The sequence below is a fragment of the Xiphias gladius genome, chromosome 21, assembly GCF_016859285.1.
Source record: "Xiphias gladius isolate SHS-SW01 ecotype Sanya breed wild chromosome 21, ASM1685928v1, whole genome shotgun sequence".
Lineage (NCBI taxonomy): Eukaryota > Metazoa > Chordata > Actinopteri > Istiophoriformes > Xiphiidae > Xiphias > Xiphias gladius.
In genome coordinates this window covers 9,267,114-9,399,199 of record NC_053420.1, presented here as the reverse complement: position 1 = coordinate 9,399,199, position 132,086 = coordinate 9,267,114, and the positions used below count along the sequence as shown (strand labels likewise).

General features: G+C 40.4%; 8 protein-coding genes across 8 annotated transcripts; 5 read left to right on the top strand and 3 right to left on the bottom strand.

The window, feature by feature from the left end:
* Positions 1 to 1,563: 1,563 nt before the first annotated feature.
* Positions 1,564 to 28,765, bottom strand: ngfb (nerve growth factor b (beta polypeptide)). Its single transcript, XM_040159748.1, has 3 exons — positions 28,618 to 28,765; positions 8,669 to 8,817; positions 1,564 to 4,649 (listed from the first exon to the last, which is right to left on the bottom strand). Exon 3 carries the CDS (start codon positions 4,636 to 4,638, stop codon positions 4,033 to 4,035), a length of 606 nt encoding a protein of 201 aa, XP_040015682.1. The 5' UTR covers positions 4,639 to 4,649; positions 8,669 to 8,817; positions 28,618 to 28,765; the 3' UTR covers positions 1,564 to 4,032.
* Positions 28,766 to 57,646: 28,881 nt separating this feature from the next.
* Positions 57,647 to 59,241, top strand: LOC120807556 (potassium voltage-gated channel subfamily A member 3). The gene is given in 2 exon segments (XM_040159745.1): positions 57,647 to 57,700; positions 57,702 to 59,241. Coding segments are annotated over 2 exon segments (1,533 nt in total). The 3' UTR covers positions 59,181 to 59,241.
* A 14,164-nt stretch (positions 59,242 to 73,405) lies between these two features.
* Positions 73,406 to 75,014, top strand: LOC120807557 (potassium voltage-gated channel subfamily A member 2). The gene has a single exon (XM_040159746.1). The coding sequence runs from the start codon at positions 73,406 to 73,408 to the stop codon at positions 74,900 to 74,902; it is 1,497 nt and encodes a 498-aa protein (XP_040015680.1). The 3' UTR covers positions 74,903 to 75,014.
* Positions 75,015 to 95,233: 20,219 nt separating this feature from the next.
* On the top strand, positions 95,234 to 96,934 carry LOC120783367 (potassium voltage-gated channel subfamily A member 10). The gene has a single exon (XM_040116324.1). It carries the CDS (start codon positions 95,243 to 95,245, stop codon positions 96,932 to 96,934), a length of 1,692 nt encoding a protein of 563 aa, XP_039972258.1. The 5' UTR covers positions 95,234 to 95,242.
* Positions 96,935 to 104,571: 7,637 nt separating this feature from the next.
* On the top strand, positions 104,572 to 108,659 carry LOC120783368. The gene is made up of 6 exons (XM_040116325.1): positions 104,572 to 104,727; positions 105,685 to 106,298; positions 106,389 to 106,499; positions 106,858 to 106,919; positions 107,513 to 107,773; positions 108,028 to 108,659. The coding sequence occupies exons 2-6, from the start codon at positions 105,686 to 105,688 to the stop codon at positions 108,064 to 108,066; spliced, it is 1,086 nt and encodes a 361-aa protein (XP_039972259.1). The 5' UTR covers positions 104,572 to 104,727; position 105,685; the 3' UTR covers positions 108,067 to 108,659.
* Positions 108,660 to 110,790: 2,131 nt separating this feature from the next.
* Positions 110,791 to 113,230, bottom strand: rplp2 (ribosomal protein, large P2). Its single transcript, XM_040158642.1, has 5 exons — positions 113,117 to 113,230; positions 111,369 to 111,492; positions 111,213 to 111,261; positions 111,034 to 111,132; positions 110,791 to 110,920 (listed from the first exon to the last, which is right to left on the bottom strand). Exons 2-5 carry the CDS (start codon positions 111,489 to 111,491, stop codon positions 110,844 to 110,846), a joined length of 348 nt encoding a protein of 115 aa, XP_040014576.1. The 5' UTR covers position 111,492; positions 113,117 to 113,230; the 3' UTR covers positions 110,791 to 110,843.
* A 4,221-nt stretch (positions 113,231 to 117,451) lies between these two features.
* LOC120783127 (adenosine receptor A1) lies at positions 117,452 to 119,397 on the bottom strand. Its single transcript, XM_040115870.1, has 2 exons — positions 119,048 to 119,397; positions 117,452 to 118,088 (listed from the first exon to the last, which is right to left on the bottom strand). Exons 1-2 carry the CDS (start codon positions 119,395 to 119,397, stop codon positions 117,452 to 117,454), a joined length of 987 nt encoding a protein of 328 aa, XP_039971804.1.
* Positions 119,398 to 126,208: 6,811 nt separating this feature from the next.
* LOC120783024 (adenosine receptor A1-like) lies at positions 126,209 to 128,942 on the top strand. The gene is made up of 2 exons (XM_040115685.1): positions 126,209 to 126,619; positions 126,876 to 128,942. Exons 1-2 carry the CDS (start codon positions 126,291 to 126,293, stop codon positions 127,528 to 127,530), a joined length of 984 nt encoding a protein of 327 aa, XP_039971619.1. The 5' UTR covers positions 126,209 to 126,290; the 3' UTR covers positions 127,531 to 128,942.
* The last annotated feature ends 3,144 nt before the right edge of the window (positions 128,943 to 132,086 follow it).

Below are 132,086 nucleotides of genomic sequence, written 5' to 3'. Positions count from 1 at the left end.
GCGAGTCATCCTCGCGATGCGGGGGAGACAGCGGAGGCGAGGAGGGCCACGCGGCGGCGCCGTGGGTGCCTTGGAAACCACACCTCGGTGCCTCGACGATTGCGTTTCGTCACCTGAAAAGCTAGAATCGCGTGACCGCGTGCGTCGCCCGGGGGGGGGGGCGAGGTGCAGTGGAGACGGGACGAGGCGGACACACTCGTCCAGGGTGTCTTGCCCTGCCACTGTCTCCATCTAGTGGACAGATCGAGAAGTGCAGACGCATTTGTTTTACTTTGAATTCTCATTTATTTTTCCATCTACCAACTCTCTGATCTCACTCACAAGCTTCGTGAACTTTTGTACTATGCTTTCATTATTACTCGACAGAACAATCTTGACTCTAAGGTCCACTTGCGGGCGTTTTTCTTCATCCCAGAGTCTTTGAGAGCCGCGACCAGATCCAAGGTCAAGAATCCCGCTCATTTGATTAACTGATTTGATTCTTGTTTACTTACTAAATTCATAACTTCATTGGCCATAAAAATGAGTAATGTCACCGGTCTTTGCGCATTACAAAAATTACATTGTTATTCTCAGGAGTAGTATTTGCTTAGACATGAGTCAGGCAAAGTCATCCGCACCAAGGGCGTTGTGTTGTTTTGAGATGAACAAAATTGATGTATATTTATAAATACTTACTTGTTGCAGAACTTTTTGTTTCACATATAACAGTAACACAAACACAGATCCTCCTCAAAGTCAGATCTTGGGACTTTTCTGCAAGCAAAGCGTTAAGTACGCCATCATCTAAATCTAATCTAATGTCATATCTTCTCCATCTGGTTGATGCTCTCCTCTGGTGATAAGAACGTTATATAAATCTGAGCCGAGATAAGATAATTTAAGACCGTTTTATGGTGGTTTTATAATCAAAAGATCTTTGTCCACATGTAGTTGTCCGTGTCCCACACCCCCAGGGCTACATGTTTTGTATCATTGCTTTGTTTGGTAACAAAAAAAACAACAACAACAAAACACAAAACATAAAACTAAATCACTTAATTGAGAAAATGATCAGCAGAAGAATCCATAATGAAAATAGTCATTAGTTGCAGCCCAGTCAAAATGATCTCCACCTCAATCAGCTACAACAGTAAAATGCTGCTTTTACATCAATGCATCAGTAATAATAATGTTTAATAGTATAACACTCACAGGGGACTTTTTTCTGCATTGAGCACCTTTACTTTCGAAACTTTAAGTACATTTTCCTGATTATACTTACATACTTTTACTGCAGTAACATTTTAAATGCAGGACTTTAACTTGTAACAGAGCATTCTTACAGTGCGGTATTAAAACGTTTACTTAGTTAAAGGATCTGAATACTCCCTCCAGCACCATTAGCAGCAGGGTTGTTACTCTTCACAAGTTTTATTTGAAGAAATAGTAGACATGTGCCAGCATTTAACCTCTAGAGGGCAGTGGTGCCTTTCGTTTTGGGCAGTGCACTGATGCCTGAGTGTGAGGCTAACACAGCCAGTAGTAAACTAAACAAAGTGGCTCTGATCATTCATATTCACGGATGACAGGTAGACAGCTCTGTGGGAGTATTTCTCTTAAAACTCTAGTTTTCCAGAAAAATGCTCTCAGCAGCTGCCCTTTGTCTCGGTTTCAAGTTTACCTCCAAGCTCACAGAGCTCACATCGGAGATTTTAAATGTCAGCCGTGATGCGAAATTAGGCTCTGGGCCCAAAACGTCACAACTGGTATCGACTGTCCGCCTTGAGTAGAATGTGCCGTGCGCTCACGACACCGAAATGCCACTGCCAAATCAAAGAAAATGACAAGCCACGATGTTATCAGCCAGAGTCCGGCCGATGAATCACTGGCAATCTTATTTATCTTTATGTCTTTTTCCTCTTGTGTCATATCTACTGTAGAATGAAGAGCAGGAGGAAAGCACAAAGCAAGGCCAAAACACCAAATTACTGGCAGTAAAATGAAGCCATATGGGTTTTCTCTTCATTTTTCCATCTGGGCCAAAAAAATATGAAGCTTTTTCTCATGTCAAGACTGAAAGGGACAACAGGCTTAGTATTCAACAAACTTCATAAAACACACAGTGCATGTATGTGAGTGTTTAATAAATAACAATGTCAACAACAACATTTTAACAAAAAGTTTTGTTTACATCAGACCTGGGTCAAATTGTGTTTCCATGACTTGTGGGTTGCATTAGGCTTCTTAGAGTGAGTTGGGGTGTGCTGTAGGAAAAATGTAAGGGGTGGCAGAGAAATACTATAATTATCCTGATTGTGTTGTTGGGCTGTCGCTCTGTGACAAGCTTAGCTGTGGTTTTCTAGTGTAAGACGTGCTGTCTGGTCTGTTAAACCCCACGCTGTGGCCTCCGAGGCTGCCGTCTAAACTGCACCCGTCGCTCAGTCTGAACCCTGCGCCCCGCTGAATTCGCCTGAACGCCACCGGAGGTCGCCGAATCTGAGGCTTAAGTCAAAACCGCCGCAGGGGTCTCAAAATGCAGCCTAAGTGCAGATTTCTACAGCTCAAATCATTTTATCAGTTTCTCAGAGTTAAATTATTTTGGCTTGTATGACCTTATCACTTTATTTTTGACGGCAGGAAGAGGGTGACTGATGATGTGACAGATTGGAGCAATGTATAAACTAAATGTAGCAGCACATGTCCAGTGCCTGCAGACATGATCTCAGTTTGTCAGTAATTTAGGCAGCTGAAACATGTTAATTGTTTTAGTAGCTACGACAATATGATATACTGCGGTATTAATTCATGAAAAAATATATGCTCTGTTCATCTAAAGTGTAACTCGGCTATAAATGGTAAAACGCACACTGTACATTGGTGCGGTGGGATTTTTGAATTCTTCCCTCAGCAGTTCGTGATAATGGAAAATCTCTGGAGTTAAGAGTAGATCCTGCAGATTCTGCAGTACAGAAACAGAGGTGGGGACATACCTTCTGTAATGTGTTATGATTCTGAGGATGTTGTTGGTCATGATGAATAATTTGTTTGCTCAAGCGACGTGTATAATTTGGAATGGGGATAGTCTTATGTCATAATCTTCCCTTTGAGTGACTCTTTGCCCTGGACTCTGTGTTATTATTTCCTGTTTTAAATTTGAAATTACCTTTTTTTGTGTGTCTGCGGTTGTTGTACTTCCTGCCCTTGTGTGTTTCCTGCCTATTTGATTGCCTGCCGCGCCCTGCTGAGTGTCCCCTGTTCCCAATTACCCCTGCCTTTCTCGTGTGTTTAGTCTCTGTGCTCCCTTCACTCTCGGTCGGTTCGTCTTTTTAGTTTCCTGTGTAAGCTCCCGAGTTCCTAGTGGATCTACCTTTGCTCCTGTGGATCATCCCTCGTGGTCCCCGTGTCGTTAGTGCCTGCCGGTGTGCTTGACACCTGTCCATCCACCTGTCCAGCCTGATTTTTTGTATTAAAACACCTTCACCGCATCAGCCTGTCTTGTGTGTCTGCATTTGGGTCCTTTCTCCTGAGTTCCTGGCTTCTTTGGGAAATCGTAGCCTATTATTTGCACTTGCTTTAAACATTTGATAGGATGTTGCACCGCTTTTTTCTTTTTTTGATTTTTATTGTTCCTAGAGCAATCCTATGCGTAATTCTTAAAAGTTTGATGCTCTTTTTCACACAGCAGTCAGGTGCAATTTAGCCTGCACCTGCGTTTTAAACCTTTGTGTGCTGAGCCTGCTATAAACCAGAGCTGAAGTAGTCAGATGACACCGCAACAGTCCCTTAATACTTGGTGCTTCCAACAGGTCAAAACCTGGCTTCAAACCAACTGCGGATACGATTTGACCCAGGCCTGGTGTATATACATGCAGTCCTGATACTTTGACATATACCAATAATTTACTTTGTGCAGAGGGTGAGAAGTCTTTGGTGATAAGTTACGCAGAGAAAATTCACAACTGGCTGCAAATTAACTTGAGTATGCATGTGTATGTACCGCACTTGACTGAGTGTGTGAGCCTGCATGCGTGCGATGTGCGGGTCAAGTGTTCACTGCCGCCATGACTTGCGGCTGAGCACGCACACACAGGCCACGTTGATGCGTATGTGCCTCCACGCCACCAGGTTTTCAAACGAAGTCAGCGCTCGTACAAAAGTGTGTGAGTTGGTGCAGTAGGAGTTCCAGTTTCTCGCATCGATTCCCAAACAGCCTGTGCTGCCCGAGTGAGCGCTGTGACACGTTGTCTCGAAGAAGTACTGCTTCTTGTTGACATTGTTGATGTTCACATCCGGGAGCACCGTCACCTCGTTGCCTGAGATGTCTGTGGCCTTGGTCTTGTTGCCAACCCAGACGCTGATGCTCTCACACACCGAGTACACCCCACGGTGCTGAGGCTGCCCTGCTCGCCTGCGCGTCCTTCTGCCGGCACCCCGTGACGCTGCCGGCTCTGCATCGGGGGGCTGGGAGCTGAGGAGCACCCTGGGTGAGAGGTAGTGGCGCTTGGTGAAGAGCTTGGGGTCCACTGCGGGGATGGAGTTGCGGTTGCTGCCTGGGTCCCGCTGCTGTGCCGTCGTGGCGGCACACGATTCCCCTCCGATAGTGGCCACAGCCTGGGCACTGAAGAAGAGGAACAGGACCAGCACGGACGACCTCATGGGCACACAACCTAAGGGCGTAAACAGACACCAAAAAAACCTCTGTTCTTGTAGATATACAGTATATTCACATGGTGACAAGGCCTTGTACCGGTGTGTTGACAACTGCATTTCTCACACAGTGCTTTAAACCTGCAATGGCTGATTTTCTGGGCACTCTGGGGCAGTGGAAACAAGCTGTGAAACGAACACTGACATATTATGTGTCAGTGATTTGGCCAACTTGTTAGCAAACAGTTGCCTATTCACACATCTAGCAGATACAGTAGGTAGTAACATTAGAATTCATTTGGAGCCCAGTTTCGCATCAGTGAACGTAAGCCCAATATTTTCTCCATTTAGCTTGGTCCTCGGCCTCTACCAACTCCTGAGGGGAAATATCTGGCTGAGCCGGTGCCAAGTAAGTAGCGTAACGTTGGTATAGAGCATTTTGGCTGAAAACCGCTGCCCGCTGCAGCCAAAACAGCACATTGAGCTCTGTAGAGCTGCAGGGAACTGCAGTCAGTGATGATTCTCTGTGGGTTCATCACTTTGAGTGACCCCTTTCCCGCATACTGTAAGTAGTCATGTGATCCATCCTTAACAAAAAAAATATATTGAGTATAGCCACTTTAAAAAAAAGTATATATTCAGCTTCTTTTTTCGTGCTTCCCAAAAGTCAGACAAAATAAAGAATACAGTACTTTTTTATATATCTGGTGCAGTTTCAAGGAACAGAAACTGCACATCTAATCCTGTTATAGGCCAGATGGAGGATAACAGAGAGACAAATGGAGAGTGTCTGTACACTGGATTACAGCCCCAAATACTAGTGAAGCAAAAATAAATAAATAAATAATTGAATTACATTCCACTGAAGTTTTGGGAGCCTTAATTCAGTGTGTGGATAATACCAAATGTAGCAGCTCCTCTTTTTAAAGTAGGAAAACACACCTTCACCTAACACTGAAGGTTGATGGACTAATCTTAAGAGTTTTCTCAAGTACAGTACATTAAAAAAATAAATAAATCTGTGTGTGACATGTTTATATTTAAACGGGACTTTGACAAGACTTCTTTGGTCTTCAGCACTTCATTTGCAAACAGCAAATGGTTATTTTCAGGTTTAGGTTAGAGATGGTCAAAGGTCCGGAAATTCGGATCAAAAATTCTACGCTCAAGCATAAGAGCTAATTTAAAAATTAGTCTACAAATCCGAAAGAAGTAGGCAGGATACTGAAATGAAGCCCTGCTTGAGTGGCTCAACAGATTACAACTACTATCCCAAATTTATATTTTCTGAATGTAAACAGGAAGTGGTTGAAGGTTTCATATCCAATTTAATGGCTGATATGGATGGGAACCTTGCATTTTCATAATTTTCTTTTTTTTTTTTTTTTTTGGATAAATACACTTAACCTTTAACCTTGATTATCCTTCAAGTTTGGGAGAATTTTTCCTCTTGATTCCAAAGATATCCCTGATTTGATCTAAGCTCCGCAAAGCTCTCAGTTTAATATAATCTTCCAACTGTATTGACAGACATGAAAATGGAATCCATGAGTTTGTCTCCGGTTAAGCAGGAAAGAAATTGAACGGTTCCCTAGAAACAGAGCAGAAGTCCCTTCGTGGAATAGAAAAGAAGATCCTGTTTATAGTCATCCATGGAAATACAGTAGGTGTCACATCACCCACGGGAATATAACTGACATTGTTCTGACATCCCATCGGTTTGAAACCATTCTCTTTTCTTTACACTTTGACTCCACTCCACTCTGTCCTTACCGGTTTGCATAAATTGACAGCCTGTGCAGTGTATTAACTCAGTACAACAGGAATTGCAGGCGTGTTAACACCTGTGACAGCGATGCTAGGGGGATCTGTCAGGTAGGTTTATGATACTGTATGTTGTTTTTGCCTCGGGCGTGAGGGTGAGTGCTCCTGGATTCAAATTGTTGGCACAATAAATCAAAAGAAAAATATAGCCTGTACAGAAAGTAATTGATGTGAGCTATGATTACACCAATAAACGCTTTTGAGGTCTGTTCACACCTCACCACTGGGCTCTGTTTTCCTGTGTGTGGTGCAACATTTGGACATAAAAAAAAAAAAAAAGAACACTAGTGCATCAATTTTAGGATGATTAGTATAATTGCTGTAAACAGATCAGATCACTGCACTGGAGGCTTGCCTTTTCTTATTTTGACATTATGTGCCAATTAGTGGGATTGCTATGGGGCACACAGAAAGGTTGCTTTACAGCAGGAAGCAGGAGACATTCATCCAGTGGAAAAAAGAACTAAAACTTTTAAAGCCAAGTGTAAGAACGATTAAAAAAAAAAAGGGGGGGGGGGGATTAGAAAATGCGCAAAGTGCCTCTCCAGTGGCAACATCTCTTTTGCAAGAGGAACATTAAGAAGACATTAAGAAACACACACATGTGAGATGGATAAAAGGATAAAAATGATCTTGTCCATTGTCTCTGTTTCGTAGTTAATTCTATTTTAAAATGCTACCTGAAGCATTTTACTAATACTCTATAAGACATGCCTCATTACATATGAAAAGCTAACATGTCAACAGTCATTTTAGAAATCCACTAGAGATTTTGGTCAGCAAAAATGTCTTAGAATAGTGCCTTTTCCTGGCAGATGTTTTGTTATGTAATTTTAGAAAAACACAGTTTTAATGATGGGTGATTCTATTCAAGTGTATTAGTTCCAGGGTTTGGTAATAAACTGCTGGCTCGCTGGCATGGCCTACTGACACAGAACAATTATTAATGTTATTATTATGCCTATGAGTTTCCCGTGTTAAATCATCTGCGGTGAAAAATGTCTGTAGACAAGCGGGACAGGAAAAAGAGGAGTACTGGAGAAGTTTTGTGAGCATAGGTCACGGCCTGTTTTTAACAAGCTGCTTCAAGCGAAATTTTGGACTCGAGCGGACGACAAAAACAACAATTCTTCACTGTTACACCTGATCACGTGCTTACAAACAAAAGCTATCACCTTTCTTACAACTTTAAATTTCTTTAAAATTTAAGAGAACTCCAGAGGTCTGATCTGAGATTAGATCCCCAGACAACTGCAGTGCAGAAACAGAGGCGAGCACCTTCTGAGACACGTTTTGGAGAGATTGTGCAAAATATCGTTGGTCAAGATGAATAATACATACCTGACCAATTACAATAATACAGAATAGGGTGGTTTTAGACAAATTATTTGCGTTTAGTAGCATGTTACACCACTTTTCTCTTTTTTTTTATTGAATATGTTAGGGGAGCAAACAACATGAATAAAGCTCATTTTCCCGACATCTTCTTTTTCTGCTCCTGTCAATTTCTTCTTATTATATGATTTCTCTAATGTACCTCATCTACCAGCAGTGGAATTTCCTCCCTGCTCGAGTATGTTTTTTGTTTCAATTAGATGGTAAATCGGCAAATGGAGTCTTATCAACTACATTCTCCCATCCGCACACAAGCTCATACATCGCATTCGCACACGTGCACTCACGCATATTCAGTATTTTGCCCCAAGGACACTTCAACATGCGGCCAGGAGGAGCTGGGCATCGAACCGCTGACCTTCCTGTCAGGGGATGACCTGCTCTACCTTCTGAGCTGCCCAATCAATTTTACAACATATTCCCTATTATTTCATATCCTGTTTATCGCTCATTTTAATTGCTAGTTTTTTCAGAAAAACATGTAACTGTGTAAAATGTAAGGATTTGTTAAAGAGTAGACAATGAAGCGGATTTGAATTTCTATAGCATCAATACATAAGATTTTAGGCCTAAATATGATTTTTGTGAAATCATGTTAATATGGCATTTTGACATGTGCAAGTCTGTATTGAATAAAACTTAGTCTTATTTAGGATGTCATCACGTATTGAGCAACTTATTTGATGTTGTGTTTGTGACCCTACAGATGGTTTGACTGGTTGATCTATATGCTGCTGCACCAATGAATCAATAGTATATATACATTTTACTTTTTGTGCACTTCTTTCCTTTGGAGACTATCATCCATCCATCTTCATACCTTTTCAGTGTCTCCACGTGAACTGTAGCACCCCGGAGGCCCCTAGAGGGTGTGATTAGAGCTTGATGTGGTCTGGGCTCCTGCCATCAGGCCCGGCTGTGGCCCCCATCCAGCACACCTCTGCCCTCCTCTGTCTCCACTCTTCAGCGCTGTTGAGAGACAAGCGGAGTAAGTGTCTCAGCCGGCTCATAAAACCACTGTAAACACATTCTTTCTGAGACTGATACCGGAAGAAAAAGTTAATATGTTATTCCCGCTCACCAGATCCTCACAATAAAAAAGCAGACCTGCATAATGTATATTTCCTAATGTGGAAACATGCAGGGTGTGTATGTATGTTTAAAATGCAAAATCTGTGCATTATATGCATAAACTGTCTTTCTGTCATTTTAAATTACTTGAAAAAAATAAAATCAAAGATTTGTTAAAGCAAAAGAAACATGTAGGGTATTTTAATATTAACATTGTAAATTCTGTCAGCATTCCTCAACATATGCGTTTTGACAGGTTCTTGAGGGTTTAACAGTCCTGCGGCTTAAAAGACAGATATATATCAAGATATTTGAAGTTTAAAGATTGTTTAGGAGCCATTAAAAAACTAGATCATTTTGGAATTTGGTATTCTGTATATGAAGCCGCACAGAAACACCAGCGGAGTTAGAAAGATGTCAACACTACATAACAGTCTCTTTAATCAGGGTATTGCTGTTCATTGTCTCGCTCTGTTAAATTATTCCATCCGGTTTGATTTCCTGCATCTAAAGTATCATGATTCCTTTCTGTGCAGCGATGAAACGCAGCCCCCGTTCGGGCAAGATAATCCATCACAGTAAAGCAAAAGCCTTAATTTAGTTTTGGCATTTTGTCCTGTTCTTATGTCACTGTGCTCAAGTGTGCTTGAGTTAAGCGTTTTCATGTCGGCAGACTAGCTGTTACGTCACACCTTACTTAGTGTCAGCCACCTGAAACCCACAGAAATAAAGTCTCCAAAAGCTTGAAAAGTTCCAAAATAATCCCTGACAAAAATTTCAAATATCTTTACAAGTAGTTAATTTCAAGTATGGCAGAGGAAGTTAGAAACAGTCATCAGGACACGGCGCACTTACAGGAATGTACAGCAAAATTAAAGTGTCAGCTGTAGATAAACAGAGGTAAATGGGCTGTAAATTTAAATGACACCAGTGTACTCCTGTAAAGAATCTACACTGACACAGGAGCTGCTCTTGCTTTACAGCTGCTCAACAATGGTGGTCTCTGGCAGACAGGGGACTTAAACCTGTGACCTTTCACCTGCAGAATGGGCTGTTTGCTATATAAGCCACCCTGATTCTGTACCGTGTCTGAAAACAAGTGAAGCAACACTGACCGTTTTCCTGACACTAATACCCCCAACCACAGCATGTGTCTTTCATAAAGTCTAACTGTAACACATTCTCCTTCTTTTCTGCAGACCACTTAACAATTAACTGCTGGACCAACACAGAGGTTGAATAGTTACCTTTGCTGGTGGTATAAAATGCTTGTACTAGACAGAAAGTCTACTCAAGCTGTGCATTCCTGGCGTATTAAGTGTCTGACACTGGTGAAGTACGTTAAAGGAAGGAAAAGCGTCCATGCGTACACTACATGTACATGTATATGTAGGCAACTATTTGTATATACATACAATATATACGATTTATTTTAAGCATAAAAGTTCATTCTTGACCTTGGATCAACTGACCTATCAACAGTTTGATAACACGACAGCGACTCAAAGTTGACTCACTGGCTTTTTCTGGAGTCTTCAACCCTATCACACATTCCTTATCAGCGGACAAAGTAAGCTCATCTCAGTCATGGAGATGAACTTGTTGATATGTGACCTCAGTTAAACGTCTTCTCAGGGGGGGGAGTCCTGAAAGAGCAATGGATGGCCTCCTAAACAGCCGCTGAGCTCTCACGTCAACACGTCCATGACAACCGAGCACACTCCATGTGCCGATGAAAACCCCGTGATATGGCTGAGAGCTCTGGAAAGCAGTAGGTAACAGGCTCTACTCATTGCCTTTATAATAAGTCTTACGCGCCAGGAGCAAAAGTCCACTGTATTCACACATAGGGAAATAACTTACAAAATTTCTTGAATGAAATTCTTCGCTACAGCGTGGATGTGTTGGGCTCTAAAACACTGTGTACAGTATGTGTGTAGTGGACTGTCGCTGAGGATTTGATTAAAAAAAACGTAAGAAGAAAATTTGTGAGTGCTCACCCTACTGTATATGTGAATCGAGTGAACTTCGAGTTGGGATTGTTTTGTCAAACTATTATACGAAAGCGTAGAGTATAAGACTAGTAGAGTACAAAGGAGAAAAACATGTTGTTTAACTCAAATGATCTCGTGCATACTCTGTCAGAAAAGCAAAAAGCATCGAAAGGTTCAGTTACAGTTTGGCTAAATGTTAACGTGGACAGGAACGGACACGAAGCGTAACGCCAACATTCACGTTGGTTTCAGATTGCTCTGAGCCCACAGTATATACAGTGCCTGAGATTTTGGGTCAATCACAACCAAGAATGATGCCACGGTACATTCAAAGACGAGGTCAACTAGAGACATAAATAGTATCAGTTTGAATCTTTATGCGATCTTGATTGTGACTCTCCTCGATTAGTTTCATTAACACTGACAATCCAATAACTTTAGAACACTTGATCTACTCAAGCTAATGCCGGCAGCTGAGCCATTTTGAGATTTTTTATGCATCACCTGAGAATGTGTTGTAGATCAGCTGAATTACAGCAGCAGAAAAATACATTAGAAGCATACATGCTCATGTCATGTATATTGTCTTATTAAAGATCATTTCTGTGTGAAGAACACACTGGGAGCTTCGTGAATAATTGTGATCTCAGTTAAAAACCTAAAAATGCAAATGCCTTATTATTTTGACACTGTTCAAGAAGAACATTATCATTGAATATGCAGTATAATGAAAAACAGATCATGTCAATAGAAAACAAATGTCTCAGTTATTACAGGGATCTGATTTTGGCCCGTGACCCAAAGCTCTAACAGCTACTCAGTGGTTAAAGACATGCACTCAGCAGTCTCGTACTGTGGTGAGAGGAAAACGGCAACATTCATTCAAGCTACTAGGTGGGCTACAAATATGCACATAAGACTGCTGTACAACATTAGTGTGCACTGGGGCATCTCACATCGAGCTCTGAAGCAGATGGGCTGCAGCAGCACACGTCCACCTGATGAGTAAAGAGCGGAAATATGTTGCTTGGTCAAGATAATGGTGGCGGTGCCACTGTAAAGGAAATGGTATTTCTTGGCACACCTTGGGTCTCTCTGTGTATAATTATTAAATGCTTTCCGCTGGATAATGTGCCCTGTCATGGAACAGTCACTGTATCACATTAGATTTGATTTGACTTTCTGAAAAAGGCCTTAACACTTCCCAGAAATAACCCCAATAAAACGCAGTTGGAATGATGTTGAGCAGGATGTTTGCAGCACAATGTGCCAATGACAACACTGCAGAAAATGCTGTTGAATCAGCATGACCAAGATCCGTGTGGAGCATTTCCAAGGCTGTGTTAAACCTCTGCTTGGTAGAATTCAGGCTGTTCTGGGGTCGTGCTTTCCCCTTTTATCTGGGACAAAGTTGAGAAGTACAGTAAGAAGTGAAACATTCCATGTTGATTTCATCCCTTTATTTGAATGTAATTACATCACAACTTCCTCACTTTATTTGTGATTGCGTCTCCTTAAACCTTGGCAGTTAATATTTATGTATCGTGTGTATATTGTATCAATTATTTTAATTTTGTTTCAAGTCCTTGAAATGCTGAGAAAAAAAAAGTGGAAATTTGAACATCTTAAGTCAATGTACAAAAGTGTCTTAATGATTAAAAGAATAAAAGTGATTAATGGGAGAGGGAAGAAGAAAAAAAAAAAAAACGAAGTTCTGATACACAAAATTGTGTTCAGTTTTGGGATCTTTCTTTAATTTCTGCTGTTTTTTTGTATTAACTCTTGGATACTTTTACCTCACCGAGCCTTGAACAGTAATTTAAACCAAACCATCCAAGGAAGTTTAGAGGGCAAATGACTCTTTGGTGTAAATGATAAGAAACTCAGACATCTGAAACATGGCAAGGAGCCCCAAATGGTTTTTTGTAAGGGGTCACAAGCCAAAAAGCCTGGGAATTATTAGTTTACAACACTGCAAATTATAAGATTATCCTAAGTGTTTTAATTTAATTCTTAGAGTAACTAATGGGTTCACTAGAGCTTCTTGGTATATGTAGTAATAGAAAAAAATATTTCCCTCTGAAATGTAGTGGAGAAGAAGTACTAAGTAGCATAAAATGGCATACTAAAGTTAAATACAAGTACCTAAGTACAGTGCATGAGTAAATATACTCAGTTACTTTCCACCGTTGACAGTGTCCCTGTGTCAAAATAAAGTGAACAAACGTGAAAAGTTACAATTACAGATCAGTTTGCTTCCAGATTCCGAGTCGATGTCAGACGAGTTTAGCAACAATTGTGCGTTTTATGGCCCAGTTTTATCACAGCTGTGACTCGCACCTGGGACTAGCTTCATGTCCAGACCAACGGTCGCCGAGGCTCATGGGTATCGTAGTGTTTAGAGCCATTCGCCGTACCAAACTGACGGAAAACAGGATTTCTTCAAGACACAGTCGAAATAATTAAAAACTGATGGCACGTAACATAAACATGTCGTATTTTTTTTAGGTATCCAAAAAAACTCTGGTTTTTCTAAGTGGAGTAGCATTGAGGATATGATTCAAAGAAAACTTTGAAATCAGAGTTTACAGTGTTGCAGCGACTCCACACATTTTATATCTAACGCACCCTTTTCCAGTTGGGCGGGTAATTTAAACTCCCACCACCCTGCTCCGTGCGCACCGTTTTACTCTCAAACTAATTTACGAGAGCTTTTGCTTCAGCGGCCGTTGCTAGCGCAACCTTTCGTGAGCTAGCTAGCTAGCTAGCCAGCCCACCCGCCCAAACGCCATCATGGCGCTTTATGGAGTAATTCATCGCCGCATTTGTGGTCGGCCACACGCAGGCACTGCCGGCCTGCGAGGCAGAGTTTTGGGACCTCCTGACGCGCTAATTCCCATCGATGAGGTGCCGAGGATCACTGCTTCACTTCACCAAACTAAGTACGTGCTTATTTTTCTACTGTGCTTATCTGTGTGTGACTGTTTGTGTTGGTGTACTTGTCAGTTAGCTTGCTATAAGGCCTCCCCGGCTGTTCGGTGTTATGCTAATATGCCGCTGTCATTTACCTGTATGAGTATTAGCGTATTTATTCATTGTGTGTGTTAGTTTCTTTTTTTAGGCTGAGCTTAAATTTCTTTGGTATTTTAATGCTGTCATGCTGTTTATTTATACAGCATTGAGAGATACGAATTTGCGGCATTTCCTCTTCGGTTGTTACTTTTGTTCTGGGACATTTCCTGCTGTAAACCAGGTGTGCAGAGACGGTTGTATTGTATATTGCCTTTGGGGCTGTAAAAATAACCGCGTGTGACCCGGACAACACACAAGCATCTGATTACTTGGTAGGATAACCTTCACATTTTGTCAACACACTTTATATTCAGCTAGGCATAACTTCTCTTTATACTTCCCATCATATTTAACTTTATAACTTTATTAACTTTATTACCTTCATGCTGCTGCTGTACTCAGTTGTTGCATTTATTGTCAACCTGATGCTTAATTTATGCTGCTTATTCAACTTCAACTCTCTTGTGCCCATGGGAAACAATAAACATTTCATATTAAGAGACCGTCTGCTTCAAAACATGAGTTTTTGATGATGTTTAATATGTGTAAATTATGGTTCTGTCTCAGCCTGATGTTGCAAATTAGTTGACAGCATTTTTTTCCGCTTGTTAGTACAGGAAAAACAAAATTAATGACGGTTATGTTTCATTTAGGCGCCCCAGTAAGCCATACCATTGAGCCAGCATGCAAAATACCAGAGTCCTAGAGTTAGGGAACCTAAATGAAATGCAGAAACCATTGTTATTAGGAACATGTGCTTTCCCTGCTATGACATATCTGCCGCCTGTCTGCCTGGAAAATGGTATGTTGCTAAGCTTAGATTTTTCCATTCCTCTTTGATGAGGAATGGCCACATTTTGTAGTGGCTGCTGGCAGGCCCTCGTGCATTGTAAAAGATGCTCACTGGTTCCTCATGTCTGGGATGCCTAGCAGTGAATATGTTCTGTGGCATATTCCGTTCATATTCCATATTCCTATTTCCCCATTGTAGACTTCACATAATAGCTGCTGTCTGCTTTTGTATCTAATTAGGTTTTTGGGCTGAAGCTGACCACTGGTGCTGACCAATCAGTCTTGCCGTACCGAGCTAGAATCTAGTCACTAAGTTTCTACTCTACGCTGTCTTCACTCAGTAAAGCTGTTTTATTTGACATAGCTGACTAAGATGGGGGAAAAGCTTGTTCAGGCAGACAACTTGTGTTGCACTGGTAAGTGTACTTACTGCAACATACTGTATAGTATGTCATATGCACACTTTGCAGTAGAGCTAGATCAGTCGACTAGTCAACTGGCAGACAGTTAATCTGCCAGTTAATCAGTTAAGTCATTTTTCAAGCTAAAATATCAAACATTCTCCAGTTCAAGTATCTGAAATGTGGAGATTTTTCTTTTTTTTTTTTTTTTAATTAAAATTTTTTTTTTTTTATGCGTCCATTGTTGTGAGAACCGTGGCCAGAGGCATTATGTTTTCAGGTTGCCTGTCTGTCCGTCCCTCTCTCGTGAATGCGATATCTCAGGAACGCCTTGAGGGAATCTCTTCAAATTTGGCACAAACATTCACTCGGACTTAAGGATGAAGTGATTACATTTTGGTGGTCAAAGGTCAAGGTCACTATGAGCCCATAACGCAAGAATTCATACGCTAATTATGACAACATTTTACACAAATGTCTAATAGGATAAAATGATTATGTGAGGACATTTTATATCCAAAAAGTCAAAGGTCACCTTCACTGTGACATTGTAATGTTCTACAGTAACACTTTTCTGGCCAATATTCAACACCATAACTCAAGAACAGAAGAGGAGATTGCGTCCATATTTAACGTTTGGTCAGATACTGAATTGGTGACGGTAATCTTTGGTGCCCACCTTGAAACTCTGGTGATTATATAGATCTTCTGTGCTGCCGGGTTGAAGATGTGTGTGTAGCATCTACTTCTTAGAATTTGTAGCTTCTTTGCAGCAACATCCATTGTCTGCTGTCATGGCTACAACTTTGTGATCTATCAGAATCAGCTTTATTGGCCAAGCATGCGAACGCATACAAGGAGTTTCACTCTGTTTTTTGTTTCTCTCAATGAACTTGCACACAAATACAGTAGACGTACAGCAGAACATGAACAACAAAGCTTAACAAAGTCAAATCAATTTTATTTACGTGTATATATATCCCTATATATCAAAACAATAAATACATTTAGGACCTTTTTTCTGAAATTCCTTTAAAAATCTTCACTACATATATTATATGAGTTTGGATAGACATGGATGTAAACTGCAAATTGACTTTTTGGCGAGGGCATTGAACGGTGAGGCAGTAATTCTAGTTATGACATTAAACTGAATATTTTGGAGTTTTTGGACTGTTGATCATAAAGATTAATACATCTTGCACTCTGGGAAATTATAATAGGCATTTTCTGATATTTCAGACCAAATGATTATGATCACTTAATTAAGAAAATAACTGGAAGATTATCACTTTTTTTATTTTTAGGATGAATAATTTTAGTTACTAGTTACTTGGAGCCCTACTTTGAATCGTTATGGTGTATTTAAGTTGTCTGAGTTTCTTACTCTGCTATTGTATGCTGTATACTGTTTAGAGGTCATAACACTTTAAAACTGTTTATTTTAGTACTGGCCCCAAGAGACCGTTCAGTACTACTAACCCATATACTTGACTCGACTTGGCTGCTGCAGATACCAGCTCGTACAGACTTGTCACCCTTGACACTTCCTGTACATGCCAAACTACAGCCTGTACATCAAAGAATGCCGAAGAAGCTGTTTGGGAGCTTTGGGCCTCGCCAGAATCGTTCATGTACCAGAGTCACGGAGGACTCCATGCTTGTTAGCTGGTGGATATTACCCCTGATTCTTGCTGCCTGTGGTTTTTTGGAGAGACCTCTCCTGCAGTTTGGTTAAGTTACACAACTTTTGTTCCTGTTGGTGTTGATAATTGTTTTGTTTTTGTTTTTTTAGAGGTCAATACCTGGTTAATACCCAGGGGAAAAAAACAGTCAAACAACCCAACACTAGTTTGTTTGCAAACTGTGTTGTAACACTGCTGCTGTTGCTCAAATTCAACCTAACATCCACCCGTAGGCTCTGAGTCTAAGTTCCCCTGGGGAAAGGGAGGGTAGGTGTTGTCATTCCCCAATCTCTGTTGGACTGAGTTTGCTTTTGTAGACTTATAAAGTCGGAGCCTAGACGTCAAGCATACGGTGTATTTACAAAGTCAGTCTCTGTGATTTGACTGACTGAACTATGAATTATGTAGCATTTCTTATTTCTTATTGTTTGAACGTGCTATGGATTCAGATATACACTAAAGGCACACGAAACATTTCTTCCTTTGTTGGCATGAATAAACTAAATCAGCAAGCCAGTTAGTTATGTGGTCTGTTAGTCCTGAACGGAATGGCCACCCACAAGCACTGACCTACAACTCATTAGCTCTAATGGAGTCAGTTTAATGAATCCTGTCGGGGTTGACTGACACGCAGCCCGGTGTGGCACACAATCAGGTCTGCAGACCAGGAATAATCCACCTCCCTCTGAAGAAAAGGGCAGTGGCTTCATTCATATGGTAAAAGTCACACAGTCCCTCCAGTAACCTGATCCCCTGAGGAAGGGAGGTGCAGGTGACTTTATCTGAAAGCCTTCAGTGGGCTTTGAGTGACATACTGCTCATTACATTGCTGTGGTCATCCGTGCAAAACTGCTAACCAGGTTGAAGTGTAGCTTTGCGCTGAATTTAAGTCCTCAAACACAAAAGTAAAACCTGGGGATCTATCATATGAAGTTCATTAATATTCTATTATCTTTACCCTAATGATGATAGAAACTAGTAAGCCAATAAACTTTCTTTTCTTTCTTTTCCTTCCCCTCTTTCCTTTATCTCTGCCTTGCCATGAACAAAAATGTACTAAATTTTGCAATATGGGCCTCAATAACATACACTCAAATAATGAGACAGTTCTCCAGGTGGTGGTGCTATAGCAAATATTTAAACTTTAAAAGTTCATTGAGAATTAAACATTTCAATTCATTTTTGCTGTAGCTTCGATATAGCTTGCCAAAATTTTGCAAACGGCAATGGTCAGTAACCAAGTCCATTACTTTGATTCTATAAATTCTATAAATAATAATAAACATTTTTCAACTGCTGTTGTAATTCATACAAATTTCATGCACATCGTTATATTATTTATTTATTTTTGTCAAATTGTATCAAAATAGAAGACTGTAACTCAAAAAAAGTCTGTAAATGGTGCTACAAACATTTTTCTTCATATTTAAGGCAAAATTTATCTAATCTATGTGAAATAAATTTGACAGATGACATGTAATAGATGGCTTGTGAAAAATGCCGTCCATTTATCTTAAAAATTTGAATTTTACATCAATTTCATAAAAGAAACTATTTAGAAATAGATGTTTTTACACAGCAGTTTTAATATCAGTATTGTCAACAATACTATTACACTCTGCATTGACTAACTTATTTATTTCAATTGTTCCGCAATCCTGATGGAAACTTTACACCTTTCCAGAATGTGTTATCTGATGTTCAGACCAAGTCACTACTAGGAAACTATTTTACTGAGGGTGGGTTTATGGCAGTGATTGGAATTTTCAAATTTTATTTTGTGTTTTTGAAAAACCTTAATGTGAAGATAGTGTTTCAAATTTAATGTCCTAGCAATGGTTCTGAACAAATCCTAGAAATTCTCAATCATTTTCCTCCTGTGTGACTAAATTGCTAAACTGTCGTAATATTGCTGCTTGCCTTAATTAGACTTTAGTTACTGGCAAAGCATTTCAGCCTCTGCAGTTGTTACAGTACACATCTTAACTGATGGATGAGAATCCCCTCAATTAACCATGCTTGCAGATCTGCAGAGGTGTTTTCATAGATACACAGAGAGAAGCAGGAAGATGCAGCAAAGATAGCGCCTAAACATCTCTTAACTTGAATAGTGTTTTCTGTCAAAGGTAAATAAGGCTTAATTTTGTTGCTATGGCAATGGCAATGTACAGTATATTCCTTCCTGAGGCCTTTTAAAAAAAATTTTATGAGCCACATAAATTAGGTACACAGAAGAGGTACTGTTAAGAAGGGGGGGAAAAAAGCACTGAGAGTCATGGAAAAGAGATAGGCAGTGGCACAAGTTACAGATATCTTATGTGCAGCTTTATTCTGCTTTACTACAAAATAAAAGAAGGCTTAAAACACAACGAAGCCAGTTCCCGATTAATGAATTCACTTCTTGACTGTGGTGCAGCACAAAATGGTGAATGAGAGTTCAGCTCTTATCCTCTCATTGATACTCCCCTTGGGGAAATGATGTTCTCTCAGAATACAGATCTTGCAACTAGCCGACATCAGTGTATTCAAATAGGAGTCTGTTTGACAAAGGCCTGAACACACCCAAGCACCAACACACAGCACAGCAGCAACAGCAGCAGGTGATAGTTGGCAGTGGGCTAAAGACGGTAAGACACTATAATGAATTTGTGTGAATGATAAACTTCAGAGAGATCTGTCTGTCACTGAAATACGGATGATAGGGCTATAGTCTCTCGGTCGACTGGTTGATTGGTTGATTGATATGCGCTCATCGGACTGAATTCTCATTGGTTAGACAATCGCTGGTGTACCAAGATTTTCTTTGGTTGACTACAGCACTAATGGATCGTGGCGTTCAGTTAAATATTCAAGTGTGCTGTTTTGACCTGAAAATACTGGAAAACCTAAACTTAAGAAGAAAAAACAGCATTACCGGGTGGTGAACTCTACAACAGACTGCAGCTTTGGTTCAGGATGAGGTCAATAAATGTCAGTTAAGCTAATTTTTTGGAATTTTCCAGTAAACAAAATCTCCTTCTTCGAATTAAAATGAATTATACGCAGTTTGTGAACAATTTAAGAAATATCACATTTACACAAGAGGTTCAGACTAACTTGGAGTTTGGATTTTGCTAATGTTTATTTTCTTCACCCAAAATGTAAGAAGGACTGACTACAGAATGGAAACAGACACATTTTTAAAGGCGAGTTTTAACTATGGAGACAATCAGAAATCGCCACAATATGATGTACAGAGTAAAGAATAAAAAGAGCACAGAGTAAAAAGCATTGAACTTACTTCCCTCAAAAAGGTATTAAAAAGTTATTTTAGAAAGATCATGAATATATTTTTTTTGCTTGTCATAGACATCTATATTAGTCTTTATTTATGTGGTTGGGGGCTGTTGGGAGATGTAACACATCTGTAATCTACAAGTGAGGCTGGTGCGATGTGGATTGTGCATGCAAGAGGCGGTTAAGCCATTTCTGTGGAGCTTCAGTTGGCACCGTCAGACTTACTATGAGCACTGTTGCTGTTAATCACAGGTATTATTATGAAGGTATTATTTTTTAATTGGGTAATCCAGCCATCAATTTTTTGCCATTTATCTGGGTCCAGATCATGTTGTTATTAATTTATAATACAGAAATTATTGTTGTATACTGTAGAGCTAAGTACTGACAAAAATGTGATTATATGTGTCATGTACTTGTAAGCCCTAATTTTCCTTACTGGTTTTCCTTCATTCTTCAGTACGACAGTGAAAAATGTATTAAATTGCAATAATGTGGTATTAAAAAAGGTCTTTAAAAAGTCCTAAATTCGGTGAGCACTATAGAAACTCTACATGTAACATAATACATGTATTGGAATCAAATTACAACTTTTTAATGCAGTTATCTCACACGAGCTAACCGAGATGCTTACACGTGCTATCGGAAGGCTGGCTTCAACACAAATGTGAACACTGAACATTGCAGTGTTCAAGGACACACATACAACACATTTAAGGCTACATTTAAGGTTTGCAGCTTTGCATACCTGCCTCAGCTTGTCCACAAGTTGTAGGAAAGTAAAATGTCTTATTTTGTCTTTTGGCAACTAGTCAAAGGATATACGTTAAGGAGGATAATAGCACGCAATGGAAGCTCATAATTCCCCATTTTCTTTAACACTGCTGTCCTGTTGCATCTAGTTGAGGCAAATCTCTGTTTTATGTTATCAGACAAATATGTGGGAAACCGTTTCAAACACAATATGACCTTTAGTTAAGAAACCGGGCCTCTGCTGGCAGTCGGTTGTGATTTAAGGCAGATGTGTGAAAGTCTGCGTAGCGCTGGACCCGTAGACCACATCAGGTCCAAACGGAGACCGAACGGAGTCGAGCCAAAAAGAAGATCAGGGAGGGCCACTCAGTCAGAAAGGTTCAAAGAATGGTCTCTGACTTTTCATCCAAAACTTTTAGTGATGCAACAGATAGAAACTTCAGTGTTATCACAGAAAACAGACACTCTGATTGCAACATCTGGATGACAATAGCAGCCTATTGTTTATGTTTCCTGCGATACGGTGCACATTCTGCAGAAATGATAACGTATCTTTGTGATTTAGTATTTATAAGCTAAGCAGTTCCCACAAGAGAACTTAAAACATACTTCCTGTTGACCAATCAGATTATACAGCTGATCAAACATCTGTACTGTAGACAAATGCAGCATAAGCCGATTAACTTTATGTCAAGGATAAGTGGAAACAGATTCAGAAAGAATGTGTCATAAAGTGTGAAACATTTTTCTTTACATTGCACAAACCAAACAAAGTGAAATATAATCACTGACTAAGACAGAAACAACCACATGAGAATGGCAAATGGCAGATTTAACAAGGACAGTTTCATTACTCACTGATGGTTGTGTTTGGTCTCACTGCGCTGAGGAAACACAGCTGACCCCAGTCTCTATACACAGTGTAACTAAACACAACAGACTCAGCAGAGAAACAGGCTCTGCTCAAGTACTCCAAATTAGTTAAATAAACTCTTACAACAATGACCCAAGGGGGTCAGTGTATGTGGTGTTCTTTGTTTTCTTCACTCAACAGCACAGTGTAAGTTTAGTCTGTGCAGTTTGTTAAAACCGTGGCAGACCTCGGTTGCCTGAGATGAACTGTACAGTATATTATCATTAAGTCAAGTCTGCTTGTGAATTAACTTTGGCTGAGTTAAGAGCTGAACTTAAGAAACAGCCTCAGTGACCCATGACTGTATGACTGTAACTCCACTGATTATTTGTTTTCAGAATTAAAGCCAATTATTGGAGGACACTACAATGGCACATGCCAGATCAGATATGGCTTTCAAAGTTTGGAGAGAATAGCTGCTTTGATTTCTCCATTCACTTAGGGAAATTGTTTGGCCAGACATTGCTGGTGTTGTCTACTGTTTCGTCTTAATAATAACAATCAGGCAAATCTTTTAAAAATAGAGTGCCAGGCACATCTTTTACATTTCAGGAAAAAAAGTACAAGACACAGTCCGACAATTTTGCAATAAAATAAGAGGACTAATCTACTTTCCGTTTATTGCTGTTTTTGTCTGTCAGCAGTGTTATTAATGAGTGGCACATCAAACACTCTCAGATTGCATGTTGGCTTTAGCAGCTATGTTATTCCTAAAACATTGTCCAAAATATATTCTTTGTATTAGCCAACCATCCAGCAGTCCATGTTGTGTTTTATAAGATATTAAGTTGTGGTCAGTTTGTTTGTTTTTGACTTTTCTTCTGTATGTAACTCAAACATCTTAAATAATATTGTTTTCATTTTCACCAAATGAATACTAGGATTGGGGGGGGGGCAAAGTGGCTCATAGGGAGTATTTAGAGAGGAAAGTAAACATTTTCAGTACAAGTACCACACATTGGGTTTGGACGACAAAGTTCCGATACATTACCTAGCCAAAGCATTTGAAGTTTTTGTGCAGCAGCTCCAAATATGAGGCAGTGTGAAGGTGGTCTAGACTTTCACTAATGTTTTGCCACCTTGTGGAAAAGGGACTCCATTTCCTTTTCTGGCTTTTGTTTCTGCCTTTGCTTGACATTTTGTGGTAGGATTCTTTGAAATCTCGGTTCACTGACGCTGTGGTATACTGTATCTGCACCTCCTTTTTATGGCCAGTCAAACTGCTTCTCACATTGAATTCTGACCCCTTTGTGGCTTTGCAGCCATTGTTTTTGTCACTGCAGTTCTCTATATCCCTACATTATGATTACGCCTTCTCCAAATAAATTCACCCCTGCTTTTATAGAGGGTAAATAAAGTGACGCCAGAAGCACCAGTGTGTACGTAAAAATGCATACGTGGTGCTGTGTTTGATGTTTTCTTTTTCTGCAAATTTGACTGTTTGTATCCCGTCACTTTTCGTGGTCCTTAGGGCCTTTGCCTTATTTGTTTTTAGTGGCTCAAATCAAAAAGAAGATTCTTTTACAAAATTAGTCTATACTCTGTACATATTATGACTATGACCTATGAAATTACAAGCTTAGAAAGCAGAACTGCCAAACAGACTACAAATTTGGATATTGGACAAGCCTATTGATCTGTGTTCACAATTTGCCTTCATCACCATCTACAGATAGTGGAAAGCAAACATCATCAGTATCAAGTTTGGCTTGAAACACTTATTTAAATGCAAAAGTAACCATATACTTTAAAAGGTATATGGCATAGTATATGGCATTTTAGATTTTAAAAGCAAGTTTCCCCTCTCAACATGTTGTTAATATTATAATGACTGAGTCTGAAAGGACGGAAGTTACAGATGGATTGTCGGGTTACAGGGTTGAGTTGTGGTTGGCATGCTGGATGAGGCGAGTGAGTCACAGTTCACAGTCAGTGTGTGTGGCCTTATTGTAACTCGCACTCGCACAGATGATGAGGTACTCCTGCTTGCAGGAGCACTTCACTGGAGAGAGGCAATACAGCTCAGTCACAGGCATAGACCTATTCTATCTGTGATGCTTTTTCCCGCAGATATTCACTTTTACACTTTTTTAATTTATGCCATTTTCATGTGCTGCCTTATAGTTACACTTATAAATGTTGAGCTTGAACCAATCAACTGCATCGATGTCAAATGTGATATCAGAGAAAGGCGGTCCTCCTGTGTTACTAAGAGAGAGAACACTGTCTGCCGTCGCAAAGCAGTAGGTTTAACAGTAGCCTTTGTTTTTCTTTCCATGTTTTGTGAGTACCAGGCTCCTTGAACTGTGCCTGAGGCTGTAAGAGATGATGGGACATGTCTGCATGGAAGGATAGATGCTAATGCAATTATATAAGAAGGGTGGCTAATCAGGTTTAATGCCAGTGAGGGGAGGCATAATACAAGCTTCTGTAATTGTAGGCAATTACAGTCCTGCTTATTTTGGGGACAGAAGGAGAGGAAAATTATCAAAATATTCATCCCGTGTATAACAGCCTCTAAACATGGTAAGAGACATATAAGCAGTTTAGCAATAAGTCTAGCTAGTTTTATATTTAAGACTTTAACCTGCAGTTTTTACAATTTTTACCGTGATTGGCCAGAAGATCTTAGTGTAAAAACAGGCATTCTTCACATAACTACTTATCCTGCTGTACTCCTCATCTGCTCACTATAAATCTCTGTCAGGAAAATGTTTCAGTATTTGTTAGGTCCTGTGTAGCCCAGGGATTGCTGTCATTGGAAACTTATATAAAAAAAACTGTATGACTGTACATCCCTGAGATAGGAGCCTTGTTTTTTTCTGATTTGCTCCTTTTTTGCCTTTCTTTTATGACAATCTGAATCCCCTATTCTGTTGATTATAGTTCTGATGCACATGTTCTGTTATACACTGCCAGGAATCCAGCAAAGGAGGATTTTAACAAAATTCATGGAAACAAAAAAAGGAACCATTACAGGTCTTCAACACCAAAAGCTCAAGTATGAGATTGCACACAGCAAGGCCATTCTTTCCAGTGGAGAGAGCCATAGTGACCTGCGCTACCCTGAATTTCCACCAGGTTTAGCTGCCAAAATTTAAATTAACTGATATTTGAACTTTGAAATAAATTGATCTTTGACCCCCAAACACACTGTCTCCAACAATGTGCGCCATTGACAGGAGGAGGAAAAGTTGACTTTTGTGCATCTTTGTTTATATGTCTGTTTTTTTCTTTAGCCTTGTTTTCTAATATCTTATTTTGGACACTGAATGCCTGTTACTGTCTTGAGGGTTGGTGGACTGTGTAAGCATCAAGGACAAAGATGGAAGTAAGTCCAGGACTTTTTTTTTCTATACTATCTATCACAGAGTCTGATATGCTGTATTATTGTTGTAAATGTTGGAGTGTTGTAAATAATCCAAAACTTAAAATTATGTGTACGCACCACTAAATTTTTCATTCTAATATGTTTGGTATTAAACCGGCGTAAGAGTTAAAAAAAAAAAAAAAAAAAAAGAAAGCTAAAAACAATGTATAACAGATGTAAGATGTAGCTTTAAAAAAAAAAACACAGCGACATACTGAGAAAGAATGATAAACTGCTGTTAACTTTTAAAGACCCCTTTATTGAGGCTGGTGTTGATGACTATCTCATTAAAACAACATCAAATGTTAACTACCCCTTCATTAAAAGTTGTTCCAATTCTAGAGCTACTTTTTTTGTCAATGGTTCACTTTGAAACATTGGAAGGCAGGACTGGACGTCATTACATCTCCAACAAAGCACAGTAAAACAAAGCCTCCTCTCATCATTATTTTTAGCCAGCCTGGAAAAATGTATCAGTGAAGGTCCAATGTAGATGAATGTTTCTTTGTGTGAAGTCTGTTTTGAGGCACGCAGAAGCCTTTACACCCTGGTTCCACTCAGATGGACCATACAGCATCTGTAACCTGTCTAAAGAGTTTCAGCCTTGACTGCCAGACCATGTTCATCCACCTGTAGAACAGATTGTTCAGCGAAGAGGAATTACAGCTGGAAATGCTTCACTGATGTACATGGCTCTGCATACCAGAAGAGATGGAAAAAGATGGATAGAGAACAAGAAGAAAACTCAACTCCACATTTTTACTATCTTCTCCCGCCATACCTTTTTTTATAATGAGTCTAACACTGAATATGTCATATTTGGTTCACAAAAATGTTAAAATGTGAACAGTTCTGAAAAATATGTGGTCTTACTTTTAGTTAGTTTGCAGCCAAATAGAAAAGTCAATTTTGGGTTTGTGTAAAGTATTTCTACTGGGCACTTTTCTCTATTTAAATATTCCTCTCAAATCTAAATCTAACTTTGGCAACATGGACCAAACTATACTTGACAGTCAAAAATGTGTCAATATGTAAAATGTATACATTAATGAGAGGAAGATCTAGGAGAGCAAAGTTTGGGATAGTGCTGTAAGATTTAGTTGATTAATTAGGTGAATGATTTTTGATTGCGAAAAGACTTCAGCATCTTGTTTAGATTAATTTCTCTCAAGCCTCTGGTTTCAGTTTGTTAAATGTGGTGATGTGTTTTTATCTCTAATAAAATTGCAAATTAAATTCCTTTTGGGTTTTGAACTGCTGGTTGGACAAACAAACAGTTTGAAGACATGACCTTTGGATCTGGGAACTCGTAATGCACATTTTCACCTTTTTGACATTTTACAGACTAAACAATTGATCATTTAATTGAAAAGATAATTAAGAGATTAAGCGATAAAGAAAACAATCGTAAGTTGCAGTTCATATGACTCCACATAACTACTTGACAGAGTTTATGCCACAGCAGTCTCAAAACTCAAGATTCAGAAAGACAGGCCAGATGAGGACAAGCAGCGGGAAAACACCCTCTAAAGATCCTCCACCTTAATTAACACCTCAGTTAGGGAGGTTCAGACATACTGAATTACTCATACATATTTAAGTCATCAGTAACATATATCATATACAAGTCACACAAAAGCATACATTTATATATGCTTAGTGGCATGTAGTCAAAATAATACCTAGTATATTTTTGTTTTCGGATATCTCATTTTAGTTACAGCTATTGTGTTTCTCACCTATCATGTCTCTCACCTAGCTTCCTAAAAATTCAGTTTCATTGTATTTTATTTGAAGTTTATAGTGTCTGATCGGCATGAGCGACTTGATTTATGCTGCCCTCAAATGTGGTTGTGTTTACTATGTTCACAAGGAGAGTCCGTATGAATGACCCACTCTTGTACAATTTACGCTTTAGGTAGAAAAAATGATCAAAAACTTTAGTCTTTTACGAGTGAAGCCTATGGAGGGCAGTTAGCTTTGTCAGCATTTTTCTTCTTTTTTGGCTTAAATGCAGTTCACAAAAAGGATTGTGTCGTGTCCACTGTTTGTCATTTGCTGAGCCAGAGCGAGTTTAACCAGAGATGCCAAGCATACTGTGTGCTCAGCTTCCCACGCCAAAAAAACACAGCCGCAAGTTCCCTTGGAAGGGAGCACTGAATATAAACCGTTAGTTCAAAAGCCTCAAAAGACTATGACAAACTCCACCCTCATTGCGAAGAGTAAAACTGTCCTTTGAAATGAAGCTGTCATTGATGAAGGTGACCAAAAAACTTTGGACCAACCATAGATACCATAGAAAGACCTTGAGGAAATGTATGCCACAACCTGCTTTTGTTGTTTCCTGTCCTTTACAAATCAAAAGTACCTTAATTACCCGCTGAGACCAACATCCTAACTACAGCCCACCCCCCCCTCTGATTTCATCATTCGGACTTCACTCATCACTCTCATTCTCATCGTAAACTGACTACTGCCTCTATTGTTCTAGTGCAGAGAAGCCTCTCTATTGATAGTGCAGTTTATTTTTCATGCCATTTGATAACAACCATATGGTTGATGAATACATTAGTGGCTCTGTTCCCATATTTAAGTTTAGTATAAATGTAGACCCACTCTCTGTATGTAAACTCACTACATACTTGGAAACTAGTGAACACTGTACCCTAGCAAACATCTAGAAAAGGTTTGAGTGATTTTTCTCAATACAGAAAAGTGGTCAAACAAGAGAGTGAAAAATAAGTTGAAAATGCCATCAAATGTGTCAAAAATTAACCATAAGCATATTTAAAGGTCTATTTGAAAAAGTACCTGTTTATCAAAATAGAATACCAAGTCTTCTTTGGTATAATCACCTGCTATTATGTCAAGAATGCAATAATTTGTTTCAACTCTGGCACACATAATTTGAGAAAACTACCCTGCAGCAAGCTTCTTTTTTTCCAACCCAACATACCATACAAATACATAAACTCTACAGGAACATTCTGGGAAAAGTACATAGCCCAAAGAGATCATAGGGCTGATCGGTGCTATTGTAACCTGATGAGCCTAGGGCTAAGGTTCAGCAGTTTCTGAGGGGATGGAGGAGATGGTCAGGTCCCTGTGGGTCTGATCTTCAACCCTAAACCCTCACAAGCAGTCTAATACACAGCAATTTTATTAAAATGCTCTGTAGGCAACTATCGTAAAATAAAGAAACAGTAAATCTAAGTGCTGCATGTGAAAGTTTACCTTGTTAAACATTTTCTTCCTAAACTTGTTAAAGAGGACTTATTCTAATCATTATTCTTAAAAAAAACTACAAAAAAACTTTACTTTGTCTTTAAATTAATTTAATGTAATTCAAAATATGTTAATCTACTTTGTTGCTTTGCATTTTATACAGTAGTAAGTAAGTGTTGATCCATGCAGTGTATGTGAAGGTAAAATAGTTTTCTACCTCTGCGAAAGCTCTCTCTTCTCTCCGCTGACGTAAGACTCCTGAAGATTACTGAAATATGTTCCAGTTTGTGTCCAATTCCACAAGATGCCAGGGAGGGGAAGAACTAATTCTTTGTCAATTATCCCAAACAGTCCTTTCTGAGTCTTACACTTGTTTGAAAATTGTTCTGAAAATAAGTAAGAAAAGTCCCAGAGGCTGCAAGCTCCGTCTGACTGTGGAGTGCTACAGGTCCTAGTGCCTGCCGCTCTGCAAGCCACCAGCACGGGTTGATAATTCACTTGATTTATATGTGTAAATATGGTAGTTCACATTCAGAGAAACTTTCATGGCACAAATCAACACCACTGCTACTACTATTATTATAGTAACTATTGTAACTACTGTACTACTGTCTACTGAATAGAGTTCATTAGATTCAGTTTTGGTTTTTCTTTCTTTCTCAAACTCAAGCTCAATCCATTTCTGTTAACTCCTGTTCCTACTATATTAAGCCACAGTTGCAGTATGGCTCTACGGATTGCAGTGTCAGTTCGTTGGTCCACCACCTCGGTTCAGACTGAAATATCTCAACAACTATTTGGATGGATTACCATGACATTTGGTAGAAACATTGGTGGTCCCCAGAAGACTCTGACTTTGATGATCCCCTAATGCCACCAAGTCGACATTTTTGTTTTTAGTGAAATATTTCAAAAACTATTGGATAAATTTGCCATGAAAATTCGGATATCATTGGTGGCGAGCGTAATCTCACTTAATCAATTCTACAAGACTGACTGGCACAGAATTTGGTACGCATACATTCATTGCTCCAAGAAGATGAATCCTTCGGACTGTGGTTATCCCTCGACCTTTCCTATAGTGCAATCTTGAGATTCATATTTGTTGTTTTGAGTGAAATGTCTATTGGATTGATTGTTTTGATACAGACATTCATGTTCCCCTCAGGATGAATTGTAATCATTTTGGTTATCCCTTAATGGTTCATCTAGTGCTATCATCAGGTCATATTTTTAAATATTTATAAACCAAATATGTAAAACTAATGACATTCTCATCAGCTTCTGCAGTACACGTGTTTAGTGCTATTTAGCAAATGGTAGCATGCTGACACCCTAAACTGAGATGGTTAATGTGGTAAACATTATACCCACTAAACATCAGCATGTGAGCATTGTCATTGTGAGCATGTTAGCAAGCTGGCTTTAGCATTTAGCTCAAAGCGCCGGTGTACCTACAGTAAATAATTTACAACCACTAGCACAGCTATAGACTCTTAGTCTTGTTATCTGCTACTAGAGTGTGATGAACCCCTTAAATACAGTTTATACTTTTTTTCATTCGTACTCCATATTTCAATGCTTCACCTTTCTGTCTGTTCATAGTAATATTATGATGCATTTTTATCCAGGTATTTTCCATTGCTTATAATCTGTTACAAAGTAACTTGTACCCTTGATTTATTTAACTATGTATACTGAGCTTCTTTGGCACCAAAATGTCTTTCGGGATGAATAAAGATCTACATTTGTTAAATTAATTTAAAGTATAAATCCTTTTTTTTTCAGATTTTATTACAGCTATTGCATCCCAATGCTTTCTTAGCTAAACAGAACTTTGTTGGTGTTTACTTTATTATCCAGCTGTGGAAGCTCCATGGGTGGCCTTTATCAGGCTGTGTAGCTATACTCTGATTATGATGTAACACATTTAAAAAACAAACAAAAACAAAACAAACAAGAAAAAAAAAAACTGTCTGTTTCCTGTCTATTTATGACTTCCCCAAACTCCCAGAAGTATTGTTATCTCATAAATGTTTAGCCAGTGTTCAGTGTTTTTATTTGGGTTTCTTCTTGTCAAAAACAGGAGCAGATGTTTTTGAAATCACCTTCTATGAGCAATCAGTTTCCCAGATCATAACATTTCCTGATATTGTAGAACCCTAATGCTGGAATAAAGAGTGTGTTTTAAATATGATCCTAAAAAGAGATGCAAAACATCTTGCTAACCAGGAATTTGAGAATTCATTCATTTACATTTTTCCTCACCGTTATTGCATCCCCCAGATGTTAAATTGGAGAAATTGTTGAACTTTTTTTTAAACTGACGTGATTCTCGACACCAGCTCTTACACGGGATAAAGTTACACAGTGTATCAGTGTTTTAAGGCATTGAGAGTGTGTGAGTGGATAGTCCTAATGTTTCAAAAGGAGATTTTGAGCTTAGATGTGAGACAGCATAAACTAATCCAGCTGTGGAAAAAGTACAAATGTGGCTGTGAGGCTCTTTCTCTCTCAAATCACCCTCACAACAACTCAAGGTCACTCAGTAGTCTGTGTTTAAGATTTTTTTTTTTTTTTTTCACCCTTTCTTCATTATTTAGATAATGGTTGAGATTTTTTAAAGAAGGGCTTCAGTGTGTTCATATTTATCACTACCAGCCTCCAACATCTGGATCAAGAAGAACACATGGAAGCAAAATCTGCTTACAATATTACATGAGCATTACACCCTGGCTTTGATTATTGCTCTGAACCCTCCATGGCACGGCTGGTATTTTTAAAATTGGTCATGGCCATGTTTTGAAAAGCGGCCCTCTCAAGTTTTATGATCTTTTTTTGGTGGGAGCCTCTTCATATCTTTTCTATCCTACAGAATGGATTAAACCGAATTTGTCATCTATGAACATTAGTTACACTTGTCTTTTGGGAATCTGAATGACCAGACACCCATGAAAGACGAGTTACATCAGTGGTTTCTTCCTGCTTTGGCACTATAGGACTTTGGGGATTTGAAACTTGGCCTCCCACTGATCTCCTGTAAAACTCATTTGCAGGATTACATTTAGACACTCAGGCCAGACCATTCTCTTCTATTGTTTGGCAAAAAGAAAGTGATCTTTCCCTTATTTCAACCTCTGTTCGGATTGTAAATTGAAGTTGAGGGGAATATAACATGCGCATAGTGAAAAAACAAGGATTTAACAATTGGATCAAATTTTTAGCCTGGTCTTAAATTTGAGCATGAAAAAGTTTAAATCTAGGTTGCTGATGATCCCAAGGGGAGCAAAATAGCCCCAAAAATTGATGCAAAAACAACTGTCATGTCTGTACAATGATCTTTTGTGGTAGACAAGTTGTTGTTAAAGGAATAAAAACCAGAAATTGCAGAAATAATAGACATGTGGTATTAAACTAACACATCCCTTCCAAAAGTAAACCAGGGTGTTGCTAAATACAGAGTGAACTACCAATGACATGAATGGTATTCCATGGTGGACCACAGATGAGTTTTTTGTGTGTTCGTAAAACAACATTGTAACTTTCGCTTTCTGTGGAAAAAGAAAATGTGTGTGCTGTGGCGATCCACATCTGGCCTTCATCAGCCACATCAACTCAGACCCAGCGTTTGGAAAGACAGCTGACTTTGTGGAACCGAGCAGGAAGTAAGGGCTTAATTTTCATTCTATGAAACACTCAGATTTGATTACCCCAAAGACATAGCAGAGCAAGATGTAGCGCAGGTCATCTTTCTCAGACAGCAGTAGCTTTCCCGGTCAGTAGTGGTTGTGTTACACAATATTTAGGATGCTAACTTGGAATGAACACATATTCAATAAGCAGATTATATGGAACTTTATTATTTTGCTAATGAATCAACAGCACACTGATATAAAATGGCAAAATTACCATTTTTAAACTCTGAGCTGTGGTGACTCCAGACCATTGGAATATAAAACCCAGTATTGAATGTTACCTGCCTCACTTTTCAGGCCATCATTTTCAACTGCGGTGTCCTGGGTGTGAACATCAGTGAACATTCTAAACGATGATAATATATGGATATCACCATTTTATACAAATTCTAACAGTTTGAAAAGGGATTCAATTAAATATTCAATCTGTAATCACCTGTTGGAATTAAAAAAATAGTGTGTAAATGCAACAGGCCATGTCTTACAAGGCAGAGGATGGCGATATTGCCTTGAAACTTTATAATATTGCAGCGTAGTTCTGTGATAATGATACTTATGGCGATATGGTAAAATCCAACAGTGGATTGCTCCCTTCGGGTTGAAAGTGAGTGACCTGCTGCTTCAATTGAAGGAGTTTAAGTAAATCGGGGTCTTGTTCACAAGTGAGGGTAAAATGGAGTGTGAGATCGACAGGCTGATTGCAGTGTCAGCAGTAATGCAGGCGTTGTACTGGACTGTTGTGGTGAAGGGGGAGGTGAGCCAGAGGGCAAAGCTTTCGATTTACCAGTCGATCTACGTTCCAACCCTCACCTATGTCCCGAGCTTTGGGTAGTGACCAAAAGAATTTGTGAATATGAGCAGCCAAAATGAGTTTCCTTCATAAGATAGCTAGGTTCATGCTGGGTTAAGGAGGTCAGATATCCGTAGGGGGCAAGGAGTAGAACTGCTGCTCATTTGCTTCAAAAGGAGCCAGTTGAGGTGCTTCGGACATCTGACCAGGATGCCTCCTGGCCGCCTTCCATTTGAAGTTTTCTGTGCATCCAACTAGCAGAAGACCCGGCGGTAGACCCAGAATACACATGAGAGACTATATATCTCCTCTGGCCTGGACACGCCTTGGGGTCCCCCAGGAGGAGCTCGAAAACGTGGCTGGGGAGAGGGATGTCTGGACTACCCTCTATCACCGTGACCCAATCTCTGGATGAGCTGCAGAAAATGGATGGCTGGGTGGATGGAAAGATGGTAAAATTCTGAAAAAAACTTTAGTTTTAATTGCAGTCAGAGACAAAGACTATTTGGCTCTTTCCTCATGATTTCTTGGTCTTTTTTTACACATTGAAATGTGGTGATATAAGAGTTATGAAGAGTTAAGAAGTTTTATTATCATCTGCACAGTAAAAACACAGATGGTTAGACTGTACAATGAAATTCTTACTTTGCTTATCCACCCTGCACAAGATTTAACGTTTTTAAAAATATAATTATAAAAATAAAAATAAAAATAGAGCAGTAAAATTTCAATAATGTGTGTGTGTGTGTGTGTGTGTGTGTGTGTGTGTGTGTGTGTGTGTGTGTGTGTGTAAGCAAGAGTTCAACCGATCAGTTTGTGGTGATGGAAGGGGAAGGTGTGAGAGAGAGTCGTTCAGAGGCCTGATGGCATGTGGATAGGAACTGTTTGTCAATCTTGTTGTCCTGGACTTCACAATCCTGTAGCATCTGCATGATGGCAGCAGAGTAACGAGACTGTGTTGCGGATGTATACTGTCCCTGAAGATGTTTCTTACCCTCCTGATGACCCTGCTGTAGTAAATGTCCTGAAGAGGGGAAGGCTGCTCCTGAGATGTACTGTGCAGTTTTGATCACACGCTGGGGAGCCTTCCTGTCCTGAGCAGTGCAGTTTCCTTACAATACTGTGATGGAACTGGTAAGGACACTCAATTGTACACCTGTAGAAGTTGCTGAGAATTTTGGTTGGCATGCCAAATTTTCTCAGTCTTCTTAGAAAGTGCAGTTGCTGCTGGGACTTCTTGAGAATTTGTTGAGTGTTGTGAGACCAGGTGAGATCCTTGCTGATATGGATGCCAAGGTAATGAGAGGTTTTCACCCTCTCTTCCTCTGTCTCACCTATGTATAGTAGTTCATGTGCCAATCCCCCTTCCTCCTTGGGTCAAAAATCATTTCCTTGGTCTTTTCTGCATATAGGGGAAGATTATTGTCACACCACCAGGCCACTACATCTGCCAACTCTCTTCTGTGCCCTGTCTCGACCCCACCAGTCGTCATTCCGATGACCAACAGTCCAAGGGTGAAGAAGATTGTGTGGGATAACTGTGTTGAATGCTGAGCTGTAGTCGATAAATAAAATTCCAATATATCTGTCCGTTTGCTCTAAGTGTGTGAGGGCTGCCTTGATGGCGGTGCTGACTGTGTTGTCAGTGGACCCGTTCTGAAGATATGCAAGCTGTGGAGAGTCCAAGGTTTCTGGGATGGTTTCCTTGATGTAAGGTTGTTGTATTGCATGCTATGCTTTTATCTTCTTCTCAGAATGTTTTCATTTTATCATGGTTTGTTTTATATATAGTGTTATATTTTATATCTTAAACCCCTTCAACACCGCTGACAGCTATGCTACTTTGGCTCTCAGCAACACTTGTTGCAGTTAGGCTGGACTTCAACTGAGGAAATTTACTTGCATGCTGTAGCAAAAAGTAGGCAGGACAGGAAAAAGGCACAGGCTGGATTGTTAACAAACTGTGGGTGCTAGTGTGGCTAACAACAGCATTCCACAAGATGAAAATTATACAGCATTTTGTGAAACACTTATCATCGTCCTCTATTAAAGCAAAAGTTGGAAATCTTGGGAAATACAATTATACAGGTTCTTACTGAGAGTTAGATGAAAATGTCACAACTACTCTCACATCTATGGTGTAAATATAAGACTACAGCCAGCGGACAGTTAGCTTGGCTTAGCATGAAGACTGAAAACAGGGCTGACCAGCCTGACTTTGTTCGAAGATAACAAAATTTGCCTAGCATCGCCTCTATAGCTCACTAATTGACACATATAGCCTTTGTTTCATCCATACAAAAACGATGTATTTCTTTCAGGCAACAGGTGAAGTCTCCACTGGTTACCTGGGAACCTCACAGTGACAACAGTCTTCAGTATATAAGTTTTGTTACCTTCAGACAGAGTAAGGCTAGCCGTTTCCCCCATTTCCAGTCTTTATACTAGGCTAAGCTAACCGATTGCAGTTTTATGTTCACCTGACAGATACAAGAGTGGTATGGATCTTATCATCTATCTCTCAACAAGACAGTGAATATGAATATTTCTCAAAATGGTTAACTATTGCTTTAATGTCATTTTAACTTCCTGCAGCCAAGCAGTGTTTCATTCAGTCTTGGAATCTGTGTGAAGAGAACAGCAACGAATATATCTCACCCTGTTCCTCATCGAGATTAATGAGCAGGCAAAACTGCAGTGACTGCAGCCACAACGTATTTTAGGCTAGGCTACATGGGTGGATGTTTGTTAGTCAGAATTCATTCACGAGTGATTGTTGAAAAAAATTACAGCTCTATTACCATATCGATGTGCACCTGAGAAGACACTCTGTTTGACTCTTGGCCTCAGGTCACCTAGTCTGGTTTGAGTTCAACTATCAATTGGAAATTGACTCTCAAAGCCAGTGGTCATCTGCTTCTCCTGAAACAAAAGTACCAAAAAGAAAAGAGAGAGAGAGAACTTTTCAAAGGTATGTAAACTCTTTTGTCAGATTATCTCAAGCAAATTGAGCACCTGACCTAAGCAGTGATCTGAATTGTCTGTGCTCAGACCACCAGCCAAAACCAGGCAAAGCATGTGCCCTGTGACCTCCACTCCACCCAGCCCAGATTAGCCTGGGGCCACCAGGCAGATAGCCTTTCAGGAAAATGCTCCCAAACTCTGGAGGACAATGGCCTTGTTGTATGTGACCAAAAAGACCATTTCTGCATTGGATTAAATTTCATATAGAACAGAAGAATTCAAAAAATTTCCCAACCACTCTATGTAATTTCATGTCAGACTGTTTGAGTCTTTACTGTCTTGGCAGCTTAATGATACTCAAATCCATATCTGCACCTGATGAAGATATGATAAAGTTCTCCACTGTTCCTTTTATTATAAAAAAAATATAGCTTTATATCTTTTTAGCCTGTATGCTACAGCAGTCCTTGCATGTGTACATATGATGTATTCACAACCTACTGTACTTCCTATTCTTTCTTGTCTGTTTCTGCTACATGACATGATTCTCAGCACATCTGTATTTACAGCTGTGTGATGATGATCGAGGGATCTATTCTTTCTAGTTAGTTTTTTTTTTTTTTTTTTTTTTACAAAGAGTTCAGTGTGTGTGGTTGGTGGGAGGATGCGTCGCTCTCTGAGGACTGACTGCTGACAGATGAGCTCTCATTTACCACAGTTGTCAAAAGGATGTGCTGATGGTTCAAACAATCACACCAGGACAGTATTTCACTTCTCCCTCCTTGGTTTCCTCCCTGAAGGTGGAATGACCATCCTGTCTCACAGTGCTTAGTTGTGAAGGCTAAATGCCTAAAATTTAAATGAGTATTGAACTCCGAAACCTCTGTCAGTTACTTTTATTTTGTGCTTTCACTCTTATACAGTTATATACAAATATACAGTTTTATCTGCATATTACCTTGCATCCCACAATGTTTGCCTCAGTGATTGTTAGTGACCATTTTCTATAGAATACCATACATTTTCAAATTGATATCCTACCTACTAGTAAGCCACTGCTTCCACTGGTTGCTATGACTTGAAATAGTTAAGCCATCACAACGGACAGTTTGTCACTTTATTTTTTGTTACCATAACAATGCAGTTTTTATGCAGGGACTGTTTTTAGATACCCATACTAATACATTCAAGCACATTCTGACCTTCTGAAACTTCAGATTTGGCTGCGAACTTATCAATGCCGCAAACAACCAATTTATGTTATCCTCTTCACATGTTGATTTTCATAGCTCAATAGTGCAGTGCTTTTCAGCTTCTCATTCTCAAATCTTGGATAGAACCAAAAGGGTTTTCCCAATGGTCCATACATTACCATGCACTGATAATGGGTCTTTGTATAAATAAGTAAAGGCCAAAATTTTGGCACAATCATGTTCTTGCTATCCTATGCAAGTTTTAAGTATCGAAACAATACAATCAAATGGCTCAAATGAAAGAATAAACTTAATCTAAAAAGCTATGTTTTGGAAAATGATTAACAATTACATTAAGTATTGTGCAATTTGTAACTAAGTGGCTGAACCTCAAGATAACACAAGAATGGTCGTTTAAACTTCGGCCAGTTGTATTTTCCTTAACATACCATAAATATAGTCAGTTTGTGCATGCATCATCCATGATAATGTATTTTCAAGGTAATTATTGATTTGTGTTTGATCTCAATGCCAAAGGATACACATTAGTCAAAGTGGCATTCTGCCACAATAAGGGTGATATAGTCTGGCATTCTCTACAAGGCACTATATCTCAGGGTTGGCACACTTCCCACCACTGATGCCCTTTGGCAATTGATTCAGTGCCACTGCCCTGTAGCTTTGTGTTGAAGGGTGATGATGAGGCTGAGTCGATGGGAAAACACATTTTAACAGAGGAGTCTGCTGTCACATACACCAAGATTTTTTCATGAATATTTGTCTGCTTTCCAGTTGGAATGTTTCCCTGTATCAAATGTGCTTGTTGTAAACTGCCTGTATTGTTTAGTGCCATGTCCTCATATGGTTGCAGACATGTTTGTGCAAAGTCTCAAACGCCCGTTCTCTAGATCCACCCTGGTAGACTGTTTTTCCATTCCAGCTGAGTTGTAAAATTTCTCTTTCATAGTACCTGTAACAAAAACACAAAAAGCATTTTTAAACCAACTAATTTCTTATATCTTAATGTAGTCACACATTTTATATTAACATTTACTGACATCTCCTCATACCTGTCCAGAACTCATCGATTCAAAGATTGGCCCTTGAAATCAAATATGGCTGAGACAGGTCACTTTGTCCAAGGGTACTGGAGAGCTTTTGACCCCTGGGATGGGTTTGTACCTATTATACTATTACCCCAAGACACTGAGGACACCCACCTACCACACACAGACACGCACACACACACAGGATCAGGTGACTCTCTAACCTTTGAAACTGTGTATTTGATCAAAGCTTCCATCACACAGAGGGAAACACAGGCCTGTGTCTCTTTTGCAGTTACAGACTGTACTTGGATGGGATGAATACAGTAATGCTGTAAGTCTGGGGCCAACAAAGTGTCCTTGTTTTTTTTTTTTTCCCTTTCCTTACTGAGAACTGTCTGCCAGAGAGAGAAAAAGGAACAGCTCATCACCCAAAGCCACCACCTCATCTGTCAAATGTGGTGGATGTGTCTCATTTTATATTTCAGCTGGACAACTATCGTAAACATATGGCCAAAGCAACCAAAGAGCTTTTCAGGGTGAAAAGATGGAATATTCTCCTGATCTCAGTCCGACTGAGCAGCGTTCCCCTTGGTGAAGAAGACTAAAGGCAGAGAGACTCCACAACAAGCAAGAGCTGAAGGTGGCTGCATTGAAGTTCTTGGAAAGCATAACCAAGGAAGATATAAATTGTCTGCTGATGTCTGTGGGTCAAAGACATCAGGCTGTCATTAACTGCCAAGGATTTTCCACAAATTGTGAAATATGATGATTTTGGTTGAATTCATGTGTATCCATCCAATTACTTTTGAGCCCTTAAACTTTGGGCACTGTTTACCAGGCTATATCTCCCACACAGTTATTTCTATATTGATGTAAACCTACTTAAATCGAAGCGAAGACTTGGCACTTTAATTTGGTATCCGTTATTTTATTTCAGACTGGATGTGCTAAATCACAGAGCCTGAAAGACAAAAAAATGTGTAACCGTTATACTATTTTACAGCCTGGACTGTGTATACCAAAAGCACCACAGCAGTTTCATTTTCTCTTTAATAAATATGAACATTTATAATAGTTTCATTTTTTTCAGACTGTAGACACCGTATATTATTTTCAGGTAAGTTATCATTGGTAGTGACATTTGTTGCTCATAAATATTCACTAAGTATCACAGCTATCCAATCTACTGTCATGCTATGGTGTTAATCATTTTACTTCGGGCTCAAAATACTGCAGTAAGGTTTTAGATCAAAGAAAGTGTTGCAGCTTGACTTTCTATTATTTAGGGCAATTTTTTGGGGGGATTTTTTTTTTTTTTTTTTTTTTTGGATTTAAGAGTTTTACTAGTATGAGGGTTTCTCTGGATAGACAGGTCATTCATAGAGACAGCATGTAATAGAGTCAGACTGAGTCACGACATTTAATTTATTTGCTTTTTTTTTTATTATTTATTATAAAACGTGGACCTGATGAAGTTGAGGAATATAAGCAAGAAAAAAGACATTTGTGCTCAATTAGGTAAGCTGCCATGCTGCAAGAAACCTCAGAAGAAGAGAGAAAACAATATAGATTTAGAAGAAGCCAGAACTATCACATTATGAAAGTAACAAGTGTCGCTGCAGAGTTGGAGAAAAACAAAAATTTAAAAATGGGTCCAGTGGGGTGCTCCTGGTAGCCTGACGGTTGCATACCACATGGCTGCAACATTCAGTCTACCCTTGCTTTCGATCACACACTATACCATCAACCATAATAAACAAATAATGGCAAAAAAGAAAAAAGTGGACTGTTAACCAGGAATAAATCACAATTCCACACCTGGGACTCCCTAAAATAAGATGCCACTTAATACTGGAAAGTCACAATAATATATGTAATGTATGTATGTTAATGTATAGATGTATTATTTATTTTTATATATATATATATATATATATATATATATATATATATATATATATATATATAAAAAAAACACACACACACCATATATCCACAGCATTAAAACTGGTAGCTGGTGTATCTTATCAGTCTATAAAGCATTGAATCAGAATATCTCACGTATAATGAAATGTATTTCTTCTATAATCATCTGACCTGATTTCTCACAACTAAATTTAATTAGACATTAAAGCTAACATGCAAGATGTCTCCCAAAATATTTGGCAATCTGGACACCAGAGGTGTCCAATATATATCAACATATTTCCCAACACAGCTGCTCTCTAAGACAGCCTGAACTATATTATAATATATGGTTAATCATTTACCGTGGTACCCTTTGTGGAATTTATAGCGTCCCAGAGGTCCCTAATGTAAATGTACGAAGGTTTTTTTTTTATAGTATAATCTACTAGAACATAAATAACATTCAAACAGGTGTTACCACTCACTGTATATCGATTGAATATATTATACGACAGTATGGTCATTATCCAGTCTGTGACCTTCGGGGATGATTTAACCTAACACGCAAACACAGACTCCTGTGCACCATGCTTAACCGCACATTTGTGTCCTCGACCTCCAAGACCCAATGTTCTGAGGTTGCAGCGAGCATGTAATTTTTAGTTTAAACACTCTTAATCCACACCCAGGTTGGTGGGTCAGTCTGCCACATGAGAGGGTCGAGGAAAAAAAAGCATTACTAAGCTTTTGCTGTCATTTTCAATTACTCCATCTGGTGTCTGTTTCAGTCCAACAGTGCTGCTGCTGTATGTCCACAGAACTGAAACAAGATGGCTAAAAACACCTCACGGTCTGCCACGAGTGTGAGCAGTCTTGAATTACCAAAATCTATCTGCTGCCCTCCTGTGGATTTGCATGGAAATTGTTTGTTAGAATATCACAGTAGATTAAAAAACATAACCGAAGTAGCTGTCATGATTATAGGTTTATTGTTGCATTTACATATGTCTTAATTGGATTCTCCTAATTTCATATAGCTGATTCATGTATCAATCAGTCTTTTAATTTTGTAATACTGACCCAACATCTTTCTACATCAGTATATTTTTGTTCTGTGGATTGTACCTAAATATGTACATGCCAGTGCATGTACACATTTTTTTTCTAAAGAAGTCATTTTAAAGTAGTTTTCATAAACTGATACAAAATGTCAGTAAAATATTTTTTCATTCAGATGTTCCAAGTGATGGCAGTATTTTTTTGGTCTAATGTTTCTCTCCTCTGTACCCGGTAGGTTTACTTTTTACATTTACTGTATAACATAACACATCCTGTTTTGATGCCTATATCCTCAGAGGAGCAGCGACAGGGCAGGTACGCCTGTCCAACTGCTTATTAGAAGAAAGAGCAGAGCAAATTAATCCTCTCAGGGATCTTTTCACTACGCGAGGCCGACAACAACAGATGCACAGACTGGCAGCTTGAAAACTCCAAAGTAATGGTTAATTAAGCTTTCTTTTGTGAAGGTGGGATTGCCCGGATTGTATTGTGAGGACCCATGGAAGTAGACAAAATGGCAGCAGCAGCAGCAGCAGCCGCAAATCCCCCAAGGCATGACCGACTTCATCTTTGTGACAGTCCAAGACTTGAATGCATTATGGTCTGAGTGGATGTAGACATTGTATAGCATTGTATCAGATGATGCACAGTGACTGAGTGTACAGGAAAAGACAAAAGCTTTACAGACGACTTTAGACAGAATGCTTTATGCATGCTCATCCATAAGGTATTCCTGAATAATAATGATGACTATATATAGACAGCAAAATGCATCTCATGCTGCACAGAGCCTTAGAAGAGTGTAATGTAGTGTAGGATGTAGTATGTGGGATGCAGTGTTATGAACGTAAACACTGATGGATCACACAGTCTTCTGTCAGTTTGCTGTGTTATTGCATCTGCTATTTGAACATCGTTCTCTACTAATCAAAACATTTAATGGTGATGTACAGTACATTACAGTATGAAAGGCTTTATTTAAAAAAAAAAAAAAAAGACTAAAATTTTCTTGGCTCCAAATGATAATGGGCAACCTTAAATAAATTGAAATGATTTTGTCTCCCATTTCATGAATTGTTTGGTAACTGTTGTCACTTACTCAAGTTCTTGATATGACATCCAGAAACTCTTGATTTAATGATTGCAGTTTTGTCGGTAAAAACAAGAATTCCATTCGTTGTATCTGTTTTAAAGGTCAAAATTGGTCAATTTAAACAGTTACGTTTGAGACTGTGGTCACAACAAAAACAGCGTTAGTCATTTGTTCAAATTCCTTAACCGACTCATGAACAAACTTACCCGAAAATCATCTCTAGTGGCCCCGTGAATTAGGAATTATGACTGATTATTATGACTGTTTGTGAGGAGCAAAGGTGCAAGCGACTCTGCAAAACCTACTTAGTTGATTGCTTGTCAGATGGTCAGATAGCCTTACAAACCCCCTCCCCCCACAACTTTCTGATGCTAGATTAGGAGGGGCCTGAGTCTGACCCTTTCTGTAACTTTCCGAAACTGACAGTCCGACATTCGCACCCTCTTCGTGCTGTGATTGGCCAGTTGTGTGGAGGTGAGAAGGTAGGCTGGGTTTGAACTTCTCTCTCTAACACTCTTTTTTTTTTTCATTTGTTACACAGCTATTTGTGGCGTTTTGTGGACAACCAAGTGCAAACGTTTGTATGTCTTCCTGGGGAGAAAATGTGCATTGATAATCCCTTTTTTACATCCTCTGGCGGACTTGTTGCTGCTTCATAGAATAGTGAATAATGAAGCAGCTCTGATGGCTGCACAATTTTACAGGAATATGGCACATTTCTGTGAACCCAGAGCGTCTGTTATTTCAGAAATGAATGATCAACCAGATACTGCTTTCCATGTGTCACCTGGTTGATGAACTCTAGAAAGTAACACTTGATAACAACAGTCCCATCAATACTGGATTTGTGTGGCTGATTTCAATAAGCATCCTTTAATCAACAAGCCATTTTACAGGTGAAAAATCAATGTGTCACTGCCGATGGACAGACTACTGTCTGCAATGCTGCCTCAAGCCTGAAACCTCAAACCTCAAACATATCTTTGTTTTATGTCCCGCCACCAGGGTACATAATATGCGGGACGTTATGTTGCCATGCTGGCGTCTGTGACTCTGTAGACATATTCACGGTAACTCAAGAGCGATACTAAGTAGAAACTTCATACTTATACCATGGGTACACCCGTATGATCAGATGTCGGAGCACCTTTCTGCGTAAATTTGCATACGAATGAGGGGAACACTGATTTCCCAGAAATTGCTGTAACTCCTTAACACTATGGTAACGAGTTTGAATTTATCTGCAGATATGTAGCATGCAAAGACAAATATGTTGGTATGAAAAATCTTTGCTATGTACTGAGCTAATTGGCGTAATTAGTAGGAAACCGATTCTTCTTGTGAACACAATGACTCAAGATCAGTACATAATAGAAACAGACTTACACCACAGGTACCCCCTACAGAGTAGATGATGTGATTACATTATTGTGTGTCTTGCTGCATAACTTTGCATATTAATGAGGTAAAAAAATGCGGTCAAGCTCCTGTTAGCCTTCTAAATGAAAAACTACCAGTACTGTGAACATATGTTATTTTGTCATGGAGGTCCTGGCAAGACATAAGGCAATCAAAGCGCAGTTTGCTGTTACGGCCCTTAACAGACATGCAGTATACAACAATACCAATATAAGCTGATAGGATCAAATTAGCCATTTATATCGGCCATCCAGCATATCTGTCATGCTCTGCTGATAACACCATCCAATAAAATCTCGATTCTCCCTCATTTTGAAAGTAAAATGATATTGAAATGAACATTGTGCTTTTTCATCACAGAAAAATAGCCTCCAGTTCTCCTGGGAACCCTCAAAAGAGTTACGAAAGAAAGAGAAAAAAAAAAAAAAGCATTTGCTGGTGTGTTGGCTTGGGCAATCTGCCGGCTGGCAGGATCAGGTGTAGGTAGTAAACAACTGTGGCAGTCCTGACTTACCACGCATACAATTAAATCAAACACAAATTCCTGAGGCTGAATATTTATCTGTACTTACAAAACAACCTTTTTTTTTTTTTTTTGAATTGTTTGTTGTTTTAAAGATTAGAATAGAAACAGCTAAGCTTTAATGAGCCTTGATGGTTTGAAGCAAGTACACAAACACAACTCCAAATTTGCTTTGGGAGTTTTTCCCATTATTTTTCACCCTGTGTCAGAGACACTTTGGTGCCTCATTCCAGCACAGCTCTAATCCTCTGTGTGCCTGGTCATAGATCACCTGAAGCAAGGAGCAGAATAGCCCGGCCCTTTTTTGTGACGGGTCAGAATATTTATATCTATGTCCCATCTGTGCGCAGATTGTTCTCCTTTTCATAAATCATTGAGCTAAGGCAATTGCACAGTCAGGAAAGAGGGAGACCTCCCCTTGCTGTGGCAGGAGCAGCCACTGTGTCCAATATCTCTTACTTGTTTGTTTAGCGAGATGTGCCGAGAGAACAAATGTGAGCGGTATCAAATGTGACACATTTAAAGTCTTAGCGGATGTCTTTGGATAAATGTGTCACTTTCTGCTGTCTTCTATGTGTGCATGAATTACTGTATATGTGTGAGTGCTTTGCAAAAGCTCCGCTCGCTCCAGTAAATGAACCTAGCGTGCCGCATGTTTTATCACATTTGCACAAATATGTTCGCTCAAGATAACAGTGTTGAAGGCTTTAGAAAATATTCTCTGTGTGTATGTGTGTGCCTGAGTGTTTTCATTCTCATCACTCTGTTTTAAATATTTTTATGTTTTTATCAGAGATGTCTCTTTCAGAAATTTCCGTAATGCCTTTTCTTGGGGATGCACTGATTAAATATGCTGAATCAGTATTGGTGTAAGTCATTTACCGGGTAAGGTATAGGACGTGATGTGACCTATCCAGATTAAGTACGACCTCTTTGTCATTGTCAGTATAAAAATCATTGTTTCCACTATTAGTTCACTCAGTCACAGCGTGCCACTGAATCTTTAGCTCCACAGCAATCCCTGGCCCTAAGTTACCTTAAATAAAAATCGTTTCCAATTATTTCAATGCAGTGAGATATACAGATATTAAACTTAGGGGAAAAGAACAGCACTATTCTTATTACTCAGTGTTAGGAGATATGAGTTTAGACATCCTGATGGGTATTGAGAGAGAACAAGCCGGCTCGATGGATCCCTACCTTTTTTTTTAGTTGCAGAGTTGAAAGAGGCAAAGTTCTTTGTTTGAAATGTAATGTCATGTGTAAGAAGTTATGTTGTTCTCCGACAAATGCTGTTTCACCCTATTTATCCATGCGGGCTGGGCATGTTTATAGATGACACTGTAAAGCTAAAACAATTATTCGATAAATCAATTCGTCGATCAAGTGAAAATTAAATGGCAATAATTCTGATAACTGATTCATAATTTATCAAGCAACATTTCTGAGCATTCTCTGGTTCCAGCTCCTCAAATGTGAGGATTTGCTGATTTTCTCTGATTTATTTCATTGTAAATTATAAATATGTTTGGGTTTTGAGTGTTGGTCGGAAAAAACAAAGTTATGATGTTAAGGTGGGATCTGAGAAACCCGTAAGGGGCATTTTCCACAAGTTCAGTCATTTTATAAACTAAATGATCATTCAAATTAACTACCAGATAATCAAAAAAAGTAGTTGCAGCCCAACATTAAATGAGTAAGATTACAGAATATACTGTATATGATTCTGCCTGACAGTGTAGAATAAGGTGATTTTTTCCAAGTAATGTAAAGGGAAGTAAAAGGGGGGGTGGATGTTAAGGGGTTAATACTTGATACTCAGTTAGGATCTATTGTTTTCTTTTAACTGTGAAACCCTGATGCCACACACTATATTCCAAAACCACAAAAAGGCCAATTACAAACCATTTCTCTAAATGGTTTGTACAACAATTGCCTTTATTTGCCTCACATTTAATCACTGTAGACAGAATCAGTACAAGCCACCAAACCTCTTAATAGAGCCAGTTAACAAAGACTACCACAGGATTTATGGGTGGACTTTGGCACTGCACTGCCTTTCAGCGGCAGTGGAACTGATTACACTGGTCAGTGAGATTGCACAAGCACACTGCCACTTTGCTTGTCACAGGCTGCAGATATATTACACAGTTAAAGCCAAAAACAATGCATTCAGCTAGTGTGTTCATGATTATAGGAACCCCAGTGGGAGAAAAACAGAGCTTTCGGAGAGATCCATCTGTGATTTAGCACTGAGGATTGCTGATGTGTCTTCAAAGGCGTAATATGTCCGATGAGGACACGCGCTTTGAAGTCTGTCCTCCTAAAGCGTTCTGCTTTGTTTTTCTTTTGTTTGGATTTTTAGAACAGATGAGTTGCTCGGCCATTACCATTAAAAAGAAATGAAGGGGGAACCTTACCTCATCAGTGGGCTGATTGGATTTGATTGTTATGGTTTGGTAACTGTGATAACCCTTTAAAATATACAACATAGCATGGTTCATGGAGAATGGCAGCCCCTATACACTGCCTGTTCAATGAACTCGTTATGCAACACATTACGATGAAACTCTTCGAAATGCACATACAGCAGATACATGACGAGTCCTCTGTTTGCTACTTCTTGCCAGAGGAAAAAAATAACGTTGCAATATCATATCAGAGTCAGATACATTATTATTAGGCAGAAATAAATCCTCATTATTATGCTGATTGAATTTGCACTACAACCCTCTCTCCTTCATAATACATTGTGCCTGTGAGCTAACAGAGGATGCGTTTTTGTCTTTTCCCACAGCTGTGCCCGTGCTCTCCCATCATCTCCACTGACCTGGATCACTACCTCAGTCAGGCCCTCACAGCAATATCGGTAAATATTTCAATGCAAACTGATGTCGGGGAGGCTAAATGGTTCTGTAACACGGAGTCATGTAAGGATGCTGTCGCTGTCATCACAGACGTGTGGTCATAGTCTCGTATGTCGACCCATGTGGGGGTACAGGAAATAGGCGGCAGTCAGGGGCTTTTGATAATAGTAAGTGTAGAACTTGTACATGAATGTAGTGGATTGTAATGGTAACAACTCTGTGAAGTGATTTCAGAAAATGTCTGAATTTTGTATGGTACATATTGTACATTGATAGGGTCCTAAAATTCATTCCCTAGAAAGCTGACTTTCCAAAATAACTGATACCACAATTTCATTTTTTCTCTCATATCATTTAAGGCAGGATAATAAATTCAGCCTTGCAGCTTAGAACTTGATCAGTTTCATCCACACTACTGTTTTAATATTTTCTTACAGGGTACTCATGCAATCTGATATTGAGGTGGCCGATATGCTGCAAAAAGGATTTAAATCATGATATATTTTCTAGAAATGCAATCGAAACAACATCCACTGATAAAATAACCAGATGGCAATGACAAAAGCACGTCATCACATTGACGCAAAAATCCTGTAATTGCAACATTTTCATAGATTCATAGATAGTCCTCCTCGTACTGTATATTTATTAGGAGGACTATTGCTTATGACAGCCTCTGGGAACCATAAAAGTACTACTCAGTGCCGCACTGTGAAAACAGTCTTCTGTGGGTTTGGAGGAGATGGGAAGTAACACTAGTGATGTCGTCAGGGTTCTCTCAGTTCAGGATTGAAGATGACAAGTTTACGACAGAAAGCCGTTGTAATGAAGTGGGTCTTTCTGATTTGACGCCCCTATAAGCAGGACAACATCACTCGTCTCTGCCCTTCGTAACCGTCAGAAATGACTGTTTGCGACATCTGTTTTATGACCTCATAACGCAACGGTTAAGGTTTGCTTAGGTGTAGACACTAAATTGACCTCTTTTTAGGTTTTAGGAAAGATGATGAGGGTTGGGGTTAAAATGGCTACTTCGTTAACGTTGGGGGACCTTCGTCATAATAAACACGTGGCTTAGGGTAGGGAGTGATTGTTGTCATGGTTAAAAGAAACCCACACTGACCGTCGGTAGGAAACAGGAGATGAACAGCGGTGTCCCATGTTAAAGTCCAATGCTTTGTTCACCCGTCCATCCCTCCATTCATTCACTAAATCCATTTGTCTCATGGCATATATACTGTCATATGGCCAGATTCCTCATCTGCTGTAAAATCCTGTTAGGTAAAGGATAGTTCAACTCTATTTCAATTTAGATCCTTCATATTGTAGTTTTGGCCACCATCTCTGTTAGTTATGATACATTTTTACTAATTGCTCAGATGAGAGAACATTAAAACACTTTGAAACACTGAAACATTAGTGGTCAGAACGATCACACCGGTTGTATAAAAGCCAACTGTTTAACCAGGTTATATAAACTGTTTAATTTGGATGTAAAACTGAAAGTGAAGACATTATTTGAAAGGTTTGGTAATAATTTTACCGTTCACTTTGTTTGGCTAATTTGGGGGATGTGACCTAAATCCAGTGTGATTGTCGGACTGCATATGTTTCTTTCCCTGTCGGACTCCTTTTTGGTGATGTTGCCATGTTCCCGATCTCAGCAATGAAACTGATGTCGATTAGTAATGTCATTTTGCTGATGCTGAGACAGTCAGTCACAAGTGGCAGGACCATAATAAGAATCTACTCTACCTCGGGCTGCAGACTATTGGAAAACAACATCTCAGACAGGAACTCATTAACTGCAGTTGAGTGGTTGTTTTTAATGTGAAACTTGTGCATAGTGTCTGACTGCGTTTGTGTTTCTGTCCATGCATGAAATTATGTTGAACTCTATTTGCATTTATGCACATAAGCATACATGTGTGCAATATATTTTCAATGTAAATGCGCAGATGATTCCTATTGCAGGAAATGAAAGCCAAATAAGTAGGATATCTCTAATCCTGCTTTGCATATCTTCCAAACCCATGTGTGCATAAAAGCATTTGGTGTGTATGTTGGTGTGTATGTATGCATGTGGGGCTTCAGCTGCTTGGAGAGCAGTGCGTAGTGGGCAGCAGGCTGTGAAATTTAACCTCAAAGTGTTAATTTCACAGCCTGAAATATGGGCAGGAAAATTCCCATTGCATCACCGAGGCACTGGGATCCCCCCTTTTCTCCACGGTTGCCATGGTTACCCCCGGCATGCCAAAATACCATCAAAGCAATGCCACTATCTATGTGCAGTGCTAGTAGTTTGACTTGGTCTTATATACAGTGTACAGTATTGGTAGGTAGCTGGACCAGCAGGGCTGGTAACCTTTTGCTTTTTCTATGTTTTTCTTCCTGTCTTTTTCCTCCTTTCTTCACACCTTCCACCTCTTCCTCATCCTCCTCCTCCTGACTATCCTTTGCTCAAGCCAAAAAACAAAAACCACAAAATACTGAACAACAGTGCGGGCCAAAATGTCCAACATATTGAGGTGTCGGACCAGCTCTCCTAATAGTGGCCCTTTAGCAGCCATTTCTTTTTTTTTTCTTTTTCTTTTTACACAAAATAATTCTGAAAAGTCAGCGAAACATGCAAAGACTTTCCAACTTTCACTAAAAAGTAGGTCTGTGGGGAATATGCTGATATATACTGTCGGACAAAATACATTTTCCTGTGCCATTTCTATCTTGGTATCTATACCTTTAACACATCAGGCTGTATTAGGTTATAGTGGGCGAAGTAGCAGATTGATAGGCAGGACTGCTTCACAGCAGTACTGGATTTTTAGTTACGCTATTGTTCCAGTAAAATATCTCAGCACCTGCTTGATGGATCGGCACAATTTTGTACAGAGATTAGTGGTCTTTACCATGAATTTAATGGTACAGACCGTGCTATTTTTGTTTTAAAATACAGTATATCAATGTGTGGGCCTGTAACATGGAATTATGTCTGCCTGCAAACAGTTGTACTTTTATCAATGAAATTAGAGGTAATATTTTGTTAATATTTTGTCACTGTTGACTACGGTTTGTGGAATTATTCTGTAAGGCAGAGAATGAATAGTAAATGCCTTCTGCTGCTGCAGTAGTAGTAGTATTAGTATTAGTATTAGTAGTAGTAGTAGTAGCAGTACCATGAAAGAGTTAAGTAAGTAGATAAATCTCTATTTAGCACTTGGAAACTCATGTAGAAACAGATCGTTTATTCAACTCATATGACTTTTCCTGGAAAGGTCGGCATGCCTCTGGGGTACTTTACTCTGGAATACATAATTTGTCACTAAATGGCAGTTTGGCAGTGTTTGCTAGCACAATAAACGTATTACCATCAGCATCATTCACTGACAATGTCAGGGCTGAAACTAAGGTATCGGTCAGATTAATCCCTCCCACACTCTGAATAAATACTTTCTTCTAAATGAGTGGATCATATTATGCATCAGTATTCTTATGCTGAGATACTTGGAGACACCTGCATCTCGTGGCTTGCAGCGGATCAGTAACGACATTATCTTGGCAGGTAAACAGCACAAGAGAATCAGAAATTAAGTTTAAAATCAAATAAGCATATGTCCGGTGCTTATTGTGATAACGATTTTAATTGAGTTCTTGCTCCTCTCTATCCTGGTGAATCCTGCTTCAACCTGCTACATTCCCGAAACGGGCCGATCTGCCATATCTCACTGTGATTTGGCAGCGAGACACACACAGCATCAGTCATAAATTACATTAGCCTGCCCATCTGCTCCTTAAAAACTGAGGGTCGCACTTCAAAGATTTCTCTGACACAAGCTACTGCAGGGAGTTGCAAACCTGATCATTTTCAGAAATAATACAGCAGGGCACGGTTTCTAGTACATATTTTAGAAAAAAACTTGAAGGAATAATATTATGTATTCTGCGATATTGCCGACTATAGGCTCTGCACTATCAATTTCAGAGCTGCAGTGAGTAAACAATAAATTGATCTTCAAGTGCTTTGTTAATTGATTGTTAATAATTGACTCACTGATAAAGCAAAAAACCGAAACATTTGATTGTTCCAGCTTCTCAAGTATGAGGATTTGCTGCTCTTACCTGTTTTACATTATAGTAAATGGAATCTAAATGATGACATAACTTTGGGCTCAGGGAAATTATGATTGGTTTTTTCCCTTGGCGTCCCTCTTTATCTTAAAAGAAACTCTTGAAGACTCATGTCTTCTGAGAGCCAACCTCTCTCCCAACCTCCTCTCCGAACACCTCTAACACCCCAACATGCCTCACTAGCACTTACTGCACACTTTCGGTGCACTTCTCTACCTGATCTCCTTGCACTTTGTCTTTTAAATAGATCTAGCACTCAGCACTTACTTTAAGGTCTCCTACCGTACTGCAGCTTTAGTGTTGTCCCTCGATTGTACCGTAAATTGCTTTGGATGAAAGCATCTGCCAAATGAGTAAATATCTAATGTAAATAATCGATAATCAGCATATTAATCAGTTATGAAAATGATCTTTAGCAGAAGCCCTAATCAATTTGCACCGGATGCAAGAATTTAATCCTTGCATGTTTTTTTGTAGACTTGTTGATTAAAGCTCATTGTTATTCAGGTTTGACTCTCAATCTGTCTCAAATAAAAAACAACTTTTAAACACAAGGTGTGTGTGTTTAAGTAGATCCCAGAGGGTCTACCTTCCTCTCCCGATTTCTTCAGCCATATCTCCGCCTTCCCATCAACATTTTTGACAAAATATATGACCAAGCTCAGTCCACAATCAATAGAAGAGACTTCATTAGCATCCAACCCCATGCCAGTGGTCTCTCTGCAACTGAAAACAAACTCTCCTCAGGTCAGACATAAAGCAAAGGTCCAATGCTCAGGGGGGTCTTTCTGTGTAGCCCTACCAATCCATATCTGTGACAGCATGTCATGCAGGGGCCAGAGAGAGCTCATTCTCCCCAGGGATCTCTAATCCAGGAGGCTGGATCTTTTCCCCAACATACGCCCTCCTCATTGCCCACGACCTTCACATTTCACTGCAGGGATGCCATCAGGAATAGCAAACGACACATGTACCCATCACATGCCATATCTGGCGCTGTAATTCTTGATACTTTCATCGCATCCTGTCACATCCCCGAGGATAGCGTGACTCTTGCTTGCGGCCGTACCTCAAATGCCAATTCTGACCCGCTTTGAGTTGAGAGCACACTGATAAAAATTCACATTTGCTGCCTGTGTTGTTTAAGGTCAGATGATGCTAATCAGAGGTTTTAATCTTTCGGTGACGGGATTTGTGTTTGAGCAAAAAGATTTCATTTTTTGTTCTCTGTCAACATTTGCAAGAGACTATTTTGGAAAGTTTGTGTTGCCTGGCCTCTGCCTCTGTGTGTGTATGTGTGTGTGTGTGTGTGTGTGTATGTGTGTGTGTGTGTGTGAGTGTGTCAGTGCATGACACGTGCACATATAAATATTCGCTATATATAAGTATGCACTAAGTGGCATGTCTGTGCTGTCTGTGTTTTTGTGTGTTTTGTTTTTGAGGTGCAAACCCAACATTAAGGCACAGAAGTTGATCAGATGCTGAGTTTAATTCCCTCATCTGCCTCAATGTGTGTCACACTCGTTTTATGCAAATATTGAATCCCCTTTAGCAACCCAGTCTCCTACAAATTACCTTTAGTGTATATACTACCAATTTGCAAAAGCACATATACTCTGACAAAACACTGAGGCCACCTGAGCCATGTTTTTACTCGACAAAACCAAAATTTATAATTGACTTACTGACCACGGCGAATGGTTTATCCAGAATATATATATATATATATATATATATATATATATGCATATATATATTTATTATGCAATAGATTGATTAAGTCCTTTCATTTGTGACCTTGAGATGACTGGATTGAATTTGTCAGCTAGGTTTCTGTATTTTAATAAAATACTGCCTGAAAGAGAAACCGGTAGTTACAACGCTCATTTAACCCCTCAGTTGGCTGCTTTGAATCCTGGTAAGGAAAGTGCTGAGGCATTATTTATGACCTTGGCCTTCACCTTGACTCCTGGTAGCAGTGGCAGCGCACAGTGCGAATGTGTAATGATCCGGCGCTGGCAGGGATCACATCCAATGCATGACTGATCAATAGTCTCTCTCTCTCTCTCTCTCTCTCTCTCTCTGCCTTTATTGATCAGTCAGCGTGTGCCTGCGAGCCAGACTGAACAGACAGAAAAAAAAAAAGCCTTGCTCCTCATTACTCAAAGAGCAGTCCAAGCATTGTCACCGTTGATGGAAACCAGCCTTCTTTTCCCTGACACTGTCTACAAATGTTGAAGAATGAAAAATGCACTTAAGATTTTTTGGAAGGGATTATTATATCAAATGCCCTCGTTCCCCTCCCGACCAGACGCACAATGTCATTTGTAACGTCACTTAAAATTCCAGCCTCTGTCAGAGTTAATAAGTCATTTTTTTAACTTCCCAGACTGATAAAAAGTCTATCTTTAGCTGCTTTCAGCTCAAGAGGTTTGGATATATAATAGGCCTGTTTTAACCTCAGCAGGCAGCCAACAGAATGGGCTTGAAAATTTTAGATAAACTGGACTGAATGACCTTGTGGAACAGGAACGCTATTAAGCATTTGTGAATGCATGTGAGATTAGACATGGGCATGTGTACAACAAGGTCAGTATCTAGGGAAAATCTTTGACTTGTGTTTACAAAGACAATAAATCATCTGTAGTTTAATGACTGCTCACACCTTGGCTCTTACACTGATGTTATCTGAGTGGGAATCGCATTATAACAATGCAATTATAACATTATCTCTCTCTCTCTCTTAAACCTAAAGAAGCCACCACATGCGTTCAGACTCATAACAATGTAATCAGGACAGCATTTCACTTTATGTAAGAGACTGTCTGCCGCTCTGCTAGTTAATTATCGTTATCCCTGACAATCATATTATTCAAAGGTTCATCAGCTACAGAGCAAATCAAAACAGATTTTTCTCCGAATCTGAAATCAGACCCTGAGCGGATACGCTCGATTGGTCCGTGTTTACAAGCGTAAATACTGCTTTCATGGCCCAGAGGAATTTAAGTTAAATGTATTTATAGTCATTATGTTAAAATGGAGAGTGAATTGGATAAAAGAGGAGAAGAAACAGAGAGGGAACGGGGAGTGGGGGTGGGGGTGGGGGTTGGGGGTGGGGAGGCATTATAGCCAAACGCTGTTCGATAACGACTGTTGTTGTGAAATGAAAGTGTCTCTGCTTCCCAGGGTCTAAGCTTTATATCTGTTCCTTTTTGTTGAGCCGATTGCTGTGTGTTTGATAAATGGCCTTGTAGTCGGCACACACACGCACAAAAAAGAAAACAGGCTGGTTCCTTTTAATCCTGATATGTAATGTGTTCATTCCTCAGTGGGAAAACGAAAAATAGTCTCTGTTCTACTCGCTCCTGCATGAGTTGAACCGGAAATTATGTAACTTTTTCAACTTCACTCCTTTTCTCTTTACAAAACACTTGATGTTTTGTTGCCATGGAGACGACAACCCAGACAAAACTTCCCATGCTTTCTGAGATACAACTTCTGGATGCGCAGGTGTGGCTGTATTGTATTGACAGTCATTTAGAAATCTATATGCATGTCTATGTATACATCACTCAGCTATCAGTCTTTTGAAACCAAATGGAGGACAAAATCAATGCCTGTGTTGACAAGTCTGTATTTAATCCCTAGATTAACATTTTCAATATAAAAAAAAAAGAAAAAAAAAGAAAGTCATCACAAGTAGCACATAGTTCATAGTGCTACAAAATAAATCAAGAAAAATTAAGTAATACCATCCCTCGTCTCAGCATTTTGATAGAAAGTGCCTCATTTGTGTCTGTGGATGTGGTTGACATACAGAATGTGAAAAATTGGGCTGCAATTAGGGGGACAACTTCAGATGTCTTGTTTTGTTTTGTCTTGTTTTGTGCAACCGACAGTCCAAAACCAGAAGAAATTCAGTTTATAAAGGTACAAAACTGAGAAACCAGCAAAATCATCATATTGGAGAAGCTGGAAGCAGAGAATGGTTCACAAGTGACTTAAACAATTAATTAATCATCAACAAAGTTGCCTTAATTTTCTTTCAGTTGACTAATTGATTAATTGGCTCATTGTTTCAGCCTTTGTGGAAAATGAGGACAGACTCTCATCTGACTGAGGAGGGAAAGGTCACTCCACCTCTGCACTGCGCTGAGGGACTAAAAAAAAAAAAAAAAAAAAAAATGGGGGAAGAATGATGACCAAGTTATCTGCAGAAGCAAAGGACATAAGAGGAATTCCAATATTTTAATTTAGTGGAAATAAGTGCAGCATTGTTACTCTGAGGTTAAGTAAAAGTCAACTTTTTTGTATTGCGTGTTTTGTACATAACAGTCTGCTATGAATAATGAAAACAAAATGCGAGATTATGAAGAAATCTGCAGTCAACACTGTAGTGATAAGGAAATTCAGCCCTTCTTATTTTTTTTCAGTGCATTTTTTTGGTATGTGTTCGCTTCATAGTTTCCTGATCTAGTTGTTTATGACATGTAGGCATGAATTCATTCTGTGCTAATATTTCCATATAACACTCAGGAACGGGGCAATAGATACAGCTGAGGACACTGAACTCATGTCCTCGGTATTATGCCCGAGAATTTGGACATCTGACTCAACCTGAGGAGGAGTTAACATAACAATTACACACAAGTTATACGTAGTCTTGTTCTGATTGTCTTTAAATTTTGTATTTTTTCCGCGTGGCAGTGTAGAGAAGTCTTTAAAAAAAGCATTCAGATCGCTGTGAAAGACTTGTACGGAATATATAACTCTAAAACAGTTTAATGAATAGTTTCGCAAGCATTCGGTGAACGCTCAAAACTTTCCTAGGAGATTGCATGCTGGCAATTTGGACTGGAGACCTCAGTACTTCTGAAATCCTGTCAGGAAGTACCAACGTGAAGTCTCCAACTTTCAGGTCCCTGGTTAAATCTTAAGAGGAGGTTTAACCATGGGGTTCCAGTGTCGTGGTTCCTCAACTAGCAGCGAAAGAGTTAAATGGAGTAAAATTGTGGGATTTGTTTTTTGCCTGGATATTTTTAAACGCAGGCTAACAAACTGAAATTTATTACCTCAGTTTTATTATATGCCTACTGCTAACGTCTACTTTTCTCTTTATGGACAGTATTCCTGATAGTTAGAGGTTTTCCCATGCCCTAGAACTACCTTTTTTTTCTTTTTTTTTTTTTCTTTTTTTCCAGGCAGCTGTAAAAGAGGTCAATAGGTTTTTTAGATCAGTGTCATCCGCTTTAAGAGGATTTTCTGAGTATGTTCATAGTTGAGTAGATGTTGCCATATTTGGATAGAAGAGAGGCTCAGCTTTTCCCCCTTTGGGTCTCACATGCGGAAATGAAAAACCCCGGAGTGGCCCAATACAAATAAAAACAGAGCAAATCGTGCATTCCACTTGAATCCCATTTGTAACTCATTAACCCCACGCCTCTGATCAGGGCCTGTCAGCATGAATTACAGGCAACACCGGCTTCGCATTTTTCGTCACGGATCACAGCTGTAACAGAGGCTGACACTTGGGACGCTTCTTTGAGGCGATTCTATCTCCACATACAGGGGAAGGGCTGGATTTGTGTTGACCGATCCCGAGACTTCCCCCTTTCATGTTCCCAGTGTCTGCAAAACGCATCTTTAGACACACGCACACACACACACACACACACACACACACACACACAGGGACTGTGCTCCTACCAAACTAAACACACTCATTTTGTCGAGGGGAGCGCGCACTGATTTACGAACTGGTGCGCGCTTGTTTTCAGCACCATGGAGAGCAGTGCCCCCTCAACAAGACACGAGACGCCCGACACAAGAGCAGGCATCGAAATAGTCTGCTGTATGCGTCGCTTTTGGGACAGCGAGTAGCCTCACGTCCACCGTGCATGTCTGTGTTGACAGTTGCAGCAAAAACAAACAAACAAACAAACAACCCCCCCCCCAGAAAAAGCCCTTTCATCCGCTGAATGTCTGTGGGAAAAGTGGAGCGACGACTCGCTCTTCGTCAAAAGTGTTAGACGCGAACACTGCTGGACTTCATTGCAGAGCAAAGAGTTGTTATTGGCCCCGTGTTATTGGTTTTCCCTTTTGCGTGCAAATGAAGTAAAAGGTGATCCGGTTTGGGTTCACGCCGGGCTTTTAGTGCCGCTGCCATCCCCTGATTGTGGGGCAGTGCCGTATCTGTTATCTGTTGCCCGGGGGGGTAATGTAACGTGGATCAAACAGGTGACGCATCAAGTGTTTTTCTTCCACCGCGTTTGAACGAAGGTTGCGCGCTCGACATCGAGAGTCGAGTTCCTTTCCTATTGGGCGGGTGGTGGACGTATGTCGGACATATGGACGCCGTGGGCGGGTGTCGACTTGTTGTCAAAAAAAAAAAAAAAAAAAGCAGAGGGGAGTGCAGCGCTTCAGCGCGTGGATACGCACGGATAGGTGATGATTAGAAGCGATGGACGTGGCGTCACCCTCGGCTCCCCAAAGCTGTAGGCTTTGGCTGAGAGAGGCGTGGCGCACTCTGCCCCCCACCCCCCAAGACCGAAAACCACCTGTATGGATGAGCGGACCTCCAGCGTGAACCAGTCGCCCGCGTCCGCCACCGACGAGCCGGGGTTATGCTGAGGCGGAGGAGGGCGTCATGACGGTGGAAAACATCCCGGAGGAGTCCGCCGTGCTCTCGGCGCCTCACCTGTCGGTGGATCGATACGAGCGCGGTCGCCAGGGATGCTGCGAGAGGGTGGTGGTCAACATTTCGGGTTTGCGCTTCGAGACGCAACTGAAAACTTTCAGCCAGTTCCCAGACACGCTGCTGGGGGACCCCAGCAAAAGGATGCGCTACTTTGACCCACTGAGGAACGAGTACTTCTTCGACAGGAACAGACCGAGCTTTGACGCCATCCTGTACTACTACCAGTCGGGGGGGCGCATACGGAGACCTGTTAACGTCCCCATTGATATTTTCTCCGAGGAGATTAGGTTTTACCAACTGGGAGAGGAGGCTATGGAGAAATTCCGAGAGGACGAGGGGTTTATAAAAGAGGAGGACCGCGTACTGCCCAAAAATGATTTCCAGAAGCAGGTTTGGCTTTTGTTTGAGTACCCCGAAAGCTCTGGGCCGGCCAGAGGGATAGCCATCGTTTCAGTGCTCGTTATTTTGATTTCAATCGTCATTTTCTGCATGGAGACTCTCCCGGAATTTCGGGACGAGAGGGACCAAGCCACGGTGGCACCCACGGTCAACGGCACTGCTCCCTACGTGCCAAGCCCGTTCACAGACCCCTTCTTCGTCATAGAGACTCTGTGCATCATCTGGTTCTCCTTCGAGCTGCTGGTCAGATTTTTCGCCTGCCCCAGCAAAACTTCCTTCTCCAAAAACATCATGAATATCATCGACATTGTCGCCATAATCCCCTACTTCATCACGTTGGGGACAGAGCTGGCCGAGAGGCAAACCAACGGCGGCCAGCAGGCGATGTCCCTCGCCATCCTGAGGGTGATCAGGCTGGTGAGGGTCTTTCGCATTTTTAAGCTCTCTCGGCACTCAAAGGGACTCCAGATCCTGGGACAGACCCTCAAGGCCAGCATGCGGGAGCTCGGTTTGCTCATATTCTTCCTCTTCATCGGAGTTATTCTCTTCTCCAGCGCCGTTTACTTTGCGGAGGCAGACGACCCCTCGTCCAGCTTCACCAGCATCCCAGATGCGTTCTGGTGGGCAGTTGTCACCATGACCACAGTCGGATACGGGGACATGCATCCGGTGACCATCGGTGGGAAAATAGTGGGGTCGCTGTGCGCAATAGCAGGCGTGCTGACAATTGCCTTACCCGTGCCAGTGATTGTGTCCAATTTCAATTACTTTTACCACCGGGAGACTGAGGGAGAGGAGCACCCACAGTACCTGAACACAGGCAGCTGTGAGCACCTTCCCTCAGAGGAGCTGAGGGGGTCCTGCAGCTCCTCGTCCCTCAGCAAGTCTGAGTACGTGGTGACAGAGGAGGGCATCAACAGTACGTTCAAACAGCCCAACTTCACCACCGAAGACAACCAGAACTGCGTGAACATCAGAAAGATCTTCACAGACGTGTAAATCGGCCAAAAACGGGTCATTGATGGAGCATGAAGGAACAGCAGCTTTGATATATATATTTTTATATAACCAACCGTAATGTGTCAGTCCATATCTGTGGATGAACGCTGCGTAAATGTCCGTTTTAACAAGTAATTTCTGCTTTTTTTTTCTTTCTTTTTTTTAAATTTACGCAAATGCGAAATTTAAAAAAAAATATATATATATCATCATTCTACTTGTCTCCAGTGTAGATTCACATGACCCCAGTATTTCTAAGAGATCAAGAAGTATTAATGTGACCCATAAAACATTTACACTGGAGGAGTATTCATTTCGGTCCCAGCTGTTGTCAGAAAATAAAAATAAAAACAGTTAAAAACAGTTAAGCGACTTGTTAAAACCGATATTTTTACAGTGTATAGTGCCACATGACGCCTACATATCCTGCTGTTATAATGCGAAAGACGTCGGTGGTCATGACCGGGATACACGTGTAGCATGCAGTCTACTGCATCGCATCCACCCGTCAGTCAGAAAGCGACGTCCCGGGCTTCGTGGAAAGAAGAGTTTCATTGTCCAGTCATGTGATGAGTAGACTCTGGCCATTTACATAACCAAATGCCTGTTTAGGTTATATTCAATATCGTAACCTGTCGAGATGTTGGACTCCTGAGTCTTGTTCAGATTATTATTCAGGTGATAAACCGCAGAGTGGTGTGGATGGAAACGCTTATCATAAATTGTAAGTCGAGCTTTACGTAAAACTGTATTTTTATTCAGAACTGCCTATATAGCCTATACTAAATAAAACGAAAATTAAGTGATCCCGACTCGAAATGTCATTATCGCCTTTGGATAAATACCCATACCCTTGCAAATGTCGTCCGCAGCGAAGTGAATAAACGTGCGTTTGAGGTCATGTTGGCGACAGCATGAAAACAACGCGAGTGAAAGGAGGGAGACCGTGCGGCACGCCCCGCCCCCCCTGCTCATTGAGCCCGCCTTGTGATGCAGTCTCCATGGCGACGGTGGTTTCCCCGGTAACCCCTTCGGATGTTACCTCGGCATTGTGTGTTGCAAGACTTTCCAGCTGTGGTTCACTGTCACTTGTATTCTCACCTTTCTGTCCTTGAAGGGTGGTAAAGGGGCAACTGTGGATGCACCAGTTTACATATCGTGTAAAAACTAACGTGGAGTTTCATAATTCACGGGTTTCCATAAAGTTGGATAAGTCAATATCAGTCAGTCAGTGCTATTAGTCCTTCAGGTGAGGTTAATAGCCTGTAGCTTCTGGCGGTATACTGGCAGATATGTAGAAATATGAACATCATGAAAAGCTGTTGCATGAGAGCAGCCTGGCCTTCGTTTTCCCTCCACTAAAACCACCCCGGCCGCTCTGTTTTTCGGATTCTGAGCCCCATTCTCTGAGTTGGCATGCCAACCGGGTCTGACGTCATCCACCTTTCATCCCCATCAGCGCACGCGCTTGCGCATGTGCTTGTAGTGCAAAGTGACACAAACAAACAAACAAACTGGGGAACTCCAAGGAGTTCACTGAAAATTGACCACGGGGCTGTATCTCGTGTATCATGGTGGCCTGCAGTATGCGCCGGAGCTTCTCAAAACTGCAGTTGTGGCGGCAGCAGCAAACGGTGGATGTTCATTAAAGATTAACATGTTGATTATTTTCTAGATTCATCAATGAATCAGTTGGTCTTTAGGATGGGATAACATACTGGAAAATGTCTGTTTTATTTTTCCCAGAATGCAATATAATGTCCTCAGATGTCTTGTTTTGTCTGACTAACAGTCCAAAACCCAAAGACTCCGTTTACAGTGTTTGAAGCTTGAATTTGAGACCATTTGACATTTTGATCAATTTATCTTCAAAAGAGTTGCCAACTCATGTTATGTGATTAATCAATTAGTCAGTCAACATAATAACTTCAGCTCCAATTACTTTTCTTTGTGGATTAATCAGGGAGTGCTCTCTAAGCCTCATTTATTTGCCATTTGTCTGTGTGTGTGGTTAATTGTGACCTCACAAATTAGTACAGAATTCAAAGGTAGGAGGTTTTTATTGACTACTTGCTGTATCATTAACCAGGTAAAACGGTGTGTGTGTGTGTGTGTGTGTGTGTGTGTAAAACCGCTGAACTGTAGGTTTAATCGAGCCTGATGTCATGTGTCGTTTAACCAACACAGAGGCTTCCTCACTGACAACAGCTCAGTACTGCCCTCTAGTGGAACACCTGAGCTATTACCGTTGGAGAAGGAGTTTAATATTGAACTTGCACGGATAATATTTAGCTCCTTCTTATTAGATTGTAAAGGCGACACTTTACTTTGTGTTTATTAATGTACAACTATAACAGCTCTAACTCCTCCTCTGGAAACCCACAAGCGGAGGCTGTTATGTAAACAGATAACGAATGACAGTAGATTAAAACAGTCGTAATCATATGAAATATGTCCTCATAGGAGAAGTTATAATTGTTGACAAATGCTGTTTAATAACAAACACTTAAAAGTATCCTTCTAGCTGTGTACAACTACATTATAGAGTGTTATAAACCATTTATTAAATGTTTGTATATTGCTTATAAATTATAGATAGTACAGCTTAAAGTAAAGTGTTACATGTTTGATGTTTGGAAGAGGGAATATATTATTGTGCCTTTATAATTGTGCTTTTGGCCTACAGTTTATAATTTAGTCCATGTTTTGTCCTAACTGCCTCAGTAACATCGTGGTATCAGCTTGATACTTCATGACTTTTCAGAAAAGGAATAAGAATTTGCTGATAAACATGTTCCATGTTTCAGAAATTTGCTACAAAACTAGGCTCATCACCTCTGTTTGACGTCCTCAATCTGTAAACATGGTTTAATACAAGGGATTTTCATTTAATATACATCTGTGATTTCCATATCAGTCTATTTGGATTTCCCTTACTGGAGTTTTGGAGTGGTTTGTTCACACGACATCGACCTCTCTGGGGTGTAGCCGACCCCAAACATAAGCAATGTGACCATACAGGATAGCATACTGAACATTTCTGTCTGTGAACCTCATAAGGGATGTCCACAGGAGTGGCCAAAGTTTTAGCTACACCTGTACAATCTCATGCAATCCAAGATCTACCTTTTCAAATCTTATAATCTGCAGTTTTCGGTGACATTGTCAGAAATGTGTAAGTTCAGTGATATGTTTATTTTTGAAGCCATAGTTAAAGGTAATGTTGTCCAGGACTATGTCATATCAAGAGGTGTTTCTGAAGGATTTTTTTTTTCTCCTTCCCATTTCCATACATGAGGGGGGCAAAATATTAGAAACCCCTCTGAATACAGTATAATGCGGTACAGCGTGATACCACCACTAACTATGACTTCACTGCAAAAACAGCTAATTTAATTTACACCTCTATGACAGTGTCAGTGAAAACTGAACATCATGAAAGTAGACTTTATGGCAAAACAGTTGTATTGGACCGCATTTGACTATAAAGGTTTACCTAACAACCTGTCCCCCGACTGGATATGCTGTATATTTAATCATGCACAGCACATGAGATATTTCCCCTTCAACAAACGTGCAAGCCCCTTTGTTGCAAAGGGAAGAGTTGCAACCAACTGCTAACTGCTAACTGCTGAATCTCATGTTACAGCGGTAAGTACTTAACCTCTAACCTCTATTCAGATTAGAGGAAAAGAAAACATGTACACTGAAGAATTATAATTGCTATTATTATTATTACTGTTTTTACACATGCAGCACTGGGGTTTGTGAGACCTCGTACAGTGGGTAAAGAACAGTGTTTTGTCCTAGAAATGGCCACGTGGCTGTCTGGAATTTTTCATGCAGGTCAGGAAACTACCATATAATTCCATTGAGAGGCTTTTAGTTTGGCCCATAATGCCTATGTTTCCCAGGAGACAAAGGGAGTTACAGTTTGTGAGCCAGAGAGGAAAGAAACAACAACTCCTCCTTACTTACACTTTCCATGACTTTTAACCAGGAAAAAATGGGACATCAAGATTACTTGAAATTTACTTTGCATTATGCTGTGCTGTACTGGTAAAAAAAGCAAAATGCACTTTTGCAACATCACGTGGAGGCTTGTGTAGTTTTCCACAATAAAGCAAAATTTAAACAAAAGACGTGAAGTAATGAGCAGAGTAGACAAAAAACCTTATTACAGCCTCATGCGTTCCTGAAACTATATGTACAAATGCCAAAATATCCACAGAATTGTTATCATGACATCCTATCAAATGCACAGCTACCCTATAACCCGCTTTGGAAATTATATTCATAATACACTGTAACTACAAATTGGCTAACCTAAGTTTAAGTTAAAATATTTGTTGGGACGTCTCTTCTCATCTGTTTTAGTAACATGTGGTCCATATTTGATTTGTGTATACAAATGCTCATTTCTTCTACAAATCAGGCTCCACACACACAAACAAAACATTTAAGGGAGGTAATCAAAACATTTCGAAGAAGAGCAGAAAATTTGAGATTACTTAACATCATAACATATAGTATAATTGTCCACACGGGATCATTTAAAAGTGAAGCACTTTTGCATTGAGATTCACAGATTTTAACCTTTTGTCTGCTTTGCTGAGTTTTCAGTTTTATCTGCAGAATTACAAAGACCTCACTCCTGCAGGCCAGATACCATGTGGCCCACAGCTCCAGGTCCAGTGCCTCAGATCTGCTGAGTGGCTTTGTTCCCTGTGTCTCCTCTACTGCAGTTAAAGTCCTCTTCAATGTATTTTTAACCAGGGGAAAATTTAAAATGTGCCTCCAAGTTACCCAGCCACCGTATATCATCTCCTGCAGAGCTCAGCAGCAGTGCTAGCAAGAGACACCTGCAGTTCAGCCTGTGTTGCTCTGGTCTGTGGAGAGGGGAAGATCGAATTAGAGGTAAATTTGTTAGACCTTAATAGGCTGAGATATTGTGGCCTTACGAGGAGATCTATGTGGCTTTTCTTTAAATCATTAAAAGAACTTATCGGTCATTTCTGTGTGTACTCATCTCATCAGTAGTTCAATTTAGTAGTTCAATCATTTAGTAGCTAAAGAGCCAGATATTTCCCTGAGGAGTTTGTGGAGACAAAAACAGTTAAAAGGACACTGAATATTGGACTTCAATTTACCATATTGCCAGAAACACAAATCCAAATGAATGTTAATGCTGCTCTGTCTCCGCTGGATGTGTGAATAATCAGCTGTTTGCTAAGCTGTTTGTGACAACATCTGAAGTGATACTATGTCATTGTTATGTTTTTATCTCCACCAAGTGGCCAAAAAAAAAGAGTTAATGCAACTTTAACAGTCTGGTCTTATTTGTAATCTCGGTCACTTATTCTTTGATCAGACAGTTCCTGTTTTAAATCAAAATTTAGCCAGTTTTAGACTATTTTGCTGTGGAAACATTCTTGTACAGATGCTTGTTTAGACAACATTTAACATTTGAGAACTTTGCCTTCCTTTATTAAATGAAAGAAAAAGAGTTTTTTAGACAGAGCATCTTTATTTTTTATTTTTCAAAATAAGGTCTCAAAGAGCACACTTGTGCTATCTGTACAGAATACAGGGTTTCGGTTTACCCAGCCCTAGTTACATAATAGCATGAGACTGTCATTACACATAGATGTAAACAGAGATTCAACATAGAAAACAGAATTAAGAATGATTTAAAGCAAGATGCACACTTATGATATCAATGTGTGTGTCTGCTAGTTTTAAATACAATGATATGTCTAATTGTCTCGCTGTCCCTGTGTGAATGTCTGTGTGCATATGAATGAGCATGCTTGAGTGCTGCACAGCTGTAAGACAGTCACAGCCGGTACGCCCGAATGCTCTCAGCTGAGGGATCCTGGTCATTAGAAAACAGAAAGTACTGGAGAGGACAAGCACACACACACACACACACACGCGGGCACCGAGTCACAGGGAAGGCACCCACATGAGGCCACATGTGTGATACACAAATACACACCCAGACACAGGAAGCTGCAAACAGTCCGCTCCACAGCTGGTCCTCTCCGACACTGCTGCTCCGGGCAGACAAGAGGATACGAGTCCAGGAATCGTGCTCAGTCAGGGTGGGGGGTAGAGGAGACCCCGGGCTTCCCCTCTTGTCTCGTCTCCTCGCTGTCCTCATCATGCCAACGTTCACCACATGAGAGGAATGATGCCTCGCAGCGGCGGGCTACCTCTAATGATACCCAGCATGCCAGCATGGGGAGTGTATGCCAGGAGAGGTGCCGCTTGTCATCCTTGAACTTTACCAAAGCACAGTCATGACGCGCCGGTGAGGGGAAGAGGGAAGGCAGCAGCTGCATCCAGTGCAATTATTCACAGCACTGCACATTTTTCTTCCTGCTCTGATGATATTTTTATGTGGTACAGTATTTGCCCTAAAACTGTAACCTAGTGCTGCCAAAAATAGAAACCGTGAGACATATTGCCATTATTTCTCTGGTTGCCATTCATCCATCTGCTCTTTGGAGAACATGTAATGGCACTCTGGGGGCTATTCATAAAGTTCAGAGCTTTCAGTGAGAGAAAGAAAAGCCCGGAAAGCATGTCCAAGAAAGCATATGTATACCCTCCCCCCAGAGGGCCGACATGCCAAAGCTGACCGTGAAACCATTTTCATATAGGCAACTGTGGCATATGCTGGAGCATATGTCCCAGGTGTGGAACTGTGAAACAAGGAAAATAATAATCCACACGTTTTTACACTTTTTCTAACCAAGAATTTATCTGTAAGTAATGCAGCTGACTGCAGGGGAATGAAAAGTGCTTTGTCATCGTGCTGTAACTTTACCTGAAATATCCCAGCGGCACCAGGCGTGATGTCACCGCCCAGCCTCCTCCCAGTGCTGCCCACAGAGACGGTCTCCGTAGCAACCAAATAAGGCTGAGCCAAAGATTCGTCCAACTACATTAGCAATGCTGACCTCAAACTATGTCTTTTGATATTCTGGTGCTTTTAGGCGCTTTCCAGGAGTCTGTTTATCTTAACCTTGACATACAGGATTAATATTATCAGGGGTAAAAGTCAGATGCCTTGTCCAGGCCTCGTGACCCCGGCAACTGTGAAACCCTGGGTCATCCCTCAGGTGTTCTGTGAGTCGGAGTGGCCGCTGTGTCCAGAAGCAGCGGTGTCGCCTCCGGACGAGGTTGAGGCAAATATTTTGGTTCTCTGAGTCGCAGGCAAACAAAAAACCTGAGCATTGCATCATCTCAGTGACACAGTAGCTGCCACTGTAAATGCCACAAGCCTTATAATGTGCATCTGTGCTGCAGCAAAAAAAACAAACAAACAAACAAAAAACACAGCAGCCCATTTGTTCTCAAACATTGTAAAACAGACCTGATTATGTTTGTTGCTCATGCTTTTAATGCCGAATTATTTCATGTACATTCTATCAAGTAAAAATGGAGCAAAACTTGGATTTGCTAAAATATTCAGGGGCGGAGCCATATGCTGTAAACTGTCACTGCTGTATTCAACGCAAGTAAGCCACGTCCCCTTTCAGAGCCCTGCTGTGCATGTAAAAGCCTTATTGCCACAGACACACAAACAATCAGCCTCATTTCTATTCTCTCACCCTCATACCACAGGTACCCTCTTTCTAGTATGACCTTGGTGTAATATAAACAGGTGTTCCCTGAAGCAAACACTTGTCATGACTTGAATTTCACTCACTCATACAGACACATTGTATAATGCAGCATAAGGGTATCCCTGCAACAGTGACACTGACTCACTCACTGACTGACTCATACTCCCTCTCTTCAGTAACAGGGTAGCTCACTGAACCGAATGTAGCCAAGATTTTTTTTTCTTTTTTTCGTTTTCATTTTGCTGCTGTCGGTACAAATGACAAATGAAGAGGCCGTATAGTAACGTGTGCATGCGTGTTCATGTCAGCCAAATGTTGCATGCTGTGAATTTGATTTCTACGAACAGCAGCATGTGCCAATGCAGTAAAATGTGTTCATATGGAAAATGTCTATAGGTAGTGACTAGCGTTCTGCAGACCCACAAGTTTAGATAATAAGCTCGTGCAGTGGGCGTGTGTGGAGATTTCTGTGCGGTTATCAGTCTAAGTGAGGTGCAGCTTGGCAGTATACCGCATTGGACCAGTGTCCTTGTGTCTCTCCCGGTGTCTGGCTCTTTTCCAGCGTCTGCCCTCATCTTGCTGGGCCACAATCTGACGAGCACGACTCCCTCCTTTCCCTCCCTTTTTGTTTTCCTCCCTCTCTTTGCACAATGCTCTCTCTTCCCTGTCCTTCTCTTATTTATCTCCATCTCTTTTTGCCTCTGCTTCAGATGTACCATTAGCTCCAGGGGACACAGAGGAGGACACAGGGAGCTGCATTGCTACAGTATATATTTGTGTACCTAACCCACTCTTTTTATTTATTGCCTCCACTTTCTGATCCCGCTCCCGTAGTTGCATGCATAATCTGGCCTCTTTTGCAGGGGACCTTAGTTTCTATCTCCTGAGAAGCAAAGCTGAAATGACTCATCCCCCAGAGGGTTAAATAAATTCCAATACATCTTCTCAGTGAAGGTGCATTGGAGAAAAAAAAAAAGTGTTGCTAGATACCCCGAGGAGTGAAAATAAAAAAACATGGTAGCAAATAGAAAATTGTCAGAATGTATAGTATGAGATCATTTTAGCAGAAGATTTTCATTAACTAGGGTGATGATTTTGCATGGGAGAATTTGCTAATGAGGAATTACACACAGGAGAGTGTTGCATCATCATATCTAGAAGCAGAAAATCTGTTTTAATGCAGAAGCAAATCCAAGAGTGAGCATGATATGTAGAGTTCATCTGTCCCATATTATTGCATTATGTTGACTATTATATTGAGCTTGTACTAAGCAGAGAAAGGGTGTTGAAGTTGAGTCATGTTGGAATTTGGACCTTTTTGTCTGCAGCCTTTTTCATACTTTGTGTGTGTGTGTGTGTGTGTGTGTGTGTGTGTGTGTGTGTGTGTGTGTGTGTGTGTGTGTGTGTGTGTGTGTGTGTGTGAGTGTGAGAGAGTGTGAGTGTGTGAGTGTGAGAGAGAGAGAGATGGAAACCTGTGGCTGCTGCAATGCAGTACTAAAGAGCAAGGAGGTATCTATAGTGTCCATAAGAGGAGCACTGCACTCCAGGGACTGGGCAAAACAGCCCTGACACTTGCCACTGATAAACATACGTGTCTCGTGGGAATTTTGGGTACAGCTAATTTCCTCGTAATTTTGTAACTACTGACCAAATACACAAAATGGACATTTTAACCGGGGGAAATGTGCTCGGCATCGAATTTTAATACTTTTTGGTACAGAAAGGAAAATGTTCTTCAAGCCCTTTTTAGGGAGATCAAGGAGAAAACGCATATTAAAAGCCTTTATATAATCTGTCATATTGGTTTAAAACGCTGACCGCTTTTGACGTCACAGGGTCTTCATCAGCCCAGAAAAAATAAGAACAGATTGATTACATCTCATGCTACTATATATAGACAGTACACCGGAAGTAGACATTACTCCATCACATAATTCAATGTTTTTGGTACCGACTGAAAATAGGTTTTTATCACCATGTGCTGCATTAATCTGTCAAGGACCAAACGTTTGCAATAAATGTCTGGGCAAATACATAGACTCACTTACTCACTCTCTAATCAGATAGTTCCTGATTTAAATTAAAATTTTGCCAGTTTTAAAATCCACGTGCCTCCAAGTTCCCGTCGTGTCCAGTGCAACCAGTACTTCTATGCCAGAATAATGTTTAATCCGTGATATTTTGTGGTAATTTGATTGAACACAACTTTATCGTCAATATGGACCATGTCAGCACAAGGTAAACTAGAATAATAAAGCTCTTAAATTAGATTCTGACACAGTGTCCCACTATAAGGCATGGCTGCAAAATCCGCATATAATGGAGCACCAGGCATAGTTGATATTATACTTCCATGGTGCAAATTTCCAATTAATCTAATTACCAAAACCAACTGGCAGTGAAGCTGGGGATTTTGGGCCCCTTTAGGGTCTACAACGCCCACTTTACCCAGTTAGTAATCAAGCCATGGTACTAGGAAAGAAATATTTCAAATGACATCTTGCATCAAATGTCTTGTCAGAGTTATAGACTTGTTTACTTACTCTTACTTCTTAAGAAGTAATATTCTTGCAAATATGGGGCGTCTTTGTGACCTAGTGGTTAAGACACATACCATTTAACTGTAATCTTCCCAGTTCGTTTCAAGCGGAGTACTATTTTTGTCATACCCTTCTCTTTCACCACATTTTCTGTTTATTTCTTTACCATCAGATATCTAATAAAGAAGAGAAAACAAAAAATATTAATAACTAACAGTTTTAGGCAGTTTTTTTCCAGCAGATTTCTTACACGGCAGCTTGTGTTTAGACAACATTCAACATTTGAGATGTTCAGCTTCTTTAGTTAAATGAAAAAAAGCTTTTGCGGAAAAGCATGTTCATTCAACTCAGAGTAAGGCATTGAGTACCGGTGTCATTTTTCTGTCAGTAGTGAAACTCAGGTATCATATCAGCACAAGTATTGAAATATTTTTTGAGCTTGTTTACTGGTGAAAATCACCTTGTGCAGCTGAAGTTCAGGTGGGATAAGTCAAGTAATTTTGTGTTGGATTAACAAAAGAATTCCTCCTTATTGCATATGATTAGATGGCAGGAAATAGTTTCACCGTAAGGAAATGACCCGTCCTTCATTTATAACACACTTTCAGTTTCCTCAAGTTGATTTTCGCGGCTCCCTGATGGAGACGAGGATGAGTCCTGAAATCAATACCACTTGGAAACAAATTCATCGTTGACACCCTCATCTGCTGACCTACACAACCACCCATTTTCACCTCCCCAAATGATTAAAACACACACAGCATTTACAATGCCGGGACCCCTCGCTTTTAATTAAAGCAAGCCAGCTAATGCAAAGTGAACTGAGCTTTAGAGCCTGCATTAACAGTCTTTGTAACAGGCCCCCAGCTCATAAATAATGGCTGTGCTGTCATGAGGAACCTGGGAAAGCCATTAAGAGATAGTGAGAGGTATCCGCATGTGCGGCGGCAGGCAGGCAGGCAGTCAGACAGACAGAGACAGAAGGGACAACGCTGGGAGCCGTGATGGTCTCAGGTCTGCCAGGAGTAACCTTGGCAAAGCCAATTCTCACACATTACCCCCCCCCCCATTCACCCCGTCACTTCCACGACCAAGGGATTCCTGCTGACCTTTGGCTTTTCTCGAGGTCACTTCTGGCCAAGGTGCTTTCACTCCCAGCTACACTGATGATACTGGCAGAGGTTTTACTATTGATCAGTTTGTTCTTCAGTCTGAATCTAGCAGGGCAGGATGATGGAGGTTTTGCGCTATTTTAGTCACCCTCCTATCTATTATTAATGAAGCTTGTTGCCAGGAAAGGTTGCAAATATAACTGCTGTGCACAAGAAGTAAAAAGAAACAAGAATTACAAGAATGAGAAATGTCTCTTCTTAAACATGCATCTCAGGTAGATTTTTGTTTGTGGCACAATTGAATGAACATGCTGAATTATTCTCCAAAGTCACAGCCACGGTCTCATATCATGTCAGAGTAATGCTATAGCTTGCTATATTATTTATGTTAAATAATTCTGGTGTTTGTCACTCAACCTTATGATAATGTCACTTTGGGGGGGCAGCATTCAAAACAGGCTGCAACAAAAGCTCATTTGCCCATAAATCTGGCATTGCGGATTAAAAAAAAGACACCAACTGACCAGCAGCATCGCTGCTGAACAATGCAGGAGATGTGTACCCCTTTAAATTGCCCACACTGCAGATAAGGTAAGGAGTGGTAGGCTAGAGTGCGGATGGAGAGCGCGTTTTTTTTCGCCCTTGCCTCCTCAATCACCAGCACGTCTCTTGGTATGCATAGCAGTGCCCGACTGCAGGTTTGACTAAGCTTTGCATACCAGCCCAGCGGCCACTGCTGGCTACAGAAATATTTAAGCCAGACATGTTTCTTTCACCTATTTAAAAAAAACAAAACAAAAAACAACCTCTCACCTCCTGCCGAGCAGAGTCCACGCAGGTCTAACGAAGGCCGCTTTATGTGTGTGTGTGTGTGTGTGTGTGTGTGTCTACTTGGGGCTCTGGCTCGGTGAAATTGCATAATCTTCTGGCCCACTACGTAGGGCGAATTCTTCCACCCATGTCGTTTCAAGTCAGCGTCTGGAGATGCCGCGCCGCTCACCACGTAGGCTATTAGGAGCCTCGCAGAGCTGTGTCTGTGCAAGTGGCGTTGGGACGCACTTGACTCCCTGCCCGAGCATATCTGCAGCGCGGAGTCCGCATTCTTGGCGAGATGTTGTTATATGGGGCGAGCGCGTGATTGAAGAAGAAATCAAACAAACAAAACAAACAAACAAACAAAAAAAATCTACATTGGCTGGGTGACGCATGAATAGACTTAAATTCTCTGAGCGGCAGATCGGTTGTCATTTTGAATTAAAAAAAGGATTCATTATGGATGCATATGTCCCAGAACGCGTCTGATAATTAAATCGTGGTAATAAGGTTGTCTTTTTTAAGCTCCCCCCCACCTCCTCGCCTCGCGCCCCCCCCGTGCAGATGTTGCCTCTCTGGGCACCTTCTCAGGACTATTTACCTTTGCGGCTGTCTGCAGCCACAGCTCGTCACACAGTCGCGGTGGCGTGGAGGGGAACAGCGGAGGCAGATCATTCTGCTGATCCCAGCACCTTTGGTTATTGAGGGGAAGCACCAGCAGCTCCTTGATCGGTTCCCTCCTCCCTTTTTTTTTTTTTTTTTTTTTTTTTTTTGCCAATCGCCATCCCACGACAGCCTACCCCGAGGAAAGGAGTCGGGGAGGGGAAAGCGAGGACACACCCGCACATACTGTACCCGGTGTACACGGCGAGGAGGCTGCAGACAACATGAGGTGAATATCATCGACTGGCCCAAATTGGAAAAATCCATTTTTTTTTTTTTAACGCTCTCTGAAGACAGAAGACCTGATTGTCGTAGCTGGTTTATTCACCTTCCTGATACCAGTGTCCAGCAGGAGCATAAACTCACTTCCAGATATGAAGATGATGTCAGCAGGTATGTAAGAAATGGAGATAGAGCAGCTCACGTTTACCTATCTACTTAATTTCGATTAAATGTGAGTTTAAGTAGAAATCGTCATAATGACCAATAAGCATGCAGTTATTTATTTGTTGTATTTTTCATAAGGATTTTATCTCCTAAAACTGTGCTCCCACTCTATGAGTGGAGATGGTGCAGACAAGAGATACAGTTTTTCTCTTGGAACCTATTTCCCACTATGGATAAATTATTTATAGATGTTTTTGAATATTTCAGAGACAGGCACCATTTCCAGACTAAAATGCTCCAACAAAACTAAACTGAAGTGAGTTAATATGAGGTGTTTGTTTGTTTGTTTGTTTTTTTGGCACAGCAGTAAATCTTAAAACTGTCTCGTATATTTGTGTTTAGACTGCAGTGGTTATCTATGATATTCTACACAGGATGCTGTCTATATGAATTAGGTGCCTGCTGCATTGCCATATTCATGCATGGCTTCACTGCAAAAGGTATTCCCATTCATTTCAGTGGATATTGACCATTGCAGCAGCTCAGTGTCCCAATTTATGAGCTTCTGTAAATTTTACATGCCTCTTAGCCTCCGAGTTTACCTGCATTGAAGCAATTTATATGCAAGGCGGATTTTTTATTTGCATATGAATTTGCCCACGTAAGGAGCAGTAGTGTTAGCCTCAAGTTTCCATTAGCTGCTTCATTTTGATATCGACTGCCTTCTCAGGACGGTCTAACTTTACATAACTCGTATCAAATCTTATGACATTGTTTTAGAGGGTGGCTTCATTTTCATCTATTTTGAGCTGTTTGATCTTCAAGCCAAAGCGAAGTCCGGATGTCTTTGGACTAAATGGAAGCAGTATTGAGTGCTGAATCATGTCTCAGGTTTATCTGACCTTGTTGTCTGTCTTTGCTTTATCTGTCCTACATGCAGTCAGATCCTAGGTGACATCCTGTGGCCGTCAGGTCTTTACGGTGTTGAGCCCCCCCCTCTCCTGGCCCCTTCCTGCAGTTCTCCAGGCTGCAGGACCCAGACTCACTGAAAAGTGCAGGCCTCCTCCCCCTGCAGAATGACTGTTGCCACAGGCGACCCCTCTGACGAGGCGGCTGCACACCCGGGGCACCCGCAGGACTACGACCCGGAGGCCGACCATGAGTGTTGTGAGAGGGTGGTCATCAACATCTCAGGGCTGCGCTTTGAGACACAACTCAAAACCCTCTCCCAGTTCCCAGAGACACTGCTGGGGGACCCCAAAAAGAGGATGCGGTACTTTGACCCACTGAGGAACGAGTATTTTTTCGACAGGAACAGACCCAGCTTTGACGCCATATTGTATTATTACCAATCAGGGGGCCGGCTAAGAAGGCCAGTCAACGTCACCCTTGATATTTTCTCAGAGGAAATTCGCTTCTACGAGCTGGGCGAGGAGGCCATCGAAATGTTCAGAGAAGACGAGGGTTTCATCAAGGAGGAAGAGCGGCCCCTTCCTGAAAATGAGTTTCAGAGACAGGTGTGGCTGCTGTTCGAGTACCCAGAGAGCTCAGGTCCTGCTAGGATTATTGCCATAATCTCTGTCATGGTCATCTTGATATCTATAGTCAGTTTCTGCTTGGAGACCCTCCCCATTTTCCGCAATGATGAGGAGGAAATGCACAAGTCTCATGCGGAAGTGTTTTCACCTGAGACCAACACCACAATCATCAGCTACACATCCACCTACTTCACTGACCCCTTCTTTATCCTGGAGACTCTTTGCATAATATGGTTCTCCTTTGAGTTCCTGGTGCGCTTCTTTGCCTGTCCCAGCAAAGCAGGCTTTTTTGGTAATATAATGAACATTATTGATATTGTTGCCATTATCCCTTACTTCATCACTCTTGGCACGGAGCTAGCAGACAGGCCAGAGGATGGTCAAGCAGGTCAGCAAGCCATGTCTTTAGCCATTCTCAGGGTCATCCGCTTAGTACGAGTCTTCAGAATTTTCAAGCTCTCTCGTCACTCCAAGGGGCTTCAGATTTTGGGCCAGACCCTGAAAGCCAGCATGAGAGAGTTGGGCCTGCTCATTTTCTTCCTCTTCATAGGGGTCATCCTTTTCTCCAGCGCCGTCTACTTTGCTGAAGCGGACGAGCCCGAGTCACAGTTCGAGAGCATCCCAGATGCGTTTTGGTGGGCTGTGGTGTCCATGACAACAGTCGGCTATGGTGATATGGTCCCAACTACCATTGGTGGTAAGATCGTGGGCTCCCTCTGTGCCATCGCAGGTGTGCTGACCATTGCCTTGCCAGTGCCTGTCATTGTGTCCAACTTCAACTACTTCTATCACCGTGAGACTGAAGGTGAAGAACAGGCGCAGTACCTGCAGGTCAACGTCCCTAAAGCTGATTCAGCGGAGGAGCTGAAGAAGAGCCGGAGCGGCTCCACCATCAGTAAATCGGACTATATGGAGATCCAGGAGGCTGTGAACAACAGCAACGAGGACTTTCAGGAGGAGAACCTCAAGACAGCCAACTGCACACTGGCCAACACAAACTATGTAAACATCACCAAAATGCTCACGGACGTGTAGTTATCTATTGTTTTCCTCCCAGTGACAGCGGAAATTGCGGAGCTGAGCAACTGGACGGGACAGGTGTACAGCCTCCCCCCTCACGTGTGCTTGAAAAATCAAGGCAATAGAATTCAGGATGTTGATGATGATGATGATGATAATGATAATGATGATGATAGACAGTGAAAAAAATATTACATAGACCATTCGCTCACCCTGCGCTCATCCTGTCTTCACTCCCTACAACTTGCCCTTACAACTCCTGATTACTGTCAAACAGAGTGAAATTTCAAATTTTGTATTTCTGCATGGAGTTGGCTTTGTGTGTGTGGCTGTTTAAAAAAAAAAAATAATAATAATAATGATACCTAAAAATTTCCTGCTCACAACAGTAGCCAACAGTAGTGCACAAAAAGAAAAGAAAAAGGGGTGAAACACTGCAAGATAAGAATTGATTATTGCATAAAGAAAGCAACACAACACAAGCCCTGCTTTAGCCCCCTGTCCCGTGGTCCCTCATTTCCCAAGGCACACTGCCCTGTCATGCGCTTTCTGAAGAGCCCTACTTGTGCGCTACATATTCTGCTTCCTGGAGCCAATGAAACAAAACTGTCTTATGCTACACCATTTAAAGATAAGAGGATGTGTGAGGATAAAGCAAGCTCACTCCAGCGCTGATATGGCCTGTGGGTGACTTGTGACAAGGTTTGTGGTTAAGTACACCACATTATTTCAAGGATGAATGACAGCCATCAGCGCTAAGCTTATGGTTCGACACCTTTTTTTCCCAGTAGACATCAGTATCTGATGAATGACTGAGAATGGCCTTGACTTTTCACTGCTTTGGTCTTATATGTACTGTATGTATTGCAATGCAAGCTTTCCCCCTTCCATTCACCCAAACTGGTCTTACTGCAGAGCTTTGAGGACAGCTTGAATGTTTCTTCTTGTTTTGTCTGTCTCTCACAGTTTCACACACACATGGTACCTACTCATATAGATAGGTAGATTAACTGTGACTTAACTGATAGCCGGTAGGTAGGTGCTGTTAGTAGTAAATGTAGTCAGTAGATTATTGCATGACATTTTTATCTGAATGAGAATTTCTACTTGTTTCTCAACTGCCACTTGCTTCATCACACCACTGTATATTTGTCTGTACACTGCCTTCTATACAAAGCCACACTTTAAAAAAGTATGCCTGCAGAAAGCTGTTTCAAAAACCTGAAGCTGTATGTTAGAGGATTTCTTAAGGAATAATCATAAGGCCAAATCCTAGGCTTAATAGGATGCGGTGTCCTCGTCAATATTAACATTCCATGTAGAAGTCATTGCTGTTCAACTTTTGCTGCAGCTGAGCGTGAACTAGGCATAAACTCTCACACTAGTTGTGGACATTAATCCCAGTAGTAGATGTAATAGACTTGCAGTGCTTTCTTTTTTCACAGATTCGTCTAATGATCACGTCCTCATGATCAAAATAGCGACTTTTAAGGACTCGTGTATAGAATAATGCTTCCCCTGAACTGCCTTTTATCTGGGTTTACGCTACTCTCCTAGTGTTGCATGTCCTCAAAAACGTTCCTAGAAGCATGCATTTAAGCTCAAAGAAGAAGCCTCTGAGACAAAAAAGTATAATGATTAACATAGATATATTTATTTCCTATATATATATATAAAAAATATATGTATACAGACAACACATATACAGTACACATATACTTTTATCAGAGAATTAAAAAAATTTGAATAGCAATGTTAAAAGAAAGTGAGAGCCTTTCCACAATGCGCAGGTCATTGCCATGTTTTTATTTTTAATGATACTAATAACTGTTCCGAGCACTGTTCTATATTCTCCTGTTTCAGAGCCTGTTCAGAGTGCCAAAGACACACTCTTACTAGCCATTTCAAAAGCATTTTCTTTAGTGAAGAGTTTTCCAGCAAACCTGACACATGTCCTGGGTTTAAATAGTAGAGATTTGCTCCACTTAGTTCAAAACTGCTTTCTGTGAAGTAGTTGTTGAAAGGCAGGGCGTTGTTCGAAATTGTATCGTCCCTAACCAGATTCATATATCAGAAAGCTTTTTACTGGCGTTAAACTGGTCAGAATTTAAATGGAGTCTGGCTGTCCTATGAAAAGCCTTTGATGGCAGAAGCTCGATCTGTCTTCGAAAATTGGCATCAAATGTGAATAAGGTTCTGATTCTAGGATTGTGTCCAGCTGAGTTTTTCCACAGTTTGCTCAACACTGCCAAGGTAACAGTCAAAGGCAGTAACGTCAATATGGGAAGTGATAATTAGCAGCAGTGTAGCAGATATTGGCTAACCTAGGGGTCCTCTGACTTCACTCCTGAGTCTCTTGCCTTTCTCCATCTTTTCATAGATGTCTTAGGTAATTAGAAAGGTGATGGATTAGGAGGAGGTCTGTAGCAAGAACTGTCTAAATGAATTCTGTCATGCCAGGATGTACATCTTTTATTCTTAGGGTTTCATTCTGCTCACTACAGTCTTTATCCTGCAGTAGCAAAATGTTTTTATGCCATTGCTGCCAGTATGTGCTCAGGATGCCTTGTCCACCTGCCTGTCATGAGGCTTCTGAAGTCGTCTCTCTGTCCAAATCCATGTTTGTTTTCATGTATCTTGAAAGGATTTTTAGAGAGCTATACTAGATAAAGTGGAGCAGTTATTTTTGTTGCGTTCCCAACATTAGCATAGAGGTGGATTGACATGTGAAAATGGTCAGTAACTTGAGGTAGGACCAGATTAAACAGTCGTTTAGCAATTTTCCCATAATCCTTTGGTGGAGGGCTCTGTGTGGAGACTATCGATGTTTGTTTTAAAAAAAAAAAAAGAAAAAAAAGAATGAACCTTTATGGACCCCCCTGCAATCCAACCAAGATCTTATTGATCATCAATTGAGTATTGATGTGGGTGAGTTGATGCAGAGCTATGTAGGAGTGTGTTTGTGTGTGTGTGTGTGTGTGTGTGTGTGTCTGTGTGTGTGAGAGAGAGAGAGAAAGAGAGAGAACCACTGAATGTCAGTGTCTTAGCCTGGTTGTACAGCTGCATTTATGCAACGGCCATTTGCATATCTGTATATGTGGGGGGAAAAAACAAACACTCAGTCTGACCAAAAATATTTGTCTATGCATGAAAATGCATTGTATCTTATTGTCTTCATTGCATTTTTTGGGCAGATATTTATGATAAATGTTGCATATATGTGTTAACATTTATGTTATGTTTTACACTGGGCACATTACTGTACCTCAGCCAAATTCACTGTAGCAACTCATATACTAGAAAACACAATGTTGTAGTTGATGATTATTTCTGCTTAAAGCACAAAGACGAGTAGAATCATCCTCATCTGTATACCCGCAGATTTAATCTGTACAATGTTTTTATTCCGTGGAAACAAAGTCAATTAAAAATGATCTTGTATTGCTTTATCGGGAGCACCACAGCCTCTAAAAATATCATCTCTCACATGCTGAGGGACCCACCAGCAAATCCACTCCATGAGAAGGGTGCCCAACAGTGAATACACTGAGAAATCTATGCAGAGAATGACTATCAGCTGGTAGTTTTGGGGGAGAAAGAAGGTTTAAGTAGAGATTTTTGTGTTTTACCTGGCACTAATTATATGTTGATCCTGAGAGCTGGCAGAGAATTTTGAAGCAAACCTTTAAGCAAATGTGAAACACTTTGCAATATTCTGCTACTGTACGTCAAACACTCACACGTTAGCTGAATGTGAATATGACCTTTCTGAACTTTGGGTTTGTTTGAACTGCGATGTCAGCTCTTTGAGACATGGCTCCTACATGGAAATTAAAAACAAAACAAAACTCATACATATGGGAAACGAGATGATCAATATGCAATCTGTATGCATGTGTGTGTTTGAGAAAGAACTTTTTTTTTTTTTTCATTTGACCCCAGAGCCTGATAGTGTGGCATCCACTGAAACAGTGTGTACAGTTGTTCACCTCACACCCCCCCGTCCTCCCCCGTATCATAGAGGCCTGAAAACATCCATCAACGTTGGTACAGTGGATAATGGATTTTCTTTCTATGAAATGAAATGTGAGAGAATAATGTAAATATTAACCAATGGATGATGGAGCAAAAACCTTGTACTATATACTGTATGTGAAGTCTGGATTTAAAACGTAGTATTATCTGCACTTTACAAGACAAAAAGGACAATCTATGGACAAGAAAAACATGAAATTAAAAATGCATATAATCCTTCCAAATGATCATAACCCTGACAAAGTAATATCAATAATAATTCAACTGAAATTGTTCTGAGTCTGTTCATTGTGTGCCATGCTTTAATTGTGATTACTGCACCTCTTTAGGTAAAAAAAATAATGTGATTTTTATACGGAAGAAGCACAACTTACTGAAAATATGTGAGGGGTGTTTTTCAAATGTCTATCCAGCCTTTTTCCCTCACATCCCATTGTTCGCAAGGTATTTAGTCTGCAAATGATTTGAGGAGCTAAATTTAGCCGAAGAGCGTCTGCGCTGATACAAAATGTAATGAATCGATCAAAAGCCTCTTTGTTGTTATTCTTAGGCCATCTAGCGCCTTTGTAGCCTCTGGCAGTGTGGAGGACATTTTCAAACGCCTCCTGGTGTCTTGGAGCTTCTTTCTCCCTTTAAGTGCACGGTATATGCACCCTGCAGTTTAAAAGAGAGAGCAGGGTGTTCTATTAATAGCCTTTTTGTTGGAGAAAGAGATAGGAGGAGGAGGAGAAACGTGAGCAGAGGAGGAGACAGAGAGAAGGGTTGAAAGGAGATGGCAGAGGAGGAAAAAGAAACAATTCTTCAAGAAATGCTTCACTGTGAACTTTCAGTGGCACTACAGGCCTGACATCCATGTGTAGTAAGCCAGAATCAGAAAAATGGAACATATTCATTATTTTTTTCCCCATAGATGCTCTTTGTTTGGGGAAAAATAGAGACATGTTTCTTTCAGATCCATAAATTCTACTGCTGCAATCTGAGACATTACAAGTAGATGAAAATATGTCATAGCTGTACCTTTAAGGTGACCTTACAATGCTGTGGTCTTAAATTTTGTTTGCTTAAGCGAGCCTCTCGACCTCACCGGTCACATCCACACCTGAGAGCACAGTTTTTAGAGTTAGCATAAGACAAGACGGCAGCTATCTGCTATCTTTAGTCCACTTGTGGTTTAACTACAGCTCTGCACTGCGAGCGGGAACACTCGGGGCCACGGTGCTGTAGCTACATCTCTGCTGTAGTCATTAGTCTTGCTTTGATCCACCGATGCAGTGCAGCACTCTGCAGCTCGCTCTACTGAAACCGGGGCAAACAGGGAGACGCAGGCAGGGTGATGCAGCCCAACCAAGGACACAGGCTGCAGGAACAAAGGCCTGCTGCAGGTGGCCGTGGCTGCCACAGCCTCGTTGCTGTTGTTAGGGAGCGGTGGGTGACTGAGTGTGTTGTTTGTCAGGGATGGTAGCATGCCCATAGGATCACGGCTGAGCAGTCATACAGGCTTGCACTGTTCCTACCAGCTTGTAATTAGAAGACAAGCGCTGTGGGACTTGCTGCTAATCCAACAGGGCTGCCCTGGCACCAGACCACAGCCCGTTATTAGGAGGTGTTCAGCTTTTACACTCATTAACTCCTGCCCTGATATCTGCCAGTGAGGCTTTTCTGTCCTCACCTGAGAAGAACTGCAGTCAGTCTATAAAAGGTTGAGTTTAGAGTTTAGTTTCATCTTCAGCATACTGTAGCAGTCACTGGGTGTGAGTTGTTTGGGTTGAAATGAAGATTATGTCGGTAGATGTTGAGTCTGACTTGGAATCTTGTTTGTTCACTGACAGGGGAATGCGGGAGAAAGCATTACTGCCCTCTAGAGGTGTTTTTGAAGAAATGAAAGAAAGGACTGTGCCTCAGTTTCTCTGACACTAGTCAATGAGTTAGGGAGAAAGATATTTTTAAGATTAGAATTTAAATAAACTAAACTGTTTTAAATATCCTGCATAAATACCAGTTGTAGAAAGTAACTAAATTAACTGAAGTACTGTACTTAATTACAATTATGAGATACTTTATTTGGGTGTTTACATTTTATGCCACTTTATACTTGTACTCCACCACATTTCATAGGCAACTAATGTACTTTTTACTCCACAACATTTCTGACTGCTATATAGTTACCAGTTAATTTTCAGACTAAGAGTTTACTACCTAGCTGTATATAAAGTAAATTAGATGAATTAGCTCCACCTTGACTTGTTAAAATAATAATCTGCTGCTTATGCATTTATTCATCAGTATACATTCTAATCGTGGCACATATAATAGTATGTCACTCACAGGGGACATTTTCTGCAGAACGAGTACTTTGACTTCGGATAGTTAAGTATATTTACTGATAATACTTCCGTGCTTTTAGGGGTACTTTCTGTATTTCTTGAATGCAGGACATTTTTTTCTTATTTCTGTATCGGTACTTTTATTTAAGAAAAGGATCCAAGTAGTTCTTCATTCGTCTAATCGGTAATTCGGTCTCTTCTATTGGTGAGGTAAGTAATGGTAGGGTTGGGTTTCGAGATACAATAGGACACATGTCCACCCCTGCTCCCTTCACAGTCATATGGAGGATCAATACACTCATATTGTGTGATGGCCCCATTAAGTCGGTGTGAGAACATATACACACACACACACACACACGCACACACTAGTACACACACCCTCCTCCACCTCTCTGGGGGGGACAAATGGGCCCGGTCAGCCAACCATGCTTCCAATCTCACGGGGGACGGTGAACCTGTCAACAATGCACAACGGACGGACAGATGCTCCGGAGCTCATATGCACATACAAAAGCACGAGACATGAAGTATTATAAAAGCAAAGACCAGTATGGAAACTGGAGAAAATCCTCTTTCGCATAATGACGAGGTGGGCTGAATAAACAAAGGGGAGGGGGGGGGGGGTCACAGGGAAACCAGCGATTATCTGGCTGCAGGACTCGATAGGATTCACTACCAGGTGATAATGTGGTGTTTGTACTCTACACATCAGCCTTCTGGCCTGAGATGTGAAGGGACTGATAAACTCTGTGCACCAAGGTTATGAATGAGAGGACAACGGGGCAGGGTAACAACAAAGCCCTTTGCCAGTGTGTTAATGTGGAGCCTGGTGCTCTTAAAATTTCGGTGGCACTTTCTAATAAGTCAGCTTTTATAAAGGGCTTATAAGTTATAACTACAGGCTTTATTCAGGGTTAACAACCCATTTACTAATGTTTATATATCAGTCTTTAATAAGAAGAACCTTTGAGTTGCGGAAAATTCCATTTGCTGGTGTTTATCCTCCTCCAGCATTACCCTTGACATATCTTTTTAGATAGTTCTTTAACTTCATCAGAGTATCTGGACCAAAATCTGTCTATTAACCACTTATTAAAGGACTTGTTCAAAATTGTGGGAAATAGATTTATTTACTTCCTTGCATTGTGTTAAATGAGAGGATCAAAACCAATCTCTCATCTCTATGTTCGGTAGGAAGCTCAGTAGAAATACTCTTAGCACATAACCGCCTGTAAAACCACAACATGTCGTTTTTTACTTTAAGTGCAAATTAAATAAACGTGATATAATGTGTTAATTAGTCAGCTTTAGAGGTGCCGGTAAGCAGCTATTGTTACCTTAGGACACAGCCAGGCTAGCTGTTTACAACCATTTCCAGTCTTTTTGCTAAGCTAAGCTAACAGCTGCTGCCTTCAGCATCATATTCACCCTGCAGACACGAGAGTGGTATTTATCTTTACATTTAACTCTCTGCATTTCCCAAAATGTCAAAATATTCCTCATAGTTCATGAGAACGTGTAAAACCCACCAGCATTTATTAATAGATTACCACCGTTTATAACTGCATTATAACCAATTTTGAAAGATGAATACCAGCCAGAGGGATTTCTCACAACCTTCAAACCATAACTGGGTTATTTTGATGGCTTATAACTGATGTATAAGGCAAGAGTAAAATATTTATTTACCACTAATGAAGCCATTAGTAACAACCTACAAACAGTTTATCAAGAGTGCCTTATGAGACAACGGTACCAAAAGACTTACTTTGAATCAAATTAATTATTTCAGGTTGATTTTGAATTTTATTTACAGCCTAAATACTCAGGGTAATAGAAGTGAGCCCTGACCGTGAACATAAAACATTCATAAATAACGGCAATTCGGTGAATGTTCAAGAAAGGGGAGAAGAGTAGTGAATAATAGGTACACAAAAATGCCCATATCCCATGTGATGGCCTAAAGATACATGTAGTTATGACAGAGGAAATGTGTGTTCCAGTTTCATACTTGCTTGTACTAAACTGTGCAAACACTGACCCTTCTCAAAATGTGTGTTAAAATAAGTCAGTCCAGTAAATCTTTGATCAGCATCGTTTAACTCGGAGTGAAATCTGCATCCCTGCTGTTGGCTACATACACATCTTGTGGAGGCCATTTCCAACATGTCAACCAGGGAAAAAATGTCAGAAGCTTTAAATATCCTGTGTGTGTTAATATTTTATCAACATCTCAGTCCCAAGGCCTCTTCCCCCTTTTAAATTCCTGCTTCCAACTCTGAGATCGTGCACAGAGCAAGAACGGGAAATCTGAAATGCTTCCCCCACAATACATTTTGTTTAGACCAACTAGCTCTTTTTGCCTTCCCTCCACCTTCTCTCAGCTCATAAACGTTGTTTTTTTTTTTTTTTTAAATGCAAAAAAGGCCCTTTTATGCTTATCAGCTGGCAAACGCACATCCCGAAATTGCATCTTCCCTTAAAGAAAATGCGGTGGCTTTTATCGCAGCAGATGTGAAAGATTGTTTTATCACATCAGAACAGAGAGGAATCATTTGGAGAAAATTAAATCTTGATGAAATGAGGACGTTCAAATGTGCTTATTAAGCGGTCCAATTTATAGTGACAAACTGAGCCCGGCAGCAGAGGGAAGGCAACGTCTTCATATGTGTGGGGGGTAGTTATGGTGCATGTGTCCTACTGCGTTCACGGAGCTTATTCATTATGTATGCAATGATCTCTTGATGACGAGAGGGCCTCTTGCCTCAAACAAAGCGTCGTCATCACTTTGTGGATGACAGCGCTTGTGTTCCTCTGCCTAAATACAAAGAAAAGACTAGGTGTTCATGGATGTGTACTGTATGTCCAATTCAGGTGAACAGTAAAACTATTACTCAAACTAAACAGTTCATCGTAAACATCCAACCATTCATTAACAGACCAATTCTAATTAAACTTGAACCCATCGTACCCATCTGTAGTTGTCTGTGCCTACATTTTTACCTCCACCAACTCCAGAGTAAAATATCCATATCTATATTTATCTCTTCTGCTGCTAACTGCTCAACTTTGTTCACTAGCTTGTTGCAAACTTTGTATGTTTGCCATTTTGTGCTGAGCAGGTAGTGTACTGTTGGTCTGGACGGTTAATGGTTCACAGTGAGAGTGAACCAAAAAGTAATTAAAGCCGTGGGCCGTAAAACCAAAAATAATGAGCTGAAAGATGCTAAAAGGCTCCATAAAGCTTGGGAACAGCAGGGTGATTATTCTTTAAAGGTTTTCACTTCGTGTGACTCCTTTCACATTACACGCGGTCATTTGTCCCATTGTTTATACACAAAAATATTGATTAGTGCAGCTTTAAATGCAGTGCAGTCAAATATGTACTGTACTGCCTGACCCTAAAATAAAATAAAAAGTAAATGTCAGTATTAGAATGTGAGACACTGGAGCTGGCCGCCCTGTGATGCTTTTAGCCCCTGCATGGAGTGTTCAAGCCAGGTGCAAGCAGCCAAGGGCAGAGATAGTGAAGCGGGTTTAAATGCTTGCCTTCATTCATTATGTATGTTTGATCAAAGAGAGTGATCCAGTAGAAACCTCACGGAAGTGAACAAAGCCTTTATACAGTGAAGAAATTATTTCCATCGTGTTTGTTATCCCTGCTTCTACAATCTTCTCAGGTTCTGGTGTAAAATAATATTTCAAACACAGCATAAAGGATACACATTGTTCATTGGTTTATACAGGAACACAGGCATCTGTAAACACAGTAAGAATACCTCTGGTTATCAGTAAACTACCACTGGCCCATTTCTTTGTTTTTTTTTGTTGTTGTTTATTTCTTTTTATTGGACCCATACTGGTGCGTGAAAACCAGTGCCATCACTTGTACAATCTTAAAGATTTATAGCGGCTCTGTTGTCCCGACGCAGCAACCCATGCACCCACACCATAGCAATAATGGCTAACAAGGCTCCACTGGATACCTGTCCATCTGCCGCCAGCAGCATGGCAGCAAACCAGGGCTTTTTCAGCACCTTTGAGACACGCATGCCGGGATATCTAATTCCTGCACATGCCAATACGCTGAGGCTACACAAGGCAACCAGAGACCTCACGAGGATTCAACACAAGGGTTTGGTGCAGAAATATTTTATAAGCCAAGGAGCAATGTTGTTCCAGGAGAGTATATTAGCAGCAGGGAAAGGTATGATGGGTACTGTGTGAGTTTTAGAGTGGCACGGTGGTGATAAGGCCTAGACTGGCCTCAAATGAAAACTGTTGAATGTTAATTATCTTTTTTAGGGATAAAACAGTTTGTTAGTTTGCTATGTTCATGTTTCAATGTAGTATTGGATATTGGCCTGTCACTGTCATTAACCACAAATACAACCAGTCAGTCTTGAATCTTGATAAACACTGTGCGCCAATTTTGAATCTTTTGATTTCTGTCATATTTTCTTTCAAATTAGCTCCTAACATAAAGTACAGCTGAGGCTGATGGGAAAGTCATTAGTTGTGTAGGTATTTGGTCATAAACCAAAGTATGAGAGAATCTAAACATTTGATCTGATGACGGTGCTAGATGAAAATGTAAGTGATCGTCAACATTATTACAGTCAATCCTGAAGGGAATATGAATGTGTGTAGAAAATCTCATGACACTGTATCCAAACGTAGTCATGAAAAACCACAAACCAACCTAAAAACCATATGTGAACCTGATGGAGGCATTAGAAGAAATGTCTAGCCTGGCTAAACACTAGCCTGTGTTCAAATCATTATCCATTTTTGAAGTTTGTTTAGAGGCATTTTAACTTAAGTTGTGCTTCTTTCCCCAGTTAGAGTGACTGGTAATGTTGTGTGAGGAAATGGTATTGGGGTTAAAAGGAACAGTTCAACATAATTACATTAAAAAAAAAAAAAATCTTTTTTTTTTTACTGATTTCTAGCAGTATCTATTTGCAGAAAGTTTGAGTTTTTCACAAGGTTTTGAGATATGTGTCGGAGATTTCTGCTGAATTTTCTCTGTGGGGTTAAATTATGATTAAAAAATTATATTTCAAAAATTCACAGGCCACATCTGTTTCCACAGTCACTTGATCAGTGGTTCCCAACCTTCTCCACTCGTGACCCTAAAATGAAGTCCATTTGTGATCCCTCTTCAGGGGTTGTGGACGTAAACTGTCAGCACTTCAGTCACGGAGTCAAATTTAATTCTTGGACTCTTTGAACAGGTGAAATTATGCCGTATTTCACAAGAAAAAAAGACTAAATGTGGATAAAGATTGGAAACACACATAATTTTGTGTAACAGAAACATATTTTTTTCTTTCTTATTCCTTCAATCATCCGGTGATCCCTTGTGCTTCTTACCTGAAGGCCCATTGGGGGGGTCCTGACCCCCAGGTTAGGAACAACCTCAACTGCAATTTATTTGTCAGTGTCATTACAAAGTTCACAGTTCCTGCTTTAAGTTACATTCATTTAGTCACGGTGGAATGCCAGATTTTTCCCTGGTGCATAATACTGTCTTACCTATGCCAGCGAGTTCCACGCGTTGACGTAGCTGTGAGAGATTTTAAACTGTACATTTCTAAAATTTGCATCTGTAGGTATGGGCAGATATCCTGAGTTCAGGTATCAGAAATGGTATCAGGAGAGGAAACAGCTGGATTGGTGTATCTCCAAGTTAAACCAAAACTATGGTGGTAGACGTATAAATCTAAATCTTCTATACAATTTCAGTGGACTGACATTTTAATATATGTTACCTTCTGATTTTGACAGTGAGCAGCCCAACTGCTGTCCGGATATATGACTACAGAAATGTCTAATACACTGGTATTGGCCTTAAAAATATCAGATTCAGACAAACCTTATGCCAGCCAGTCAGATGAATTTCATGATAAACTATAATAGCAGATTGTAGTCGTGTAAATGTGAACTGTCACTCCCTCTCTTTTTTTTAATCTATCAACTGCCACTGACTTTCAACAAAGAGTAAATGGACAAGAGAGAGGGCAGAGAGGTGAGCACAGGGACAAAAACTGGCGTATGACCAGTGAATCCTACACACGAGTGTGAAATATGATAGAGAGCCAAGCAAGAGCACCTGGCAGGCAGACGGACAGGTTCAGGACTTTACTAGCAATGAGAAAAATGAGCCCCATGCTGCACAAACAAAAGTTCGCTTAAGTTTCTGGCTAGTTACACTGATGGGGGGCGGACGGACGGACAGACAGACAAGGGGAAAGAACACGGTTTGTATTCAGAAAAGACAAAGAATTAAGAGGCTTCAGGTGACATCTACTGACCTTATGTGAAGGTCTTGTAGATTTTGTTGCTGCATTACTACAGTATTACAGTCCCTAAAAATATTTGTAACCAAAGGTACACCGTGTGTTCCCTGTACAAAAGCTGAAATAACAAGAATAGGTAGCCGGGTGAGGATTTGTTTATTTGCGTTGTACTCAGACTGATCAAATCGATTGAAACTGTGTTGTTGGTCAAAACATCTGTCTTGTTTTGGCCACATTTAACTGTAGCTGCCCTGCCTTCTGTCAAAACCTCAACTGCTCCTTAAGACTCTGCCGCCGCCGGGTCAGATGCTTAATCTAAGAGGATGCGTGGGTGAGTTTGGACAAGCTTCTTTCACCGCTGGATAACGAGGTATACTCAATTTAATGCTTGTAATATTAAGACTGATACATTGTGAGAATACTGTAAAGAATAGAACAATTTGTGTTAACGTTTAAATAAGCCAAATTAGAAAATACTCAAGGAGAAACTGATACACCTTGATTTTTAGACTGCCCTTAAATAGATAGTGTTAAATTGAAGCAGTAAAACTGATAAATGAAACGCTAATATGATTATTTTTGTTGTCAGAGTGGTATTATTATTGTTGTTTTCCTTATTAGTAGTGATAGCATTGACACCTTTAGGATTATGATGCTGAAAACTTTAATTGTGCATTACATTTCACTATTAAAGTCCTTTTTTATCTGACCATCAACAGTTTGGTGTTAAAAAATGTCAGCTAAGATTCAGTCTCATGAATCGCACTGATCATTTCTCCTCATGATGTTTTGTACACTACAGCGGGCCATATGGGAGCGTGGGGAGGACACTCGGGAGGCTTTGGATGAGCTTGGAGCGCCTGCAGCCATGGATCCTCCCCATACAATGGTGAGCAATGTTGGTGTCAAAATAGTAGGTGATTTACGGCATTCGTCCTCCCTGTGTGGCTGTTGGATGGAAAATGAAACTTCCCAATGTGTGTGTTTGTGCTTTGGAGGAATCTACAGTGTGTTATGAATTTAAAGTGTTCATCAGTTTATATTAAAGGATGGTTTTGTGCTCTTAACAGCAGATGAAGTGACGAAAAAAAATACAACCAAGGAATGGTTGTTTGCAAAATAAAAGTGTAATTTAATCAGTGACTTTAAACCACTGAGGATTGCAGTGCTAAATGTTGTGGCCGCACTCTGATTGGTTTGTTGTGAACACTCACCTCCCCCCCTGCTGTGTCGGGTCCAAGGAGTCATCCAAGATTAGCGCTTGTCTTTTGATTAGTGAGGCTGGAAACAATCCAGACGTTTCAATTAAGTCTGTAGTATTTAGTCCACACTGTTCATCTATGAGGGTGATTCTCGGGGCTGATCTCCTGTGTTGCATAATCTCCTTAGTGGAGTAACGGCGCTCACGGTCAGCGCAGGCATCTCTATCAACAACAGGCCAAATACTTGGTCCAGAAAATGAAAGGAAGTGTGCACTCACAGAGGACAGAGAGAAAACTGTTTAAATAGGTGAGAATTTACTGATAAATAGGCTGATTTAAAGTCCCTCATCAATAAGTTCGCTTATTGTTACTTCACTTTCACCCTCTCTATGCAGAGTGATCTATGTATGTGCAGAGTCTGACACTCTGACAGCAGCACAGCTTAATCTGAGTTTAATATGAGTGCATACGAGACGATTTTGTGACATTACAAATAGTCTGGAGGTCAATTATGGTCCAATACGCAACTTACACAAGTGTGACGTGGAAACTTGATGCCTCCAGTGCACATAGACTGAGAATGGACTTTTCAGTGTCCAGACAACCCTGTCTCCCAGAGATTATGCTTATATTAAGCTAATTTGTATGACATGTTTTGAAAGAAACATAATGGCAACCCGATTACGTTTTCTATTCACCTGTTACCAGACACCCCCATTTTTACGCACAAGCCTGAAAATAATGTACCAAAAATAAAAAGGTTACTGTTGTTCAACCCTTTCAAATTCAGTCATTGCCCTGGTCTCCTTTGAAAAGTAACTCTTACATCCAAAAAGTCAGAATGAATATAAGAGGCATAAACATAGTAGAAATTAAAGTTTGGGTTTTTTGTTTTTTTTTGCCTCACCTATGTTTTGTGTTGCCATAAAAAGGGGAATATAAGGCCGGCACTAGTATCTCTTGTGTGGCACAAAAGATGTTTGACACGTGGCGCCATAGCCACAAGGCTATCAAACAATGTGCAATTGGTCAAGGCTGGGTGAAGATTGAGTCCAGTACAGACCAAAACGCAACTAAAGTCGCGCTGCAGAGGCCAAAGTGTCCCACTGGGGGGACAGTGCATTTTAAAAGGTTAACGTAAAAATAACTTACCGAATGTATCCGTAAAATATATATCAAGACAAAAAATTGTATTCATACTAGAGTATTTTTACATGTCGTTTAACATGTCATTGAAGTGAACCATTTACAGTATACTGTATTTATGATGCTGGGTAACACATGGTTTAATGGCTTGTGAAACTCAGGCGGTAGGGCAGTTTTTTTGTGATGCCCGAGTTATCAATTTGTGACATGAATTTGAGAATTTGCTTTTCTTTTTTCTTTTCAGACATTACTGCCTTTATTTCATAGTGGCTGTAAACAAAAGACAGGAAATGAGGGGAGAGAGAGGAGGGATGACATTCAAAAAAAGTCTACTCTACACTTTGTAAAATAGCTTTGAATTTATGCTGCTCCCTCTGCCTGGAACCTTTTGCAGTCATTATAGACTTTGGTCTCTGTGAATTCAAATCACTGATGCAGAAACTGGCTGCCGAAGTTTTGATGTATTTTAGAATCTTGATGTCCAATTAACTTGGTTTTAGTTTGGTGTCTTGTGTTACGTGTCTGTAACTCATTGTCATTGCTGCCTACCTTGGCCAAGACGCATCTGAAAGGGAGATTTTCAATCTCAATGAGACTTTCCTAGTTTAATAAAGATTAAACAAAAAAAACGAGACTTAGACTGGGGACATTGCAACTAAATGGTCAGCTTTTCAAACCCTCAAGCCTCCACAACGCCCCATATAGCTATTGTTTTCAATTGTACTTTATTTTCAAGACCATAGAAGAAGTTTCCAAAAGAATTAAATAGAAATAATAATTTAGTCAAACCTGATTTTTTTTTTATTAAACATTATCAAAACTGCATCTTTGTATCTGTCTTTAAAATCTCATGACCCCATCTGGATATCAAGTGTACCCACCAGGGATCCCAAACCTGTGACTGATCACTGCTCCTGAGTTCAAGGCTCGGCTCTACTGAGAGCCATTAACACTGAATCCATATGAACGTGTGGCAGTCACGTGAGGTTTTGAATGAACACTGTGTTTTGGGCTATATGGGGGTTTTATACACTGTAGCTGCAGATGCCCTTGTATGCTCCTGATCCGACCTTGCATGTTATTTGCAATGAGAGGAGCCTTTGCCACAATATATAGGATTACTAGACTGGAATAACCAGCTGTCTTTACAACAGCGATAAGATTACTACGCTGGAATATCTAATCCGTACTTCCTGACATGCACTTTGAAATCCTGTCACCCTTAATGGATGAGCATATGGGCTTTTGAGATAGAATTACTTAGATCATGTGCACAAGATGAGTAGCTCAAAGCTTCTGCTACTGCCATCTACAGACAACAGCTTTTAGTATTTTGGAACTAGTTACTGCACGGGTTAAGAATTTACATACAAGGGGGCGACCTGACGCCTAGGGAATTTAAGACACAGACCGTGTAGTCGCAACGTCTTGTGCTCGAGTCCGGCCAGGGACCTTTGTTGCCTGTCATCCTTCCGCTCTTTACCCTCGTTCCCTGTCATCTTTCTATCGTTCCTGCCAAATAAAAGAAAAAAATGACAGAAAAACAGCCTTAAAAATACCGTACATTACAACGATCCAACAATAAAAAACGGTACCTTTGAAAAGTTTAAGTACATTTTGCTCATTTTATTTATTTATTGTTTTATTTAAAAGGGACAGTGCACATTAATGAACATTGCTGTAAATATGCTGGAGCTAACCAAAAGGCATTTTTTCATCCATGGACAAATGTTAATGGAGTTATCGAAATCATTTATAAGCATGCAGAGCAATATTAAAATGTGAAGAGACTATTGATATTAGTAAATTTAAAAAATCATACAGGAAATCATTATACATACATATATATATATATATACATACATACATACTTTTACTTAAGTAGCATTTTGAAAGTAGAAATACTTCCTTCACTAATAAAGTTCAGTCACGTCAGTGTTGCGGATATAATTGTGTTTTCTCAGCAAACGTTGCTATTCCTGCCAGGCATCCATGGCTCAAAGTCGAGCTATATAAAGGTGTGCAGTGGGTGTTTATACCTATGCAGCAACAGTATAGTTCACACACGAGCATACTGACGGAGAAAGTGCTTTGTCAACACAGTCTGTTAACGGGTAAGGTGACAATGTCATCGGGGGGAGAGCTGGTCTGGATGCAGGGAGGGAGGAGGGATGGATGATGGATCGAGGGCTGTACGGAAGGACAGAGGGAGGGACGTTATCCCTCTGGTACCCTGTCAGGACTCCTGGGACGAGTGACACTGCAGTAGCTGCAGTCCACCTCATCCTGTAATTCATATCTCACCCATTTACCTCCCCTTTCCCACTTTTACTGACACAAATTGTTTGGCAGGGGAATGGATCGATTATTTACCCTCTCTGTCTGACCTGCGCAGTCTACGTCTCGTCCCCTCCACTGTCCATCTTCCTGTCTCTCTTTCCTTGCGGCAAATCTTATTATGAAGTGTTTAAGTGACAGGTCGTGCCTCAGCTGACTGTGTTCTCAATGACATATCCAGGACGGTGCAGGATCACACGAGAAAAAGATCCCCATACTGTACATCGAGGATGTTGGGACAGTGCGATGTTTGTGCTTGCACATGCAGGACCTTGTGTGTCCCTCTACTCAATACTCTATATGGATTGGCATTCCTGAACGTATATCAAACAAACATGCCAAGTTTATATTCATGAATGCACATTTGCATGATGTTCCCGTGAGCACACACAATGAGAGTCCGGGAGATGACGGCGCGTGACGATGTATAGCAAAGCATATCCTGTGAAGACTTAAAAAGGTTTTCTGTGACCTTGAAGCCGTGTGCCCGTGCCTGCAGTGGTGCTGCGTGCGCCGCAATGTTACAGGGTACTAGCAGAGAGCCAACCCCCGGGTGCAGCAGGACGAGAGTGAGATGAGGGAATGATTTCTGACTTCAGCTAACTGGTTCTCTGTCAGGTAACACAATATTCAGCCCCCGTTGCCAAATTGGCCGCCCTTCTGACAAAGTACAAGATTAACTTTGATTGAAGTTTTTGTTCCTCGAGAGATTTCAGCAGACCTAGGAAAAAAAGTGTAGCCTTTCTTTAATTTGAATTTTACCTTTTAATTAGCCTTGTCATATTTTTTCAAAGCCACAGAGCTACTTTATTAATCTGACAAACTTTCAATAGCTGGCAGGTGCAAAGGTGCTGGAGCTGGCAGGGACAACAAAAATGAGAAACCACTTACACATCTGCAGGATTTTCTTGAAATTGCTGTTTTTACTCTCAACCCTATTACAAATCTATATATAACACCTCTTGGGGAAATGTGTTCCAAGAATAAATTACCTCAGTGAAGCATTTGAGTATTTCAATAAATTTGGCCGTAGTCCTTCCTAATTCTTGTTTTTCCAAAGAGGAACTGGCATATGTTCATAGATTTGCATCACGACCACCAGGCAGGACTATTACAAATTGAAAAGAAATGTTGTCTGGAGATGTTTGGAAAGATTTGGAAAACATTTGTGACAGTTTCAATATGACTAGACTTTCATAGAATAGTGGTGTCAGATGAAACGAGCTCACGTCAGCATGTATTACTAAGGTTGTAAAAAGGAGAAAGCTGAATCTCCCAGGCAGATGTGCACTGCTGCAGGTATGGAAAGCGATGACAAGTGCTGTAACGGGGGAAGAATACTGTATAATCCCCAAGGTGAGGGTGGATTGGATGATCCTGCATGTGGATGCTTACTCTGCAGGAGAGGGGGGAAAGAGCGGGTCCCCACTCTCCCTTCGCCACGTCAAACAGCAATTGGCTCTTGGAGAGTAAATCTCCTATCAGAGAGTTACCTATAACGTCTTCACTTATCCCACTGACAGAGGAGGGAGCAAGGAGAACAAAGCCAGGTGACCCCCACATTCAAAACACAGTAGGTTGCATGCATGTGTGTGTGTGTTTGTGTTTGTCGATGTTTGTGTGTGGGCACGTGTATGTTTGTGAGTGTGTGTGGGTACCTCTGGCATCTCTGGTTTCGTATAGGGTATCGCATTACCCAATGGGAGCTTTAATAGAGCAAGAGACAGTCTTGATTGTGAGTCTGAATGAGGGAGAGGGTGAAGGGAGGAAGGGGGAGCAGAGCGCAGCTGCCAGGCAGGGGAGGTAGAGAGGGCACGACAACTTCTGCAGAGCCGGGGACACGGGTGAGTGGTTCGGACATCTGTACGCAGCTGGATCTAAACTTCGCACTTTTTAATTAAGTGTATATTTGCACGTATTCGTGGGGATTCAAATGTTCTGATCTAATAATGGTGGTGATGTAGCTGAACCTGTAGTCTTTTTCAATGTCAGCTCAATGTGAGGAAAGGCAAAGTTAACGCAGTGGTAAGATTTTAGCGGCAATAAGTTGCTTTTAGAAACAGTTAAGTGTCTAAGATGCAAGGATGTGAACCTAGCTACACTTTTCCGTCGTCATTTCTCTTGGACTCGGTAACCCCCCCTTTGCTGACATGGCACAATCAATGCACTTGTTTTTTTTTTGCATAAGCCGTATCATGATATCCTCACATAAGAAGATTCAATTCTATATCCTGGACTGCTACCTTATCTGCCACAATGCAAGTGGAAATAGAGTCAGATGAGTATCTCTGAGCATGGATGGCCCCCGGTGTCAAGTGGACAGAGAGGTTGCAACTTAAAAGTAGATGTCGGGATTTGGTTACCTGCCCAAACCAGACAAATAGAGTTATAAACGGCTACTTAGAGATAAAGTAAACATTATGCTGACAGACTATCCCGAACAGGATTTGGTGGATTACCGTAGTCAGTAGTTAGAAACTGACAAACATTTAAATATCGAGAGGAATAAATGTGTTTTGGGTTTTCACGATTGTCTGCTTTCAGTCATAAGTGAATGCTCAGATGTTTTTCCATAAGGAAATGAAATATGTGCACATGAGCAGTAATAATACTGTCCATACTCATTGTAAGCACTTTCACAGCTGAACTTGCAGACTTTGTGTTTTCATTTAAGTCATGAGAGAGAATTGAGGAAAAAAAAAAAACTGCAAGTCAAGTATCAGATGGCAGGTTCTCTGCTGATGCAAACAGGAGCTGACAGAATCTCTTTACCAACAAAACTGTATTGCACCATTTAACAAAATATAAGACAACTTTGCTTTTCCCCTCTTTCACAGATTACACAGAGGGTTGAATCCAAAAGTAGCATACAGCTGCCTGAATGACAACCAGGAGGAGAGACGCCCTGCCAGGATCTTCGGCGTGGCACTGCTGGTGGTGTCTCCTCTGTCTCCTGCACTCGAAACACAGTGGTAGAGGGAGCTGTGGGTAGTGACAAGACAGGCAATGGAGGTGCCTCTTGTTAATTTTGAGAACATGGATGATGTCGGGATCAACCTGGGTGATCCGAGTGATTCTGGATACCCGACTTCACCCACCTCAGAGGCCCCTGATCAGAATCTGTTAACCCACCGCCTGACTTCTCCTCCCCAGTCGCCACACAAAGGACGACATCGGCATCAGTCTGGTCAAGAGGGGTTGTCACCGTCCTCCCCCCAGACTCTGACCACAAAAGCGAACTCCAGCAGTGGAAGCCTGATCTCAAATCTGAAGCTCCTGATCAACAGCGAGTCTCCCGCTGACAGCGTCTTCAGTAAAATGGCGAAGGATTGCTATGAGAATGAAGATTTGTTTGAAAGACATTGCATGGAAGAAAAAGATGAGAAAGTTGTCATCAATATTTCAGGCCTGATGTTCGAGACCCAGCTCAGCACCCTGAATAAGTTTCCAGAGACACTGCTTGGTGACCCCATGAAGCGGATAAGCTATTTCGACCCAATGAGAAACGAGTACTTTTTTGACAGAAACCGCCCGTCCTTTGATGGGATTCTGTATTACTACCAATCCGGGGGGAGAATCCGCAGACCAGCCAATGTTCCCTTAGATGTTTTTGCTAATGAAATCATTTTCTACGAGTTGGGTCATGAAGCGATGGAGCAGTTCCGTGAAGACGAAGGGTTCATTAAGGAGCCAGAGGTCCTTTTGCCCACCAACGAACTGCAACGGCAGTTCTGGCTCTTGTTTGAATACCCAGAGAGCTCCAGTGCAGCCAGATCTGTAGCCCTGGTTTCTGTGTTTGTCATCGTCATTTCCATCTTCATCTTCTGCCTGGAGACTCTGCCAGAGTTCAGGGAGGACAATGACTTTATCCCAGGTTTAACTCACATTATCAATGGCACCCAAGACAGTTCTGCCCCTCATCCCGCCACTAAAGACCTCGTGGCTTACATCACAGACCCCTTTTTTATTGTGGAGACTATTTGCATCATTTGGTTCTGCTTTGAAGTCGGTGTCCGCTTTGTGGTGTGCCCCAGCAAGAGTGATTTCTTCAATAACATCATGAATATTATTGACATAGTCTCTATAATTCCCTACTTTGTAACCCTGGGCACAGAGCTGGCTACAACCCCTGACGATGATGTGAACTCTAGTCAGAACATGTCCCTGGCAATCCTAAGAATCATCCGACTAGTGAGAGTTTTCAGAATTTTTAAGCTCTCCCGACACTCAAAAGGCCTTCAGATCTTGGGTCAGACCTTGAAAGCCAGTATGAGGGAACTGGGACTGCTCATTTTCTTCCTTTTTATAGGGGTCATCCTGTTCTCAAGTGCCATCTACTTTGCAGAAGTGGATGAGCCCCAGACGCAGTTTGTCAGCATCCCTGATGGCTTCTGGTGGGCTGTGGTGACAATGACCACTGTGGGATACGGAGACATGTGCCCCATTACCATGGGAGGCAAAATGGTCGGCACTCTCTGTGCCATTGCTGGTGTCCTGACCATTGCCTTGCCTGTCCCAGTCATCGTCTCCAACTTTAACTATTTTTACCACCGAGAGACTGAGCAGGAGGAGAAACAGATGATGGATGCAGCAGCAGAGGCTGCCCAGAAAATGTCAGCAGCTAACAAGTATGAAAGCACACCTTCACTAAACAAAAGTAACGGCACCTGGCAGAATGAGAAGAATGGCATGCACTGAGAGAGAAACTAAAGTGTTTATTTATATCCAGGGCACGGGAAATACACAGACAAATCAAATATGTCTGTTAGTCAGATAACATTGTTGATAACAGTTTATCTTTCTCACTATTTTGTATTCCAAACAAGGTAGCATTTGTGCATATTATTACAGTATTAATAGGCACTATGTGGTGGTGAGACAGCCTTTACATAAGTTTGTCTGTCTGCTTGTGGATGTGTCAAAGTGCAATTAACACAACTCAGCAACTACAATGTCAGTTAACCTTGACGAGAAGATCTGAAAGGTGTAATTATCTTTCGTGCAATTTGAAGAAAAAAGTGATGGCTCATTTGTACTATAGACAAATGTTTCACCTTGAAAACCAAGTAAATATAGACGTGAAAGGCTAGGTAAGTTTTAAAATATTCTTCTGGTTTGTAACAGTGTAAGTTTATCCCACAAAAGAAAAGAAATCAAAAACGGTTTTGATAATCGTAGCATTTAAAGCTGCATATATACTCGGAGCTCATATTACACTGTTTACACTTCGTCATATTCAGCAAAGTCTAGATAGATCTTGGCATGATTTTCAAGGACAGGTAAACGAGTCCAGTGTTGGGCAAGAGGCCGTCAGCGCATACATGGTCTTATCGGCAAGCCTGTAGTTGTGAATGGTCAGCCGGCAGCACTTCTCCATATGACACAGTTTAACAATATCTCTGTGATGAATAGTGGCACTTTAGCAAATCTGCTATTAATCTTGTAGAAACAGTAGGCTACAAAATATAAATTAAGCCATGGAACTGCTTCACATTCACCGTATTATAGTACAAGCTGTAGTTGCATGCAACATTTTCAGTTATTAAGTCACAGGTTATTTTGTCTACATTGTTTCATTTCATATTATTCAGCATTTTGCACCAGATTATGCAAATTTGGCTGGATATGCTCTAACGTGTCATTATAATGTGAATTTACCCTTTACAAACCATATCAATTCATTGCACTGCATTGAGAGTTTTTTTCAACACATCTCTTAAGCACTCTTGGAGCTTTGCACCATCAGCTGTTGACAGGGAAAACACATTTACGTTTCTCCGTTTTGCCTTTGTTCTATCATTTGAATTGCATGGAATAGTGTGCCGAAATGAGGTTTAACTCTTTTGAGCAATAACTGAAGTTTGACATATTTATTGTAGCTAAATATATTACAGTATTTTAATCATATAGTGATGATCATTATATCCGATGTGATAGGGAAAGCCAATACTTCAGCCGGATTTGTGAAATTATGACAACAGATGATGGCATTTGTGTCTCATTTGGAAATATGAATCGGTCCTATATACTTTATGCATGCCACATTTTCAGTCTTGAAAATGTATGTGAGTTTATTATACAGATAAATACAGCTTGTATTGAAACGGCAATGGATGTATTTGTAACTCAACGAATGCCTTTCTAATAATCCTACAATATGCAATAATGATGACATGTGGGTGGAGAACAAATATGTTGCATTTTTCACTCATGGACGAAGCAATACCTTTATTAAAAATGAAATGCAATAAGGTGGCATCAGCAAGTCACGTGGGTACTCAGCACTTTACTATGTTATGAAGCACTTAATATTTGAGGACTGTTACTGTATGTGTCAACATTGTACAGTATACAGTGTCATAATTTGCTATGTTTTATTTATCCTGTAAAGAGTGCCTTTCATTAAACATGTATCCTAACTGTGTGAAGTTTCCCTCGGAAGATTTGATCTGGAGGGAGGATGGAATTTCTGGGATCAATTGTACGTGTGACATTACGACATCAAGCAAATTTAAAGTTATTCAACTTTTTTCCCCCTGTGTTCAATAACAATAGTAATGAATGGAGGTGTAAGTGTCAGCGTACGGCTTCAGGGCTGAATACTCATTATCAGCTCATGTTAGCTGTTATTAACGCCTTCTCACTGCTGGTTCTCAGTACTGAATATTATGATGGCATCCCTCTCCCTCTCTCTCCCTCTCGGTCTCTCCATCTATCTCTCTATCCAAAAATGTTCCCCCTGCGAGTCCTGCCTAAGACTGTGTTACATCACGAGACGGAAAAAGATCCAGTTTTTTTTTTTTTAAACATATATGCAACAGACGGACATACTGAGGAGGTTTTGCTGCTGTCTGGGATATTCATCAAAAAAGTGGAATAAAAGCATAATTAGCTTCCTCTGTCTATTGGCACACTTCACTAGACAGGGAAATTCTAGTGCTGCGTGCTCGACAATCTCTTTGACTGGCATTGCTTCAAAAGCAAAAGCATCAAATTAAATATTCAGACCGGATGAATCATTTATAAGATTATCTATCTTGGCCTCCAATGCTCGGAACTGGCTGTTTCACTTGATGCTCTACTGTCCCCATGCAGTCAACATCAAAGACAAGTTCTCGGTCAATATGTTAAATCATTACGTCTTGTTTGAAGGGTGTGCATTTGCATGCGTGTTGCTTGTGACTTTAGATTTTCTGAGCCGATTCCTCCCTCATCGAGATGAAGCTGTTGAAGTTGTTTTCTGCCGAAAACATACGAGATGTGTTTTTGCAGTCTGTTCAGAGGCGTGTTAATCCAATCGCTACTTAATGGTCAGGTCCTGCTGATCCCGGATCGTACAGTGATATCCCAAAGATGAGGCCTGATAGCATCTTAGACTTTAACAGACAGGTGACTCTGGCAAGGTCAAAGCCAATGTGAGTGTGTCATTAATAATTCATTGTGTGTTCAACAAAGAGATCACATCCATCCTGCCTTTGCCCCCCCCCCCCAAGAAATCCATTCACAGACCAGCACATAGTCCAATCACTGTGACACAGCAGACTCTCCTGCAGCCCTTAATGGATCTAAAAATATCACCGTCGCATGACTCCGTTCTTCCCTTTACTCTCTAAGTCACAAGCCGTGTCCCACTGCTTCAAGGGACGGATCTCGCGCGAAAGCTCAGTGAGTCTCATATCAGTAGATTGGGTTACTGTTTTGTCAGCAGACATGTTACAAGCCAATATCGGAGCTGCACAGACAGCAGCCTGCGCACTGGAGTTCACGCCCTCCAGAGGGCAAAGTCACTTGGAACCGGGCGGCTTGTGTTTGCGTTGAATCCCTCCAAAGTCTCCGGTTTCTTTGAGTGACGGTAACACTCCTGGATGCAGGGCAGAGCACACAGAGGCATCAGGCCGGTTCACCGCTGCAGTGACCTTGCTCTTACGTTCCCGAACAGAGTGCGAACACAGGGCTGCTTTGGAGCACGGCAGGTGTAACACTGAGTGGCAAAGCAATCCTCGTGGGTACGATATTGATTTAAGTTCGGCCGCGCTCACCTACAGTTGACAGTGATCCTGTCAACTGTAGGCGACAGGATCACTGACTTTGCTGACCAGGAATGTCGAGACACGGCTTTTGCGTTACTTTTATAACGTTTTTATTGACTACAGGGCATTAAAATACAATACATTACAGCAAATTTTCGGCACGAGACCAACTAATCATGCGAGGTGCTCCATCCGCTGTCTCAGCACCAAAGAGGGTGAAGGACGGACATGTGGACGCACCCAGCTTTTTACTGGGAGTGATGGAGGCTCAGGCATCCTGACACAGTGTGATAACACACTCCTCCTCATGTTTTGGAATTCATTTCCGTTTATCATTTCTAGTTTGTTCGCTCCACCCGCACTGGAAACCCCTGATGTCATTAAGGTATCACTTCACTGCTGTTTCAACTTTCAAGACAACACATGTATCAATTTGAATATATCTTGAGCTATTACCTGGGTAAAACTTAAATAGTAAATTTGTCTTTTTCCTTACTTACTCCTTTAATCGATCATGCTGGTGGTATTACTATTTTTCCTACTATAAACAAATCCCATGGAAAAACCAAAACCAACAATAAATTGATCCTACAAACAAGAATTTCCCATGTAGCCAAAGCCTGATGTACCTTATTTCTCTGTGCCGTAGAGCTACTTTTTTTTTTTTCTTCAGAAAATTAACACACCAATGAGCCACACTGTCGTGCTGGATGACACGCTGTAGCTTATTTTGATTTGATCTCACATACGCCGTCCTGCTCATCAGAGCATCAAGTGTGTCCTAATCCACTGCACCGTTTACTCCTGTTTGAGTAACGTTTGCTAAAACCATGCAGTGCCCACCCATTTAAGGAAATTACAGAGCCTTTTTTTTAAAAAAAATAGTGTATGCATTTGTGACCTGGTTTAAAAGATTTGCGTCTTCCGCAGAAATCAGTGAGCATGAAGCTGAGAGCCACACACATGCTTGAAAAGTGGGAAACCGCTGACAGCCGGACTAACGCATTGTTGTTTTTGGTTTTTTTTTTCCATGAGATTTGTTGCCAATAACAGAAGTATAGAATATTGCCATTGCCATTACAAGTGCAGTACTAGTTTTTCACGTGTTTCCCGGAAATATAACACAATGTTACACATTAGCAGATTCTGTCTTATGTTCTCCTTTTAGTGATATGACAAGAAACTCCTGTGATGAGAGTTTGTGGCAGAGGGACTTCTTCAATAATTCAAGTGACATTTTGGTCTACTTTAATAATTGAGTGACTTAAAGAAATGTTTGTGATGACCAGCTGTCAATATATCAAATGGGCCATTGTAATTAATATCAAAGTAAATCAACTAAGCATTTAGGGTATATTGTCTGCACAGATAATTAATAATTCTGAATGTAGACATTTAGGGAGACTTTAAAGTCTCCAGAATGTGTTTAAATATGTTTTGTTTGCTCACCTCTGCTCTGCCTGGGTGAAGTAATTCCCATCTATTGTTATAAGACCGGAGAGGGGAGTCCCTAGACGGGAGAGGGCGAGTAATGATTCACAGAGATAAAGATTTACGACAGGTAACTGCAAGCTGACTGCTCCGCTGCAGTGTGTCAGCCCCGGAGGTCAATCACCAGTCCTTGTGGGACGAAACGTGACTCTCACATTTGTCCTGCTTAGCAGCCATGGAAAAATGAAGAAGATGACCTAACGTGTCACCGGGGATCAGACAGTGGACGACGTAGATGGCCACAGGCTGCTTTTCACATCTGGGAAAAGCCAGAAATTTTTACACCGTCTGATTAGAGAGGTGATACTATTGTGCAAAGAATACTGGTCATCCAACTCTAGTCCAACACATAGATGAATCTGGATAACACTAAACAGATAATTACATGAATTAAAAAGACTGCTACATTAACCACAGGGAAAGCTGATGAAGAGAAATTAACTCATCATGGGCATCAAAATTCTGAAATAAACTGGATTGTTATTCTGTGTAATCAAAAAAACAAAAACATTTTCTCACCAGATTACACACTCTTAATCACAAATATCATATACTATTTATTAGGTTCTGTTCATACTTTAATATCATAGTAACATATTTACATATCATAGCTGCTTTACATTCGTGAATTGTTTACTTTGTGAGCATCACAGTTGCTTGACCCTGTTGGTCTGTTACTCATGCCGTACATTAGTTTAGGTTTGTATATCCCCATATGCACTTTTGCTATTGTTGGCACTTTCTGGTTAGACGCTAGACTGCATTTCGTTGTACTGGTTGCTTACTGTGTGCAGTCACAGGCACGTTGAAGCTAATCTGTGAAGGGAGCTATTTGGAAGCGTCAGAGTGACTGGGAGATTTGAGCAGACAGAGGGGAAAGACCTACTGATATACCAGTGAGCAAGGCACTCAAGCCACAGGGCAGGCAGTGGTGGAGGAAGTATTCGGATCATTTGCATATGTCAAAGATGCAAAATATGTGTAAAAAATGAAACAGAGATGTGCTAATTACACAGAAAAATGGCCCCTGTGTGTGTTACACATTTTTATATTATATGATTGGATTATTATTACTGATGTGAACAGCAGTTTACTGTTGCAGCTGTTCGAGGTGGAATTCATTTGAACTGTTTTATATACTGTTGGGTGTTTTGATCTATAGCTCGCCTTGTGTTTTGTATGTGAAATCTTAATTTCTAAAGTAACTCCTAGCCAAAGCCTGTGATTAAATGTAATCAAGTAAAAAGTACAATCTTTTTCCCTCTAAAGATTATAGTGGAGTGTAAGCACAAAACAGCATGAAATGAAAATTTGTATTTGTCCTTAAGTAGAGGTCTTCAGCAAATGTACTTATTTACATTTCACCACTGCCTGCGGGGACATATTGTAAGTTTCGGAAATGTTTTATAACTTACGGGCATAGGATATGTTATTTTGCACCGTAGAGAAAGCAGACAGAAGTTATTTTTCAGTTTTTAGCATGGCACCCTATGGCTTTACCGTGGTACTACACAAAAGCGAACTGATGGAAGGGTCTCACTAATTTGTTTTTGTGTAAATTTGTTGGCTACTTGTTGTGAGAGAGAAGGATTGTTTTTAAGTCTCTAGAGCGATTATAAGTCTATTATCGTTTCTGCCGACCAAAAAGCCGGTAAACAGATTTTCCCTGGAAGTAGCTTTAAGCTTGGAAAAACCATCTTACTCCACACTGTTTGACAGTATCATACAGTCAAATTCTGTATCAGCTCGTATAACTTCACATGGAAATACCCTAAGTTTCTCGTGGATTGTTTTCCACCTATTTCCCCAGAGCTCAAGCGGATATATTTGGTATCTTGGGTAAACCAGTTCCACCACTGGACTGCTAACCAGCAATGTTGATTTAGGTAACAGAAAAGGTTTTTAGGTTTCCTGTAAACAAGCCCGAGAAGAGATTAGTCATGAAGTCTGATGCACCGGTCATAAAAAAAACAAACAAGCTACTATGAATGACTGGGAACTGTTTTACATTGATCGCTTCCTGGAAATCTTTCACAGTGTTTTACCCAGGCTCTGTATCAGGCCAATCCCAACTCGTGCATGTCTGTAAACTGCAAAGAGTGGAGTGGGGGGGTAGCAAATACAAAATCTGGGGAAAACTGTGTGAGGTGAAGACATAACAGCCTGGTCCGTTCACTGGTACGCGGCGTGTGGTAAATGATTAACAACATTACAAAAGTAAAAGCACTGATGAATTGATGTGGCTCATTACAATATATATATATATACCAGCTGATTAGCGTTGCAGCAGCCAGCGAAAACATAAACCACTCAAGGAATCACGAATGAGAGGAGGACGCTGAGAGATGCACGAAAACCCCGAAGCCACTGATAATAAACCATCACAGTAAAATCTGTCACTATGTCCTGAACTAAAAGCTGGTGTCATGTTCTATGTCCAGTGTGCATTGAAAACCCTCTGTACCCATCTACCCATCTACCCGTCTATCTATCTAAACACGATATCTGTGGTACCACCCTACAAAGTGGCTTGAGACCAACCTCCTCCTACTCTTTATTGGGTTTTTTTTTTTTTTTAAAGAGTTTTTCAATCATTTGCAGTACCCTATACCCTGCAGCCCTTCCACCCAGTCCCGCTTCTTATCAAGGGCGGCCTCTGACAGGAAAAGAAGCCGAGCCACGGTGAAAACTCGACGCGGAACCGAGAGCGAAACCGTAAACAAGCGCCCCTTTCCGCGAGGGACGCAGGTGATGTTTTTCCCCCCGCCCACGCCTCCTCAGGTGGAGATGACGGCGGGCGGCGGCAGCTGAGGGCGGAAGGTGGGACGTGTCCGAACGTGGCGGAGGTACGTGGGCCGGCGCGCGCACGTCGGGGTGTGCGGAGCCGACTTATTTTTAAGGCGGCCAGCGGCGAGACACGCACATTCGGTGACTTCCCGAAAACTCCCGCGGACCGGTGAAGGCGACCAGGTGAGTCCGCGGATGCAGTGACCATACTCTGGCACCGAATAACCACCAGCTACAGACATTTCCTCCTCTTCTTCTTCTTCTTCTTCTTCCTCTTCCTCTTCTTCTTCTTCTTCTTCTTCGTATTCTTCTTCTTCTTCTTGTTTTACGGATCTTCCTATTCCTCCGACATTGTACAGTTTTTGAAAACGTTTCGACATTTCTGCAGCTAAAGAAAAAGAAAAATCCACAGACTTGCAATAGAATAGAATGAAAGAGAATAAGGGCTCTCTGGTCCACTTAATAAACCTTTGTAACTATATGTAATTTAAAGCTCGGGCGATCTTCTATTCATCGATAAGACAATGGACAGAAAAAACGCAGAAACTTTTGGTTTCCTGCTTCTCAAATGGGCTTTCTCTGTGATAGTAATTTGAATAGCTTTGGGTTTGTGACCGTTGGTCAGGCAAACAAGCAATTTGAATAGTTCAACACGGGCTTTGGACAATTGTGATGGATGTTTTTCGCTGTTTTCTGGCATTTAATGGATTAAATTAAGTAACAGGAAAGTAACTGGCAGATCCACTGATAATGGAAATAAGAGTCAGTTGCATCTGGATGGAGTTTAGGGCTTCAGCTAATGGTTATTTTCATCATTGATTAACTGACTAATCTTTTGGCCCAGAGATATTTCCAGTTTATTATCACATAAGACAGTAAAAGCAGCAAATCCTCACAAGTGAGAAGCTGGGACTAAGCATTGTTTGGCAATTTTGCTTGAAAAAGTTTCTGTTGATCGACTAATCAAGTAATCAATAAACTGTTTAAACTCTAAAGGCGTCCCTGAAGAAGCTCATTGTTTGCGCAAGTAAAGTAAAGCACAAGTGATTTCTGGGTGAAAGTGGCAGAGGTTCAATGCAGAAGAATCTAATAACCTGTTGTATGTGTGATGTTGTTTTCTTTTTCTCATATCCATCCCAGAATGGAAATGCAGACGGAAAAACAAAGGCCCAATAACGGCCAGTTGATTTCGGTGCCTCACAAGGATACAATCCGTCTGCTGGAGGTTTACGTCAAGCGCAGCCTCAGCCTGAACGATGGGGCTCTGGGGGAAGAGAGGTCTGGGAGGAAAGAAAAGTGGGTGACAAAAAAGCCGAGACGACATTCCAGTGACCCTTCCCTTCACCTGGCCGAGGGATTGGACGACAGGGAAACTGGTGTATTTTCTGCGTTCGAACCTCCCGCAAATCAGCCTGAAACATGTCCTGAGGAATCAGAGAAGCCGGCCAAAAAATCAAGGAAGAACAAGAAACAGTCATTTTGGAAAGATATATTAAGCTTTTTCTCTCGCAAGAGTAATGAGGACAAAGATGAAGAGCAGGCCAGTCCTTCAGAGACGCCAAAGGACTCCACGGCAGAAGTGGCCTCTGATGCTGCCACCGCCTGCCTGCCCGCAACTCCAGTCACTTCGCAAAAGAAGAAGTCCATGAGAAGAAAGTCCTTAAAAAGAAGATTCTCCAAAAGGCGGCTGTCTCTGATAAAACCAAACAAACCCGGTAAAGATCTCATCCCTGCTGACATCACTGATATTGAAGGTAAATTTGGGGATTGAACCTCACTGGGTAAATAAATCTGGGTCACGTGACTGTTGTAATAATACTCTCAATGCTTCCTTTGCTTTGCAGCTGTTATCAGGGTGGAACCGACATACTCGTACTATGAGAAAGTGTCAGAGGAAATGGAAAAAATTGTCCACGAGGTCAAAGAAAACGAGGAAGTTAAACGTCTCTCAGATGGTAGGAACCAGTTACTCTTTACGCTCATTGATCCACAATTAAAGTGTGAAAAAATGTCAAATGCATGGCAGCTTTTAAACACTGCAAAGTAGCAGTTAATGGCAGAAAACGGTGTTTTACTGCTAAATTTAGTTTGTGAAAGTTTTGTTCACTTTGTGAATTTCCAGAATGTATTACTTCATCATGTCTTCTCCTTGTTGTGCATCTTTGTATCTTACACATTATTCTCCTCAAAAATGAGTTTCATAACCACTCCGTATTTAATCCCTATAACTGTGCATTACAAAAACAGATTCTGGTATCGTGAGTCGTTCTGCACATTGATTATTATTTCCTCACGGTCTTGTTTTTGTCCCAGAGGAAGTAATCAACAGGATCATTGCTTTGACAAAGGAGCAGGGTGACGCCATAGATGACAAGGTTGGTATTCATTGCTGTCTTAGGTAAAAGAATTGAGTTGATAAAACTACAGGACAAGTGCTTTAATTGCTTCTGACATAGTCCAGCTTTTCATAAAATCGTGCGTTTGGTTAACTATTAAGGAATTAATCAGATCAATCCTGCGAGTATTTTTTAGCAAGGGTGTTTGTCGAAGCTGCCTCAGCAGTTTCAGCAGGAGGTAAAAGCACGTTCATAACCATAAAAAGTACCATAAAGTCGCATAACAGAAAGTACAAACTCCACGATCCGACTTCACGTTAAAGTGGGAAGCCACCCAGCAGATAATCAATAATGATAACAAGAAACGTTATTGGCATCTATAAATGTTTGTGCATCAGCGTTTAACAGTAAATCATTGCACCTGGGCTGAAATGACCTCAAAAACATCATCTACTTTTGGCCTTTTTCCATCGCAAAATTAATTTCACCAACAGCTGTTCTTTTTAAGCGTTTAAGCTTTTTTTTACGATTGATTTTCTACTTTTTACCACGAATGTTTGTGAGCACTACATCCCCAGGAGGTCAACGCGTACTGTAGTTACTGACGGCCTTCCTCTCCTTACCTCCCCCAGCTGAGAGATAACCCCACCCTGAGCAGCTTCTTCCAGCGGATGACGTACTCTTCCTTCCAGAAGCTGGCTGATGCCTATCTCGAAAAAGAGGCGTCGCCGAGCCAAAGTCGTCCCACCGTCCCACCGACAGCACCCGAGCTGGTCAAGCTGGCCTTTACGCTCGACTTTACAGCCAGGATAGCCGGGCTCTCCATGCAGAATTTAGGTCACATTACAGGCCTGGGGAACCGTTATCTACGGGACCGATTTGAATACCAACAGGTAAGATGCGGGCGTAAGGAAATAAAGCAGAGGAGAACACTAAACGTTAGAAGCACACAGCTTTAGTGTTTTTATATTATTTAACCCATGTATAAGCGTTCTAATTCAGTTCTCCCCAATGTTCTTTTTTATTTTTTTTTCTGGAACTATCCCTGCTCTTTGCTTTGTATAGCTGTACATAGCAATTTGAACAGTCGCGGAGAAAAACAGGCACATCGAGAGGTTTGGTTTAAAACTCCTGTTCTCGTTTGCAGGCATGTACAGATCATCCATGGTCCGACAGTGATGACTGAAACACGGCCATGCGAAAGCAACACCACTGCTCCAAGGGAAACCTTTACTGTTCATATTTTCTCAGCGCCAGATGTGGTTAAGGAGGTTTTGCAAGCACAAGTTCCCTTTTAAAAACATTTGTTTTTAAGAGCAGAAGAGCTACAACTTCTTAGTCCGTGTACAAGCTCAAAATATTTCATTTTTAAACTGAAACTGTTTGCAACACAGTGTTTACTAAAAAAAAAACTGTTGAATGGCTTTGGTAGACTTGAGTCTGTGCTTCGCATCGAAGATCAGATTGAAATGTCTTAAATCATGTTGCAGTATTTCAGAATCACATACTTCTACTTATGACACTACAAATATGATGCTCTTTTGACAAATCCAACATTGAATAAGATACTTTCTGTACATTGATTTGTGATAATAGGAAAGAGCAGTGCAATAACCTTTGAGATATAATATAGAAGCTAGACAACTCTGTGCAATATGTTTTTTACATTTCTAGGATTTAAAATGTTATTTAAAAGAAGCTCAACTAAAATGTGAAATGATTGTTGATATGAGTGCTGGCATTCATATTACATACTCAAATAAAAGATATTTAATTTAATGCAGAACCATTTTATTTTTGTCATCGTGAAACTGTTCATCACTGTCAAACTTTATTCTTTGGTAATTGCGCTCACGCGTAAATCTCTGTAACCGTGCAGCTGTTCGCAATCAATAAATAAGACGGGCCTCACTAGCGGCAGTCGCAGCCTCACGCCAGCAGGAAAACGGTCATCAGGCTCAGCCACTTTTATTCCGAGAAATCCAAATTTTCCTCCTGCACAAAGGGTGAATCTGATGGAATGAGTAGCATCGAACAGCTGCAGACTAATATGTATTTGTTTGGACTTGTTTAGGAAAGGCAAAGACTTGTGGATGGGAGTATCTCTTTTTTTGACTGTTAATGATATTGTTCGGGGTCCACAGACCTCTTGAGCTCTAAAGCAGCGTGTCCTTACCTGGGGTCAGGACCCCCAACAATAGGTTGCAACATAAATTTGAAAGCTTGCAAGACAATTTTTAAAAGATAAAAAAAAAAAAAAAAGGGAACTGGCAACAGACCAGTAGAGACAACAGCCTGCAGCAGGGGAACGTATTTTTAAAAAGTACATTCCTGCAACACCTTAGACTGAAATGAACATGTCATGACTGCTGCAACCACATGCGCAGTTCGGGTTAATCAGTTCAGTGTTTTGTAATAAATCGTGTACACGGGGAAACACGAAGGAAAAATGCCTCGACATCAATTACGAATGTGCTCATGGTGTGTTCATGTAGACATTATTGACAGCATCTATAATAGACTGCCAGCACAGAGGCTGCCAGGAAATAATGAGATGGAATGTGACAGTCTGTCAGTTGTATGGGTAAAGCATTCAGTGATGGCTCTCACCTGTGGAACAGGTTCCCCTGCAGGTGGGAGACCTTTCCAACAAAACAGACGACTGCCCAAATGTCCTGCCAGAGCTAATAGGCTCACATGGGGATTCTAGCGCAGCACTATGCTATGCAACACATGCGCTCATTTAATACCCTAGAGAAGGGGTTTGCAGAGGCAAGTAGAGGAAAAGATGATGGAAGGAACCACTCTGTGAACACAGCAGTCCTAGTGCCACACGGGAGTCATGCTGTAAATCTACTTGGCGTTAATGCAAATCATGAAGTGAAATAATTTCATAAACGTTAATGTCTCAATTCTTTAAGTTCCGATAAGTTTTTTTTGTTTGTTTCTTTTTTTCTTAGTAAAGTATAAAGTTCATCTTACTTAACTTGTTGACCCAAGATCAGATGATGTATCAGGTAAGACAAACAGGCAGGTAGTAGAAAAATCTAGGTCACTTTTCTTCCAAGGATTACTTAACAGTGTTGAGCTCAGTGACTTAAACATGCTGTTGCACGATCAAAGCTGTGTAACAATTGAATTGCAAAAGATGGAACTGTGATGTGACTGATGACTCAAATCTCATACACACGCTAGGACACTAGAGCTTTTTCCACAGCAGTCTTGGCTCAGACCACGGAAAGCACAGGAGTAATGACAGCTCTGTGGCACTGTGGTGTCTCTGCACGCACGGCAAACATTACTAAAGTTGTTATTTAAACCTGTTTGGCAAGCTAAACCTTTTACCTACATCCATTGTGGGGAAACTTTACCATCTGCGTGACATCTTCTCCTTTTAATTTGGAAGTTGTAACTTGTTCACAAGTTTGCCAGTAACCCGACCAAAGACATTTTAACTACAGTCTGTCTTTGCAGGGCCAGAAATAATGTGAAGTGCGTGAACTGCCTGACCAAACACCACTGAAAAATTACAAATACATGAAATAACTAAGGCTGTCAGTCATTTGTTGAGTGAAAGCAGGTTCCAAAGCCGTTTTTGGTGGTGTGGCTACCCTTGTGTTTGGATCATTTCTTGTTCCTTTAAGCCTGTGCCATCATGTGGTCTCAGTTATCTGGACGACGGCAGCAGGACAGACTGACCACATGCAGGGTCTGGATTGCCTAATGATGACGGGTTGCCCAGTCTTGATTATTTTTAGCAGGCAACAAAGTAGCTTGCAACATCAAGACCTGAAAGCCAGACAATGTATTTCTACAACACTTAATGGTAATGTCTTTGGGAGTAATTACCTGTGCACAGTCATAATTTGTAGGATCAATTTTAAACCAATTAAAGAACAAAAAGAAAAAATGATGTGTAAACCTTTTACATTTTTATTGCTTTTTAAACACGAAGAAGGCAGATTAATCAAAGAGTCCAAAGCCCATATCTTCGTCTGACTCCTCTGATTCCTCTTTCTTCTCTTCCTTTTTTTCTTCCACTGGAAACGAGACAGATAAAGACAACAGTCAATACAACAGACAAATGTTAGAAAGAATCTTCAGCACTGATATTCGACTGTAAGTTAAGAATGAGGGGGCTATATACACGTACCAGCAGCAGGCGCAGCCCCAGCTCCGGCGGCCCCAGCAGCAGCAGCAGCAGGAGCCGCCACAGCACTACCTGCTGGTACAGAGGCTAACTTCGAGAGGCCTGTAAGAAACACAATTTTTGGTCATCTTCCATGCACATCATACTGAAATCTATAGTTGTGTTCCTTCAGGGACCTTTACCTGAGTTCATGACTTCATTGATGTCTTTTCCATTCAGCTCACTAATGACCTGCAGAGAAATATATAAGATTTAATGTCAGACACAGAGCGTTTTCACTGGAAAAGAATTTGAACAGCTTTTGGAACTGCATAATATACTGCTGTTAAATTGCAAACCTTGTTTAAGCGTTCGTCATCTGCCTCAATTCCCACGCTGCCCAAGATGGCCTTGATGTCCTTTGCAGAGGGGCTGGTGTTTCCACCGAGCACAGCCAGGAGGTAAGCGGCCACGTAACGCATTCTGTATCGACAGATGAAGACACAAAATGACACGTGAACAGTGTGTGTGCAACTTTACAGGATATGCAACACTGATGCCAAGTCTGGGAAAGTAGTAGAATAGAATTACACTTACATTAAATACACCACGTCTATACTTAGAGGCTTTCATGTGTTAAACCTGCTGGAACCTTGCTATCCATCCTTTTGTTTTGTTTTTTTTTTTTTTAAATGTGGGTTAAAATGCACCACAAATAACTAAAGAAGTCCTTGCTTGCTTTGGCTGAGTCTACTGACACCTTAAATAGCTAATTTCATCATTCAGAGTTCAAAAGTTATTTTGCAGGCTAAATTGTCAAACACACCCTAGTTCTTGCTTTTCAAATCATCATTAGCCAGATGAGGATTTTCTACTTTCCTCCTTTTTATGATTTTAATAAATATTTCTGGAACAATTAAACAATTAAGGAAAAAAACAAAAACAAAACACTAAACCGTTGCTGCTTACAGCTGCTTCTAAAATGCGAGGACTTTATGCCTTTGTTATATATAGTAAACAGAATGACCTTTTTTTTCTAATTTATGGAGTTTCACTGACAATAAAATTAATAAAGAAGACAATCTTTAGTTGCAGCCCTAGTCTTGTTAGTTGCTGGGGCTGCAAGTAACGATTATTTTCATTCTCAATTAATCTGTTGATTGTTTTCTCAATTAATGATTTGGTCTACAAAATGCACAAAAAACAACAACAGATTCACATACGACTGAGTCACACTGCTTGTTTTGTCTGAGAAACAGTCCACAAAACAAAAATATTCAACAATTTCATATATCCATAATATAACATTATATGGAGATTATTTTATTTACAGTTAATTTCAGCTCTAATTGTGGTATCGAGAGTGATAGGTGACATAATCATTTTGGACCTAGTACTGTATGATTCTTGTATTCCTGAAGATAACTAGTACAAACTCCTGTATCCTCCAAAGAACTCAAACGCAACAGTATCCTGTCCTTCACCAATATGCCAGCCATTTTTAAAGCCTGGGTTCACCGCTAGGTGGCTGACGTGCTCGCTTCCCCCACCTGGTAGGTTTATTTTTAACCCTACCTATCACGATAACGGTACGTACGTGAAGTAAACACCGTTAAACATACAGAACTCAGGCAGAAAAATAACAGTAGCTGCTTCGAATTACTGTATATATTGCGGCACTCTTACGACAAGCGAGCAAATCTGCTTGGGAGGAGCCGACTTTGAGGTTTGGCTTAGCTAACGTTAGCGTCGCTTGTCCCTATCCTAAAACGATGTTAAACTTCAATCTGACACGGACAAGAAGCCAAGAATAAAAAGGCGTGTTAGAGTTTGTATTTCACTGTCAGCAGCTGCTGTGGCAGCCTCTGCCGCAGTCTTAGGCCGTGATAACTGTGACACGCGTTTTTCGGGGCTAACGGAGGCAGCATGGCGCCCAGTGGGGTTTTTTTTTTCCGCCTGTCTTCCACTGGAGCCGAGATTCTACTCCGGCAGCGCCACATTTATCCGTTGTTATTAGCACCCGTGCAGCACATGTCACATTAAAAACACTGCGACACGCCGGCTAATCGACGCACAAGTGGTTTAAGATAGCGAAAGTCTGACTTACTTTTAAGTCTAAACAGACACGAAACGTCGGTCACGCCAGGAAATCCGGGAGAAGGAAGGGGCGGGACCGGACCGTGTGGAGGAAGGGAGGGCGTCGATTCCATTGGTCCGTTTGGATGCTAGACACCTACGTCAGCGTTTTCCAATAAACAAACTAGGTTTGTTTGTTTTTTTTTTCTACATAATAACACCTACAGCTAATACACACCTCAGGTTTGTTTTTCTTCATCTTTATACTATGTTAATATAATTAACTCACAACTTACCTTAATTAGTTTATGTGTGAAATTTCTATTTCATGTCAACACGGTGTCATTGTTGTTAATGTGTTGATTTGAATAAAATTCTGTAAGATTGGTGGATCAATATCCAGCAGATCATTTTCAAAGTCCTAAACAAGAAGGTGCAAATCTCTGCAAAACTGGCTATTTTTGGCTCAACCACTGAACTTCAGGGCTCCTATTTCTCCTCCTTTGAAAGAAGATGGATTATTTTAGGTTTTACAACAGCTAAGTGAAAAGAACAGAGTGACACCACAGCTCAACTTAGAGGCTTTCATGTGTTAAAACCTGCTGGAACTTTATCGTCCATCATTTTTTTAAAAAAAAGTGTGTTAAAATACACCACATATAACTAAAGAAGACCTTACTTGCTTTATCTGGGTTAAATGACATCTTAATTGGCTAATTCCATCATTTAGAGCTGATATGATCAGTCAGTTAATTGAGAATCCAATATCAATCAGCAGCTATGTTGATAATCGATCTGTCAAAGTACATTTTCAGGCTAAATTTCCAAACATTCCCTAGTCCCTGCTTTTCAAATCCTCATTAGGCTGTGGGGATTTGCTATTTTTCCCCATTTTCTGTCACCGTAACCTGAATATCTTTGGGTTTTGCAAGCAATGTGAATATGTCAACTTGGGATCTAGCAAATTGTGATGGACATTTTTTCACCATTTTCTGGCATTTAATTTACCAAATGAGTATTCATGAAAATAATAATGAGATTCATTGTTGATTAATCGATTATTCAACTGGCAGACGATGAATCTGTTTCAGCTATTTTTATAATATGGATATGACTAAGACACTGGAGGAAAAATATCCACCCCCTTGGGTACAACAATGGCCCAACTGGCTGCATACAAGAAGGAGACATACCTTCTATTGAAAAGTTTGATCAATATATGTTTACATGTAGCCCTTTCATTAAAATGTTTATTCAAGTTCTGTACAAAAACAAAAAAAATGCTTACATGAATGAAAGAAATCTATCACATTTGTTCCATTATTTTAGAGCTGCAACGATTATTTGATTAATTGATTTTTGGATCTACCGAAAATTAAATGATATCTATTTTGGTTTTCAGTGAATCGTTTTAGTCATTTATCAGACAGAAAAAAATTAACTGGTTTCAGCTGTTCAAATGTGAAAATTTGTTGCTTTTTTTGTCTTAATAGTGTAGTAAACCGAATATATTTGGTTTTAAAGCTCTTCTACAAATCATCAAAGTAAACAGCAACAACAGTAAAAAGTGCCATACGTCTGTCTAAAATGGAGAAGTTTAAAGTAGCACATAACGAAAACACTCGAGTACAACTACCTAACACTGTATCTTACTTGAGTATAGTAGTAGAGGAGACTTAGCTTATCATATCTCAATTTAACCCTTTGCAGCGGGGTATTTCCCCTTTAATTGTCTCTTAAATGCTTAAAACTTAAAAATGTACATTGTGTGCCAATATCGCATATGCTGTATCTGTTCCAATACCAATTTTAAAATTGAGTGACATTTTATTGAGGATAAAACTGATCAAGCAGAATGGGTTAACTACGCAATAAAAATGCACACATGAAAAACAACAACCAGAAAGTGGGGATGCTATAAATCTTGTGTGCACTATACTGTAGGAGAGAATAATGATACAGTCAATGGCATACATTTTTTTATTTCCATGAAGTCATCATCAAAAATAAAGTTCACAAATCATTCATACATTACTGAATCTGTAATTACGATGTAACGATAAATGGATTCTTTACTGGGCATTTGTAGTATCACATGCGCATGGTAAACATGGTAGAAAACACAACTGAGTGATCATCCCACACAGCAATGCTGGGTATACTGAATAGATTAACAGTTGCTCTATTATCAAACTACAATTCAGCCAGCTCCTCATTTCTCTCATGTGTGAAGAGCCAGTCAAACAGAAAGACCATCGAATCTGACACAAACTCTGCAATCTTCTTCACGTTCATCACATACCACATTTTATAGCCAAATTCTCCCAGCAGCATGAGGAAAAAAAGGATCAAGACCCCGAGGAAGATGCGGTCCATATAATAGTTTGCCTTCTCTCTGAAGGTCCACTGCTCCCAAGGTAATGCACGCCGGGCTTCACAGTATTTACTGAAGTGTAGCAGGGCTTGTTCATCATCTAGCTCTTCCTCTGGAGCCTCCAGATCTTGGCCACCCTCTGCCTGATCAGTGTCAGCCATTTTATTGTGGTTTGGTGCTGCAAATTAAAGTTTCATTTAGTCCTCTAAAAATATTCAAATGATAAAAGTACAGATAGTGTCTCGTATGAAAGTTCACAAATTTGTTGCAGCTGTCTTGGGATGAATATGAAAGGTCTTACCTCACAGAAGTTTAGTCTAGGACGACAAGATGATGAACACAACTAATAGAGTCTCCTGGCGTTTTGTCTCCACACCTACACGGTGCTTGTGCCCCTTCACCATTCGGTAGGCCCCCAGCCCAGGCAAGTGTGAAGTGTGAAGGCAGTGAATGCCGCACTAAGACGAGGGTTGAGGATTAGACCGTGCTCAGCAGTTTCAAATCCCTCAACATGGATAAAGGTGACAGATGGTGAACTACGTATTGATGTGTTGGTGAAGGAGAGGCAGACAGAGACAGAGAGATAGAGAGTGGTTTCGTGCGTTCATGTGAAATTGTTCAACTTTTCAAGTCTGAGGGTGTCAGAATACCTGGTAGGTGAATGTATATACATCTGAGTTAAATAAATATCTTTCTGGAGCTGTAAGCATGTACACAAACCTGGTGATTTAACCACATCAAATGAAAAAAACAGTTCAACATGCATATACTATACTACTCTTTTTTTAATGTATTTGACTGGAAATGGTCCAACTGAAACCAGGCAGAAGTCAAACTGATGAGAAAGCAGAACTGACATTGCTTTAGTAGAAGCTTTAGAGTTTAGAGCAGGAATAAATCACTAAGGCATAATGCTCTGCAGTTAATTTACTGAAATGCTTCAGCGCCTTTTCAACAATCTGCCATAGCTATTGACATATGGCTTAAACTAGCTGAATTAGCTAAAGAGGTGCCTGCATCCTGTGATAAAGACAAATGGCTGAATTGCTGTGATGTTGCCAGAGTTTTGTTTCATTTGGTTTAGTGACTTTGGTATTAATTTTCAGTGCAGTCAGGGCCTTTTCCTCCCTGTATATTGAATGGTCTCTATTGATCTTTACTCAATAAATCTTCCCATTCTGACTCTGTCGCTTTTGTTCACGTGATTACAAAAAAAAAAACAAGGTAAGCTCTTGCAAATTAATTCTTTGTACTAAATGCTGTTTTTTAGCCAATATTCCAATTTTTAGCCATGCTAGCAGCATGGCTCTGTTCGACAATTTTGGTCAGTCAGTCCACCGCTTGGGTCCTGAGCGAAACATCTTGACAGCTGTGGTACGGATTGCCATGAAATATTGCTTAGCCTTACCTCCAAATACCTGCAAAACTACTGTTGTTCAGTGCTAATTATAAAATGTTAGCATGCTAACATGATAAAGTAAGAAAGTTAATACGGTAAACATATAAACATTATACATGCTTAGCATCAGCATGATAACAGTCCTTTTGAGCATGTTAGCATTTAGCTTAAAGCACTCACAACGTTGCTGCCATGGCCGAAGACTCTCAGTGTTGTTTAACATTTATTTAAACTGTTGTAAATGTGAAATAAGAAATGTAAGATTTGCATATTTAATGAAGTAGATATGCATGTTTATTCTGGGGAATTTACCGACAAGCTTTTTGAACATGAAATGTTTGTTGTAGTACTTATTATGTTGACATACATATTATAATTCAATATGAATCAATTAAGAAAGCCTCGAGTGAAAACAAAGTAATGCAGAAGGATGGAAATGTGAATGAGTCAGAAATGAATTTGTTCCACGACTCAGGGAAGTGCTTTGTTGTCTCTGGTAATGGGTTCATATTCCAAATACCACGTAATCCCACGAGTCTCATCGCTGCACCGTCTCACTGAAAGCAAAGTACACAGAAACACTCCAGTTCTTGTTACAGGTTTCCATCCACTTTCTCCGTAAGGGCTGGTGTGCTAGTGGGGCATGGGGTGGGCTCTGTGCGTTTACATAACATGCAACGGCGAGTGATCTGGACCAGCGTGACATGGAACCGCTTTATCCTGAATGCATAAACCATTGGGTTGAGGGCTGAGTTTACGTGGGACATGAAAATTCCTACATATGTGGCAAACTTGGGTATATAACACTTTGGGCAGAAGAAGTCAATGCAGTTCATAATGTGTATCGGCAGCCAACACACAGCAAAGAGGAAGACCACCAAGGCCAGTGATTTGGCCAGCTTCAGCTCCTTCCGATAGTACCTTTCTCCGTCAGAAGTGGCCTCAGCACGTCGGTTAAGCTGCCGCCGGATCACCCTAAAGATCTCTGCATACAGAGCAATCATTATGGTCAGCGGAACCACCACCCAGCCAAAGAAATTGAAGTATACCATGTAGTCCATCCTCATGACAGTGGTAAATTCGCAGACAATCTCGCTGGAAGTGCTGAGATTTCCTCGGGCATCACGGTTATTCCAGCCAATCATTGGAACCAATCCAGTGAGGAAGGAGAGGATCCAACACAGACAAACTGCCACATATGCCCTCCCCTGGGTCACTATGATGCTGTACCTGGAACAGGGATGTTGGACATGAAATGAAGACAGATCTTTCCATCAACCAGATACACACATGCATAATATTGTAATAGTATTTCATTGAACAAATCCTAGTCCATAGGTTACTGTTCAGAAGCATTGCCAACTTTTGACATCAGGATTTCAAACAAAAAAATTAGTGTAGGCGGCTGCCAAATCCCGTAATGTACTGTGCCTATGTCAGTTATTTAGGCAGATAGGGCCATTTTAATTTGCTTAAAAGCTTTAGATGTGCCGCGCATTGATTTGCATCAGCACTGAGAACTACCAACTCTTGATTGACAGTCTGGAGAATAAAAGCACATGTTTAGCTTCTCTGATGCTAAGACCAATATAAAAAAAGGTCAGAGGCTGTTGGTGCTACTACTGCTATAATTATTTGTTCTTCTAGAATATTTTTGGGGCAACTTTAGAAAGTAACTTCATTTTTTTGCGTTCAATTAAGTGACTTATTATGAACATGTTGATACTGAGGGAAATCTAAGACAATTTTCTAATTTTGCGTAATATATATAAGTTATTTGTGTTGATTTGACTTGATTTGACATATGGTGTAATGTGGTATCAATTGAATTCTAGTGAAATCTAGCTAATGAAGGCAGAGCACTTTTGTCAATAACACAAATCCTAGTGGGAAGAGTTTCAATCATATCAAGAAATCTTATGATGGCTTGGAATAAGCAATCATAACCAGTAGAGATTATGTTGACGACTACTTTTTGTTGCTCTCGGTTATGAATATTTTATTCTTCTTACTGTATACAGACAGTCAATTACCACATTGATACCTTAATGTCATTACAACATTCATCAACCATTACAATCTTACCAAACAAACCTTTCCTCTCTTTCCCTCATTTTATTTCAAAGTCATGTGTTAACCTAATTATATCATTCAAAGTGTAACTAAGTTGTTTTAGAACAGTTCCTCACCTGGTGGGAATCTTGACTCGCAGATATCGGTCAATGGCGATAGCCAGCAGGGAAAGGATGGAGCTCTGGGTGATGATGAGCAGCAGGCAGGAGAGGAAGAGGCAGGTGTAGAACTGAGTGTTAAATTCCAGACTGATGATAATAGCCAGAGGAATGACCAATACTCCCACAGCGATGTCAGCCACAGCCAGAGACACGATGAAGCAGAAGGTGGTGTTGCGGAGAGCCCGGTTCACACACACCACCATCACCACCAGCACATTCCCCAGCACAGAGGCCAGGGCAATAGCTGTCTCAATGGAGATGTACACCATGTCCACATGCTCCCGAGACTTGATGCCAGGAGACATTTTTACTATTCGCAGATCTCGCTTACCTTTGCTCAGATTGTTAAAAATTTTAAATTGGCTGTTGAAACTTGTCTCCACTTTGGGTTTTGCCTTAGTATAGAAACATCCTCCATTATGTGTAGTTTCTAGCTGTAAGAAGTGTACTTTTTTTGCCACATTTACACAGTAAGTGGTACTTGTGCTCATGGGAGGTGAATGATTATTCCTCTGTATGTTGTTCAAGCTCTGCACAAGACTGGGTACCGGTGCATCATCGCTCTTCTACATCCTTACTCTCTCTCTCTCTTTCACTCTCTCACTAGTCTGTTAAAAGGAGTCATAAAATTGAGGGGAGGGACTTTGCTTTCTGCAGCACGCTGCAGCAATAGTTTTGCTCACATTAAGTGCGTTTGTGTGTGTCTCCGTGTGTGGTTTTTGGGTGGAACTGTAGTATTTATGTTACAAAAAGCATGATGCAGTTTGAATAGGGTGTTAAAGATAAGAAAGGCTCAACTGAAGATGGATGTGCGCATCTTATTACAAATATGTCAGTATCAGTATGTAAGTGAGTAGGTGATGCAACTCCAAAGTTATGTTTGAGAAATAGTGTCAGTATTACATAATTATAACTCCATTAGATTATTATTAAACTTGTCCCATAGATAGCACTGACAAGTTTAATTATCAACCATAAAATCTCCTGCTCATTACATATCTTAGTAACAATTCTTTAAATAACCAGACTTATCCAAACTCAGAAATGTTTGATTGTAACTCATAGCTATCTTAGAAAATGAATAGCAGCCCATACTTTATTTTCTGAATTTTTGGACTTTCAAACATCCAGTCATGACCAGTGATGACAAGACTTCCAGAAGTCACTGCTCTTAGCCAAGAAATAGTACGCTCAATCACCTGTCGTAAAAACCACAACTGGTCATTTTTAAGCCTTGGTTTTTGTACAGATTAAACAAATGAGAAATGACTGTTAATCTGTGAGTTTTATTATTGTTAGGATCATCATCGTAGTATGACTGAAGGGTCTTTCCTTCTTATGGATCAACTAAATTACGCATACTCATGTTCTCCTTTAATAATGCAACAACAATACCTGAAAGATATAGGGCTAATTGGAATTATGTAATGACAGACATATGGCAGCTTTGGTCTATTTCATCACTTATCCTCATCAGTAAAAGCATAGTACAGCATTTTAACTCCGAGCTTTTAATTAAAATTCTGTCCATCTGGTCCAAAAACTTTTTTTTATTATTATGTAATTTTTGAGCAGCTGTGATGTTATAATGTACACATTTAAGTGCTGTTTCTTAAAAATAATTAATAAATGTTTTAGTGTCTCTCTCACGGGCTTGCATTCAATTTCAAAGGCACATTTTCCCCATTATATCTCTTATTCTTTATGTTGTTCTCCACACAATCTAAATCCAACCTTTCTGTATCTCGGAGAATTAGATCCAAAAGTTCAATTACTTACACAATACTTAATTTAATTGTCCATCTGAGGATGAAAAGACTTGGCTGGCAGCAGGTATCACTGAGCAGGCAATCACTGAGATGGTCTTCAGTTGCTTAAGGGAGCATATTCAATATCTGCCTTTAAATATATTCAGTCTGATCACTCAACATTTTTATTTTATTTATTTTTTTTTAAAGAAAGCGATGACTCAGGATGTTGTTTTGGGACACTGCCTGTGATCTCAGGCTCTGGTGTATGCATTAGAGTGTTCAGGAGCAGACGCTGAATCAGTTTTATTAGGCTTCTGTCATCCCACATGCCTTCATTAGGTCAAGTAGGAGAATAAATGAATTATCACATCTGGTGACCCAGTGACTGTAAATGTCAAAACTGGCAAAAAAAAATACAACACTGCAGTATGTATCGAATGTATTGATTCGGCACTCGAGAACACCTATTATACTGTATTTAGTGCACGTATATTGTTCACCCATTTCTTTGTTGCAGTTTGCTCATTTCTATTTCTTTCCTCTTGGATCGACCCAGTGATGTAAAAAATCTCCTTTGTGATAGTGTGGTTATATAGTAACAATTAATGTAACATGACGTGAGATATTAATCGTGCAAAATTATTTTGTGCACATCCATTATTGATTGCCAATTGTCAGTATCTTACTGACAATTGAACAGTATTGAATTTGATTATAGTCTTGAAGGGATCCTCTTGCGCATGTGCCTCAGGGATTACATGACAGTAATTATTGGTTATTATTATCGGTTCCAATTAACACAATGATTCTCAATGCCCTCAACAAGCATTGCAGCTGAATGCAGAATTAATTTCACCCTGACATAATGATTCCACCGCTATGCTGCCTCTGTCTGTGTCTATATTAATTGGTCAACCTCAGCCGTTTTCCAAAAGGATATTGGTGTTCAAAAAAATATCAATCAAAAATAAACAGAGAGTGACTTTGAATATTAATGTCAATGTACAGACATATTGCTTCTATAGCAGTGAATGGTGTTCATGAGACAAAGTCTGCCTGGCACCAGCCAGAGAGCATTTTACACGTCTTTGTTTCATGCCTCTCCATATTTTTCTTTATTGGTTCATTTGAATATTTAACTATTGCGTAATTTAAAGATGTTTTAATTCTTGTTTTTTCACATACACTAGGACAAACAGGCACCGGTTTCACATGAAGTAATTATTTTTGGAGACTGACTCATTAGTCATCGTATGTGTTAAAACTGACGACGTGATGCAAAAGAGTAAAAGCACGACACATTCCCTCGCCTTCCCATCAAAACCAAAGGCAGTTACTGTGCCGATATTCCCCATGTGTGGGGTAGAACACAGTGCCTCTTTTGCAGACTCAATCTAATAATAATAATACCAAAAAAATCTGGCCACTGGATTAAAAGTTGCATTAAGCAATTTTTGACAATTAGGGGACAGAACGAAAAAATGTAACAAAATAACAATCTCCCTGAACCTCTGAGGCTACGCTTTCAACTCTGGAGAAGCGGATGTAGCCGACTGGTGCAGATTTGGGGTTAACCACTGTTACTTGCGAATTTACCCCACTGAAGTTTTGACCACTTGTCAACTTGCTTTTTGTCACCTGTGCGCAAAACTGCAAACTGGCGAGTCAGTTTTGATTTATTACGCAGTTTTGACAATTGTGTTTATGTACACGTTATCTTGGCTCATTACTGGGAGCTTATTTTTTAATGTTTTGGCATCAAGCCCTTCGTGTACGTTAACATCAACGCTATTTGCTAGCTAGCCGAATATTATGTAGTCCAAAGAGAGAACGGGGATATTTGTTTAACATGCCACGTAGCTAATGTTTTTCCTACTCCCTCCAGCTAGGCAGCTAACTGCTAATGTTATGCCAACACAGACAACATCAACAATTAGCTGCACTCCTCTCAGATTAGGTCAAGCGGAAAATTCAGTGGGATGCCTTTAAAAATAATGTCATTAATAGCTTTTATTTATCAGTTAAAACCATACAAAGTGCAATAAAAAAAAAGAACATAAATCAATATTTCCCGTCTCGGACTTTGGCTTTAAAACAGCACCGGTTCTCCTCGGTACACTTGAGCACAGTTTTAGAAGGTACTTTGAAGGTAAGTTGCCACAGTTCTTCTGTGGATTTAGGCTGTCTCAGTGTCTTCTGTCTCTTTATGTATTCCTAGACTGACTCCATGATGTAGAGATCAAGGCTCTGTGGGGGCCGGACCACCTGTTGCAGGACCCCTTATTCTTCTTGTCACTGAAGCCAGTTGTCTGTGACTTTGGAAGTATGTTTGCTGCGGTTGTCATTCTGCAGAATGAATTTTGACCGACCGGGTGCCTCCCTGATGCTACTGCATGATGGATAAACACATATACACATACACATACAGACAACTACACTTATCAAAGTGGTTTCTGCCTCGTTACTATACCAGCGGACAGACAGAAAGATTAGACAGAATTTCTGATTCAGGCAACAAAAACACAAAATACTTAAAAAAAACTACTGGAGGCTGACACCAAAGTAAGATGGGGGTAAAAACAAAAAACTTACAAAAAAGTGTTGAGATTAACTCTGACGATGAGCTTTGCTCTACCACAGCCGTCACTATCCCAAAATCCTGAGCTTGCCCTTCCATGATGCCTCCCGCCTCTGATTCAGTAGCTTACTGTCAATTTTTCTGGTGGGTTTCATTTTATTTATTTTGTGAGATTTCTCAAAGGGCCCACTGTTCTGAATTGTAAATTTTGTGCCATACATTGTGGCCGTAGGACAGCAGCAGCATGCCACTTTTACCTTTAAAAAAATGTAATTTTTAAATTTTTTTTGCCTTCATTGTAATTTATGGTTATGATTTTACCTAGTTCCTTGTGGTATTGTGGCGATCATCACATTTTATTTGTTATGTGATATATTTTTGAGAAAGTCAGTGTTTGCTTTGCATGCACATCCTTTTTAAATGTGCTGCACCAGTAATACTAAATCCGGACAAAAGAAGTGAAATTGGTGACCTTGGGGCCCCTGTGATTTTTACACAGTAATCACATTTTGTAATCACTTGATCGCACAAAAGTGGTACATGACTCAGGTCAAAAATCTGTTTGTCAGCCCCCTTCTCATAAATGTTCTTAACAACCTTTCATCACTGCATCTGTCAGATTGTACCGACTATGTATAGAGTGCTGCAGGAGTGAGTCCGAAAACTCGGAAATATGTTAGCATTTTCGCACTTCCAGTTCCCTCGCCCCTAAGTCGATGCTGTTTTTTGAATGGGTATTTGGTTAGATGCCTTAGGTAAGGTCTGTTGTTAATACAAGCTCAACAGAAAAGGTGGTTGCTAACAAGTGGCCAAATGAGACTACACAGTTTGTCGGGGACATTAAACGTGATCTCACCAAACACAAAAACCGATCTACTCACCAGTCTGCCTTTACAGCCAGTGTTTATACTCTCATTTTGGCAAACTATTACTAAATTTAAGTCATGTGACCATGGTTTACTTCATTTATAGCTTAACATTAGCTTTTTATTTCTGGTGATTGTATTAAGGCTTCAAAAATCATAAAAGTGATGTTCTTTTTTTGAAGATTATCTTGCTGAACAAAACACGTATCAAGTATCATAAACTTTTATTTGTCACAGGGCTTATTTTCTGCATTAATCCAAAGCCGATGGAAAAATACCATTGGCTTTTTGTTGAAGGAACCAGGCTGATACTAACTTTAGGGTCTGCCTTAAGAAATACATCATGCCTGCAGCACTCTGTACAGTAGGAATGAGAGGGGACCGCATTATACCACTGACAACTACGATATCATGGGATGGTGTATAAACAGCACGGCACTTTCAGGGACATTTCACGTGTAATGTCTATGCATTTTTAGCTTCATGCACGTCATTTAATGGCGTAAATGACGTGCAAAAAGCGATAACAAGCAGAATGAATTAAGAGATTTGCGCGAATTCCCAATATAGCTGTTCTGACTTACATGTTTTTCTGTTTCTGTAGTCAGACAACGGAGCAAGTGTGAAATAGTGACTTAAACATGGCCCATTAAGACTACACGTTAACCAGCAGTCACTTCCAAGCCATTTCCAAGCTGGTGCTCTGCACTGCTAAAATGCTGATTTTATAACTGCGACGTCGTCCGACAAAATCCCCATGGACATAAGTTAAAGACAACGTCTGTGCTGTGATTTTGGCTATAGTTACTTGTAAAATGATCACTGAGAGAAAGTTAGAAGCTCATTCACGCCTGTGTCAGCTGCCGTGCAGTCAATTGAATGAGATGCATGAGAGAAAAAGTCGCTAAAGGCTGTACAGTGGTAACAGTGGTGGCTCTTTAATTCCATTGTACATTCTTAATAGTTTTGTTGAAGATTTTCTTCACATGTAAACAAACTTAAACAACGGTTCTCTTTTGAAGTGAAGTAACAGAAAAATCCAACAACTAGCTGAGTTAGAGCATATACCACGACCACAACCACTACAACCACCAGCATGAAGAAATGAAACCAAATGAGTGAGAAAAAAAAAAATTTATCAGTTTTTAGATTAAGATCAAGATTGAGAGAAATGTTGGATGTTTCCTAGGAAACAGTTTTCACTGTGTATGAGAAAAACAAACTATGTCTCTGGAACACGCTAATTCCCTGCAACATTCCCTTTATTACAACTTTTCATGCCCATACTCTGTTTTAAGCCCAACACAGACACTAATGTTACGGCAGTGACATGAGCCACACAATTCAACAAAAAATGCCGTCCATAGTGAAAATGACTGTAACGTGCTGCTTTCAGCTCACTCTTGAACAGCTTGTAGAAAAATCAGGGCTTTATGATGTTAGCAGTGTGAATGTGGTTGTTGTAAACCGACACTGTCAGGCCTCAGGGTGGTAGTTTCAAAGGAGGGAGCACCTAAGATGGAGAGAAATGTCTGTCGGTAATCACAAAACTTAAAACTTGCATGTAACTCTTCGCAAGTATTGGCAAGTATTCATCTGTAAATCAGTCCCATTTGATAAAAAAAAAAAAAAAGTGTCTCGTTTCCTCCCGACAGACAGAATTAAGATGAGGGCTCTTATTAGTTTTTTTGGTCTGTTTTCTTGACACCCATGTAATCTACTGCAGCGGCCTACAGTCTGACCTGGTACAGTATTAAAAGTTAAACGCCGCCTAACCATGTAAACAAATTTAAAAAATACAAGCCTGCAGAAAATTCACGTGCAAGGCTTGCAGGAAGTTTCATCTGGTGTCATCACAACTTGAAATAAAAAAGAAGCAGAGTGGGCAAGTACTTCCTCAGACGCCTCGCCGATTGAGATGAATGATAACTGGAACGGACTCAGACTCGCATGCAGAAACGTAACACCAGTAACCCTCAAACATTAGCCAGATTGGAAGCACGATGAGCGTGGGTGAAGTGATCTACACTTTGTTGGAGGTGATCATTGCTGTTAGCTGCTGTTTGGGCAATATGTTGGTTATTTTGGCTCTGTGGACCAATAAAAGCATTCAACTGCCCACCTTCTGCCTTATCGTCTCTCTGGCTGTCGCTGACTTTCTGGTTGGCTGTATAGCCATACCGTTGGCTGTGGTGGTGGACGGACGAGTGAAGACTTCATTTCACTGTTGTCTCTTCTTCAGCTGTTTGGTCATCCTGTTGACCTTGGTCTCAGTTATGTGTCTTGCAGCTATTGCTTTGGACCGTTACCTCCGGGTGTATATCCCTCTCAGGTAGGATTTTTTTCTACATGTTTTATTGTGCTGAGAAAAATAAAACAGTGCTGTTGTGAATGGCTTTGAATCATTAGCTTTACATTTTTATCTATCTTTGTCTAAACCTCAACTCTGACTCTTTTGCATGGCTTGCATTACAAAAAGGCGTTGATTCACTGTACACTGCTACAATGACTTATATAATTTCTAATTGTACTATTCATTTTTTGAAAACACAATTTATTGTGTTAGTAATTAGTGTTTTTCTTTTTAGGTACAAAAGGACTGTAACACGGAGACATTCATGGTTTGTGGTAGCAGCATGTTGGTTTGTTGCAATACCACTAAGCTTTGCTCCGATGCTTGGATGGTACGACCCCAGAAACCGGTCTAATTCAGTCAACTCTACCAATGTCTGCCATTTTGTAACCGTGATCCCCAAGTCATACCTGGTTTACTTCAACTTTTTTCTCTGCACTTTGACACCTCTGTTGATTATGACTGTATTGTATGGCTTTGTATTCTGTACCATTCGAAGAAACCTTAGAAATAAACCAGGCAACGGTGCCCAGAAACAATCTCAGAACTACCTGAGGAAAGAGAAAGAACTGGCAGGATCTCTGTCCCTGGTATTGGCCCTGTTTGCCCTGTCCTGGCTCCCCCTCCATATAATGAACTGCATTACTTACTTTAGTGGCCTGAATAATGTACCAAAAATAGCTCTCCATGTGGGCATCCTGCTTTCTCATGCTAACTCAGCTGTAAACCCAGTTGTTTATGCGTTCAAAATACAAAAGATCAGGACTGCATACCTGAAGATCTGGAGACAGTATATTGCATGTGGAGAGGAAAATCAAGGATCTCAGTCAAGCCAGACGACAGACAACAATATCAGCAGTAACATTAGCAGTGTGGCCAACTCTGGTTGAAGGCAGATTTCCTTGTATGTGTGCTCTGTGTTCTTAAGTACCAAGTTTAATTGACTTTTGAGTATAATTAAACATTGAAAATCATGTTGACATTGTGTGAAAGGTAAATAAAGTCACTTACAGCATTTGCAGTGTACTGAAATCTGACAGCTACAGTTTTATAGATAAGGATGGTATCAGTAAACAAATCCAGACCTGTGCATAGAGAGATCTGTTGTCTGTTATCTTAAGGAATCTTTGTGTGTTCTTGTATATGTTGCTAATTGTGCACGTGCTGGTGTGGATTGCAAAAACTGTCTTTCAGAGGGAAATGGCCACTTCTGCTTGATTTGAAAGGGCAACTTCAGCTTACAATACTTCAGTTCTTACAGCCATTTTCACATCACTCTGTTTCTGTTAAAGTTCCAGTTCTTCATATTCATTCAAACACAGATTACACTGTCTTTGGAATTCAAATGACTGTCTTCAAATAAACAGGAAGAGTACAACTTTTACACTAGACATAGACACTATGCCAACTAGATCTGTCAATTTAAACTGATGAACTCAGAAGTCTGAAACATGGAATGTGTGGGGACATGCATGCACGGTGATGAGAAAAGTACAAAAAACCTGCAATAAGTCCCTACCTTTTTTAACATTTTAATTATTTTATCATATTTGAGGCTCCATCAGACAAGTGTTAAGCCAGCTGCATGGTATTTGTTTTAATCTGTACTTTGTTCTGTTGTTGTTGTATTGGATTGGATTACACAGAAATCTGTTTATAATATTTTGTTCTCCCATGTAAATGGAAGTAGACAAAATATCAGACAAACATTTCAGAAACAGTGCAGTCTAATAACATTCTAATGCGAAAACACGATGAAGTACAGCCTTAGAGATGACCGAGGGGTTAAGTCAACTAGTCTGACACAGTCTCAACAAAAATTGAACCTTACAAATATCACAGAAGTAGCATTTATTGAAGAGGTGTACAGGTGTTCATATTTTCTGATCAGTGTATTTACAATATCATCGATATGTGACCTATCTACCAGTTGTACTACCGCCATTAACAAAAAGCATTGACAATATGCTGTATAGGTTTTATTATTTGTCCTGGTTTGTAATAACTGAAGCATTTTGTAAAATTTTAACAAGCAATCTCAGGAATATGTACTTTTAGAATTTCTTACACGTCTGCTAAACTGACAAAGAAATGCAACCTAAAATCTGTTAGTGTTATTAAAATGACATGTATTGGCAAACTGCATCGCATTTTTAGACCGTTTTTATTCTTGTGTTCTTCTTATGAAGTACAGTATTATGATGAGATATTTGCAGTGCATCCAGAAGGAATATAATAAAAGAAGACAAAACTATCAGAGCAAAATGTGTTTTTCTTGAGTCAACATATTGCACCAACGTGTGACGCGCTGTTTTGTATGTTTTTATGTTTGTTTGTCTTAAGTTCCTCATTAGTTTAGGATGTACTGCATGTTGATTAGATTTGTTCTCAGGTGTCTGCAGATCTGTAGTTAGTTAGTCAAGCCCTTTGTCTGATTTTCTCGGCTTTCAAAATAATTAATACGGCTCATTTTCTTCTGCACATACAGTGTGTAATGAATCTTAAGTTGAATTAAACTTGCTTAATGTTTTTTTTTAGTAAGTATTCACTTCCTGCCTGCCATAAACAGTTTGTGCATATTTATACCACCATACCACCGTTATCTGGCAAAATGTATTATAAATTAATTTGTTTAGACTACAATAGCAAAATGCTGCACTTTCAAGCAACTCTCAAATGCAAGACTCATTTCCTATTTCCACATGGGTAAGACTTTGATTGTGACATTTCTGTCTGAATTTTTCATCATTATCATCATCATTGTAAATAAGGTATCTTACTGTGGATATAAAATGGCCATATATTTCCAAAAGTGCATTCTTTGAAAGACGTTGCTGCGAGAGCTCCATGAAGTCAGAAAGGTGCTGATTTTTACAAGACCGTACAGCTTAATAACTAACTTTTCACACACTTGGTTTACTGGGTGATACATTTTGTAACCTTTACCAAAAGATTTTAATATCGAATGCAATGCATCATTCAGAAAACAATCACACTGAACAACAGTCACAATTCTAAACTGCCTGTGAAAGAAGCAGGAGATCACAGTTAGGTTTTCTTCATTCTTTATTTATCTGACAGACCAATGTATCGGACACATACAACTGTTGCTGTCCATTTACAAAGATATTCGTAATAAAATACTTACTCTACTGCTGCCCCCACTCATTTATGATAATTTCTTATATTTTAGGGCCGTATTAACGCAGGATCTTATCTCACCTCTAGGAATTCTCCCAAATGACACTGAAAAAGTTCCTAAGTAAGAGTTTTCTCTTAAGAGCAATTCACAAAAGCTGCAGAGAACAACTTTTAGTAGGGTACACTGGGTAGTCCTAAGCTAAAAGAATTTGTGGCATTGACACCCATTGCTGTAGATTACTTCTTCATGAACTTCCTGCTTGTGTCCACAATGATTGGTGTTTAACAGGTGATCAGTCAGTCAGTGAATGTGGAATAAAATATTAGTCAATACACAGGAGCGTAAGGGGAAAAAATCCAATTAAATTCAGATACATAGAATTCATATCAGTATGTTATAAACTGCGTCACAGGTTTAATCCGGGAAACAAATTAAAATATTGACTTGCTAAATATGTTGTGTCCAACATCAAATACCATAAGCTTGTGATATTTTTTCCAGCTAACAAAACAAGTCCTCTTACTTTGATGCGGTAATTCTACATATAGCAACTATTTTACTGGACAACCCGGCAATGGTCATGAAATTACCTTTATTTTTGTGTTTATTGCAGTTGGTGATTATTTAGTGTGCACTTAATGACCTGTCAGAGAAACGAGGGCCTGAAGAGCGCATTTGTGGTTTGAAGAGTGACTGCAATCATCAGCGCTGCAAACTGTATTTGCAGCAAACATTGTATGACAGCATCGTGACCGCCATCTCTGGTGTTATTGGATGGTTTCGATTTGTAGAGCAAATTGAATCCTTTTTAAATGGCCATCAAAATATGGTTTACAAGCTTGTTAGACTATTCTCCTGTTTTCACAAAACATTACTGAGTGTGAGTAGGTGTTTGTGACTCAGCAGTCGTCTGGTCTTCCACTAACATCTCTCAGACATAGGACGTACTTTCATCTGTTAATATGCTTTGTGAATTACTCTTTTGTGAATACAGCTTCGGGTGCAAACAGTGGAGATCCCAAATCTTAGATAATTTCTAGAGTGATGATAGTCTTTGTCCACAAGATGGCATCAGAGTGGTTCCTTCATCATTTGATATGTGTGAGTCAGCGTCATTCCAAGCACTCATTGTACCTCTCAAGGAAGGTAATAGACTGTATAGTTATCATCTGAGTAGGATTTACTCCATCCCACAAACTATACAACCTACTACCTCACCTTGCTAGGCTCAACTTCAAGCACAGCATCCTTAAAAACAAGACTTCGCTCAATATGTACTAACTTCAGAACATGTTATTAGAAGAGATCAGTTCCCCCATTGCATCTGGTAAATATATAAAGCCTTTGTCGTATCTGCAATTTCTTACCCAGAGGTGAGGGATGGGTTATCTCTTAAATTTACTTTACTCAGTCCATGAGTTCCTTTATCCATGGAGCTTCTTACGTGCGCACAGGCTATTGGCATCACAGTAGATCAACCTGTCTCCTTAGGAAAGACAGTAGATTGTATAGTTATCTCAGAGGGAGGACTCAAACCCCACAACTATTCAATCTACTACCTCAGCCTTAAGGACAGATACTTTTGCAAGCAGCAGTGGACACCTTTTCGATTGAACTGTGAGACAAAATAAAGAGAGAATAAGTGAGTTTTTACATGCCAGTATCCAACAGGGGCAAACAATGATTGAAAAGTTATTTTGAGTCTGCGTAGAGGACGAGATGTGAAGGTTTTAACACATCTTGTAATTTCAGGGTGTTTTTAGTGGCAGTGCGTCACCGAAAAACCTGCTAAGTAGACTTTCAAATCATTTCCTGTGACTGTTAAAACACGTGGGCATTTCTTGTAATACATTTTGCAGAATACTTCTGCAGCTGCATCCAAAATAATAGTTCAAACATGCACACGTACACATCATTCAGCCACATTATTCAAATGACAACCCCTAGCATGGAATGAGGTGGTCTGGCAACAGTTTTATCAGGAATTACCTTCTAGGAGCAATTTCCTCTCCAGACTCGACGACATTGTAGACTAAAATAAAGACTTGGTTCACCAGGCTTGCAAACAGCATTACAGTGATATAAAGTATCTGACCACTTGCACTCGTCAGTGCAAATGGTTTTGGCCAGTGTTTAAGAGCAACAGGTGATGGACATACTGAACGTTAGCATACAGTGGACATGTACAAAAGAAATGCGACTTTCGTATGACCTACACATTAAGGTCACAACAGAAAGTGTGGCAATTTTTGGAAAGATCATTTACATTCAGAGAAGTTGGCACATAATGAAGGGCAGCTGTGC

Excerpts from the sequence above, each read along its gene's own strand:
- rplp2 (XM_040158642.1), bottom strand. The coding sequence starts at position 111,491 with ATGCGTTACGTGGCCGCTTACCTCCTGGCTGTGCTCGGTGGAAACACC. Across the intron at positions 111,262-111,368 it reads ATGACGAACGCTTAAACAAG|GTCATTAGTGAGCTGAATGG; the intron begins GTTTGCAATTTA and ends ATTTCTCTGCAG. Across the intron at positions 111,133-111,212 it reads CAATGAAGTCATGAACTCAG|GCCTCTCGAAGTTAGCCTCT; the intron begins GTAAAGGTCCCT and ends TGTTTCTTACAG.
- LOC120783368 (XM_040116325.1), top strand. The coding sequence starts at position 105,686 with ATGGAAATGCAGACGGAAAAACAAAGGCCCAATAACGGCCAGTTGATT. Across the intron at positions 106,299-106,388 it reads TGACATCACTGATATTGAAG|CTGTTATCAGGGTGGAACCG; the intron begins GTAAATTTGGGG and ends TTTGCTTTGCAG. Across the intron at positions 106,500-106,857 it reads AGTTAAACGTCTCTCAGATG|AGGAAGTAATCAACAGGATC; the intron begins GTAGGAACCAGT and ends TTTTTGTCCCAG.
- ngfb (XM_040159748.1), bottom strand. The coding sequence starts at position 4,638 with ATGAGGTCGTCCGTGCTGGTCCTGTTCCTCTTCTTCAGTGCCCAGGCT.
- LOC120783024 (XM_040115685.1), top strand. The coding sequence starts at position 126,291 with ATGAGCGTGGGTGAAGTGATCTACACTTTGTTGGAGGTGATCATTGCT. Across the intron at positions 126,620-126,875 it reads CGGGTGTATATCCCTCTCAG|GTACAAAAGGACTGTAACAC; the intron begins GTAGGATTTTTT and ends TTTTCTTTTTAG.
- LOC120783127 (XM_040115870.1), bottom strand. The coding sequence starts at position 119,397 with ATGTCTCCTGGCATCAAGTCTCGGGAGCATGTGGACATGGTGTACATC. Across the intron at positions 118,089-119,047 it reads CGAGTCAAGATTCCCACCAG|GTACAGCATCATAGTGACCC; the intron begins GTGAGGAACTGT and ends TCCCTGTTCCAG.
- LOC120807557 (XM_040159746.1), top strand. The coding sequence starts at position 73,406 with ATGACTGTTGCCACAGGCGACCCCTCTGACGAGGCGGCTGCACACCCG.
- LOC120783367 (XM_040116324.1), top strand. The coding sequence starts at position 95,243 with ATGGAGGTGCCTCTTGTTAATTTTGAGAACATGGATGATGTCGGGATC.